Below are 144,179 nucleotides of genomic sequence, written 5' to 3'. Positions count from 1 at the left end.
AATCCACTTCCTCCCCTATTTCCATCCTCTCTATCTCCTCTATCACCTCTTCATTTCCCAACGCATAGTCAATTACCGACTCTCCCCTCCCCCTTGTATATGTATACTCTCCCCCTTCACCCCCTCTCACTCCACCATTCAAAATGACCCCCTTTCCCCCCTTTCCCCTTTCCTCTATGATCTGCACCAGTCTCATTCCCTCCTTATTCACCTTTTTGTCTTTCGAGCATCTTTCCCTTCCATCTCCTCTCCAGTCCTCCCTTTCTCTCCATCCCCCCTCCTCTCCCGTCCTCACATTAAAGTCTCCCCCAATTATTATCCTGCTTTCCTCTACCCTTTCTTCCACCGATAAGAAATGGTAAGTATATTTATAATATTTTATAATAGACGCACTTATTTACAAATATATTTGAATACAAAAATTAACTTAATATAATTAATTTATGCTATTATTTTTATTTAATTTGTCATTATTCATAGATCACAAATTCTCATATTCATTATTGCAACATGCAAAAAAGAGGCAAACGCAAATATGGGCAAGAAAATATCAAACACAGGTTTAAATATTTTTATCCTTTTTTGTTACTGACTTTCCGGTATACACCAACGGTAACATTATCAACGTTATAATTTTCCTCAGAACAAAACAGAAAAGAATATAACTATTACATAACATTTGCGTTATATTACATTTATATTATTGTAAGTAGTAAATTATATACACATTAAGGTTATGTTACCGATAGATGTTTATTTATTATATTTAGGTTATTATATTTTTTCAAAGCATTTTATATTATTTAATATTATAAAATACTTTACCAGAAATGTCTATAAATTTAATATTAAAAAGTTAATATCATATAGCGAATGCAGATAACGTAGCAGTTGCAAGCTGTAGTACTGGAAATGATACTTTAGAAGTAAAAAGTATGTAGAAATAGATAATGTTCAAGAAAAAGAAAACATATTAATAGATTATTATTCAATTTATCTAGATCAACACATATGAACGCGTTCAGAAACGATCCTATTAATTAACTTGTATAAAGAATATATTGATAAATTCAACAACCGAAAAATTTCTCAAAAGTAAATCCGGAATAGTGTCTCCAAAGAAAAGGATTTTTTTCATGTACAAAATGTACGCAAAAAGGAAAATATATAAAAGGAAGAGTATGTTATCTTAAAATTAATTGTGTTAAAAGAACAGATGAAAATTTTCATAACAGAACCCAACCAGATCATCATATAGGTAATTCAATTTTAGAAAGAATACCTTTGATTGATATGATTAGTAGTTTTCCTTTAGAATATATGCATTTAGTGTGCCTTGATGTAATAAATAAACCAATTTGGATATGGAACTTTCGATCCAAATTGGATATATAACTTTCAATAAAATAAATTCTCTCCTACAACACTCAAAAAACGCTTAATTTTTGGTGTTAAACACCGATAAAAAACGTTCAACTTTGAGTGTTATACACCGAATAAACGCTCAATTTTGGATATTATACACCAGAAAAACACTCAAGTTGGGTGTGATTTCGCATCGTCAATTGAAGGTTACATCCAAATGAGGGTTAACACTTAACGAAAACCCTCAAAATAACCCAAAAAAACTCTCAAAATAATATCCAAATATTCACATTCACATTTTTTACCCTATATTTCTTATCCATACATACACAAATACATGTATTAATACATACACAAATATATATACATATCTAAAAAACATTTTAGAAATAAGATATTTCTAAAATGTTTTTCGGACATTGTATATGTATGGGTATAAGCTGTATTATTATTTAAATAAAAAATCACAATGACTTCAAAATGAATAACAAAAGACTATAAAAACTCACTTTGTAATCATGATTAGATCATTTTCTTGTCATTTTGACGTCACTTTGATATTATTCTGACTTTCTATTTTAATATACAGTTCTAAAAGTCACCATAACATCATTTCAATATCAAAAAAACATCACCAAACCATCACGAAAACTATATCGAATGACATCGTCCTGATTTGTCTTAAAATGACTTTTTTATATCATAATTATATTATTATGATTTTTTGTTCTATCTGGGATGGATCTCTATCTATATATCTTATGTTAAACAAATAATATAAAGTGAAATAAAGTTGTATGCTATGCAAAATTATAAGAAGCGTTCAATTAAACAATACAATAAAAAGCGTTCAATTAAAAAATTTAATAAAAAACAATAAGATATTTTTTCTTTTCTCTAATATTAATATAATATATGTCAAAATTTAATTCAATAAAAGTGTGCACAGTATGTTGATAAAAGTTTTTATAAGTTTATTGCAAGTATAGCAGAACATATTAATTAATAATATAATATGCAAAAGGAGAAGAAAATATTAATTAATCACGTGTTTGTCAAAAAGGACTTCGCTTATAGAAAAATAATACTGGCTGTAGTAAATTAGCCAGTGATATGTTATTGTTGCTAATTATTATTATTTATAAGAATAATAAATTTACTGAGAAACAATAATTTATCGGTGGCCACTTAATTGGAACCAGTAATATTGTTTTATAAAAGTTGAATACTTAAGCAGGGTTAATAAATATAAAATAAGTAAATAAAATGGGAAAAGGAAGTGAATAAATAATATATATAAATATAATTGCGATTATTTATCATACATATATGTAAAAAAATATACATAGAATCAATATTGTTACATATAAATAAATGTCACATGACGTTTTACAATATTAAATAACTTATCCTACAATTATAATTCCTATTTTTATAACGTATAAGTATTTTTAAAATTATTGTATAAAATACAAAATAGTCAAATACTGCAATTAATGTATAAAAGAAATATTTACTGTAGTTTAAAAAAATATATTACTATTTATCGACATTATTAACATACATACATACATGCATATATTAGGTTGTTCGGAAAGTTCGTTTCAAATTTTTGAAATAAATTAAGAGCGCAATATTTTACACAAAGAGGAACTTTATTGAAGCAAATATGTACCGTTTTGTTCAACGACCTTGGCCCATCTTTCAGGAAGCTGCATGATGCCTTTGATCCAAAATAAATGTTTCTTATTGGTGAAGAATTTATCAAGATGACTTTTGATAACTTTCAAAGACTCGAATTTCTTGTCCCGAAGAAAATTTTTTAAAGAAAGAAATAGATAGTAGTCAGATGGGGCAAGGTCGGGAGAATATGGAGGATGAGGAAGAACGTCCCATTCGAAGTCTAACAGCTTCCTACGGATAGACATTGCGACGTGAGGTCTGGCGTTATCATGATGGAAAACAATTCCACGCCTGTAGCCAATTCAGGGTGCTTCCGTGCGATGGCAGTCTTCAGTTCGTCCAGTTGAAGGCTGTACTTCGCCGCGTTGATGGTTTCGTTTAGTTGAAGAAGCTCATAATATATCACGCCCTTAAAATCCCACCAGATACTCAGAAGAACCTTTTTCGCGTGAAGCCCCGGCTTGGCCACTGTTTGCGTAGACGCGTCGCTGGTTCCCCACGACCTCTTGCGGCTAACATAATTGTATAGGATCCAACTTTCATCGCCTGTTATGATCCTCTTCAAGAACGGTTCTTTTTGGTGCCGTTGAAGCAGCATATCGCAGACGTTCACACGTTCCAGCAACTGCCGTTCATTCATTTCGTGTGGCACCCACACATCCAGTCGACTTGAGAATCCTAGCTTCTTCAGATGGTCATGCACGGTGGAAACAGACTTGTGCAGAGTGTCGGCGAGTTCTCTAACTGTCACTCGAGGATTTTCGTGCACGAGATCCATAAGAAGCGTTTCATCAACCTCCTGAGGCCGGCCTGAGCGAGCTTGATATTCCATGTTGAAATCGCCAGCTTCGAATCTTCGATACCATTTTCGAACTGTCTGGTGAGTGACGCTGGCATCTCCATATACTGAGAACATCTCATTCAGGGTCTGCGAAGCCGTGAAGCCACGTTTAAAGCAATATAGCATCACATGACGAAAATGGACTTTTTGGTTCTTCATTTTTCAAACTGATTTCTGACGAAATAGTTGCACTTAGGAAGATCTGCGAAGTTTTCTTAACGGGCTCATAGATCCGGGAATGTTTGTTGACAAACATAAAATCGTTTAGAGCGCCCTCGTTCTTACTGATTACATAGAAATGTGGAGCGCGCGAAATTTGAAACGAACTTCCCGAAAAACCTAATACATATATATATATAGAGTTCTTATTTTTTATGACTTATTATTCATTAGAGAATAGTATTTGCTTTGTTAAACGATGTCGTTTTCTATTTAGTCGCAAAATTTCTTGTACAAAAAGCTAACCAGAACTGTAAATCTAATTTTTAAATATCTGTAGGATATCGCATTAATTAATCGTATTTTATGAAGTACCTCTAATGGTTCGATATCGCATAATACATTAGAAAATATGTTATTATCTAAGGCCAAGTCATGTTTAACAATATTTAATACTTTGATATCTAAATTAGCTATCGTAAACTTTGTCAATCCACATGTTAAAATTTGAATTTGTTTTTCTGTCGTCATCAATACTTTGTCTATATTTTTCGATGCAAAAAATAATCCACCTTTTGTGCTAAAATATACAAATTCAGAAAAAAGACTACAACGAATATAAGTGTGCTCTTGTTCGTCTATTAAACTTTCATAACAAGTATGACAATGAATGATCTTCATTTGTTTTATAATATATCCAGCTATATAATAAATAATATATAATGTTTACTTTTAATTTCTCCAAACTTTTTGGCATAATTCTGGACATAATTCATCTTCGTCAGGTAATTCATTTTCAGACATTTCAATCGTAGGATATAAAAACACGTTATCCTTTTTTTTGTTTCCACATAATATCAAATGTTTCACCAATTGGATCGCTATCTAACTCCAGACAGTTAACAGATGCACTAATATTTTTAATGCTGTTGCACATAAGAATTTGCCTCAGAGCATATTTAAATTGTGAAATGTTAGGATTGTTATTGAAACCATTCCGGCTTCTAATTTTAGCAAATAATAATTCAAGATGATCCTGTGAAAATTTATACGTTACAAGATATTTATACCATTGACTGTTATGAAAAATATTTTCAGCAATGTGCATAATCGCTTTTATTGCTGATGCAAACCCACAAATAAAAGTTTTCTTTCCGGTTTTTACTATTTCTTTATTATTAGCAATTCCTAAAGTAAATAAATAGCTCATTTTTTCAGTTCTCACGGATTTCAAGTGGATTAAGCGATCTCTTGTAAGTGGTCTTTTGAAACCTTTTCCAAATGGACTTCGACTATTTAATATATTAGAACATTAGAAGCGCGCGCTACGCGTGTGCCATTTTAGCTTATTCATATTAAAGTTTAAAATAAATATTATAAATCATCAAATAATATTATAAATCATAAAAATAACCTTTGTAGTGTAATATAAGTTTAATAATATCCAACTCCAACATACGATATATCAGGCGCATACAGTTTGAAATTTCATGACATATTTTCTGCATAGTTACGCAACGCGTAACCGTATAACCAATGAATTTCAACGTTTAACATTTTTATTCCAGACTATCTTAAGTTCATCTTCAGATGCTATGTGCATCGTTCTATTAGCTAAAAAGCATTTAAAGATGAATTCAAGATGGTCCTGAATACAGAAGCTGACTCCCCCTTCCTCCCCCCTCACTCCTCCCCCGCTCCTCTACATCTCCCTCCTCTCCCTTCCACCATCACTCTATCACTTTCTCTCTCTCTCTCTCTCTCTCTCTCTCTCTCTCTCCCCCTCTCCCCCCTCCCTCTCTCTCTCTCTCTCTCTCTCTCTCTCTCTCTCTCTCTCTCTCATACTCTCTCTGTCACGCTCTCTTCCTCACATTCCCCTCTCTCACACTTTCCTCTCCCTTACACTGTCTCTCCCTCCCCTCTCTCTCTCTCTCTATTTCTCCCTCCCTCATACACTGTGTGTGTGAGTGCTCTCTCTCACACTCTCTCACACTCTTCTCTTGTTGAAAGTTGAAAGTTGAAAGAAATAAGATAGTTAAGCTTATTAAAATTAAAAAGAAAGAATATAGTGAAAATATGATAGATCAGAATAAGAATGATCCTGCGACAATGTGGAAAACTTTGAAAGAAATAATTAGAGGAGAACCAATGGAACAAAAAATTATTATAGAAGATATAGACTTCGAAATAAATAGTAGCATAGTGGATAGTTGCAATATAGCGGATAAGTTTAATGTATTTGATATAGAAAGCATTAATAAGATAGTTAAATCAATAGAAGGAAAAAGGAGGAAATCACCAAAAAACCTTATTTATGTTGTAGAAATGAATGTAGAAATGAAAAATGAAAAATTTGAATTGATTGAGGCAAAGTATTTAGAGAATATTGTTATGAATGTAGCTAATAAAAAAGGAACGGAAGAGGGAATATCAAGTGACTTATTGAAAGCAATATTTTATGTGATAAAAGATGACCTCTTAGGTGTAATTAATGATTCGTTGAGGACGGGCCAATGTCCTGATGGATGGAAAACATCCACGATTATTCCTATACTAAAAGTAAACAAACCTAAGAAGGCTAGTGAATATAGACCTATCAATATACTTCCAATCTACGAAAAAGTGTTAGAGCTCGTAGTTAAAGAACAAATTGAAAGGTATATGGAGAGAAACGATATAATCACAGAACATTAATCAGGATTCAGGAAACGACACTCGTGTGCAAGTGCACTTCAGATGATCATAGATGAATGGAAATTGATAATTAGTGAGGGCAAAATGATGGGTGTAATATTCATGGACTTGAAGCGAGCATTTGAAACAGTAAATAGAGAAAGACTAGTTGGAAAATTGGATCAATATGGAGCTAAAGGATTAGTTCTAAAATGGTTTAAATCATACTTGTATAATAGAAGACAGCAAGTACGCTGTGGTGACATATTGTCTAGCCTAATGGAAAATGATTATGCGGTACCACAAGGCTCTGTATTGGGACATTTATTATTTAATATATATATAAACGATATAGTTAATAGTTGTCCAGAAGAACGTATAAAAATGTTCGCAGATGATACCATATTACTAGAGTAAGTTGTGAGGAAAATGAATATGATGTTTAATATAGCTGAAAAATGGATGAATGTAAATAGTCTAAAATTAAATGCGGGCAAAAATATATGGTTGTGAGAAGTGTAAGAAAAGAATTAAAAGCGAACATTACAGTAAAATGTATGGATGGGTCGTCAATAGAGCAAGTAGAAAATATAAAATATCTAGAAGTAATCATTGACAGCAAGCTAACAAGGGACATATCACAAATGTCCACAACCGATTTGATTCTCCTTCAAATATGTTGTTAAATACACAAATCTAAAAGACACGTATTTTTTTATATGCGCGAATATTGAGTTTTAAAGGATGAAACACCCCTTTAAAGAAAAACGGTATTTTTCTTTAGAATCGAATATCTGCTAAACTATAAGCGATAGAAAAAAAAACATGTAATGAAAATTTAATCGCTTGAAGAATACTTTAAAGTTATATGAATAAAATTTTTTATTTTTATTCTTTTAAGAACCCCTACCACTTAATTTCTTTTGCAAAATAAAAATTTTTTTTACCTAATTTAAAGCTTATTTTTTCCAAATTCAACCATATATGATAAAGTTATGTTACGAGATATCATTCTCGAAAATTAATTATAAACGCTTCCATATATACGCTTATCCGTACTATGTGTGTAAGTCATTATCGCCGAAACAATAAGATATATGAAAAATGTTTATGTAAAATTTGTATCTATGTTTTCTATGTATTTATAACTGCATATTGTGTATATTTAGAATTGTAAAAAAATTTTTAATTTTAAAAAATTTAAATTAATAAGAATTTTTTAAATATATCCCCAGCTCTCTTATTATTTCTTTAACATTTAATTTCTTCTATAAAAATTAAAAACAATTTTATTCTAAAATTACCTACTTATAATAAAATTATTTTACAATTGAATCTTGAAAATATACATGTCGCAATAGTTGACATAAACAATTTATATCTTACGTTAAAAAATTAAGATAAGATTATGTGTACGTGTTCCAGATAAGTTTTAATTATATTATTTTACAATTAAATCTTTGCGAAAAAATACATATCGCAATATTTGACGTAAACAATTTATATCTTACTTTAAAAGATAAGATTATGTGTATGTGTTCTAGATAAGTTGATAATATATATTGTTTCATGTAGCAGCATAATTCTCACAGTCAGTGTAGTCTTCTCATTGTAATCATATCTGTGTTTCAAAACTTTTCATCAAAACTGTTTTTATATTGCAATAGAAAGCAAAATTTAACATCTTTGGAAATGATTATCAATCCGCTTAACGTTGTTAGATTTTTATTGGTGTCAATAAATTCAATATATCTAACAGAAACGCCAGTAACTGAAGCAGAAAAGGAATTAAACGAAAACATACAAAAATTATTACTGAATGGTATTTTTCATTGTAATGGGTTGGAAGTAACGGAAGAAATATATCTCGGTTATGAAGAACCTTATAAATTATATAGTTCTGAAATAATTGAAGATGACGAAGAAGCATGGAATGAAGATAATTTAAATTCTCATCCTCATTGTTCAAATGATGATACAAATTTTGATAGTTTTTATAAAAGACGAGCTGTTGAGTTTTGGCGACATCGAGATATTGATAAAAACAGTAATGACAAAAAAAGGAATCGTCCTTTAAAAGTAGTGCAAAGTAAATTTAGAAGAGTTTTATCTGAACGTCAGTTAAGGCGATGGGAAGAACAAATAAATTCAGGTGGAAGTCGTATAGAAAAATTATCTTATATCTCCAAATTTACACACGATAAATTTACTGTAGTTGTTGAATCAGGATTCATGATTCATGATATTGATCTAAAAAGATGGGCTTTACAAGCTCAAGAGAAATAGGAAATTTAAATCCTATATTTAAAGCATCTCACAGTTGGATAGCAAGATTCAAGAAGTCTCACCGAATTGTTTCAAGAAAAGTTACGAAGTTTATCACTAGAAGAACATTAGAAGATTCTGTTGATTTGCAACAATCAGCTGATGATTTTCTGAAAACAGTAAAACCTCTTATTGAACAATTTGGATCTGAAAATATTTACAATTCAGATCAAAGTGGTTTCCAATTGAAATTCATTCTGAAAGATCATTGTCTAACCAGGGAAAAAAGAAAGTAGAACGTGTTGTGCAATCTATATCATCAACAACCCATTCATATACGATACAACCAATAATATCCTGTAATGGCAATTTGTTGTCACCTTTATTTATTGTATTAAGAGAAGCTAGTGGTAAATTTGGACCAAGAGTAGAAGAAAATTTATTTAAACCAGAAAATGTCATTGTAAAAGCATCGAAATCTGGTAAAATGAGATCAGGTATTTTTTTTTCTAACTATTTTCTTTAACAAACTTATTTCATTTTATAATTTAATAAGAGTTATAAAAACTATTATATCATTTGTTTTTTACAGATCGTTTTAAAATGTGGTTAGAAGAAGCTTATTTTGCAAACATTGGTCCTAATATCGTTCTTCTTATCGATTCATGGACTGGACATTGCCCCAATACTATTTCGGATTTAACCCCTCCAGGAACACATATTACTACTATGATAATACCGAAAGGAACTACAGGGAAAATACAACCATTAGATGTTTATGGATTCAGAATTTAGAAAAATTTTGCTAAAAGATTTTCAGATACGGTTTTATTGTTGGAAAGTAATATAAATGTACATGAACGAAATAATATAAGAAAATTGCAATCATTGATACATAATCTATAATTTGATAATTATCATCCCCACGATATTAAAACTTATTTAAATATTTGTGGTTTAAAAGTGGTTATACGAATGAAAGACCAGAAGAATTTGAAAATAAAATTTAGTTTTGACGAAACATCAACAAAATGTGATATTGAAGGTGATATTGAAGGCAATAATATAGCTGTAGTAAGATGTTCTTGGTGCAAGAAATCATTATGCTTAAAACATTTTTTTGTCGAATATCATTATTGTAATGAGTAAATAATATAAAGTGTAAATAAATTCATTGTGTAAATAACAAATAAACAAAATGTAAGATGTAAGAACAAAAATAATTGTAAGAGAAAAAATTATAAAACGTTATTCAAAAATATAATGTATAAATATAAATACCAGATTTGATTATATAACGAAAAGACTGTGTGCTGACTGTGAGTATTAGATTGCTACATGAAAAAATTTATACTGTTAACATATATGGAAGACGTACACATAATTTTATCTTAATTTTTTAACGTAAGATATAAATTGTTTATGCCAACTATTGCGACATGTATATTTTCAAGATTCAATTGTAAAATAATTTTATTATAAGTAGGTAATTTTAGAATAAAATTGTTTTTAATTTTTATAGAAGAAATTAAATGTTAAAGAAATAATAAGAGAGCTAGGGATATATTTAAAATATTCTTATTAATTTAAATTTTTTTAAATTATTTAAAAATTTTTTTACAATTCTAAATATACACAATATGCAGTTATAAATATATAGAAAACATAGATACAAATTTTACATAAACATTTTTCATATATCTTATTGTTTCGGCGATAATGACTTACACACATATAGTACGGATAAGCGTATATATGGAAGCATTTATAATTAATTTTCGAGAATGATATCTCGTAACATAACTTTATCATATATGGTTGAATTTGGAAAAAATAAGCTTTAAATTAGGTAAAAAAATTTTTTTTATTTTGCAAAAGAAATTAAGTGGGGGGGGGGTTCTTAAAAAAAATAAAAATAAAAAATTTTTGTTCATATAACTTTAAAGTATTCTTCAAGCGATTAAATTTTCGTTACATGTTTTTTTTTCTATCGCTTATAGTTTAGCAGATATTCGATTCTAAACAAAAATACCGTTTTTCTTTAAAGGGGTGTTTCACCCTTTAAAACTCAATATTCGCGCATATAAAAAAATACGTGTCTTTTAGATTTGTGTATTTAACATATTTGAAGGAGAATCAAATCGGTTCTGGACAGATCGGTTGTGACATGTCCCTTGTTAGTGTCGTAGAAGAACCGAAAGAAACGTGGTCTATTTATGATATTAGAAGAATATTTTTTGCTTGTGGTATGTACTATATTTAATATTTCCCTTTTGTTCGTTAGTCAAATAAGTATTATTTGTAATAATTGTTTCATTACGATTTTTATTGTGCAAATTGTAGGTAACCCAAAGTTAGAATTTAATCTTGTCTTAGGATTAGAAGTTAGATTAGGTTAAGTCCCTAAGTAACAGCAAATATTTGGGAATGTCCTGAGGACGTTCTGAGTACATCTCAGCTTTCTAGCAATATCCTCATAACATTTCTGGGAGATTGTGTGCTTTCAGAGATTATATACTGATAGATAATATTATTATTATTATAATTTATCGATAATTATTTGCTCTAAATAATAGATACACTGAATAAAGCAACCAAAAAATTTAAAAAATGTGAAGAACTTCAGATATACAGTCTTCTGCATCGGAAAATATAAATATGAAAAAAAGGCAGTGAAAACCAAACCTAAAATACATAGATGCATCTTCAAGTAGTAAAGAGGAAGGCAATGAGAATATATGTTCTTTTCGTCGACCATAAAAATTATCAAGATTTGGTAATATTAAATGTAATTTACGAAACGAAATAACATCAAGTTCTTTTGCAGAGACAGATAAAACATTAAATGTATATTATGTTTTATATTTAGAATAATAGATTTCTTATGTTTTGTTTTTTACTTTGTTACATTAGCTCATGCATCACGAGCCATAACTTTAGAAGCTTCTATTACTCCTGTACATAATATTTTTCCTGGAACATCTGAGGTTGTGGGTTCCCAATATAAACGATATTCTTTTAATTTCTTATCATAAAGAAATGGGCAAGATTGTACCAGATCTATCAAAAGTTCGTCCCCATATTTTTGATTTTGTGTTAAGTATTCCGTATCCATGTCGTCAAGATTTTCGAAAGTGGTATCCTTCACTCTATCGTCAATTCTTCTTATTTTATAATAGTCATGAAATGTCATGTTTGCAATATTTTTCTTGAAACTGTTTGACACGCACTATATCCGTGAAGGAACGTAACCTTTAAAGAGCATGTTCGATAAAGCACTCTATAAAGTCAAATCATTCTGATTCGTCAGGTATAGGCAACAGAGAACAGAAATCCAATGCGTCGAAAATTTTGTTTCTGTTGCCTGTTCCATGTTCCTATATTTTTCATTGTGCATTTGATATACGGTTTCCTATAGGTCGAAATCTATTGCCTGTGTTATTCTCTATTCCTATTGCCTGTGGTTTTCATTGTGCATAGGGCTTTATTTTCGTTCCGAAGAAAGAAAAATATCGAGAGCGCGGTAAGTCGTTAGACCGGGAATCGAACTCGGGTCTTTCGCTTGCCGGGCGATTGCTCTGAACCACTGAGCTACCTGACGCTCCACGCTCACATTCTCCTCTCCCTAACCTAACAAGGGGAGGGTTTGTAACACGGTATAGGGATCGGAACGAGACTTATATGCGTGGGTAGTACTTGACTACCAGTAAAACGTAGTAAAAGGATAAAGGCCAATGCGCCTCCGTTTTCGAGAAAAACGGCATCGAAAAAAAAACACGCCATTAGTGTACCAGTTCGTAAGCATAATGACCGTCGAGCTGGTGTGGCGAAGCAAACGCGGTGCTGGAGTGCCGAGCTGCCGGCCCGAGTTCGATTCTAGCGTGTCGGTTTTTTTTTAACCCTGTAAAGTTAAAAATGAATAAAAACAAAAAGAAATAATAAATGTGCATTGCCCAAATAAATATTTGCATAAACTATGTTTGCATGGGAAAAAACTGAAATGTCTATTACAGAAATTATCTATTACAGAAATAATCTATTATTCAATTCTTATACATATTAATAGCCATGGAAATATCTGGAAAAAATATTAAGTCGCTGATTACATAGGAATACTGTCTAAATAATAGTATGATATCATTTTTCGCGTCAGTTTTATTTCGTATATAAAACAGACTTTCTTGCTGAACGCTTTCTATCTGTTCTGGAAAGTCCTCCTCCAAACTAATTCCTTTTGTGACGTTGGTTACGACCGTTACATATGATGAAATTTTTCGAGCGTCGATATAGTCGAGCGTCAGCACGGGAAACGTCTGGATGTGTAAACCGTTGGTACGAAAAAGTTGGTATAGAGGTCAATTTTAAAATACATATATAACAACAGAAATGTCAGACAAGCCTTCAACGAGCAAGACGGTTAACACAGAATCGCTGGGAGAAAGATCGTTCGTAGATGAAAATTTCAAAGGCGAGTTTACCAATGCTCTCTTATATGCTAATTCCATATACGAGAGTAATGAATTATTAATAAAAGAGCCTCCTGCAAAAATTACTTCTGTCTCGATGGCCATGGGAGATATAATTTCCAGCGCTGTTATCGGTATTATAAATGACAGTAATGTTATGCTTGAGGAAGATCTTATTTTATTTGATGATAACGATAATGAAGGAGTTTACGAAGAGGTATGTAGTGTATTTTCCTTTCGTTGTGTTAATATAGTGTAAAAACTGCAAGACGCTACAAATTATATTTTATGTTTTGATAGTGCACAGACGATCCAACGACAGATGAGACGTACGATCCAAGTGATGCTGCACAGATTCTTAAAGATTATATTCCTTTAGAGTACAAAGCAAAAATCGTTGCTCTTGCTGAAGCACATCCACATTGGAATTTAAAAACTCTTCAAGAAATGGGTGGAGGTCGTTTGAAGAGGAAAGATTCCTTGATTCTGTGGAAGACGTGATAAGTGGAGGAACAAGAGTGGATAATTTGGAAACAATCAATTTTGAAACTTTCGAACGTTTCAAAGAAGTGTTACGTCCTGCGGTCTCCGCGTATTCTAGATCTTTTATAAATAGAGCGAATTGACACTTTAAATGATAGATTCAACAAACATGTTTCGCGACCCTTCGAACACGATGACATCACCGATCATCACACACCGATTTCTCTTTTTTCTTTATCTCCTCCTAGACCAAAGTCCGCTTTTGTTTGTCAGGAAAATCCATTGAGTCACATTCTCACGAATTTACAACTTTTCCACGTCCCGTCATATTACCCAATAATTCTCACTAAACCTAACGGGGTGACGAAATCTCTTATCGCCATAGATACTCCATCCTTTACAACAATGCAACGCAACTCCAAATCCCGCCTCTGGAAAAGTTCTAATAAACTTTAGACCCTGACTCAATTCTAAACTCCTACCTCCGAAAATGTTAACAACAAAGATCTAATAGATGGACATGGACCCTTAGACCCTGACTCAATTCTAAACTCCCACCTCCGAAAATGTTAACAACAAAGTTCACAATTTCCACAACCCCATCCTCTCAACCGAGGTGACGTTTTAAGTAAAACAAAAAGGTTAGCACATTATTCGCCTGACCAGCATCTGAGTTGGAACCACAAATTTGGTATCCAAAGATCTTTCTTTTGTCGTAATCGTTTCCCCATAGATGGCATTAATAGTATCGCTTGCATCTTTTCTAACCTTTCGATACATGGATTTAAAAGGTATATATGTAAGCTGTTAAACGCAGTATAAGACTTTTGTTTGGAATGCAAACAGCAAGTATTCATATCGCATCGAAAATGTCGGAATTTGTTCCAAAAAAGCAGCATTTGCGGGAAGTTCTTCTCTACTACTATCTTTTGAAGAAAAGTGCTGCGGAAACGTGCCGTTTGCTTGTGGATGTTTACGGCGACCATGCTCCATCGGAGCCAATTTGCAGATATTGGTTCCAACGCTTCAAAAGTGGAGATTTCGATGTCAACGACAAAGAACGTGATGGTGCCCCAAAAAAGTTCCAAAATGAGGAACTTGAGAAATTGCTTGATATTGATCCATGTCAGACACTTGAAGAATTGTCTGCAGCATTGGATGTTGATCGATCCACCGTTGGAAAACGCCTACATGCGCTGGGAATGGTTCAGAAGGCAGGAAATTGGGTACCACACGAGTTGAAGGAAAGGGACATTGAAAGGCGCTTGGTCATGTGCGAAATGTTACTTCAACGAAAAGAAAGAAAGAGTTTTTTGCATCGGATCATCACTGGCGATGAAAAATGGATTCACTACGACAATCCTAAACGCAAACTAGCATGGGTGAAGCCAGGTGAACCAGGTCCATTAACGCCAAAGCGCAATATTCACGGGTCAAAGGTCATGCTCTGTATCTGGTGGGATATGCAGGGTGTAGTCTACTATGAGCTGCTGAAACCGTCCGAAACTATCAATTCCCAACGTTACCGACTTCAACTAATGCGTTTGAAACAAGCTATTCAAGAAAAACGGCCGAAATGGCGCGATAGACACGAGAAGCTGATTTTGCAGCACGACAATGCTAGGCCACATGTTGGTCAATCCGTCCGAACATACCTAGAAGGAATGAAATGGGAGGTCCTACCCCACCCGCCGTATTCACCAGACATTGCCCCTTCAGATTATCATTTGTTCCGGTCGATGCAGTCGGCACTTACTGGAGAGCGCTTCACCTCATATGACAGCATACAAAAATGGGTCGATGACTGGATTGCCTCGAAAGAAATAGAATTCTTCACTAGAGGAATCCGTTTATTGCCCGAAAGATGAGCGAAGGTTGTCGCTTCAGATGGAAAATATTTTGAATAAAATCATTTAATATTTTCATATTCAAACTATGTTTTTGTCTACATAAAAAACGGTTAAAACTTATTCCCATATCCAATATATAACGTAATACATTTGTAAATGCTATAAATATTTGCAGGTAACAACAAGGACCTTAAAACAGTGAACATTAACAACTGCTGCTCCTTTCCAGTCCGACACGTTTTCCTTTGAAGCTACTGATTCGTGGGTGAAATTTTTTAAGCGGAAACATAGGATTAGGCAGCGCAAAATTACCAAATATATTAGCCGAAGGGACGTCGCTACTCTGAAAGAAACTGTAGAGTCAGCACAAAGATTCCAGACACAAACTAGACGAATTATTCCAAGTTCGATTTGGATTTTGTTATAAGTACTGACCAAACAAGGTGCAATTACCAAACGACATACAATAGATCACTCGAATTTAAAGGAACGAAGACAGTGTTGGTAAAGAAACACAATTTGAATAAAATTACGCATTCGTACACGGCGCAATATAGTGTAACTGCGTCAGGGAAGTTGCTCCCACTTGTCTATATATGTCTGCAAGAGTCAGCAAACAAATTTGGTCCTATAATAACACAAACGGTTAACAGATTAACAGCAGAATTTGGGAACGTTGTCGTGACTTGTTCTAAATCGGGTAAACTTACTAAAGAGTTGTATAAGAATTATTTAGAAACAACATTGAAACCGTATGTTAAAGATAATAATTTTCTTTTAATAACTGATTCTTGGGGGGGACAAACTGATGCTTCATTGCACGATGAAATTTTCGGGAATGACGATGGAGATGCAACATGCACCCTCAAAGTAATTCCTGGTAAATGCACCCCGTTTTGTTAACCTTGCGACGTTTATTTTTATCGTCAAGTTAAAAACTTGATAAAAAGGTTGGAAAATGCTCCAAATTTATTAAGAGAACAGAGGGAAATAGCATCTCGTGAAGATGCTATAAAAATCCATTCTATAGTGCAGCATCAATTGAGCGCTCCTTGCTTCGAAAATATGCTGAAATATGCCTGATACGCTGCAAAATTATTAGAAACACGAACAATATTTTCAAACCTGAACGATATCTGCTTTCCAGTCAAAATAGCAAAGCAAAACTGCGCCTGTAAAGAGATTTCTTTCATAAAATGTGCCTGGTGTGCCATATGTTCCTGTTTCAAATGTTTTTATAATAAGTATCATCCAAAAAGTTGTGTACGAGCTAAACACGGTAACGATACAGATAATGAAGAAAATATCTAATGTTATACATATGTACCATGTAACCACTAATTCTTTTGTATGTTTATATTTAGGTCCACAATTAAATAATAGGAAATATGTTTTTTTTTTATTTAGACAGTATTCCTATGTAATCAGCGACTTAATATTTTTTCCAGATATTTCCATGGCTATTAATATGTATAAGAATTTAATAATAGATTATTTCTGTAATAGATAATTTCTGTAATAGACATTTCAGTTTTTTCCCATGCAAACATAGTTTATGCAAATATTTATTTGGGCAATGCACATTTATTATTTCTTTTTGTTTTTATTAATTTTTAACTTTACAGGGTTAAAAAACCGACATGCTAGAATCGAACTCGGGCCGGCAGCTCGGCACTCCAGCGCCGCGCTTGCTTTGCCACGCCAGCTCGACGGTCATCATGTTTACGAACTAGTACACTAACGACGCGTTTTTTTTCGATGCCGTTTTTCTCGAAAACGGAGGCGCATTGGCCTCTATCCTTTTACTACGTTTTACTAATAGTCAAGTACTACCCACGCATACGTATAAGTCTCGTTCTGATCCCTTTACCGTGTTACAAACCCTCCCCAAGTACACTGATAGAAAAGGTTTTGCTAATTTTACAAAATACTGGTACTCGCAACAAATAATTTATTACTTTCTATTTGCTGCTGCTTTTACAAATATACTTCTGAAGTTCTGAGGAGTGATATTTCAGCAAATAAGTTGTATTATAATATGTTCACTGCACATTTTTTTCGAGTCGGCATGAACTTTTACGGCATATATATAACACGGATCTGTATCACAGTAAGCGTTTAAATGTGGCAGAATACGAAGTTGCAGTATGAGCAGTATGAGCAAGGAAATAAGAAGAAATCAAAACGACCAGAAGAATTATCTCCATCATTATCATCTTGCTTTCATAAACAATATTTGGTTCAGATTATTGCTTTTATTTTTATTTATTTCTAACATTTCAAAAGTAACCCATTTTGCCCCACCCATGGGGCAAAACGGTATATTAGCACTTTTTCTTAAATCATACATTTCCTCATATAAAAAATTTGTTTGATGTTGTACTTTAGTACAGGTTCTTTGTAAAAGAATGAAATAATAGATATATGCTTTGAAAATAATATTTTGTACATTTATGTCTTTTTTAGACATCCATAAAAATTAAGTACTCCGTTCTGCCCCATGTTCCCCTATATCTAGTTGCATGTAAAAAATAAAACTTGTACATTACATCAGATAATACCGTACATTGATTTTAGGAAAACACATTGGATTATTATATCAATTAGTATCAGTATCACAATCAAAAAAAAAAAAAAAAAAAAAAAAAAAAAAAAAAAAAATGTTCATCTACACATTCACCTGCATCTAACTGTAATAGCCGGATTTTAAATGAAAGGGTTGGATCTCTATATACGTTCTTGTCATCTTCTGAAGATGCAGATATGTTGGACACCACAAATTCTAAATCACTTGCTATTAGAAACAAACATGTTCATCAGACATAAATCTTCTTCACCATCTCTAAGTTCAACTTCTGTGGTTGAAAATAAAAACCAATCAGAAAAAGATGCAGTTTTTGTAAAGCGTGGTCAAACCAAAAAAAAGCTAATATTATGGAAGAAGCGGTAGAAGTATTAAAAAAAATAAGTAATGAGACAATGCCACAGGTTATACAACCACAATCTTGGGCTTCTAATACTAATACTGATTCTACCGAATATCTTGGTTTATTTATTGCAGCTCGATTAAGGAAAATGAAACAAGACATGCGTTTATATTGTGAAAGAGAGATATTGAGAATTCTCTCCACTGCAGAAACAACCGAAATACAATGAGGAAAACATTTAATGCCCATTTTTACTGTTTCTTTTTTATTCAGTTTTATTATGTTACTATAATTAATTACGAATTAAAACGCAACAAATTACAAATATTAATAATACATCTATGATAGTAGTACAGTTCCATATGTCAACATTTACTAAACCGTTTGCTAATTGCGTTCGGACATTATATCGCTTGATCTCACCTATCATTATTTAATACAAGAATGTCTGATTTTGCTTTTATTAATGCTCGTTTTTAACATGTATGTGCACAAGTATTATATGACTCTCCAATTCTTTTTATTACTTGTGCATATATCACGCACTAGTATTTATAAATAAAATGTTGCATGTTTAAATATATAATTTATTGAGAAAGATTATGAAATATTATAAACATATATATAATATATAAAACATTTTATATATAAAATATAAAATATATAAAAAAGGAAAGAGCTTTAAAATTAGCTAAAGAAATACGAATTGTTCATTAAAAATGTATTACATTATAAGTGTTAACAAAATAAAAATTATATTTTCTCAATCCAAATGTGTGTCTAACAATATTTATCCTTATTGAAATGTTACCAAACATAATTCTTGCAAAGCGCATTGTGAAAAACTTTGTGAAAACTTTTATTGTAATTTCCTGTTTACAAATATAGCAATATATTATTATCAACCAATATGCTATATGTATATGTAGTATCTTAAATGGTCTGACCAAAAACAATAAGTATAGAATTTAGTAGTAAATAAAAAACATTTAGATACATTTATTTTACGATATACATATAGAACGTAATGCAATTAGTATATTTATACATATGTGCCACAGCCATTTACAACTGATCACAAATTTTTATTCCTTTAAGCTGTAAACTGTTACGTCCTATAGATTTAATTAGCAAAAATTCTTTCCTCTCGCGGATTTATATTCTCCTAATATAACTATAATAGGAATATATACATATATAAATTAGGAAACAGACCCATCTGGCGAACAGCCGTCGCGCCAAATGAAAAGCGATTCGGGAAAATTCCATAACAGGAAACAGTGCCCTGTTGTAAAAATCTACGTCTTCGTTTAAAGTTTATATCTCGGTAGTGTTCGCCAAGTGTGTCCATCGTCCTAGCTATAAAAATTTGAAACTCCGCGCTAACAAACCTTCAGTAAAACAAAGCAACTCAGAGCATTCCTGCTCTAAAACTTGAAACTTACATCTTCCCAATCCAAAACCATATGTGCCCTATCAGTTAACCAACAAAGTTTACTTCACTGATAGTCGTAAAATCTGATCTCAGTCTTTGATTTATGGCATTTTGATTTTTTCAGCCGGCCACTTGTATACATTTCTCTATCTCAAGAATCCACCACCTCCACGCTTGTCGCGTCTAATCCATTCAGCCAATCATATCATATCCACCTAAAACTATGAGACATCCACGCTCCACCCTTTAGCCCTTCCATATTCATATCTCCAAAAACTAACCGTCTCCTCCCATGATGTCTTTTAACTTCATCCTTAATTTCTAATGGCTGAGACTTTTTCCCACTAAAACTAATTCACCTCTTCCTTAAAGGTCATCTCTCTACCCACCCTGATAGCTTCTGCCTCCGATTATCGGTATAAAAACCGCGGTAATCCGCCTCCGCGACACTACTCTGAGAGAAGAACACGGAAACGAAAAAGCTCAGACTCGCAATCTCACGCAGATATTCAGAACTCAGATATTCCGAACTCGGATATTTAGATCTTGAGCATTAGAACTCAGATTCAAATCTTCAGAATTCCAGTTCATTCAAATATTTAGTATTCAAATATTCAAGCATTCGGATTTTGGAAAAAGTGCGGGCTTCCTCTTTATATAAGTGAACGACTATTTGGTGCCTCAATCGGAATATGAATATTGGAAACGAGAACACCTACGCAGATCTGCGTCATTCTCACTTCTACTTGTGTCAACTCATCCTGAATCAGCAGTAAGTTTCATTTTCTTTATTTTATCTTTCTTACTTCTATTTTATTTATTCCATCCTTGTTTTGAAATCCGGTTTTAGTGGGCCATTACCGTCATTCAGTGGTATCCATCCAACAAGTCCTTCGTTTCTTTGAGACGGTGTACGGGACTAGAGATCTATATGAATTCGAACATCATTTGCAATATCTCCGTTCCATTATAAATATTTCACTTGAAACAGACTTTCACCCAGACACTCCTACCCCCTTTTCTACTCCGACGTCTACCTATTAGTCCTCCCTCGTCTTCCTCACGCGCATCCACTCCTTCTACCCCTTCAATCTCATATTCTCCCGTCTCTTTTTCTGAACTGTCCACTCTTTTAAATTCGCCATACCACTCTCGTTCCCCTCCACCTGATTAACTTCCTATTCCTATTCTTTCTCTTTCCCATCCTTTTCTTCTTCCATTTCATACACTCACACACACACACACATACGCTCATTCATCTAAATGTATTTATCTTAATAAATCTGTAAAAATCCAAACCGCGCCGTTATTATCAAATTTGCTAATTCAAACCGTACTGCAATATCATTTTGTCATCTTTATTTCAATAAATCTGTAAATAGTTATTATCACCAATTAATTTCAAAATCACCCCACCTTCCAACAGTCAACTCATGGTCCTATCCCTGGTAAAGGGACTCGCGTCCTTGACCGAAAAACAGACTCGTCGTACGTCGGTGTCCGAGTAAAGGGACCCGTCGGGTCCCTGACCCGTTCACTGGCACGCGGTTACGAACGAGGTTCGTCTTACTCGCGAACGGAAAGTTTTCACGTAATAGACGTTTATTTTGCCAACATTGCGGCTACCTTTTTCATTAATTTAAACGACATGCGTAAATATAAATAAATATGTGTGTGTATGTATGTGTGTTTTTGTACGTGCGCACGTGTGTGTACATCATGGCAATATGCAAAACACTTGTCACAAGTTTTATGACTGTGCGACCAAAATAGCACTCTTTATCAAGTACAGTGCAATCAAGATTCATTATATTGACATATGTTATCTTCATTCATTTGCATATAAAAGCTGTCCATTTTGGAATACATTTCAGTGTTATTGAAGCAGTTATTGAAGCAGTACGTATATTATTATTGCTGTGAGAAATGTTTAATTAAAATATCCTTAAGATTTGTATCATAATGTCAGTAATAAATCCAGCTAATGTTATTAATTTGTTAATTGCGACATTTCATTTCACAAATATTGCAATAACTCCTGTTAATCATCAAGAGGTGGAACTCCATGATACAATTACTGATTTAATAAAGAGTGCTATACATCACGATATTACGATCGAACATGAGTGGGGACTTGATTTTGACGATCCATCAGAACCGCATGACGTACAATTTGTAGATGTGTACGATATTGATGCTGAAGAAGATAATTATGGAAATGAAGTTTGCACTGTGGATGATGAAGGTGGAAATGTAAACTTAAATTATAAGAAAAAGGCAATCGAATTTTGGAAGAGTGGAAAGAAAGGACATTTATCTCTTACTTCTGTACAACATCGTTTTAGAAAAGTAAAGTTTAATTAAAAAATAAAAAGAATAATATATAGTAAAATACTTGAGGCTTTTACGGTGTACAGTGACCGGCAGTGATTCGTTCCGCGACAGAGAGAACTCTATTTCCCCTCTCGCGGAACGCATCATTGTCGGTCATTGTACATACAGCTTTGACTATAAGTATAAAGCATCCCAAAAAATTTATTTAAATTGTGTAACAAAAACATACTATATGAATATATGGAGAACATAATATAGTATACGAGTATATGGAAAAATAATATAATAAAAAAATATAATATAAGAATATGTGGAAAATAATATTTATTTTACAATATTTATTGTAATATAATATAATATTAATATAATATAAATTATAATATAAATATAATATACATAAATATAATATACACATTATATTATAAAATATTAATATAATATTTATTGTAAAGAGATTATATATTTACTATGAGTATATGCATTGATTTCTAGGAAAATACAATGAGTTAGAGATGCTTTATACTTATGACCAAAGCTGTAAATTATATAGTTAGAGTCGCGTTGTTTTTTATTTTAAGTTCTACAATTTGATGTTTCGTGAACATTTAATTCGTATATAACTTCTTTTATTTTTGAATTCGAATTGTTTAATATTGAGATTTGTTTTCTTCTAGGTAAAATCTATTCAACAATTGCACAGATGGCAAGAACATGTAATGCGTGGGGGTTCAAATACAGACAAACTTGTAGTTATTGCTGAATATGTTCTTATAAAATTCCAAGAAGCTGTTAATAGAGGACTTATTATTCATGATATAAATCTGCGAAAATGGGCACTAGAAGCAAAGGAATAAGTGGATTTTTCTTCATTTAAAGCAGGAAATTGGTGGATATGGAATTTTAAAAAGGCACATCGTATTACATCACGTAAAATAACTGCATTTAAAACGCGGTCTTCTCATTTAACTGATCTAACTATACGTCAAAACGCTGAGGAATTTGTAAATACAGTAAAGCCACGTATTAATGTAATCGGTGCTGAATCAACTTATAATGCGGACGAAAGTGGCTTTAATTTAGAAATACATGCAGGAAGAACATTAGCTAATGTAGGAGTGAAGACAGTTGGAGCTACTATCCAATCTTTATCTGCTATGACTCATAGCTACACCATTATGCCTATTATATCTGCAGATGGACATCTCCTTTCGCCTTTGTATATAGTATTAAAAGAATCTACTGGTGTTTTTGGACCACAAGTAGAACAAACTCTTTTTAGACCAGTGAATATTTACATTGCGGCTTCAAAATCAGGGAAATTGACAACTGAACATTTCAAAAATTGGTTCCAAGAAGTGTATCTACCAAACACTGGAGAGAAAAGTATACTACTGCTTGATTCATGGACAGGACATTGCCCGAACCAATTGGAAGAACTTGTACCAAAAGACAAACATGTAAATATTCTAACAATACCAAAAAAAACAACTGCTTTTATACAGCCATTAGATGTTTTTGGTTTCAGAATCTGGAAAAATTTTGTTCGAAGCTTTTCTGATAGTGTTATTATAAATAATTATGACATAAATTTACATTTACGTAATAACATAATAAAATTGCAATCTTTAACACACAATCAACTGTCTTCTCCAAGATTTCGAAATTTATTTAGATATAGCTGGTATAAAAGTGGTTATTTATCAACACGGCCTGAAAAATTTCATAATCCAATCGATTATTGTTATTTTAAAGAAGAAAAACGTATACCAAAATGTAGCATTTGTGGTAAAATGGCTTTTATACATTGTGCATGGTGCAAGCAATATTTTTGTTTTGAACATTTCTTTGAGCAATATCATTATTGTAATAATTATATAGAATAAATAATATTTTACTGTCCTCAATTCCTGTAAAATTTGTATATATTATAATCCATACCAAAATATAAGATATCTTTCACTCGAATATCTATATCGACTACTTAATTAATAAAACCTATATACTGAATGAAGCAAAACACATACACACAAATGTACACTGAATAAATTTATAAATTATATTTTTCATTATTAAATCCGTGTGTGTTCTCCTTTTTTCTTCATATCATTCATTTCCTTATTTGTTCTTTACAATTGAATTTAAAAGATTATCTATATTAGGGTTATATACACTCTCTCTGCGTCCTCCTTATCATGCTGTTCTTCTTCAACTTACTTCTTAACATCAACTTTATTGCTTTTTTAGATTTTCTATTTTCTTCCTTCCTTATCTTTTACAGTTTGCAATTATGAGGAAGATTTGAGGAAGAAAGAAATGCCATCGTCAAGTAGCGAATCCTTAAGTTTGGTACGCGTAGCATACATATAAGAGCATGTTTAATTTTTTTTTCAATATTGCCTTTTCCAAACATAATGTTATTATATATGGTTAAATTTGTCATAAAATAAGCTTTATTTTGGTTGGACAATTGATTTTAACAATTTGAAAAAAGAGAAGGAGGGGGGGTATTTTATACACAATTTTACATTTTTAAAAAATCTAAATATAGCATAATAAAGTACTTTTAAAACCATAAAACTTTTGTCTAAAACATTTTTTCATATCTTTAATAGTTTCGATAATATTCGCTTAGAAAGACAAAAATCAACTTTGTTCAAAAGGTTGTTTCCACCCTTAAAACCGTTTTTGGGCACCAACGAAAAATTGTTTTGTTATTAGGTATATCTGCTCTACAATTATGCAGAGTTTCAGATTTTTTTGAATTTCCGCGTTGCCGAATGTCCCTTGTTAGTCACAATTCTTGACTTCCTGATTTTGTTTGGATGGACAATTCTTGATTTTCCCTTAAATAGAAGTTTAATATTACCATTGGGTAAAATATCTATTATCATGTGAGGCCCGGAATATTGATCTCCAAGTTTTCCTCGTTTTGGTTCACATAAGAGAAAAACTTGGTCATTAATTTGAAATTCTTGTGGATTTAATTTTTTATCGTAATATCTTTTTGATTTAAATTTTAAAGCTATTAAACATTCTCTTGCCAATTCTTGAAGATCATGAATATTTGTTATTAATTTGCTTAAATAATTATATGTTTTTTCTTCTTCTTGATCATTATTGACTTGACTGGATGGTTGTGTGGCAATTTTTCCAAACGCCAACTCATATGGAGTATATCCAGTTCCAATTCATGTTTACTTCTGTTATATGAAAATGTGGCGTATTCTAATAATTCATCCCATTCTGTGAATTTATCTACATATTGTTTCAAATATTCAATTAATACTAAATGTGATCTTTCTAAAGCTTCATTTGCTTGTGGATAAAATGCTGTAGTTCTGTATTGTTTAATTCTAAATTTTTTTGCAAATCTCTTCATTAAATTACTCATGAAATTACTTCCTTGATCCGTTAATACAGTTTTAGGAGCCCCAAAGATACAAATAAAATTTTTTAATAATGCATTCGCCACATTCGTTGCAGACATAGATTTTAAAGGAATAGCAAGGGAAAATTTTGTTAAATGATCTTGGATTGTTAGGATATAAAGATTTCCTTGGGTGGTTTCAGGTAACGGTCCAACTATATCCATTGATATCTTTTCGAATGATGAATATGGTGTGTCTGTTATTGTCATTGGTTGTTTTGTTTTTACTCGGACTAGCTTTTTAATTTGACATTGTAAACATTGTTTGATATAATTTTGAATTTCCAATTTGAGATTTTCCCAATAAAAATTTTGTCTAATTCTGTTATAAGTTTTTGTCACTCCTTTATGTCCTCCTATCGTTGATGAATGAACTTCTTCAATTATATCTTTTCTCCTTTTTATTTCTGGAATTTTGACTAGTCCATGACAGATAATTAGTTTAATTGAAAATCCAATTATTGCTTTTCGAATTTAATTAAAAATTTATTCTCATTTATAGTTATCTAATTGTGATGTTTTTGCAATATTTATTATATTCATAGAATTTTTTGTTATAGCTTCACGTAATTTAATTGATAAATTTTGTAATATTTCATCAGTTATTTTTTTCTTAACATTATTTTTACATATGAATATTAAATGTATTTTATTTCCCCTTTTATTTATAATTAAATATCCGGGTTTTATTTTCCTTATATGTGGAATTAAATTTTGAGATCGGAGTTCTTTTGCTCCTTGATCACAAGGTTCTCCGTCTGCCGTTAAGAAATATAAATAATTATCCTTTCTCATAAATATTTGATCACGACTATTAATGATATTTTGTTTTTTAGTTCGTGTAAATATTTGTTTATTAATTAATTCATCTGTTTCGCAGCCTAATTCATTAAACGTTTTATCGATGTCATGTTCATCATTTTCATGTTCATCATTATTACTTTCTTCTTCATCTTCATTATCTTCTTCTTTTTCACTATTATATTTCTCAAATTGGTCTTGATTAATTGTTTCTTCCTCAATTGTTGAATCTTGTTTATTTGATTTAAATTGATCATCTTGATATCTTATTAAATAGTCAAGTATTTATAAAATATTTTGTGGTATGTTTGTTGTCAAATGGGAAAAATTTGTATTATTTAAATCATTATTTTGTTCTGCTGGTTCCTCGTTTATTTCTGAAGTTTCTGTATCCTGATTAAAATACTCTTCTGAAATTAAAAGCTCTATCTGATTATTTAATTGTTCTTGATTGTCTGTTTCATTATTACGTATTTCATTATTATGTATTTCTGCCTGAACTATATGTCTTGTGAATGGTGGTTCCTTTAATTCCCTTTTTGTAAATGGAATGCTTTCTCCTTCTGATTTTTCTGAGTTACGTGTTGTCATACGTTTTACCTCAGATTCTGGTTCCTCAATCATTGAGCCTGTTCGTGGTGAATTTTTTCAGTGGTCTTGGATTCGCATTTCTTTGCCTTGATTCTTCGTCAGATGAACATTTTTGTATTTCATCGTACGTAGGATTCATAGGATAAACAGGTCTGGAAGGATTCCGGGATAGAGCGTCAGCATTTAAATTAACTTTTCTTGGTTTATATATTATTTCATAATTATATTCAGCTAATTTAATTCTCCATCTTACTAAACGTGAACTCGGGTCTTTTACTTTATATAACCAAATATCTCAATGGTTTATGATCAGTTACCAAAATGAATTTTTTTCCGTAAAGATAAGGTCGAAAATGTTATACAGCATATATTATTGATAACAATTCCTTTTCTATCGTTGAATAATTTTTCTCTGAGTCATTTAATACTCGTGAGGCATATCTTATTGGTCGATCTTTTCCTATTTGTCCCTGACTTAAATCCGCACCTATTGCTATTCCTGACGCGTCTGTTGTTAAAAGGAAAGGTTTGGTAAAATCAGGATATTGCAATACTGGTTCTTGACAAAGAGCGTTTTTTAATAATTCAAATGAATTTTGTTCTTTTTCTTTCCATTTGTATTTAATTTCCTTTTTTAACAGATTGGTTAATGGTTTAGCGATTTTTGAAAATCCTTCTATAAATCTTCGATAGTACCCTGCTAGACCAAGAAATTGTTTAATATTTTTAAGATTTTGTGGAACTGGAAAGTTTTTAACGGCTTCCACTTTTGTTAGGTCTGAGCGAATCCCTTCTTTTCCAATTATATGTCCTAAATAAGTTACTTCTTTTCGTAGAAATTCACATTTTTCTGGTTGTAATTTCAAATTTGCCTTTCGTAGTCCGTCGATTAATTTTTCAAATTTTATTGCATGTTCTGTTAATGAACTTAAATATAATACTATATCATTTAAATATACAAAAATTTAATTTCCCTGCATTCCGCTAAATATTATATCCATTAGTCGCTGAAAAGTTGCAAATGCATTTTTAAGTCCAAAAGGCATTCTATCAAAGGGTGCGTTCGGGGAGCGCACTTTTGGCGCTATAAGCGCGCTTCGGCCGTTCGGAGAGCCGCTTCATAGCGTTAATAGTGATCGCGTAACGTCAGTGGTTGCACATTTCAACATCATCATATTCGCTAATTTGTGCTCAGAATTTCGAGGTGAGGCAGCAAATGCTCATAGCGCTGAAAGCGTTCTTAGTTTGTTGCGAACGGTTATTGTCTGGTCTAATTGTACGTTAATTGTACGTTTAATTGTACGTGTTACTTATTTAGGATCAATTATCTTTAATATTTGTTTAAAATGAATATGCAACGCATAATAAGTTTAGAAGACGCGGAGACCGGCTTAATTTATACAACGAGTCTTTCTGTAAGTGATGCGCAGAAAGTAGAAACTGATAAGAATGTTATATTAGGAGTACAAATAAGTTTCCGCCGTTTTCTATCAAAAATTAGGAATTTATTGTGAAAAAACGGTACATTACGTTTTATTCAAAATATTGTCCATCACTAGCCACTACTTTTTCCCATCTTTCTGGCAGTATTCGGATACCACGTCGGAAAAACTCTTCATCTTTTGAGGCTATCCATGAATCGACCCAATTTTTAGTATCTTCATATGATGTAAAGCGCTGCTTAGACAGGCCATGTGCCATCGACCGGAACAAGTGATAATCGGAAGGGGCAATATCTGGTGAATACGGCGGGTGGGGTAGGACTTCCCAATTAGGTGTTTCCAAATAGGTTTTGACCGGTTTTGCAACATGTGGCCGAGCGTTGTCATGTAGGAGAATAATTTTGTCGTGTCTGGAGTAGTAATGGGTGCGTTTTTCCTTGAGTGCTCGGCTCAATCTCATTAATTGTGTTCGGTAGAAAGCTCCAGTAATGGTTTCGCTCGGTTTGAGCAACTCATAATACACGACATCAAGCTGATCCCACCAAATACACAGCATGAGTTTTTTTCCATGAATATTCGGTTTGGCTGTCGATGTTGAAGCATGGCCAGGTGGTACCCATGATTTTCTCTTCTTTGGGTTATCGTAGTGGATCCATTTTTCATCACCAGTGACTATACGATGCAAAAAACCCTTTCTTTTATGTCTGGCAAGCAGCATTTCACACGTGCAAAATCAACGTTCAGCGTCTCTCAGCTTCAGTTCATATGGAACCCAATTTCCTTGTTTTTGAATCATTCCCAATGATTTTAAACGATTTTAAATTGCTTGTTGAGTCACTTCTAATGTAAGTGCAAGTTCTTCTTGCGTTTGGCATGAATCTTCCTCCAATAATGCTTCCAATTCCGTGTCTTCGTACACTTTCGGCCTTCCACTACGTTTTTTGTTTTCCACGTCAAACTCACCGTTTTTAAACTTTTGAAACCACTCCCGATAACTTCTCTCACTTAAAGCAGTCTCACCATATGCTTCTACAAGCAATCGATGCGCCTTAGCTGCAGATTTCTTCAAATTAAAGAAGTAAATTAAAAGTTCCCGCAAATGACGCTTATTCGGCACAAAACTTAACATTTTCGCACGAAAAAAGTTATGTGATGCTGATCGATGCTGAGAGTCACTAATACTTCAAGGTTATGTTGTTACCAGATGTCCAAACTGACGATATTATGTTTTACATCTGACAATTTCAACATAACCTTCTGGTGGGGCCATCTTTTGTCAAACGGCGGAAACTTATTTATACTCCTAATATTTCCGTTATGATATATTCTTAATTCACTTTTATCAATAAATGTATCTCCTAAAAATAGCTTAAAAATCACCGAATTAGTTTAGAAGCCATATTTTAAGTACTTTTGTCGATAAAAATAAGTTGAGAATATGGGCTGTAGTTATTAAAATTTTATTTCTATGTGATTGCAATTAAGCATCTAAATTCATTTAATTACATTTTCTTTTATAGATTATTGGGAATAACTTTATGAGAAACGATTTGTTAAAATGATGTTCCATTTTGTTTCAATGAATCTTTTGTTAGTAGATTATTCCTACAACAAATCATTAGATTGTCTCAGTAGAAAAAAATTTTATTAAACGATATTATGGCTGCATTTTAATATTTATTGCCAGTACTGAAAATTAATAATTCATGTTACATATACTATAGATTTTTAATACTGACAGTAAATATCGAAACGCAGCTTGTATTGTATAATCATTCTAATTAGAAACCATTTCTTGATTTTCATTCTTGCACTGTTACTACTTATTGATATTTCGTTATATTCCTTAGATATAGTTTAGGCTTCTCAAGTTCTAGATTCATTAAAGAGAAGCCAAGGAGATTTACATTCATCAGACTCCACGGTTTCAATGGCATCAACTTCGGGTGCTGAAACCTTTTCATCAGAACAATATAATATAGAAGACTCGGCCTTTAAATGGTCACATTAGGCTATTCTTCTCTTTATTGAAGAGTATAAAAAATGAAAGGAAGACATCACACCGACAATTATCAGTATCGGTCGTTACCGATAAACGTCGGTTGCGTGACCGACAAGAACGATGCACCTATTCTCTACATGGACACTACCGATAATCATCAGTGCAACCGACGAATTTCAATCGTCCGTTGACGTCACAAATGGTCGAGAGACAGTCACGAACAAAAGTGAGGATACATCGTAATTCGACCAATCGCGTAACGAGTCTACGAGAAAGTCCGCGATTTTAAAGTCTTACAAACATAACCGTATTCATATGAGTTATGTAATAGAAAAATAGAGAAGATACAAGACAAAGAGTAAGAAAGCATCATATCAGAGAGTAGAAGTAGGTATGTATATAAATTTTTAATAGTAATCATATATATATATATATATATAATTATATATATATATATAATTATATATATATATAATATATAATAAATATTACATTATGTATATATATATATATATATATACATAATGTAATATTTACCCGCACAGCACAAAATATCCAAAGGACGTACGTAGAACATAGGGGACATCCTTAGAATCTCCTTACGATATCTCCTAGATATCTGTGCTGTGTGGGTATACTAATAAATACTATTCGATAACCTAATAAGGGAATTGTACTATCAATAAACAGTAATATTTTTTGTAGCACTGTTAAAAAGCAGCGTTCTTCGCGTGCATCAACATTGCAAATTGAAGATATCCTATATGGAAAAGCATAGCCGTTTCATCGCCGGCCGATTTAACGGAAATGAGGGGAAACTGCAACTATAGATGCAGTGGGATGAACTGCGTAAAAGGCTACATTCTCTACCCGGGCCAAAGAAGTCGGTCAAGCAGTGGCAAACTGTAAAATATATTTTAAGCTATTTACACATTATATGTTCCAGACATTTTTACCAAGAGAAAACAGATATAATGCAAATGCGATAAGCTATATATAAATAATTGAGATTTTTTAAATTACTTTCCCACCTTGATTTCCGGACATGTATACATTTCGTAGTAAACCCAGTAAATCCCAGTACCTTGATACATGTTAAATAAATTTTATGTAATGTTCTCCCTTATTCAGCTGACATTCTAATATCAATGTTATATAATTGCTTTTTTGTTATATGATTAGTTTACTGGGATACATTTGACTGGGATTTGCATATTGCATTATTATATTTAATATATTGAGGTATGGCGGGATCTGAAGAGCGTTTCCTCGAGGAAAGTAAGCAAGTTAAGAGCTGAGCGCTTACGCACAGGCAATTTTCCAGCTGAAGAAGTCCCATTGCAGAACATTGAACAACGCGTAGTGTCTGCAATTGGTTTAGATTATGTTGAGGGAAATGCGCATTGTCCTGACAGTTGCGTGGAAGAAGATGTACGTATATATGTTCAATGTATCTCTTTAACCATTTAAAATAATTATAATACGTACATAAAGAAACAATTTACGTTATAATAATTGTTTGTTGTAGGAAAATATTGAACGACTTAAGATGGATGACGAAGATCCCCTTTATCAAATCTCACAGACGTTAACTTTGCGAGATACTATCTTCGCAAACGAGGAAAGAGTGGAAGAGGAATTTCCCAGCATTGTTGATGGTAATAAAGTGACAATTGAAATTAATAAAGTGGAAACATTATATATTTTTAAAGAGATATTTAGTTAGATTTCTATCAGCATATAAATTATAATTATGTATTTTTAATTTTAAATAAAAACAGAGGAGCACTTGACATTACAAGGTGTCGAAGAAACCGTACTGGATTATCCAGATGCAGTCACAACTGTTGCAGCTGCAATAGCAGTTGAAGCTAATTCCGAAACAGGAAGAAGTTTGCCAGTTTCTACAAAAAGGAAGCCAAATCCTAAAAAAAGAACAGTAGAGCTCGGTATGCGGAAATCCACTATCACATGCCCTACAACTGACGCTGCTTCGAGCAATCGTAAGACTCATACATGAACGAAATTAAATACAATAAATGTACAACGTTATTTGTGATATAATCTTTTATATAGGAAAAAACAGACAACGTATCAGTATGCAGCTTGAAAACGCGCGTGAACAATTCACCAACATGGCACAAAGTAACACCTCTGCATTGAAGGTAAAAAGAAATCCTATAAATAACTTGTTTACTTAATTATTTTTATAATATTTTTAGATATTAAAGAAAACTATATAGAAGAATATATACAAAATTTTATTGTATTCATATTCATATAAGTGAGATGTTTAAAGAATGTGAAATTACTTCTAGCTGTTACTTAAAAATCGAGTATTATTTATTGTAATTAAGAAAATTCAATTATTATCTTTAATTAGTAAACCCTTTTTCAAGAATATTATGAATGATATGTCCAATTATGAATAACAATAGAACACAATAACTGGAATTAAAAACCGAATAAAAAGAGAATAATGAAGTGGGATTACAGATAAATACAATATTATTAACGAGGTTTCAGTAAAATGATGAACATTTTTTGTTTTTAATTATAAAAATATAAAAACTTATTTCGTTGATGAAAACTATGCAAATTGTAAAGCTAAAAGTTTCCTGTTTAAGAATATTTTATATCGTCCATATTTTTGTCAAGGTACTTTATTTATACTTGTTTACATATGACCTGGATACCCAGACAGCACAAATCTTCAAAGGACGTTCTAAGAACGTTCTAAGCAGATTCATACATCCTAAGAATGTTCTAAGAATATTCTCTGAAGATTTTGTGCTATCTGGTATGTAGATAATATAAATTATGCCAAAGTGTCTCGTCCGGATGGATAAACTATGAAGTCATGCTCCGGCATCGCGTTGTTACGTCCTGATTCAGCGAACCCTAAAACTATTATATAAATAAGAGAAATCGAATTTATTTTTACTGATTATACGTCCGAATGCGCTCAGGCGTGTTACCACACGACCTATCTCACGAGTTATCACACGAACAATTTCCAGAAATTTTGATACCCCGAAAATACTAATAATCTTAACCCAATCCCTAGTTGGTTTCCCACGAACTTAGTTACTGATACCAGCATCACGACATCCTTTCTATAAATATCGATATTTACCCTTTAAGATAGATGCCACGTTTTTTTTATTTACAAAGATTTTCGAAACCCTTTTATTGTCACACTCATCATATCTCTTATCTTCTGGAATATTTCCCCCAAAACCCCACTCTCTCAACCGAGCTGACTTTTTGAGAAAAGTCGAAAACCTCGACCACTTCTCGCCAATCCGCCAGCCAGGACAGAAGCCTCTCTCCAGCACCCCTTCAGGGCCTTCTAATCATCTACCCAAGTTGTGGCGTAGACTCACCAGTATTTTTCAATTATTAATTTTGTGCAACGTCTTGGGCCCTTGTGAGAGATCCTGCCAGAACTAGCAGCCTGTCATTGGTGCGGAACCTGAGTTATCGTACATAGAGACGTTTCTCAGAATCAAATAATATCAGAGAAAATCCAGCAGTAAGTTATTTATATTTTCTTTCATCTGAGTGATCTCTTTTCTTTTCATTTTATTTCACCTCCTTTTCTATTCCCCTTGTCATTCCTCCTTAACTGTAAAATACAATTGCAGTGGCTCAAAATTACCTAATGCAAACGGACCTGACTACTGCAGGAGAGTACGAAAACCGCGAGGATTTAGAAATAGCTTTTATAAATTTTACATTACAAGATCATCCGGATTATATTGTCCGCCCTAACCAAAAATCCCGAGCTTATTGTTCTTTCCAGATTCCATAAATACAGAATACAGTTCTCTCCATAAATACAGTGCATTTTAAATGGTTAAAGTGTGAGTGTTAATTATAAAAAGTAGCTGTGGTTATAAAAATACATGCAAGGAACATATAGAAAAGCTTTCTGTAGAAAATGCGTTAATCTGTGAACGATATTGATGTATTTCTCATACGGGACATACATCCCGCACGACAGGTAGACATTAGAGGTGACGTGTCTCTTAATCACGGTGACGTGTAATTGATACTCCTGTTAATAATATCGGCGTCAGCCGAAAGTTACCGACATGGACGAAGAATATGCCGAGTATCGATGCTCGGCATGTAAGAAGGAAATAAAAAGTCAAGTCGTGACGTGCAAATCGTGCGTTAAATTATTTTTTCATCCGGGATGTGCAAGTAAACATAAGAGCTATGATCGAAACCAAGAATATGTGTCATGTCCTGGTCCATTTGAGAAGTTTGCAATAGAGAATGAAAAAAAAAATGGATTTGAAAACGGAAAGCAGCAGGGATAGACTGGGATCTACAGGATCCAAAGGATCCATAGAATCCATAGGAAGGATTGAAAACAGAGCAGCAGGTATGAGTGGGATCATGGATGTAAAAATGGACTGGCTCGTGCGAACCGTGAGAGAGATGAAAGATGAAGTGGCATGTAAAAGAGAAATAAAAATGATGATTAAGGAGATAGTGCAAGAGGAAGTGAAAACTATTAAACAAGAACTGGAAGATTTGCGAAAAGTGATACAGGGAGCCATGAATGGATCAACAGAAAGTGCTCGCAGCAGTTACAGTGAAGCTGCGAAGAAAAAGAAGGAAAATATCATAATCATCAAGCCGAAGATTCAGCAGGAAAGTGAGACCACTAAAAAAGTGATAAAAGAAAAGGTGGATATTAAGAAGATGTCAATGGGGATAACAAAATTAAGAAAAGGAAGAGAAGGAACGGTGATTCTAGGCTGTGAGACTGGAGAAGAAATGGTGAAATTAAAAGATACAGTGCAGACTAAGCTAGGTGAAAACTACAGTGTTACAGAATGACTGCAAATGAAACCAAAGATAAAAATTATCAATATCAGTGAAGAAGAAATGGAATTGGACGATGACGAACTAACACATACGAAATAACTACATACAGTCAAGAAGCAAAATAGTATGGATGGGTCGCATATAAGAATAGTAAAAAGAATATTGAAAAAGAAAAACAAAGATAATAGACAATCTAGAAGTAAAGGAAAAGAAGGTGGATCTGTAATAATCGTAGATGAAGGAACACATAACTTGATGTTAAAGAAAGAAAAATTAAATATAGGCTGGAGAAAATGTCCTATGTTCAATTACTACAGCGTTAAAAGATGTTTCAAATGATGGGGATTCTATCACATTGCGAAAAATTATACGCGAGATGAAATGTGTCATAAATGCGCAGGGAAACATAAAGCGACGGAATGCACAGCGACGAAAAACAAATGCGTAAATTGTGTGTTTAAAATAAAAACGTATAATCTAAAAATAAATGACGAACATGATGCCCTTAGTCCAGAGTGTCCTACATATAAGAGGGCTATCGAGGAGAAGAAAAGAAGAGCTGGATGGGATGTCAATAAGAAATAGCAACCACAGAAAGAAGAGGAACAAATAATGTATACAAACGCGCAAAGCTTAATGGCACATAAGGATGAGATACAACATCAGATTATGAAGAAGATAAATCCTGCAATCATAGCACTATCGGAAACTAGACTGATCGCTGAAATCGAAGATTGTGAAGTGAATATATTGGGTTACAGTATGATTAGAGGTGATGCTGAAAATAGGAATACAGGGGGAGTCGCGTTGTATGTAAGAGATGATATCAGCTACGAAGTAATCTTGTCAAAAAAGATTGAAGCAAACTGCTGGTGTGTTGCGTTAGAAATAAAATTAAAACTGTATAAAGGAGCATTAATGGTAGTATACCATTCACCGAGTGCGTCACATGGTGGGTTTATAAGATTTTTAGAGGAGATAGTAGAAAAATTAACGATAAAAGAAGAATGTATGATAGTATGAGACTTTAATATAGATTGTGTGACGAATTCTTTTTATACAAATAAGTTGTTAACGACTATGCAGAATTTAGGTATGAAACAGTATGTTGATAAACCAACGAGAATTACAAATAATAGTAAAACAATTATAGATCTAATTTTTGCTAATAAGGAAATAAATGTGCAAATAGATTATGAACCTAAGATAACGGACCACGCATGGCTAAAAATGGTGCTAAATGTGAGCAACAATGAAAATAAATATAAGGAATTTAGTGGCAGGAATTATAGTAGATTTAATATAGATGAATTTGTTAAGATAGTGGAAAGAAATCTAGGAAAGAAACAAGATATAGATATTAATGTAAGAGCAAGAAAACTTATCCATAGTATAGTGGATGCACTAGATGGATGCACCTTGGCACCCAAGAAAATTTTTAGAATTCCAAAAATATGGAAAGGAAAAAAATGGTATATGAATGAAATAGAAGAGTTAGCGACAGAAAGGGATAAGGCATATAGAAAAGCATTGCATGAAGATACAGAACAAAATTGGCAACACTTTAAAAATAAAAGAAATGCAGTAGTTAAATTAATTAAAACAAAAAAAAAAGAGTACTATGAAAACAAAATAGATCAAAATAAAGATAATCCGAACCGTATGTGGAAAACCTTAAAAGAAGTTATTAGAGGCGAGACGGTAGGTGCAAAGGCAATAGAAAATATAGACTTTGAAATATTAGATAATGTTACAGAGTGTAATATAGCTGATAAATTTAATTTGTATTATATACAGAGTATTAATGATATAATAAAATCTATAGGTAGTAATAATACACCAAGTACAAGTAGGAATAGAGATGGGCAAATGGTTCGCGAACCGCTCAATTGAACTAGTTCCCAAAAAAGAGCACTCAAGAATCGGTTCGCAAAAAAAGAATTGCGGTTCATTAGTTCAGCAGCACCTTCTATTGGAGTTTGCGATAATTATGTAGCAAAGTTCAGAGTCGACGGTAAATCTTTACTCCCTCCACTATGGTCGGTATTCATAGTCGAATCTTATATTTAAGACTGTCTTAAGTTTATCTTGAGATGATGTATGGATCATTTCATTGGTTACTGAATATCTGAAGATGAACTTAAGACGGTCTTAAATATAAGATCCGACTATGAATACTGGCCTATGATTTGTCAATTTTTTTATGGCTTACCATAGTTTAAGGCTTACCATAGTTAAGCGACTTTTGTAATGAGAATTTAAGATGTAATGCCTCGTCTATATAAAAATCGTAAAGTCGCGCGATATGCGACGCACGATATCCAATGAGAGTATAGCTTTTCCGGACCAGTACGTTCATTGGATATCGCTCGTCGCATATCGCGTGTCGTGTCGCACATCGCGCTGGTCTGCGAGAGCCATTAGAATCAATTCTCAGTTTGAACAGTCGGCTGTTCCCTTCTATCTTATTCTAATCATTCACTCACTATAGAAAATAATTCCTTCCGTAATTGACTGTGCCTTTTAGTTTTTGTATTTAAAATATATTTAAAATCTAAATAATTAGATCTAAGTTACTCTGAACCATCGCTATACCAACCAATCAAATCTAAGTAAGTATATACTAATTTCACAGGCAATTTTAGATTAAAATGAGAGTTTGTGCAGAATGACTGATTTATCGATTCAAGATAATATCTTATGCCTAAAAATTCATATTCTAAACTTTCTTTTGTTCATTCAAATACCTCTAAAAATGACATATAGCTAATTAACAGACTTATAAGCCATTTCTAATGGCAATTATTGATAAAAAAAGTTCATAATACGACCCAAAATTTATATCTTTTGTACGTACGATATTTGTCTCGCTGCAATGTTACTTTGTTTTTTAATAATAAATTTCTTTTTTAGATTAAGATGTCTTCAGTTAGAAGTACTAGTACTAGTAACATTTGGTACCATTTTACCAAGATTAATAAGGAAGGTCGATGTCGGTATTGTCAAAAAAGGATATCGATATCTGGAGGATCATCTACCGGAAATCTTAAAAGACACTTGACAAGTAAACATCCTGCTGTGCCATTTTTACGAGACGAAAATTCGACCAAACGATCGCGATCTCCCTTAACTTCAACAAGATCTGGAAATGATGGTGAAAATTCTGAAGTATTGGTTATTAATTCTCAGCCAAAATCTAGTTCTGAATCTAGCAGTGCTGTATCGTATTTTACAGGGTCTTCACGATCAGATATACATGAATCTGATTTTTCATTCTCAATTAGCTCTGCTAATTCTTCACCTCCAAATTTAGTTCATCCATCTTATTCAATTAATAGATTTTTTGATGTAATTAAACCTATACCACTAATAAAAAGCAGGTCTTTTGATATTCAATTATTAAAAATGATGCAAAGATTATCATCCATTTTCTATGGTAGAAAACGAGGAATTTAAAAAATTTGTCAAACTCTTATGTCCTAATTATAATATACCCAATCGCAAGACACTATCAAATTCATTATTATCTGCTATACATAAGGAAATTTTGAATAAGATAATTAACCAATTAGCCGATTCACAAGCCATTTGTTTAACTTGTGACGGTTGGACAAATATTAATAATACAAGTTTTTATGCCCTTACTGCTCATTATATTGATTCAAATACACAACTCAAATCACATTTGTTAGAATGTTCCGAATTTAACTATAAGCCTACAGGGTTAAATATTTCTCAATGGATTGATAAAATATTAAAAAAGTTCCATATAGAGAATAAAATTTCTGCTGTAGTCACAGACAACGCAGCTAACATCAAATTTGCTATTAATAATTTAAAACTAAGACATATTTCATGTTTTGCTCATTCATTAAATCTTGTTGTACAAAATGCCATTAACAAAAACATTAAAGATTTAGTAGAAAAAACCAAAATTGTTGTACAATACTTTAAACAAAGTAGCTTTACTTTGACAAAATTGCATGAAATGCAAAATAATATGAGTAAAGAAAATTTAAAATTAAAACAAGATGTGCCCACTCGATGGAACTCTACGTTTGAAATGTTACATCGTTTTCTTATCAATAAAGAACCCATTATTTCTGCATTGGCATTGTTAGGATACAAGAACACTTTGCAGCCAGAAGAGTGGGACTTAATGGAGCATTGTGTGAATTTATTGAGGATATTTAATGAAATTACATCAGAAATATCGTCAGAAAAAAATGTATCTTTATCAAAAACTACAATTCTCTCTAGAATAATGATTAGAAAAGTAAAAACTTACTTAGAAGATAAAATGCTTCCAGTAACGGTACAAAATTTAGGAGAGGGATTAGTGGAAGGTTTATCGAATCGATTTGGAGGAAGAGAAACAAACGACTTAATTGCTCAATCGATTTTCTTAGACCCTAGATTTAAGAAGCAAGGTTTTGGGGATGAAAATAAGTTTCATGTAACATACCAGAGTCTAATAGCGAGAATTAGAACTTTCATTATTCAGGAATCCATATCTCAAACGACTCAACCTATTTTGGCGACATCTTCAACAAATTCGATTTGGAAAGAATTTGATACAACAATAAGTAAACTTCAAGGAACGTACAATCCTTCTACTGCAGCAATTGTAGAGATTGATAAATATTTAGCTGAACTCCATATTCCTAGGACAGACGATCCTCTAATTTGGTGGGAATCGAAAAAGTTTTTGTATCCAAACTTATATAAAATAACACTTAAACGGCTCTGTATCCCTGCAACTTCGGTACCATGTGAAAGAATATTTTCTAAGGCTGGGCAAATTTGTAATGAAAAACGTTCTAGATTAACGACAAAAAAAATTAACCAAATTTTAATAGTAAACAGTAATATTCACTTGTTATAATTATTTCACATTTATTATGTTTTTATAACTTTGCATATAACAAATATATATTTTTAGTTGCAGGAATACATATGTTTAAGTAATTTTATATTACTAAATATAGTGTTATGAAGTCTAAAACGATCTAAATTAAAAATTCGAAGATACGTGCAATATGTGAATAATATGTGAAATGTAATGTTTTAATGTAATGTTTTATTTTGAGGTTTTTTAAATATTCGAATATTTTTTTTCATTTTTTGTAAAAAAATATATATTAGATAAAGAAGAAATAATCTTGTTATTTTTCTAAACCTGTTCTTCTTAATATCTCTCATGGAATTAAAAATTGTATGTTATATAGGCTGACTGCATACTGGATGTAATTAGCGACGAGCGATGAGCAATATTTAATATATAATTGCATGTGTTGTACGACAATGTTGCCGGTTGGCTATCGAGTAAAGAATTTCTGGAATTCCTAACTTTTTTTCTAGAGACTTCGAAAATTTTCTATTCAGCAATCAATCGGAATATCCAACAAATTTATCGTACGACACATGTAATCTTAGCACGCGCAACAGAGGTTGGCTAAGGAATATTATATCAATCACTTATTGTTTTTCTATAAGAATTAGGAATTTACTATGAAAAAGCAACACGTTAAATAGCTATCGCCAAATTCCCTAGTCAACTTTTGCTTTGCAACAAGTTTGCTACGTTCTGTATACAGCCGATTTAATAATTATTTTTAAGTAATCGATTTAATAGCTTTTATGCAGCAAAATATGTAAATAAATATAAAAATTTTTTTAAATTAACCGATGAACCGTGTAAAAGAGCGGTTCAGTTAAAAGAGCGAACTGGCTCTGAACCGTTCACTGAAATGAACCGTTTTGCCCATCTCTAAGTAGGAAAACTATTTATATTAGTGAAAATAAGGGAGAGATGGAAAAATTTGGAATGATCACGATAAAACAGTTGGAAGAAATTGTTAAGGAATTACCAAAAAAGAAAGGCACAGAAGAAGGAATAATGTTTTCCACTCTTCCAGAAAGCACCCTTCACTTAACGACTTATTTATTATATCACTAAATTCTTCCTTTATTACATAAAGTACCGCTTTTAATATATCGCACTGGCGATATATTAAAAGCGGTGCTTTATGTAATAAAGGAAGAATTTAGTGATATAATAAATAAGTCGTTAAGTGAAGAGTGCTTTCTGGAAGAGTGGAAAACATCCACGATAATTCCGATTCCAAAAATAGGAAAACCAAAGAAGGCAAGTGAATATAGGCCTATTAATATGCTACCAATATATGAGAAGGTACTAGAGATAGTAATTAAAAAACAAATTGAAGGGTACCTAGAGAATAATAATATCATAACGGAACATCAGTCGGGTTTTAGGAAAAATTATTCGTGTGAAACAGCAATTCAAGTAGTCATAGATGAATGGAAATTGGTAATTAGTGAAAGAAAAATGGTAGGAGTTATATTTATGGATCTTAAACGTGCATTCGAGACAATTGATAGAGAAAGGTTATTAGGAAAAATGTATCAGTATGGTATTAAAGGAGCGATTCTAGAATGGTTCAGATCATATTTACAAAATAGAACGCAGCAAGTACGGTATGAGGATGAATGGTCTAAATTATTGAACACGGAATATGGGGTGCCACAGGGATCGGTATTAGGTCCATTGTTGTTCATAATATATATAAATGATATTGTTAAAGCTTGCCCGGAGGATTGTAAAATAAAAATGTTTGCAGATGATACCTTAATATATGTAACAGGCGAAAGTAGTATGGAGATAAAGAGGAAAATGAATGTAGCGTTAATTGTAATTGTTAAGAAATGTATATTCAAGACGTTCTATGGCGATATCTATGTGTTTCAGATTCTACTAAAGCCCTCCCTCTGTTTTGTCGCGTGTGTACCTCTTCTTGAGCCATGTTATGTTCGCTCTCTAAAATCCGTCATAACGTTTTGTTCTATCGTTTCTTTTCTTGGATTGTAAACCTTATTGAATATACATAAAGGTGCAATGTATATTTGTGTCATTACGTTCATTTTAATCCTCAACAGATTATAAGACTTATGTATGCTCAGTTTCTTTTGACACAACTAGTTGCACGTTTTTTTTTTTGAGGTTAGAACAAGAACGGCGAGCCAAAGTTTTTTTTTGTATGCTCACGTTGCTAAGTGATTGTAGTTCGCTAGTAACGACCGAATAATATAAAACCACGGCTGCTGATGAAGGCTTAATCCGAGATATTCGAGTAACGAAACTTTCAAAGGAAATGTATAGTCGCTGGAAGATTGAGATTCGAGACGCTCTTGAAAGTCATCGAATATGGGAAATCGCTGGTGGCATTACAATCAAACCGGAAGAGGTAAGAAACGATGATAGAATTGTTACAAATAAAAAAAGAGATAGAGGACTGGAGAGTTAAAGACAGCAAAGCTCGCTCAATCATTCGATCAACACTAGACGACACGACATTCGACCAAGTATGTGACTGCGAAACATCGGCAGATATTATAAAGAGGATTAAGACTATTTATGAGCCAAAAACGTTAAACGTTCTGCTAGAACTGCTGCGTGAGTTCTTTATTTATTCATGGAAACCAGACAGGACAGTCGGTACATTTGTAGCGGGACTCGAAGTAATTGCTCGTAAAATCGAAGCATTAGAGTCAGAGGATCTTGGAAGAAGTTTCAATAAAAAACTTTTAATAGCAAAAATTCTTGGATGTCTACCGAAAGAGTTTGATAATTTTGTCACGAGTTGGTCACTTTTATCAGAGAATGTATCACTGGAATCTTCCCTAGAGAAGCTTACAAATGCGGGACAAAGTATTGTTGAACGTACGGATGGAATGTCACATGAAGTATTTAAGGTTCGATCAAAATCAATGAACAATCAAATAAAGAAAACATTTGACAAGAAGTTTCAGGGCAAGTGTCACAAGTGTGGTAAAAAGGGACACATGCAGCGAGATTGCTGGTCGAAATCGGAAAAATCTGAAAAGGCGGAAGTATCTGAAGAAAAGAAAATTTCCAAAAATCAAAAGAATGGAAGCGGTCTGTCAGCATCATCTGTTTTCAAGGCAGGAAATGATAATCGAATTATTGTAGATTCAGGAGCGAGCATTCATTTAACAAGAAATCTGGAATGGTTTTCATCATTACGTAAGCTTACCTCACCGATAATGTTAAATATTGCAAATGGTAAAACCTTATGCGCAACTCATGTCGGTGATATTAAAATTGAGAAATCAATTAATGGCAAACAATGGGAAAAACGTACCTGGGAGAATGTATACTACTCAGAGGACATGAGTAGTGTGAATCGCTGTTCTCAACTGTATTCATGGAAATGACGAGAGGATATTGCTTTTATCACGGAGATGGAATCATGCGTCTAATGGATGGACAACAAACCGTATTAGGTGGAAAAAGGATTGGAAATCAATATATTCCTTTTATTCGAGTCAAACCACCATCGATTTCTAAAGGTAGTTCAATCAACTGAATTATGGCACCAACGGTTTGGTCACGTAAGTGATAAAGTAATACGAGCAATGTCAAAGAACAATCTTGCAGATGGGCTAAAAGTAATTTTCACAGAAAAAAATGACTGTGATGCATGTCATCTTGGAAAACAAACGATTAACCCGCATCCTACCCGAGGAAAACGAGATTGTCTACCTGGTCAACGTTTTCATTCGGATGTCTGTCATGTTGGGATAATGTCATGGAATAGATGCAAATACTTTCTGACGATGAAAGATGAAGCATCCGGTTATCGCAGAATATTCTTTATGAAGACGAAAGATGAAGTATCAGGCATATTGAAACAGTTCTTCATAGATGCAGAAAAAGAAACAAAGAAAAAAGCAGTCTCTTTGAGAACAGATAACGGAACTGAGTACGTAAATGACAGCGTAAGAAAAGTTCTCAAGTCTATGGATATTATTCACGAGTTATCACCGCCTAATGTAAAACAATGTAATGGAATGGCAGAACGAGAAAACCGGACGCTATGTGATAATGCTCGATCATTGCTATTCGACACAGATTTGTCAAGGACGGATTGTCACTTGCTTTGGACTGAAGCCATTGGGACAGCAGTACATATTCGCAATAAAGTACCAAATCGAGGAGTTATGAATACGACGCCATATTTTGAATGGTATGGAAAGAAGCCGAATGTTTCTCATTTTCGAGTATTCGGTGCAAAGGCTTTTGTACATATTCCTGGTACAAGAAGATGAAAAATGGATCCGAAGGCCAGGAAGACAGTATTTGTTGGGTACGATCGATTAACTGATAAAATCTACCGAGTTTTTGATCTTGTAAAAAAGGTCGTGGAAAGAGTTTCTGATGTTTTGATAAAGGATACAAAGAATGTAAATAGTCAAGTACTATTTCCTATGCCATCTGTTGATCTAGAGGAGAATCTTGAAGAATCATCTGCGGAGCCAGAGGAGGATTTTGATGAATCACTCGTTGAGACGTCCTGTTCAGATAAAACTGAAACGAACTTAAACGATGATGACGTTTTTATACAGGAAATAAATGACACAAATGAGGAATCGTTACCAAAAAAGGAGAAGAAAGGACGACCAATTGGCTCAAAGAATTTTCAGAAACCAGCCCCTCCAACAGACAGGAAATTAAGAAGCGAACCAAATAAAACAGCGTATATTGCAGCAATGAAAACATCAATGGATCCAGTTTCTTACGAAGATGCAATGTCTAGAGAAGACGCTAATCTGTGGAAAAAGGCAATGGACGAAGAAATGTTGTCATTAACAACGAATCAAACATGGAAATTAGAAAAATTGCCAAAGGATCAATCTGTAGTTTCGTGTCGATGGGTTTTTAAATCAAAAATAAAAGCTGATGGAACAGTTGAACGCTATAAAGCGAGATTAGTCGCTCATGGTTTTAATCAAACCAGAGGAGTAGACTATTTTGAGACTTTCTCGCCTGTGGTTCGTTATGAATCCGTGAGAACTGTTCTGGCAATAGCAGCTAAGTATGACATGGAAATTATACAATTTGATATAAAAACAGCCTTTCTCAATGGTCCGCTCAAGGAAGATACATGCAACAACCTGAAGGATATGAGGATGGCTCTGATTGTTTTTGTCGTTTACAGAAAGGTTTTTATGGTCTTAAACAGGCATCCAGAAATTGGAATGTTTACTTTCAAGAATTTATGGAGGAACATGGTTTGACACAATCGGATTCGGACCCATGTATTTTTATAAAAAATGCCAATACGAAAGACTGGATGATACTATGTCTGTACGTCGATGATGAACTTATAACATGCAGAAATAAGAAGTTATTAAAAACTCTTATTTCTTCACTAAGAAGAAAGTTTGAAATTACATGTATTGAGCCGTCATGCTATGTGGGTATGGAAATCAATCGTAATCGAGAAAAGAAAACAATCTGCATTAATCAACAAGGATACATATCTCGTATGTTGTCGATTTGGAATGGAGAATTGTAAAACCACAATATCACCAATGGATTACTCTGTCAAATTGTCGGAGCTGAAGAATGAAGAGAAGGCTATTGAAAAGAGATTTCCTTATCGAGAAGCTGTGGGTAGTCTGAATCATATTGCATTGATATCAAGGCCGGACATATCGTATGTGAACACGCTTGCTCGATTTTCAAATAATCCATCCAAACTACATTGGAAAGCAGTTAAACATGTCATGAGATATCTTCGAGGCATGACTGGTTTATCATTATGTTATGGAAAGATAGAAGAAGGATTGATTGGATACTGTGATTCCGACTATGCTGGTGATTTAATGGAAAGAAAATCAACATCTGGATATATCTTTACATTACATGGTGGACCAATAGCCTGGTCATCGAGTCTTACACAACAACGAGTTACTGCTTTCTCATCATCAGAAGCAGAATATATGGCAATTTCGGAAGCGTTAAAGGAGCTCTTGTAGTTGCGACCACTATTGGAATCTCTTGGTCTAAAACAAACAAGGGAGACTGAATTGAAAGTGAACAACCAAGCTGCAATAGCGATGTCAAAGAATCCAGAGTTTTACCGAAGAACTAAACATATAGGAGTTCGTTTTCATCGAATTAGACAAGAACAGGAAGCTGAAAATGTAACTGTTGGTTATATTTCATCGGATAAGCAGGTAGCTGATTTACTTACGAAGAATCTAACACGGATAAAGATTTCAACATATCTTGAGATTTTGAGAATGACGTCATGAATACGAGGAGGTGTTAAGAAATGTATACCAGATGTATGCATAAGTGTTTTCCGGTTTAACTAAGAGATGGCGCCAGCGAAAAGTACGCAGCGTATTAATTTCACACATACGTCATTTTGTTCGTCTGACATTAAACTACAAACACACACAAGTTGAGTCCGCCAAAAACTAGCATCTTTGTTTTATCGTTCAGTGATCATGTCGAGTTTTGTGCCTGAAAAAGAACATTTGCAACACGCATTGCTTTTCTTATTTAATCAAAAGAAAAAGGCTGCTGAAAGTCAACGTTTGCTGGTAGAAACATATGGTGAACACGCTCCATTAGAATTAGACGATTAGAACATGTGAGACATGGTTTCGACAATTTAAAAGTGGTGATTTTAATGTGAAAGACAGTGAGCGCTCTGGTAGACCACAAAAATGCGAAAACGAGCAATTGCAAGAGTTATTGGATGATGACCCAACTCTAACTCAACGGCAATTAGCAGAAGCATTACATGTGTCACAAGAAACAATCAGCAGACGTTTACGAGCAATGGGGAAGATCAATAAACTCGGTAAATGGGTCCCACACGATTTGAATGAACGTCAAATGGAAAATCGCAAAGTCACTTATGAAGTGCTGCTTCAACGCCACGAAAGGAAATCATTTTTGCATCGAATTGTGACGAGTGACGAAAAATGGATTTATTTTGAAAACCCGAAGCGGAAAAATCGTGGCTTTCACCTGGCGAAGCCGGTCCTTCAACACCAAGGCCAAATCGCTTCGGCAAGAAGACCATGCTCTGTGTCTGGTGGGACCAGAGCGGTATTGTGTATTATGAACTCTTCAAGCCCGGCGAAACCGTTAATACACAACGCTATTGCCAACAAATGATTAATTTAAACCACGCATTAATCGAAAGACGAAATGGGCCAGAAGACATGGCAAAGTGATTTTGTTACACGACAATGCGCCATCTCACACAGCAAAACCAGTGAAAGAAACCTTGAAATCGCTTGGATGGGACATCCTTCTGCACCCGCCGTATTCGCCAGACCTGGCGCCATCTGACTATCACCTCTTCGCATCAATGGGGCACGCGCTCGCAGAGCAGCACTTCAGCAATTTCGAGGAAGTTGGAAAATGGCTCGACGAATGGTTTGCCGCAAAAGACAAGCAGTTTTTCTGGCATGGTATTCATAAGTTACCTGAAAGATGGGCGAAATGTGTAGAAGCCAATGGCCAATATTTTAAATAAAACAAAAATTAATTTCCCTTGAAAATTACATGTTTTTTTGTACCAAAAAACCGGAAAAAACTTATGCATACACCTGGTATTCAAGACGTTCTATAGCGATATCTATGTGTTCCAAATTCTACTAAAGCCCTCCCTCTGTTTTATCGCGTGTGTACCTCTTCTTGAGCCATATTATGTTCGCTCTCTAAAACCCGTCATAACGTTTTGTTCTATCGTTTCTTTTCTTGGATTGTAAACCTTATTGAATATACATAAAGGTGCAATGTATATCTGTGTCATTACGTTCATTTTAACCCTCAACAGTAATGGAAGAATGAATGAATAATAATAAACTAAAGATGAATGCAGAGAAAACAAAATATATGATAGTTAGAAGTATATGAAAAGAGTTGAAAGGTAATATTGCTGTGAAATGTTTGGATGGTACTGTGATAGAGCGGATAGAAGTAATGAAGTACTTAGGCGTAATGATTGATGACAGACTTAGGTTTAACGATCACTGCGATTACATGTTAAAGAAAATAGGGAAAAAAATAAGTTTTTTAAATAGAATAGGAAATTATATATCGGCATATACTAGATGTATTATATATGACAATTATAGCACCGCACTTTGAGTATTGTGCGACACTGTTAGTTGATTTGGGTAAGTCACAGCTAAGTAGGTTGCAGAAAGCGCAAAACCGAGCTATGAGAGTCATATTGCAATGTGACAGATATGCGAAAATCGAGCGTATGCTGCAAGCGTTGCAGTTTATGTCCATAAGGCAGAGATTATACTATAATATGAGTATATTTATTTACAAAATTTTAAATAACATGATGCCAGAGCAGCTAAGTGATAGACTTAGTATAGTGGGACATAGAACTGAAAAGCAAACAAGGCAAGCCGGGAACATTGGTCCCGGCTTGCCTTGTTTGCCCGGTGGACTTTCGTAGAACAAAAAGTGCGCAAAAAAGTCTATTCTTTGAGGGAGTAATAATGTACAATGCTCTGCCGGACGAAGTTAAACGGTGCGAAAGATTGGATATATTTAAGCGTATGTTAAAAGAGTTTATTATAAGTAGTGTAACATAAATAAAGATTAATGTAAACATATGTAATCAAAATAGCTGAGAAAGCTAATAAAGAATCAATCTCTCCCCCCCTCACCCCTCCCCCCTTTCTCCCCTCTCCCTTTCTCTCCCTCCCTCCATCCCTCCCTCCCTCTCTCCCTCCCTCCCGGGAGATCGGGAAAAAGTCACTGGAAACCTTCGATGCAAGAATGTGAACAAAGTCTTGTGCACGTTAAGGTATGTAGCCATGTGTCGGAAATAATGTTTTGTATAAGATTATTTATTTAAATTTAAATCACAAAACGAGCAAAAATTATACTTGAAAACGAAATACAAAAACCTCGTCACTCGGTATTTATCTATCTTTGTATTATATTTATCTTCCTCCTAAACATCGCCTCTCATGCGTGTTTGTTTTGTACATGTACCGAGTTTCAGGTAAACGCTCGCTTTCGCGTCTCTCGGCAACATATATTTTGTGAATGAGCTAAGTCGGGACTTTTTTCCAACTATATTGTGATCACTGAAATATATATTACCTGGATGCTAGATCAGAATCGCGAAGAGAGAGAGAGAGAGACAGAGAGAGAGAGAAGAAAGAGCGTCGCCGTGTATCAAACATAGCGTTGTGTCCTCATCTAATACCGTCCGAATCAGAAACTAAGCGGATTCTATATACATCCTCAGTGTTTACTTCCAATGATATTACAATTAACTGTTTTCATCAAATTGTACCTCAGCATTCTCACTTTTGTTACACTGTGGGCTAGACAAGGATAAGAGAGGATCTCTCTCTCCCTCTCTCTCCCCCCTCCCCCCCCCCCCCCCCCCTCTCTCTCTCTCTCTCTCTCTCTCTCTCTCTCTCACTGTGTTTGACGGATAACGTTCCAAGAACTCAATTCTATCACCTCATACGCATAAAAATGAACATTGAACTGAACAGTTTGTAAATTCTTACATATGAAAAGTATATCGCAAGATTCACTTTTTACTATATGTTTAATTTTTGCAAATTGTAATCATTTTTACTAACAGTAATTATCATATTCGGCTTATAAAACGACCCGTTAACATTTATCCAAGAGAGTTATAATTAAAAGAAACATCAGGCAAAATATTTTTAAACTCAACATAAAACTTAATATTTGTAAGAGTTTCATGTAATATTTCTCCCCATTCTAAACGTATCTCAAAATCTTTATTTAAAATAAATCTCTCATTTAATTGTAGCTGATGTTTATAAGCTAAGGTATATGCAGGATCTTTTCTACATGTAACAACTTTTGCTGTCTCTTTCAATTGTTTGTTTCCCTTCGAAACGTATAGACATTTGCTTTACAGGTCCCATCTCTTGCATAACTCGAGGGTAATGCACCAAAAGATGATGGTTCGGCTTTAACGTGTCGTTGAATAAGTCAATATATAATTTATGATGCTCACTTATCAATTCCCTCAATGAGATACAATTTTTATCGATTACTTCTTTTGCCATTATAATAGATATTATTTTCCGAAGAATTATATACAAGCGCCAAGTTTTATTTTTTTTCGGAATGAAATCGCCGATTATTAAACTTAGATATCGCAAAAGACAGGACATTTCAGCTGCTGTATAAATAATATGTTTTTTAATTAAAGTATCTTTGTTAATCGATGGCGGTATGTTAACGGAAGGATCAGTTCCGTAATCAAAAAACGAATTCTATCATTTAATGTCTGTAAAGAAAATAATTTGTCTACTTTTATTAGTGTAAATAAAATATTACCTAAACCGTACCGAGCAATTCCTTCAAATAAATCATGCATCACATCTACAGTGATATTTTTTGTAAGATGGAAATTTATGACTGAATGGAAAACACATTCCTCGAGAATACCATGAGTTTTAGCTACGGCATCTGTTGCATAATTTTCAACCGTTCGACATAATTCTTTATGTTCCGAGATGTTTTTGTCGGGTTTTTGTATTCACAAGACAAAATCTACAAGAATAATTGCAATTGAAGCTTGTCGTTAGACCGAATATGGCATGAAATCCTAAATTGTCTCCAAGTATATGTAACAATACAAAATGTAGCTTTCGTTGCGATTTTCCAATATTTATGGTTATACCATCAGTTTGAAGTTTGTTAATCTGACTAATAAGATTTGCAAAAATTAGTTTATTTCCAACTTCTACATAATCCACAACATTATGTAATTGCACTAGAAATATATTATCCAAAGTACTCGCATACTCCTTTGGTATACCACCTACAGTGCAATATACTGCACCGAGTTTATGTAAACCACGATGAGTGCCTAATGGGTTATTAATTTCAAAATCATCGAAATAAAGAATTAACGGTAAAACATTTTTGTACTGTAACTCAATGGAATGCCACATTTTGCCTTGTAATATACTTATTATTGTTTCCTTCTTTTTAATGTTTTCAATATTGGTTGTTATTTTGTTATACACATCTGGCAGTTCTACGAATTTTTGTAGAATTTTGTCTAAAGGTACAATGCATATCTTTTTATGTGTTACGAGTAGTTGTCTACTACTTTTCAAAAGTTTTGATTCAATGGATGCTTCAACGCGTATTTCTTATGGCTCTATAAAAATATTTAATGATTTAAAATAAAATATTGATTGATATTCCGAGGAATGATCTGCAAAAGTATTATCTATAATAAGAAACCTAGAAACTAAACTAGAAACATATAAAAGTTGTAACTTGCATATTTTTGTTGATAGTAAAACCTATGTTCCGGTTGTTCCGTAAATGTCAAGCGTCGAATTTCGATACGTTTGTAGTATACGCGTGCGATATATAGAAAGAAGATTATAGAAAGAAACACAAATCATCTTATATAAGATGATTTGTGTTTCTTTCTATAAATAAATATATGTATCATATAAAACTTGTGTATTTTTTTTTACTTTTCATATTGTACTATTTCGTATGGTACTATTACTTACAACATATTTGATAAGAATTAAATGTACTTTTCTTTGACTTAAGTTAATGTGGAACTAAGAGCTTTGAGTACAACCTTATCTTGCTTTAATTATATGTATAATTGATACAATTTTTCATATACGTAATAATCATTATCACATTTTAACAGAAAAATTTAAGTGTTATATATACAATGTTTTTCTCGCTTCTATAATGTGCAATTGATATAATTTTGCACATGTAACTATATTATTAAATTGTAAAGCCCTTAACTACTCGCTTTTTCTGTCCTTCTGTAGCGTCTGTAGGCCGCGATGGGCGTGACAAACGTCAAACTTTACGCAGTTATTATTTCAAAACTATAACCATTATCACGAAATGGAAGAGGACTTTTATCATCCTCTCGCTTAGCTCTACGTCCCTATGGAGTGGGTGGTTTTCAATTTTGAGACACCCTGTATATGTAATATAATTAATTACACATATTGTTGTTAAAAGCAGACGTATAGTTGCAAACATGTCATATGCAATTGAAGCAACACGATATTTCTTTACTATTCCATATATATTTGTTACAGGAAATTAGATTTGTAATCAAACCAATTACACATATTGTTGTTAAAAGTAGACATATAGTTACAAACATGTCATATGCAATTGAAGCAGCACGATATTTCTTTACTATTCCATATATATTTGATACAGAAAATTAGATTTGTAATCAAACCAATTACACATATTGCTGGTCAGAGTAGATCTATAGTTGCTACCATCTAATTTGCAATTGAAGTTACACGATATTTCTTTACTCTTGTATGCAACACGTCTTTATTCGACAGGAATTAGCATTGAAATAATACTATGCGATATTGCTTCAATTAAATGTAACAATTGTATCACAATAATATGTGTCTCAATTCAATATTTCATCTTATTCGTTCAAAGATGATATCAGGTAGTAAAAAGAAATCCATTATTTTTGCATGAAATTGAAGGCTTTAATTACCATAGTTAGAATGATCCGATTTAGATCAAATATGCGCCGTTTTGTTCGATAACTTGTTGCCATTTTGAAGGTAATTTCATTATGCCTCTCTCATAGAAGCTCTCGTCCCTATTGGCAAAAAATTGAGACAGTCGATTTTCACAAGCCTCTCTTGAAGCGAATTTTTCACCAGCAAAACTGTTCGCCATGGACAGGAACAGATGGTAATCACTTGGTGCCAGGTCCGGACTATAAGATGGATGCATAAGAACCTCCCAACCAAGCTCCCGGAGCTTCTGCCGAGTCACTATCGATGTGTATGGCCTGGCGTTGTCCTGATGGAACACAATTCCTCTCCTATTGGCCAAAGCTGGCCGCTTCTGGGCGATTGCTTCCTTCAGACGGTCCAATTGTTGACAGTACAGTTCCGAGTTAAGAGTTTTGCCGTAGGGGAGCAGCTCATAATAGATAATTCCCTGCCAATCCCACCAAACACACAGCAAAACCTTCCTGGCCGTCAATCCTGGCTTGGCCACCGTTTCCGCCGGCTCACCGCGATTCGACCACGACCGTTTTCGCTTGACGTTGTCGTAAGTGATCCACTTTTCATCACCAGTGACCAACCGCTTCAGAAATGGGTCGATTTTATTGCGATTCAGCAGCGATTCGCAGATGGAAATTCGGTCCATGAGGTTTTTTTGCGTTAACTCGTGTGGCACCCATACATCGAGCTTCTTTTTGTATCCAGCCTTATTCAAATGGTTCCAAACGGTTTTTTTGTGCAATCTTTAGCTCTTGGGCAATCGAAACAGTGCTTACATGACAGTCGGACTCGACAATGTCCATGATTTTATCGATATTTTCGACAATTGGCCTTCCAGTGCGTGGTGCATCTTTGACATCGAAATTACCGGAACGGAATCGACGAAACCAAGATTGCGCGTGATTGGCTGTTACAGTATCAGGACCATAAACACTATTCACATTTTCAGCCGCCTGGCTTGCGTTTTCGCCTTTATCGAAGAAAAACTGCAAAATATAGCGTATTTTCTCTTTGCTAGTGTCCATCTTTGACGCGTGCTCAAACAAAACTGAGTCAACTAATCACAAAACTGTCACAAAAGTTTTTTTAGTACGAAATCTCATCTTTCTAACGCCATCTAGTGGAACCCGATCGGACTTATACAACGCGAGATACAGATAACTAAAGCCATCTATTGGAAAAATAATGGATTTCTTTTTACTACACCTGATATATTGTTCTTTCATTAAAGTACTAGTCAATCACAGATACTGTTGAATTTATTGCAAATGTTTGTGTTCGCCCGTGATGTCGACATGTAATTGAATCAATGCATTTTTTTTTAATTTAATTAGATTTTATTTTCAGTGAATGGTCGACTGAAAGGTTATTTTCGATCGCAAAACGCTTGCAAGCACAGTCGCTTGAGTTGGTTCCAATCCAATTTCAGCGACTATTGTAACTTGAGCTACAATAGACCAATCAGAGGAAAGATTTTATATATCACGCTATGTAAACAACATGAGAAAATGATATCGGTTTGTGGACGGCACTTATTTATTCATTTTTGATAAAGTCACCTTCACAAATTTCATCAGTATCACAAGGATCAATGATAAAGAAATTATCAGCAAACTCGCCTACTTGCAATAAAAATTGTATTAATATTTCTGAAGGCAAGTGATTGATAAATTAGTATTTTCCACAGAAAACTTAATCATTAATTACATTCGTAACACTTCTAAATAAATTTCAGATAGCGAGAATATTGATCCAGCAAATAAACATAACCTCAAAGTGCCTAAAACAGATATCAGAAAAAGAAAGAATATAAGTCTTGATGTGAATTCTCTACTTATGGAATCATCACAGGCTGTTACTGCAGCCTGTTCAGCTTTGCCAGCATTGCTGAACAGTACAACTTCCACGCCAGATACAGAAGAAGAGAAAAATATGGTGACAGTCTTATTAAATGAAATAAAACGTGTACCTACGAGGGTGGTCCGATAAGTACTTAGCCTACAAAAGAAAAACGAAAATTTTGGAAAAGTGGCGATTTATTTCTCAACATAGTCTCCTTTCAGCTCGATACACTTCACCCAGCAATGCTCCAACTTCTTTAACCCGTCTGAAAAATACGTTTTCTCGAGGTCTGCAAAGTAGGCCTTCGTGGCGGCGATGACCTCCTCATTCGACTCAAATTTCTGCCCGGCGAGTGACTTTTTCAAGTTTGGAAACAAAAAGAAGTCGCACAGGGCCAAATCTGGAGAATACGGTGGATGGGGCAGCAGTTCGTAGCCCAATTCAACCAATTTGACCGTGGCGAGGGCGAAGATGTGAGCCGGTGCGTTGTCATGGTGGAAGAGCACTTTTTTCTTCGCCAAATGGAGCCGTTTTTTCTGCAATTCGGCGTCGAATCGGCCCAATAATTCGGCATAATACAACCCTGTGACCGTTTTGCCCTTCTCCAGGTAGTCGATGTAGATCACACCTTGTGAATCCCAGAAAACGGTGGCCATCACCTTTCCGGCCGATAGGACAGTCTTCGCCTTCTTCGGAGCACGTTCGCCGGGTGAAGTCCACTGTTTCGACTGTTCCTTGGTCTCTGGTGTGTACCAGTGGATCCATGTTTCGTCGACGGTCACGAAACGACGCAGAAACTCCTTCGGATTGCGCTTAAACAGCGTCAAACACTGCTCTGAAGTGGTCTCACGGTTGCGCTTGTTGTCCGGAGTGAGCAAACGCGGCACCCATCGCGTCGACAGCTTTCTTATGCCCAAAATTTCATGCAGGATATGACCCACGCGGTCTTTTGAGATGCCTACTGTCTCAGCTATCTCGCGCACCTTCAATCGGCGGTCTGCCAATACGAGATCGTGAATTTTTGTCATGTTATCCTCCGTGGTAGCCGTTTTCGGAGCACCTGGGCGTGGCTCATCAAAAACCGACGTGCGACCACGTTGAAACTCGTTAAACCAATTTTTGACGGTCGCCATCGAAGGAGAAGAGTCACCGTACACAGCATCCAAGCGCTCTTTGATTTCGCTGCGCGATTTCCCTTCCAAAAACAAGAATCGAATCACCGACCAATATTGCTCTTTTTCCATTTTTCTAAAATCCGCGGACACGCCCGCTTCCACACGCGGTCTAAACAAAACTACGAGTCCGATTCGGCTGAAATTTCGACAGTAGCCGTCTACGAGAATGTACTACACGATAGTAAATTTCTCTTGCAATAGTGGCGCCATCGGGCGGTGAGGCTAAGTACTTATCGGACCGCCCTCGTATGCAACAAAGAATAAAATGTTTTATCAAACTGTTGGAAATATTAGAATCATTTTAGCATGAGTGAATAATTATATAGTCATTGCTGATAGAAAATATTAAAAATATAATTGTCCTATTATAGCATATGTTATACGAGTGTAGTTGGATTCTATATGGAATATTGTCAGCAATCAGCAGAGAAAGTTATGTAAATGTTATAAAATTGATCCGATTGGTATATATTTTTAAATTCAATCGAGATTAAAAGTATACCATCAATCAGATTCACGTATTTTTATACAGTTGCAACTTTCTTCTCTATATTCTCTATATAACAGTTGTGCTGTTAAAAGAAGAAAATTCAATATGAATATTAAAAGTAATACTTTTGTAGAACATACAGTTTAATCATGAAACAATAGCCTTGCTTTGTGGTATCAACAGATTTTCATAAGATATATCATCTTATACGAGGGCGGTCTGATAAGTACTTAGCCTCACTGCCCGATGGCGCTACTATCGCAAGAGAAATTTACTATCGTGTAGTACATTCTCGTAGACGGCTACTGTCGAAATTTCAGCCGAATCGGACTCGTAGTTTTGTTTAGACCGCGTGTGGAAGCGGGCGTGTCCGCGGATTTTAGAAAAATGGAAAAAGAGCAATATTGGTCGGTGATTCGATCTTGTTTTTGGAAGGGAAATCGCGCAGCGAAATCAAAGAGCGCTTGGATACTGTGTACGGTGACTCTTCTCCTTCGATGGCGACCGTCAAAAATTGGTTTAACGAGTTTCAACGTGGTCGCACGTCGGTTTTTGATGAGCCACGCCCAGGTGCCCCGAAAATGGCTACCACGGAGGATAACATGACAAAAATTCACGATCTCGTATTGGCAGACCGCCGATTGAAGGTGCGCGAGATAGCTGAGACAGTAGGCATCTCAAAAGACCGCGTGGGTCATATCCTGCATGAAATTTTGGGCATAAGAAAGCTGTCGGCGCGATGGGTGCCGCGTTTGCTCACTCCGGACAACAAGCGCAACCGTGAGACCACTTCAGAGCAGTGTTTGACGCTGTTTAAGCGCAATCCGAAGGAGTTTCTGCGTCGTTTCGTGACCGTCGACGAAACATGGATCCACTGGTATACACCAGAGACCAAGGAACAGTCGAAACAGTGGACTTCACCCGGCGAACGTGCTCCGAAGAAGACGAAGACTGTCCTATCGGCCGGAAAGGTGATGGCCACCGTTTTCTGGGATTCACAAGGTGTGATCTACATCGACTACCTGGAGAAGGGCAAAACGGTCACAGGGTTGTATTATGCCGAATTATTGGGCCGATTCGACGCCGAATTGCAGAAAAAACGGCCCCATTTGGCGAAGAAAAAAGTGCTCTTCCACCATGACAACGCACCGGCTCACACCTTCGCCCTCGCCACGGTCAAATTGGTCGAATTGGGCTACGAACTGCTGCCCCATCCACCGTATTCTCCAGATTTGGCTCCGTGCGACTTCTTTTTGTTTCCAAACTTGAAAAAGTCACTCGCCGGACAGAAATTTGAGTCGAATGAGGAGGTCATCGCCGCCACGAAGGCCTACTTTGCAGACCTCGAGAAAACGTATTTTTCAGACGGGTTAAAGAAGTTGGAGCATCGCTGGGTCAAGTGTATCGAGCTAAAAGGAGACTATGTTGAGAAATAAATCGCCACTTTTCCAAAATTTTCGTTTTTCTTTTGTAGGCTAAGTATTTATCGGACCACCCTCGTATATCTCCTTTTTATATATCTTTTTATATATCTCCTTTTTCTAAGGAAAGGTCTGACAATATGGCACAAATAATCATATTGGACAGGTGTCATTCGTGTCATACTAAAAAATTCTTCATGATCTGTCTCATATGCCTCTTTGAATTGTTTATTGAAATATCCTAAATAATCTCTGCTTCTATTTATAGATCTTATCCACCATCTTCTTTGTCTTTTTCGTTTTAGATATAAATATATCGATATTAAATTCAAATGGTAAGCATTTAATAACAAAGAAATACTACAAATTACACAGAATTCCATTATATTTCTATTTCAATAACACACAAACACAATCGATCATTCGTATTATGTACGGGCAATATCCTGCTTTCTGATTGGTTTACACTCCGATCCAGCGACTAGTTGAACTTTGTACAAGCATCGCCATAGGACCCAGCTCATGACTTTACGACTTTACGACCCCATTATAGACGTAGCATAAGCTGCGTCCTAAAATTCACTACCAGTCACTGAAATATATACTAACTGGAACGAGCATTAGCGTACGATTCTATTGTTCGCATGCGAATAAAGAGAGAGGTTCCCTAGTTCCTCTCTTATCTTTGTCAGACCCACAATGTCATCAAAAATGGGGATGGTGAGGTACAGTTAATGAAAAAGTTAGTCGCTAAAGTAAAGAGAGTAATAAGTGAAAGGGTGAAAGAAAAGTGAGAAGTTATAAAAATTGTAAGATTATAAATAGAAAGTTAAAAAATAAAATGGTAAAATACTGTTGTATTTGCTAAGAAAGATGGTTTTCAAACAAAGATATATCATTCTTCAAGTAATACAATATTATGAAATATTATGAACACAATACAATATTATGAATACAATATTATGAACAAACGTAACTTCTGATAATTTATTTAAATGTTGGATTTATTAGTTTTATATTTTATATGTAGATTTCCGAAAGGAGAAAGCATATTAAATGAATGGTTGCGTGTTATACTGACTGTGAAGGAAGTAAAGTCAAATTTGCGAGTGTGCCATACTTATTTTGATAAATCGGATTATTATCGAAGCGCTAATAAACTTATATTAAACTTATATTAAAAGAAACTGCAATCCCAAATATTTTTCCACGACTTATTTTGATAGATATCACTAATTATAAAAAAATATTAGCCCAAAATACTGCAAAATCATGCATTATGAATGAAAATACTATATCTATACATAATAATAAGTACAAGATACAGACAAATTCTTGTCAGATGAACCATTACAAAAGAAAAAAAAGGACGAGAAAGAAATACAAGTATCTCCTGATATAAAGGTAAATTGATTTGTCAAATTACTTTATTCTTATTCCTTTTTTTGTATCCTGTTTATTAATTTTTGAATTGTATTTTAATTAGAATGTATTAACACAAATATCTCCACAACGATTTAAATTAAGTGATCGAGAAGAAAAATTGAAGCGTGAGAATAATATTTTGAGATGTAGATTATACCGAAGAAACTTAAAACTGTCAAATGTAAGAGATATGTTGCAGCGTTTAAAAGATGCAGGTAACTCATCAGATGAGTTAGAAGAAATACTCTTCACACAGTTTAGTGGTTTGAAATTGGATTTATTAAACAATGAATTGAAGAATAAAGATAAAAAGTTTGAGAGAACGTACTCAGATAAAATAAAAATGTTTGCATCTACGTTATACTATATTTTTACTCTCCAAAAGCATATAATTTTGTTCGTGAGTACTTAAGTCTACTTCATGAAATAACATTACGGAGATATGTTGCATATTTTTCTTGCGAAATAGGTTTTCTTGATACCGTTTTTCAGTTTCTAAAAAAAGAAAGTATTGACTGTGACTATTTAAAAGATGTAGCTTTAATAATAGACTCAATGTCCATTAAGTCTAGTGTAATATATGACCACAATAATAGTATATTAAAAGGATATGTAGATTATGGATTTGTTGAGAAAAATCTAAAATTACAATATAACGAAACAGGATATTGCTTCAGAAGCTCTAGTATTTCAGATTGTTTCATACAACACTAAATTTAAGATTCCAGTAGCTCACTTTTTCGTAAATAAAATTACAAGTGACAATCAAAGTAAATTACTTCTTGAGGCAATAAAAAGATTGTATGATGCTGGAATTATAGTGCGCTCTATTACCTGTGATGGAGCAAAAGTTAACTTTTCTACAATGATAAATTTAGGCTGTTGCTTTACCTCACAACTCATTTTAAACACCCATATAATAATTCTAATATATATGTAATATTTGATGCATGCCACATGGTAAAATTATGTAGAAATGTTTTCGCAAAGAAAAATTTATATTTAGCTAGTGGAAAGATAGCGTTTGAATATGTAAGAAATTTACGCAAGATGCAAGAGGAAATTGGTTTCAAATTTGCTAATCGTTTGAATTCTATACATATCGATTATAGCAATAAAAAAATGAAAGTTTCTTTAGCAGCGCAAGTGATAAGTTGTAGTGTCGCTAATGCTATTGACTATTTAAGAAGCGATAAATGTGAACTACTTCAGGATAGTTACGCGACTACTGAGTTTATCCGAATATTTGATAGATTATTCGACTTGTTGAATAGTAGGAATTCATATGGCAAAGGATTAAAAGCACCACTTTCTTTGTCTAACTTTAACTACTGGAATGATGTTTTAAATGAATCAGAAATATACATCCGTAATCTAACATGTGAAGGAAAATCAATATTACAACATCAAAGGCACACTTTTGCCCTTGGATTTTTGATTGATATAAAAAATATTCGTGGACTAGCAATAGATCTATTGAGTAAAATAGAGAAACCTTTAAAATATTTTCTTACATATAACTTCTCAAGACCACATAGAATTGTATTCTTGTTGTCTTCATTCACGTGGTGGTTTCAATAATAATCCTGATATTTAGCAATTTCTGTGGTCTGTACGGCGACTTTTGTATAAAAATGTTGTGACTGCAAGTTTTAATGCTAACTGTTTATCAGATATTTGTGACTCTATACCCATTTATGAATTTCGATCAAATAAAAGAATTCTCTATGAAAATACTGTTGATGATAGCGTACAATTTACTGATGAAATGCTTCAGGTTCTTAATGAGAACAATTTCTCGAATTATGGAGAAAATATTCTCTATTATATAAGCGGTTATATTGTTTCCAAACTTGTGAAGACATGCAATTGTTCTTACTATCATGAAATATTACTTGCGCCATTCAATGCTCGAGACCATGATTACGTTAATAATTCAAGTGATCGCGCGTCTTTTTTCACTTTTATAAATAAAGCACAGCAGATTCAGCTATGTATTGTCGTCGAAAAAAACTTTTCTACGCCAAACCATTTGTATGGCAAACAATTCTTGCATGAGAAGCAATTTTCATGTGAACAAAATTCACAAATTGTCGTCGAAAAAAGTCTTTTTACGCCAAATCGTTTGTATGGCAAACAATTCTCGTACGAGAAATAATCTTCATGTGAACAAAATTCACAAATTGCTATCGAAAAAAGCTCTATGCTAAATTCATTATGTGATAATTCGCAAACACAGGAAGTTAATCTACTACAAGCACGTGAGATCAATGATATTAATAACCCAGTAGTAACAGAATCAGACGAAATAAATGTACAAAGTAAGAGTTTAAAATTATTTTATTTTTAATGTTAATAATATTATCTTTAATACTAAGATAACCAAATCTATACAAGCAAATTTGCGCAGTATCTGTAAATTGTTTTGGCAGCTTATTAGTAGAAATACAACAAAATTTACTAACAGAGTATAATGACAAATTGACGGTAAAAACTGAGTAGAATATGTCGTTCCATCCACCAATAATGTGCTATAAAATTATATTAACATGCTCTGTCAATAAGACACAAGCTGGTTGCAGATATAAACAGCTATAATCTCTGATCAAACTTACTATTAATCAGCTGACATACTATTATAACTATTTTTTTATTTAATAAATTTGTTTTTTATTGAAGCTATTTTTTTATCGAATAAATTTATATGTAACATAAAATACCTACAATTTATATAATAACTTTCTTTTTAGATTTCAATGTTGTTTCAACTCTTTCTCCATTAGTTACGGTTACCGATATTGGTAATAACTTTATTTTACATTTATCTCATTATTGTGTCATTATATATTTATATTATTAATAATAATATATTATATATATTTTTAATATATGATACTTTAACTTACTACACTCTAATCAAAAGCAATATAATCAAAGTAAATTCATACATTATTTCATACATTGTTTCAACTTATTCTGTTTTAGAAAAACTGATTCCAATTTGTGTGGAGACGTTAAAGTATGTACAAAGTATCGACAAAAGACTGAAAGTTTTGCAGAGGTATTAACGTAGAAGAGTCTATGAATATATTCGATGACATACTTCCTATAAATTCCATACAGAACCTTAAAAGATTTGAGGAAAACTTGGAAATGGTTGAAACAAAAGTCAATTTTGTAAGTTAATTATTAAATAATACTTTATTATTAAAAATATGTATTATAAAAGTAGTAGTAAATTTAATTATATAATTTATATAATTTATTATTTATTTTATTGTGTATTAATATTATTAATATGTTCATGAACAATTAAATTGTATACCTTCAGGTAGAATTTATGAAAAAAATCGGAAGAAAAAGTGTTAAAAATTTGGTGCAACGATGTATGAGCCGCTTATTTACAAATGAATTCGGTATAGACTGTTCTTGGTATGGTCGTAGGAATAATCATCGCATGTGCGATTTGAAATGCATTCGCATCATAAAAGGTAAACTATTTTGACAAGTTGCATATTTTTATTTCTAATCCAAATTAGTAAGGATTTTATTTTTAATATTAACTCTACTACTGAATATGTTATTAGATGCGTTAAGAGCCAAAGGTGTTGACGAATGCGACTTTGAAACTGCAGCAAGCGAATGGTTTCGTCTTTGCAAACTACAATACGATCGAGAAAATAAAAAGATATTAGCCGATAATAATGATTCACACGAAATAAAGACGTAGCTTTCACTGCATTTTCTACTTACATATACTGTTACGTAAAAGTTAAAAATCTCAGTTTTTTGTTATTTAAATTATGTCTTTATGTAGATTATGCCTTTTTAAATTATATTGCAAAAGTTATATTTTTTCTTCTTCTTCTTGACTTATGTTAGAATGCAATATATTATAGTAAACACATATGTAACGATGTTATTAATTTCATTATACATATATATATAAATAAATGTGTTATATTTTTTATATTTTATATATAATTACTTTATAATAATTATTTTAATACAATATATTTAAATATTATAATAAATGAAATAGAAAGATTTAAATGTAATATTTTTAAATACTTTAAGATACATATCTGCCCAACTGTAATATATATATGTATGTACGTTTCTTCGCAAATAAAAATTAAATATGTTTCTCTCTATTTCTATTTTAATTCAATATGTTATAAAAATTATTTGTTACACATAAGGATACCTTTATATGTGACAAATATTTATAACATTTTTAATTAAAATATAAATAAGCAGAAAATCTAATATTTTTATACGTACATATATTGCATTATACAAATATAATATATACTTACAAGAAACATCCGTGAAGTGTTCCGATTTCGACGAAACTTGGCATGTTTGTAGAGTAACCAATAATAAGAGACCAATAATAAGATCATATTTTTTTATTGACAATAGCTCAAGCTTAAGGGATGAAACTGCCCTTCATAATTCTATCCTCTTTATATGCTATCTCATATCATTTATATGCATATCTCAATAATTATTGCAAATATGTAAAAACTTTTTAAACAAAATTGTACGGCATAAAGAGTTATGAAACTTTGAGGGGCAGTTTCACCCCTTAAACCTGAGCCATTGTTGATAAAAAAAATATGGGTTTCTTATTTTTAGCTACTCTACAAATATGCAAAGTTTCATCAAAATCGGAAACACACACTTCCTTGTTTGTTATATTATATGACATATAAAAATATGTAATATATACGTTTATGTTACATTACATCATATGAGAAAATACGTAACATGTATGTCTATGTTCCGTTACAGTAATATATTATTTGTAATATACCTGATATATAAATGATATATTCAAAGTTGCTGACATAGAGCCGTACTAAAATGTTACATTTACCTACACAAGTAATATTACATGTAATATTCATAACATTCGTGTAATATTTGCATATATGTTATATACTGTAGTTTGCTGGAATACTATTCTAATACTATGTTTTATTTCCTGCTGCCGTGTAAAGACCGCAGTACGAATTGAAGGGTAACGCTACTGACTAAATTTTATGAGATTTTAATTAAATTTACTTACTTGCACATTTTTGGGTTACAATTTACAGCACATTATTATATTTTACACCAACAGAAGCGTAGTAAACTAAACAAAAATTTTATAAATATGTGAAATCGCAATGTGTGCAGTATTACTACCTTAAATCGCGAATTCACTAACATAATCGCATAAACCGACGATAATCTCGTCCGTGTGCGTCAGTCAAGCGCTACCGATGGCCAAGGGACCCCTCGGTAGAATTACCGTTTACGACCGATACTTGTTCATTTTGAACGACGCGCGTCGGTGAGGAGCTGTACAGAATAGCTCAGACCGACAAATGTCTGTAAGAAGCGTTACCGACACCGACAATTGTCGGTAGACGTGTACAGAATAGCGCTCCAGAAAAGGAGATTATGCACTGCTTGTTTTATGGCCTATATGCCACCAAATTTTGAAGAACTAGGAAATCGTCGTTTGTAATTCATAGAGGAAATTATAACCCTAATTTAAAATTATATTGCTTTCATTGTTTTACAAGTTTTAGAAGAAAGAGGAGCTGGCAGCGAATGCCAGGAATGCATAGGAGAAATTTTAGAAACAGGATTATATGATTTTATGAGGAAAAAGGAGTTATTTGTAAAACGAAGATATTAGAAAAATCTAACATTAAAAATATTTATATATTAGTTTATATTCTATATTATATTATATTAAACCCAATTATATTATACTCAAATATTAGATTATATTATATTGACCAAATAAAATATTGTACCAATCTATTTAAAGGAAGGCTATACCAAATCATCTTATAAATATTTACAAATAATGTTCGCATATGTTGTCGCGTCAGATGGTTGAACGGCCGTGACGCAAGGATGCCAGAACACCCTTATCAGAAGGATCGGAGTTAGAGATGCTAGTAGACTCGGATCTCGTGCGGCCTTTTCGAGTCGTAAATCCGAACCGAGAAACCCGAGCAACGCTCGTAAGAAATAGATCGACGAGCGCTAATGTGAAACGACCGTCATTTCGGAAGGCCTGCCCTTTCGGACTCAACGGCCAGCAAGATGCCACGGTAAAAAGGAACTGTGGCCAAGCACACGAAAGTGCTGAGCTCTGTCACACTAGAAGCGACTGAGTCGTTTCTGCGGCGAAACGCCGATGTCCTGTGGACGCTTGAAACGAGAGCTCAGCGTGCTCAAAGACGCGATCGCGTCGCTTGTCAAATCGCCAAGATCCTTGACGGATACTTGGAAGAGAGAGAGAGTTCGCAAACTCCGAAGGAGACGGCCCTGCCGCTCCTGAAAGCCAAGTTCCTCGACGGACGCTTGGAAACAGAGTTCACCCGTCCCACACGGAGGCGACCATGGTGTAAGAATATAAGGTGAACCATTCCCGTGGATGCGTAGTAGCCACCAATCAGAAATTTGCCCCAAACTTTAAAACACCAATATGGCGACACATTGAAACAAGTGAGGTATTTTAGTTGAGTGTATTTTTTTCGGTGTTTTTTATTGTTTGCACGCAAGATCAGTGTATATATATAATTATAAGGATTATAAAGATAATTATAAGTTGGATATTACTGAACTGAACAAATAAAGCAAATGTTTAAAATAAAACAATTGTAAATGCTATGTCAACAGTAATCTACTGCATATTTGGTTATGTTTACAGATACAATGCCATCGTGTTGTATAAAGAATTGCAAAAGTCGTACATTTTACACCGACAAAAAAAATATAACATTCTTTAGATTTCCAAAGGAAAAAGTGATATTAGAGAAATGGATAAATGCTTGTGGAAAGAGTGAAGACAACATAAAAATTAATTCTGGTGAGTTGATATCAATGATACTTTCTATATAATATAACATAGCTAATTGATCTGTAAGGCAATATTCAATCAGTTTTTTGTCTCTTTTCTTTAACTGAACTGGCTGCACTAATGCATAAAATATACATACACATTGAAGCAAATAAAGTATACATACAAGATTTTTATATCTAAGTTTGCATAAATTTCTTGTACTAGTACAACTAATTCAGCTAACAAGAGAATAAACCACTTATGTTTGAGGATGTTTTAAATATAAGATCACAAACTATAAATACCAGTCATATTATATATGTCTTCTATTTAATAAATGTAATTGTGTATCAATGATTTAGCAACTTTCATTAACTAGACACAAATTGTGATAGAGTAAGAAAATGCAGAACAACCAATAACTGCAAATAAAATTTACTTTTTGTGATATGATTTTATCATAGGTATATTATAGGACTATATAGAGTATAATATGAATATTGTATAATTGTAGGAAGGATATGCAGTCTTCATTTTGAAGATAACTGTTTTGTAATGCGATGGACATAGCCAAAATCTACTAAAACATGTATGAAACAAATGAAACGACTCAAGGAGGGTTCTATTCCCACAAAAATGTTACTATTGGATAAAAGCAGGAAAAGAAGAAACAAAAAAGGAATAATGTCAGATAGTGATCATGTTTCTGTAATGACAGGAAAAATGTATGTATTTTGCCATTGTTAACAGTAGTATGTACAGTCTTTCTTTATGTCATTGTGTTATATGCATTATATACCACTTTAAGTGCTATTTATAGTTTCTGAAATATTAAGATCAAATTATGAATATTGCTAAATGTAATACTTTTATTATTATTAATTATTTAACAATGTAATTATTTGTCAGGTTAAACACCGAAATATCTAAACAGCAAATGAGCGAATTACCCACTTGTCTACAGATTGAACAATGTATCCAGGAAAATATATATAGTGAAGAAGATAATTTTGATAAACAGAACTCTCTTATATCATTGAACAACGTGCTAAGAGAAAATGAGTACGTACTTTTTACTGTATTTTAAACTTACACAATAGAATTAGTGCGTATGCTGAGTTTGGTTGTAATACTAAAGTATTATTTTGTAAAATAATGCGTGAAAATAATATATTTTTGCGTTTTGTAGAAACCAAAAAAGTGGAAACTATGATGTATCTGAGACGTTATTGCAAAAGTTACGATGTTTTGAAAATGAAAATAAGAAACTTTTACAAGAGAACAAACAACTCAAGAAGAAAAATGAACAATTGAACACACAAGTAGAACAACTGCAGATAAGTGTTATGCAAAATGCTTCTATGATACAGGTAATGGAAATAGATAAAAGGAAAGAAGCAAATAAAATAGTCGTTAATACGTTGTGAAAGGTACACCAGGACAGATAAAAAGTATTATGTCACCGAATAATACTCGTAAAAAATGGTTATCCGAGGATATCATGCGTCTATGACCATGTTTACACAACAACTTTATCTAACTAATTAACTATATTATAAAAATATGTATGTATAGGCATAAAGTTGAAAATCGTCAAAATAATTCAAATTATTGGGGGTAACCTAACCTAACCTAACCTAACCTAAACTAACCTAACCTAACCATACTAAAACCTAACCTAACCTAACCTAATTCAAATACAATGGGAAGACATTAGTGAATACTTATGTGTATAAACTTAATATTAATTATTAATATTAAAAAATAAAGCAAATTTTAAGAATATGTTTAAAATATTAAGGAAGACAGAACGCAGTATAATAGATGTACCAGCTACTATACTATATTTTACAAAACTAAATAAAATATTAATTGTACTAAAAAGTAAACAAGAAAATAAATGCTACATGTTTTATCAAAAACAAAGGAAACAATCTTATAATTTGTACTACAGCTTCGTTTTATCTTTGTTGCATGTAAATTAAAATAAAAACATTTATAATTTGTCTAAAATTTTACCCATGAATTCTAGCATTTGCTTTTTAAAGTCCATGTTTTCTTTGTGCCTCTGATCACTGTTGTTCTCAGCCAATTTCTGACTTCGTAAAATTGATTCAGTAATGTTTGATGTACTTTCTTGTGCCTTGCGCTTCCGAGAATTTGAATAGCTAAATTTTTATTACTTGAGTTTGCATTGTTACATATATTTGCATTTGATAAGTTAGATTCTCTATTAGATCTGGAATTAGAACACATACTGCTTGAAGAGGCTATTGCTGGAGGCGACATAAAAGGTCGTTCACCAAGCAAAGATTCCATGACTTCCATATAAGGCCATGTTCTAAGATTATTCCCTGATTTGCTATTGTGATCTTTTATAGATTTATAAGTTCGTGTCATTCCGTGAAATTTTGAAAGATATTGAGGTCCAGTGACATTATAGCCTTTAACAGATAATGCTGATGCAATATTATTCCATACTTTTTTCTGGGACATTTTACCCGATACAATGTTATTTTCTTGCAGCCGATACTTTTCTACCAGCAATAGAATTGCCGCATGAGACCATTTAAACATTGATTCATTATTATCCTCAGAATTGGAAGACTCCATTGAAAGACTTGCTGCATCAAAATCTGAATCTTGTGATTTTGCTCTTTTTAGAAGATAAGTAGCAAATATCGTATCTAAAAGAATAACGAATAATATCTATATATTAAAGGAGACATAAATCGATCACATTCTTTTATTTTAATCTAATTTATTAATTTCCATTATATCAACTGATCTATCTTCTATACTTGGATAATTATTAGCATATAGAATACTTATATAACCTCTGTCATCATAATTACCATTTTCTGCACGCGCTGCATCATTTGGCGATACTTTTATTGTGTATGTCACGTCGTTTTCATCTAAAAGATGAATTTCGACATTTTCAGATATTTGACTAAGTGGTTGAGCCATTGTGAATACAGTTTCTCACAGTTTAATAAATTGTCTTTATTTGACTTTTGACGCAATTGGTTGCCTGGTTGCACATTTTAAAAGAACAGATCATAGACTAACACTTTAAAGCACAATCGAACGTTTGAGGAGAGAATAAGCGCCAATTAGCGCTAATAGCATTTGTTGCCCTACCTCGAAAATGATAGCGAAAAATTGCGCGAATAATGACGTCACGCTGCTTTGAGAGTGATGTCATTATCAATTTTATAGCGCCACAAAGCGTCTCCTCGAACGGTCTTAGATACTTATTGTGCGAATAGCGTGCTCCCCGAACGCACCCATTATAATTTTATTACATATGTATATATAATTACATACATATATATAATTTTATATATTTCCATTTATCTATAATACTATTCAACATTTCATCAAAACTGTGTTTAAACTCAGCGCTACTTTTGGGGCAAATTTCTGATTGGTTCTTGCTACATTCAGCCGCCATTATGCGCAATGGTTCACTTTATATTCTTACACCATGGAGGCGACCAAAGCTCGCTCCTGAATTGTGGCAACATAGAGAACTCACAGCTGAACACAGTAGATTCTAACCATAAAGCTTCAACCCAGCAGGGTATATCAGCACCGCAGTCAACTCAGCTGAGTGTATAGTGCGGTGGTTCGAATCTGTACTATACGCTAAAACTGCACTAGGAAGTCTAGAAGTAGGTCGATAAGAAAGGGCGCTACAAGTCGCACAGACCAGACACTAGGGATTGCCACAATCGGCGTTGGGCCATGCAAAGGCACGCTGCTCGCTATCGCGCTCGGTTATATCACCCGGGCAGCCGAATCTTAGCTGCGAGCAGCGGAGTCGGTGAGCGCGTCATGTAGCGGCCGCGAACGGCACTAGTGGCTACGCGCGGGGCGTCGGCGGGAGCACGGCGTGCTCGCCTGCAAGAAACCAACGGGAACCAGGCCGTCCGCCACGCAGCCTCGACTCGACGACTATAATAATGCAGGTTGTGACAACGTGACGTTATGTCATTGCTTACACATTTCCGAATAGCATATATAAACTAACTCTAATTCTTTTAATCGCGCTCATACGTGGTTTCATAATTAACTCACCACGTATAACTTAAGGGGAAGGAGGTGTTACGTCCACTTACTTTTACTTACTTAACTTACTTTTACTTACTTACTTAACTTACTTTTACTTACTTACTTAACTTTTCAAATTCAATCGATAAAGAATTATGTTCGGAAATATGATTATGAATTGATAAAAGAACAGAAGAATGAAATGACAGAAGACAATTGTTCAAACGATATTGATTATTGATTATTACTCTTATGTCGTGAGAAACATATTTTTCCTACTATTATTAAGGTGATAAAAACTCGCGTGGGAGTGTCTCACCACCTTTATATAAAAGAACAACGCGGATGACAACCAGCGGCTTTAGCTTTTAGTTTTTAAATAGGATACACTATTCTTGCGCACTTGGGTGACACTTGGAAAATATTTGGGCACTTCAAACTCTTATACCTGACGAAATTCTTTTTGATGCTTTGCATCAATTGTTCGTTGTAAATTCTAATTGCCATTCACACTAGTTGCCATTGAATTCATACAATATACAAGCCTCTCAGTTGTATTCAGCCGGTAAATAAATGTTTATTTTAAGATACAATTTCGCCCAGTGTCACATAATTGAACCTATCCACTCTGACTCCTTTCTTCTTTTTATTTGTTTGTCAATCGTTGACCAATACGTAACGCTCCTAAAATTCACTAACCAAAAAGCCTAAACGTAAGTAAATCAGTTGGTTAAATTTATTCATTTCTCTCTTATTTCTCTTTCACACCCATATATCACACACACACAAATTTGTCGATCTCAGGGTAAATTGGTTTAATCCATTGACTCGAAAACGACAACTCATAAACATTCATGATCAAGACGTGATAGTAATTAATATCTGTACTAAATATCTGCTGAAAAAAGAAAACTTTTATCCTTCTAACGTAATAGTACTACGCAGTGTGTATTCATTGTTTATTGAAAAACTTGCTATCACCATTACTATTTCTACAAAAACTTCCACAAAAAAAATTCTACAAAAAAATAGTATAATATAATTAAAACTTTTATTACTTTTATAAATGCATGTAGAATATAAATATATGAAGTAAGCGATATCAACCTGTCAAGAACAAGATCTTCAAAACTTGCTATCACTATTATTAATTCTGTAAGAACTACTTGTCATCACTCTGATAATTTGAGAAGTATTATAGGAAGTATTGAGTTGATATTGACGAGATTTTTATCAAGTTTTGAAGATCCTGTTCTTGACAGGTTAATGTCGCTTACTTTGTGCACATGTATTCTATGTGCATTTACAAGGTAATCACAAGTTTTAATTATATTATACTATTAATAAAAAATTTTGTGGTTTACTTGTGAAACATGTAGAATACATGTGCACGAAGTAAGCGACATTGAATTGTTAAGAAAAGGATTTTTAAAACTTGGGTTAAATGTTACCAACTCAGTACTATTTTAATAATTTAAATAATGTAAAAACCACTTGTTACCACTCTGATAATTTAAGCAATAATAAATCTACAAGAGGTTGTCAATTAATGTCGTAAAAAAATGTTTATGGTCAAAACAAAAAAGAAAAGAAAGCACAACTTAACATAGGGAACTCTGTAACATAAGGGATTAAAATAACGCTGTAACATAGACAACTAAAACTTATTGCAGTCTTATATTGTCTCTTAAATGCAATATCACAAGACAGAGTGTATAGGAAGTTGTCAACGCCGCAAAAAAAATTTATATTATTCGATTGATTAAATCCTATTTTAAATACCATCGAAAATATGATTACCATCTAAGCAAAATACAATTTTTTTCTTTCATGTTCCGTTTTTTAACGAAGCTTAATAATCATTGCATTTTCGATGGTGTTTAAAGTAAGATCTATATATACAACAGGAAACCTGTACATACAACAGAAAACGGAACATAAAAGAAAAAAATTATATTTTTTTAAGTGGTAATCATATTTTCGATCAGTGTTCCGATATACTGGAGAGGTTGCACGCGTATGCGCGATAAATCTCTATTCGAAAGAGAGAGACAGAGTGTCTCGGTCTCTCTCTTTCGAATAGAGATTGTCGCGCATGCGCGTGCAGCCTCTCCAACATCGGAACACTGTTTTCAATGATTAATTGACAACCTCATGTAGACATTTTGACTTGTGATGTTAGAAATTGAATATTTGAATTCACTTGTTTATACTTTCTTGTTGCATATGTAATTTCTATTCTAAACACCATCTAAAGTATGATGATTATTGAGTCTTGACAGTTTGTCTGTCATCAATTACAATTACAAAAAGACACGCGCTAAGTGCGTATGAGAGCGAAGCGATTTTATATGTGAGATACTAAGATCCATTTTTTGACTTAGGTACGCATCAGTTAATATTTGTCATCCGAAACTTGTCTAATTATTCATAAAATACTCAGATAATTATTTAAAGTTTGATTTAAATGTTTTAGTTAAATGATACACATGTGACATCCATATATTTGTAACAGGGCTTTAAGGGGTTATGTACAGTCAGTAAGGTCAAAAATATCGATTTTTCAAAAATATTTTTTTCTGAAAATATATTATTTCAAGAATATTCTGTAAAACTTTCAAGTTCATTCGAGTAAAATTCGCCGAAATATAGGCTGTTATGTACACGCTCCTTCGAGTGCTTGAAGAGCCATTGAAACATCCGCCTTTCCCCTCTATTATGATTATCTGGGAATCCCCACTTATTTTATTTACCAAGGAGTCTTGTATTGTATAGCTCAACTGTTTATAAAATCGTGAAGTAAATATGTTTGGACGAATGTCAAGTAGCTCTATAGCGTCTAATGTAACGGTAGAGACGAATATACGAAATATCGAAACGCTTGCCAGTAGCAGAGCTGTGTACTTGATTTTTCGTTCTTGTTCTATTTGTGTTTTCCGTCTTTTCTGAGCAAATATGGAACCGCATAAAGTTTCCAGAGAAGCAAGAAGTTCGAAAAATTTCCAAAAATCAGGGCCGAAGAAAAGGAGGAACGTTTTTAACCCAAAAAAGGCCGAGTCGGATGAAACATCTTTTAGTACGTCAGCAAAAAAATTTAAGGCGCAAAAAGAACTGATTATGCCAGAAGATGTTACCGTCGAGTACAGAATTTTGAATTTTATATCAATATTTATTGCTATTTCCGTTTCTAGTAAAGTGTAAAAATTGTAGAGGGAATGTTAAATTTGAAACTGCAAGCACGCGCGGTCTCGGTTTTAAAATTGCAGTGGTGTGTGATGAATGTGAAACCCAAAATATATTTCTTCGAGTCCTTTTATTGGGCATTCTTACGAAATATATCGTCAGTTTATTTTTGTTATGAGAGTGTTAGGGCTAGGACTCCAGGCCTCCTTCTGCGGGGAGGTAATCTCCCGGAAGGAGGCCGCCGAGTGGAGGCGCCGGCCTGGCAAACGCCGTCGGAGAGGACGGCGGGGCCGGCGCTCCCCCGGGGGAGGGGGAGTCGGAAGCGGGCCCGAGGTGGCATCAGACGAGGAGAGGGCACCGGCCTACACGGGTCGGCGCCTCCCTCGGCCACCTCGGGCCAGGTTCCGTCATTCAGAGGGGAGCGGGGAGGGCAACTCCCGCTCCTCTGAATGATTGGATAGGGGGAAAAGGGGGAGGTGGGGAACCCGATTGGGGTCGGGCCCACCTCCCCAAAATCCCTCCCTCTCCCTTAAGGAAGAGAGGGGGATAAAGAGGAAGGGTGGATGTCCCCTTTTTCCAAGGTGACACCAGAAGGCCAACCGGCGGGGATACCCGCCGGGGACCGCACCTCTCCCACTAATTCCCCGAAAGGGGAAGGGGGGTGCGGTACAAGAAGGCGAAGGACTCTTGGAATAGAGCCCTGGAGCCGGGGGGTTGGGGAGGGAATGCGGGAGCAGTTCCCCTAACTCCCCTCCTCACGATCCGACAAGTAGACATTCCGCAGGGGTTTTAGTCGGTAAGAGTCCGACATCATGGATACCCCCGCCCCTCCCCAAGGGGGCGGGGGTATCCATGATGAATTTACATAACCAGCACAATATATTCAATGATTTGCATTTATTATTTTGAAAGCCAGGGAAATGAAAGTAAAATTCAATTTAGGTTCTTCATTTTGCGTAATCGATATTACGTAATAAAGATGAATTGCGTTTTAAGATACCGCTGTCATTAGCTCAAATTATGGTTGTAAGTCTTCCCAATATAAACTGCATGGAGTTTTACTGGTAGGAAAAGTCCCATTGTATGTAGTGTGTGTGTGTGTGTGTGTGTTTGTATACCACAAGGATAAGGACCCCGTGGTTCGTCAGCTCCACGGTATTTCAAGATTTCACACCCTCCTTGTGGTGTGTGTGTGTGTGTGTGTGTGTGATAAAAATTAAATTTCCAATTCGCAAAATTGTGTAAATTATTATATAGAGAAACATGAACACAGCTATTGAAATTATGAAAGAGCCAAACAAACCGCAGAGCCTCTTAGCCCCTTAAGCCTCGCTGAATCGACATTTGTTGCAAATTCGAAATTGAATATCTCGACACCTAAATATCCTAGCAGCAAATTTCAAAAACGGTTTGAAAGCTTTGAAACCGTACTTTTCGAAAGATCTATCGAAATTGTGCGCAACGATATTTTTTCAAAATGGCGGGTGATAAAAAGGAGAACATGAAAAGTTGCTAAAAAAAGGTTCGAGCGTGCGACGGCGCATGGAGCAAAGTAAGCGTCGCAGCTCAATGGGACGAAAAGTACCTAAAAGTATAGAATGTTTTCTTTAAAATACTTCGTTATAAAGCATGATGCCATACTTATTCACTGAATTATGCAAATTTAACAAGAAAACCGCATTTTTAGCAAAATTTGGAACAACTCAGTGAAAAATGATCACATCAAGCTCGGTAGAGTAGCATTTTAAAGATAACACTCTATACTTTCATGTGTATTTGGTCCCATTACGCTGCGATACCTGATGCACACCATGCACCATCGCAAACATGGACCTTTGATTATCAATTTTGCATCCTCTCACTTTATCATCCGCCATTTTGAAAAAAATGGCCGAACATAATTGCCATTCAGATATTCTTAAAGAGGACTTTACAAGCTTCATTTTGCATTTCTGCGCATATTTGTATCTTCATTATTTACCAAGTTATGATCATTTGAAATTTTGTAATTTTTTCCCAAATTTTTAGTGTATCGGGTTTTTTGCGTTTGAGTGTATATACATATTATAAAACCTCATGAATTCCAACGGACTTACTTCATTGTGAACTTCCGCTTAGCTATCAATAAAATGAGCAATTTGTAATTATAACGCAATCACGTTTTCCTAATATTCTAATTCTAATATTCTAATAATAAAACTAATTATTCTCAATAAAAATTCTCCCTTCCCTCAACTGTCGCTCACGGTCCTATCCCAGGTAAAAGGATTCAGTTCCTTAACCTAAATAAAGGACCACCGACATACGTCTGTGTCAGTTAAAGAGATTATTCCGCTCCTTAATCTGCAGACTTGCGAGTACGTTGGAGCTTGTGAAAGCAAGCGTCAAGTTACGTTCCTCCTCCAGGACGTAACAAATGAAAGACACAACAGAAAGTTTTGAAATGATTGAGACAAAGCATTTAGAGAATATTGTTATGAATCTAGCTAATAAAATAGGAACGGAAGTGGGAAATATCAAGTGACTTATTGAAAACAATATTCTATGTGATAAAAGATGAATTTGTAGATGTAATTAATAATTTGTTGAGGACGGGTCAATGTCCTGATGGATGGAAAACATCCACGATTATTCCTATACCAAAAGTAAACAAATCTAAGAAGGCTAGTGAATATAGACCTATCAATATACTTCCAATTTACGAAAAAGTGTTAGGACTAGTAGTTAAAAAACAAATTGAAAGGTATTTAGAGAGGAACGATATAATCACAGAACATCAATCAGGATTCAGAAAACGACACTCATGTGAAACTGTGCTTCAGATGATCAGAGATGAATGGAAATTGATAATTAGTGAGGGCAAAATGATAGGTGTTATATTCATGGACTTGAAACGAACATTTGAAACAGTAAATAGAGAAAGACTATGTCATGTGAGCATAACGAATTACCTATAATTAATATATATTAATTATATTGGCGGAAATGCCATGTAAAGCACATTCGCCTGCGACGTGCGATCTGTAAGCTAAGCACCATGCCACACAGTAGAAATTCCAAATGTCCAAAATTTAGCAACAGGCAAATAATGCACTGTCTGCATGGACAAAGGCTGCAAGTGGCGCAATGTTTTCGCAAAGCATGCAGATTCCTTCGGCGACGAGCATAGATAAATCTAGATAGAGCCTAGATAAATTTTTTTCTACTGAGACAATCTAATGATTTGTTGTAGGAATAATCTACTGACAAAAGATTCATTGAAACAAAATGGAACATCATTTTAACAAATCGTTTCTCATAAAGTTATTCCCAATAATCTATAAAAGAAAATGTAATTAAATGAATTTAGATGCTTAATTGCAATCACATTATAGAAATAAAATTTTAATAACTACAGCCCATATTCTCAACTTATTTTTATCGATAAAAGTACTTAAAATATGGCTTCTAAACTAATTCGGTGATTTTTAAGCTACTTTCAGGAGATACATTTATTGATAAAAGTGAATTAAGAATATATCATAACGGAAATATTAGGAGTACAAATAAGTTTCCGCCGTTTGACAAAAGATGGCCCCACCAGAAGGTTATGTTGAAATTGTCAGATGTAAAACGTAATATCGTAAGTTTGGACATCTGGTAACAACATAACCTTGAAGTATTAGTGACTCTGTATCAGCATCACATAACTTTTTTCGTGCGAAAATGTCAAGTTTTGTACCGAATAAGCGTCATTTGCGGGAACTTTTGATTTACTTCTTTAATTTGAAGAAATCTGCAGCTGAGGCGCATCGATTGCTTGTAGAAGCATATGGTGAGACTGCTTTAAGTGAGAGAAGTTGTCGTGAGTGGTTTCAAAAGTTTAAAAACGGTAAGTTTGACGTGGAAAACAAAAAACGTAGTGGAAGGCCGAAAGTGTACGAAGACACGGAATTGGAAGCATTATTGGAGGAAGATTTGTGCCAAACGCAAGAAGAACTTGCACTTATATTAGAAGTGACTCAACAAGCAATTTCACATCGTTTAAAATCGTTGGGAATGATTCAAAAATAAGGAAATTGGGTTCCATATAAACTGAAACCAAGAGACGTTGAACGCCGATTTTGCACGTGTGAAAAGCTGCTTGCCAGGCATAAAAGAAAGGGTTTTTGCATCATATAGTCACTGGTGATGAAAAATAGATCCACTACGATAACCCAAAGAAGAGAAAATCATGGGGACCACCTGGCCATGCTTCAACATCGACAGCCAAACCGATTCATGGAAAAAAACTCATGCTGTGTATTTGGTGGGATCAGCTTGGTGTCGTGTATTATGAGTTGCTCAAACCGAGCGAAACCATTACTGGACCATTACTAGCTTTCTACCGAATACAATTAATGAGGTTGAGCCGAGCACTCAAGGAAAAACGCGCCCATTACTACTCCAGACACGACAAAATTATTCTCCTACATGACAACGCTCGGCTACATGTTGCAAAACCGGTCAAAACCTATTTGGAAACACTTAATTGGGAAGTCCTACCCCACCCGCCGTATTCACCAGACATTGCCCCTTCCGATTATCACTTGTTCCGGTCGATGGCATATGGCCTGTCTAAGCTGCGCTTTACATCATATGAAGATACTAAAAATTGGGTCGATTCGTGGATAGCCTCAAAAGATGAAGAGTTTTTCCGACTGCTGCCAGAAAGATGGGAAAAAGTAGTGGCTAGTGATGGACAATACTTTGAATAAAACGTAATGTACCGTTCTTTCACAATAAATTCCTAATTTTTGATAGAAAACGGCGGAAACTTATTTGTACTCCTAATAATTTATTTATTTATTTAAATATTAATTTTTTTACTTACGTATATTTTACGAATTTTCGTTGTTAGGACATAATAAATACAGTAGAAGATAATACAATTTATGTTGAAAATTATAAAAACTTGAAGACATCGGCACATGACCAATACATCTAACACTATCTCAGACAATATTTTTAATTGAAAAAGATCTTCAAAGACATTACCTAGATTATTATTCAAAAGATAACACAAATAGATGCTTTTTTAAAATATATTATAGTAGAAAAATGTGCAATGGAGAGCTAGTTGATAGGCTAAGACTAACATACTTGAAAGAGAAAAACCGAATTTTTTGTTTTCCATGTAAGTTATTTCGAACTGGTCTGGGTCAACTTGAGACTGATGGATTTAATAATTGGCAACATACATCAGAACAATTAAAGCGACATGAATTGTCTAAAGTACATTTTAAATCAATGGATATGTGGAATGATGCACGTCAAAAACTTAAATATAAGAATAATATCGTTCACTTATCTGAGAAACTTTTTATGCAAGGAAAACATAAATGGAGGAATATTTTAGAACGAATATTATCTATTATCCAATACCTACATATATGTGAACATAACATGGCTTTAAGAGGTTCGTCTGATGTGCTTTTTATAAAAAATAATGGAAATTTCTTAGGGCTTGTTGAACTTCTGTCTCGGTACGATCCTATTTTGATGGAACATGTCAATGATGTAAAAAATAAAAAAATTAAGGCTCGGTAAAAATATACAAAATGAACTAATATCATTGATAAGTAATAAAATTAGAAATACAGTGACTGATCGTGTGAGGGCTGCCAAATATTTTTCAATTCTCCTTGATTGTATCCCTGATACTTCCCATCAGGAACAACTATCTTGTATAATACACTACATTTATGTATATAAAAACGGAGTACAAATTTGTGAAAGCTTTACAGGTTTTTTTTATTTTTACAGGTTTTAGTTGTTAAAGACAATAGTGGATTGGGAATAACACAAATTTTAAAAAGACATTTAACAGATCTTGGACTTGATTTACAACATTGTAGAATATAAGGATATGACAACGGAGCAAATATGAAAGGACATAAATTTGGTGTACAAGCACATTTATTGCAAGAAAATCAAAGAGCATTTTTTACTCCATGCGGTTGTCATAATTTAAATCTCCTACTTTCAGATATTGCTAATGTTTCTCCTAAGACTATTACATTTTTCGGATTTATTCAACGTATATATACTTTCTTGTCAGCTTCTAACTATAGATACGATATTGCGAAAAAATATTTAAAGCTTGTAACGAAATCATTATCAGAAACTAGATGAGAATGTCGAATTGAAAGTGTAAAAGTTATACAGTTCCAAATTAAAGAACTTATAAAAACATTTGAAGAAATTTTGAGCGAGTCTAAAGATGCAAAAGTCGTTAGCGAAGCATATTCTTTGTTACAAGAAATTAAATCTTATCAGTTTATATTATCAACTGTGATATGGTACAAATTACTTGTAGAAGTAAACAAAGTGAGTAAATTTTTGCAGCAAAGAAACATGCAAATGGATATTGCAATATCGCTTCTAGATACTTTACTCAACTTTTGTCAACTTTTCGAACTACCGGTTATGACGAAAGTGTGCGAATTGCCAAAGATATCGCAGCAGAAAATGATATAGAACCTTATTTTCCTAAAAAAAGGGTTGCTGTTACAATTTAACTAACTATGACTGAAATTAACTATACGTAAATTTAACTATGAATGCGCTGATGAAGTAATAACTAACGAGGAAGAAAAATTTCGCATTAAATATTTTCTTTTAATCGTTGATCAGGCTATACAATCATTTAATGAACGATTTAAATTATATCAAAATTTTAAAAACAAATTTGGATTTTTATATAGTTTTCGTGACATAAAAAATTTATCGGATCTACAGTGCTGGACAAAATAAATCATACACCTTTCAACTATTTGAATTTGTTAGTGTAACTATTCTTACAACAAGCAAATATATTATGAGATACAGGAAAATCAAAGCATTTTAAAGTATTTAAATAAAGGAAATGTGAAATAATAAAAATTGTGCTCAATTTGTTTGCAAATAATTTATTACTCAATATTGGTGCGTTGTGCCCTGGACAAAATAAATCATACACCTAAATGATATATGGTAGGAAACTGTCAATATTTACATTTCATCGTTCTGCTATTGTTCGTCATTCTACTGTTTGTTTACATTGTATATATGACTAGAGTTTATGTGTTCGGTGAAGCAGTAATAATTGTGACAACCAAGAACAATGTCACAGAAGCAAATTTCTCTTGATATCCGAAATTTAGTCATTCGCGACCGACAGAATGGTAATTCTTTTAGAAAAATTGCTAATAAATACTTGATTTCTGTCGGAGCAGTGCAGCACATCTGGAAAAAATATGAAACACATGGGATTGTGGCAAACTATTCCGGAAAAGGTCGAAAACGGGCTACAACTTTTCGTGATGACACCAGAATCGTTCGAATGGTAAAACAAAATCCGAAGCTATCATCGCGAAACATTGTGGAATCGATGAACCTGACTGTTAGCAGTAGAACTGTGCGTCGTAGACTTAGGGAAACTGGACTAAAAAGTGTGTTCGCGTCAAAACGTCCTTTCATCAATAAAATAAATAAGAAAAAGCGATTCGAGTTTGCCAAGAAGTATGCGAATATGCCTCTAAGTTTTTGGAAAACAGTATTGTGGTCTGATGAGAGCAAGTTTGAGTTATTCGGACAAAAACGACGGTCTAGAGTATGGCGAAAATCTGGTGAGGGTCTCAAAGAAATAAATGTTCAGAAGACTGTAAAACATGGAGGCGGTAATATCATGGTATGGGGATGCTTTGCATGGTCTGGTATCGGTAATTTGGCTCGAATTGAAGGTATTATGACGGCAGAAAGATATATTGATATATTGTGCGAGAATTTGGAAGAATCTCTTTTGAAATTAGATTTAGAAACTAACTTTATCTTCCAGCAAGATAATGACCCGAAGCATAAAGCGAAAAAAACTATTGCCTTTTTTAAATCTAATAAAATAAAACTGCTCGAATGGCCGCCACAATCACCAGACTTAAACCCCATTGAAAATCTGTGGGCTTATTTAGATAGGAACGTGGATAAAACGAACGTAATTGACAAGACATCGTACTATGCAGCACTTCAGAAAGCTTGGGAGGATATTGATCCTGAATATATGAAAAAATTAGTCGAGAGTATGCCTCGCCGACTGGAAGCAGTATTAAAAACTAAAGGCGGCAACACCAAGTACTAAGCACCATTAGAATTAATGTTCTTTGTTCGTGACTACTTTTTTCTATAAGTGTATGATTTATTTTGTCCAGGGCACAACGCACCAATATTGAGTAATAAATTATTTGCAAACAAATTGAGCACAATTTTTATTATTTCACATTTCCTTTATTTAAATACTTTAAAATGCTTTGATTTTCCTGTATCTCATAATATATTTGCTTGTTGTAAGAATAGTTACACTAACAAATTCAAATAGTTGAAAGGTGTATGATTTATTTTGTCCAGCACTGTAGAGCTGATAAAAAGTTGCAATAAATTAGAACTTATATTACAAGATAAAAATGATTCTGATATAAGTGGGTTAGAACTATTTGAAGAATTAAAATCGTTTATCCATATAATTCCTGAAAACGAACAAAATTGCCTGCTTGACGTATTAAAATATTTGGTTAAAACTGAACTCAATCTAGCTTACCCAAATACATATATAGCTCTTCGTACATTGCTAACTCTACCAATAACGATTGCTTCTTTAGGAAGGAGTTTCTCGAAATTAAAAATAATTAAAAATTATCTTCGTTCATCTATGTCGCAAGAAAGATTATCAGGTATAACATTGATGTCGGTAGAAAGTGACAATATGTCATGAGATTGATTTTAATAGTACGATTGATTCATTTGCTGCAATAAAGGCAAGAAAAGTATCTTTTTAAGTTTATTCATTTAAATGCTAAAGAGAATACCGTTTAAATATCAAAGAGAAGGTTTTTGTTTCTATTCATATTTTATATCGTATAGTATATTAATATTTTATAAAAATAAAGTCTATGTTTTTTGTTTTCATAAAAAAATATACATACAAAATAATATATGCATATATATATATATATATAAAATAAATATAATGATATGAAGTATCGCTGTTTAATTTGTATTCAGCCCCGCTTTTTAATTAGTACCCGGCCCCGCTTAAACTTGAGCCGGCTCTGCCACCGACGTATGTCCGCGGCAGATAAAGGGGTCATTCCGATCCTTGATTTGGACCGTAGACTCGCAAATATGTCGGAGGTTGTAAAAGCAAGCGTCAAGTTACGTTCCTTCTCCAGGACGTAATACGACTATGAGATAATACATAAAACAAGTAAGGCGAATACGAATGCCGACGCGCTGAGTAGAATAATCAGTGAACCAATCTACACCGCAGACGTTGAAGAAAACACCGAGAATCCTCCAGATTACTCGAAAGAAGAGAAACAACAGATACTGTACGAGTATCATGATGCACCCTTAGGAGGACACCAAGGAATCGAAAGAACGCTAAAGCAAATACGATTAGCGCAAAATTGGGCGGGAATGACCCGCAATATAAAAAATTACATAAGTGCGAACATTGTCAAAAGAATAAATTGACACCGCGAGCAAAATTATCTCTAGTATTGACTGACACTCCTGATCAGCCATTCGAAAAATGTGCGTTAGATATAGTAGGACCTCTAACGATAACCAACAACGGGAATAAATACCTACTAACTTTTCAGGATAGCCTGACGAAATTTAGTAAAGCAATGGCGATACCGAATCAAGAAGCGCCCACTATCGCGAAAGAATTTGTGACGAAAATAGTGTTAGAGTACGGAATACCTGCAAAGATCTTCACCGATCAGGGTACGAATTTTTTGAGCAGCATGTTCAAAAATACATGCAAACTCCTAGGGATAGAGAAAATACAAACGACGGCATATCACCCGCAAAGCAATGGCGCGCTCGAACGCTCGAACGTTAGCCGAATATCTATGACATTATATAAACGCGGATCAAACGAATTAGGACGAATGGGTTCCCTACGCGATGTTTACGTATAACACGACGCCACACACAAGTACGGGATTCACCCCCTACGAATTAGTCTACGGGCACAGCGCGAAGATACCGTTTACACTCCTATCACTGCCTAACCCTACCTACACTATCGATGATTATGCGTAAGAACTAAAAGAACGCCTAAGACAAATAAGATTGCCAAAGAAAACTTCAAGGAAGAAAAGAAAAAAATAAAAAGGTATTATGACAGGAAAACGAAACCAAACGAATTCCATGTGGGAGATAAAGTGCTACTCCACGACGAAACAATGCGACAGGGACGCTCCACAAAGTTAGACGCAATGTGGCTCGGACCGTACGAGGTCTTACTGAAAAATTCCGACGTCAACTATACAATTAAAAAAGGGCGAACTACCCTACGTACGCACGCGAATAGACTTAAATTATTTATCGAAAACTAGGTAAACTCACCAATCCAAAGACGGAGGCGGCGACGATTGCGGCAGCGGCGAACCTGGCGGGGTGCTCGGCACAAAAGTGGGAATGTCCCGGGGCCACCTCACACCACCAGCCTTGACGTAAAGGGCCGGGCCTCCAGTTCAGGGGCTCAAAAGATTGTCACCCACCGGCTCCCGGTCCTCACGCCGACCTCCACGACTATTCTCACTAAATCCTGCACACGCACACAATTTTTATATACACACCAAAGGAGAAAGTATAATCTACGTGAAAGAAAAAATATGTGGAAACACATGTACTTCACCACTCGACATCGTGACATAGACTGAAGTCACGGCCCATATAAAAAATGCAATATACCTTGCAAAGAAAAAACTCGTACGAAACAAGTTCTGCAAACGGTATTCATTACAGATTTCTCATACTTGGAATGCGAGCTACGTGGGGGCAAAAAGATAAACCGTATACAGTAAAAGAGTATACGCACGCACCAGAGATATACTTTGACAAGATAGGACACCTACATCAGGTAGCATCCACCTGGAAGACGGTGGTCAAATTTGACACTAAGGCGATAAACCAAAGATGCGAAGAAATACGGGTACGTGAATTTAATACAAAAACGTTGCGAGAACTATGATATGAATCAGTTTATACGCAACATGTGCAAAAACTTAGGAAAATTAGCTGAAAAATAAATACAAAGAATAAGAAGCAACGTACAATTAATAAACCACGTATACCTACAGAAAACGAATAAACAATGAGGATTAATTAATGGCATAGAATCCATAGCTAAAAGTTTATTCGGAGTAATGGACGCGGAGGACGAAAAAATAATAAAGGAACAGCTAAACCTTTTAAACAATAATCAAGGAGTATTAGAACATGCTCTTGCAAATCAACTTAACATTTTAAACAAAACAATAGACCTTAAAAAACAGAAAACGCCATAGAATACGGTATGAAACTAATGTGGAACAGCATCACTCAAATACCAAAAACAGAAGAAGGATATTATAATAGGCAAGCGATAGACGAACACTTTACGGTAATCGGCGCGATACTAAATGATATAATGCGCGATCAAAATGATGTAATTACTTACCTGAATGCTATAGATAACGGAGTATTACCGCTCCAAATAATGCCCATCGAGGAAATATTAACACAACTCCAAATCATAGCGTCACATCTACCACAAGACGTACATCTGCCGTTTGCTCCAGAAGTAGCAAATTGGCTGCAAATTAGCAAATTTATAACAATCAACGCATATCACGGTACTGAAAGTACTTTTACTATTTTCACATTACCGTTGATAACGTATCCGACGTACATTATAAATATCATTCCCGTACCGACTCATGACCACGAGGACATATTCGCGGTAACGAAGATTTCGCACACTAAAGTAGCAGTTAACGTAGAAAGTCACACTTACCTAGTGTTAGATAAAGGTGAGCTAGACGGGTGCATAAAATTAAACAATCACTACACTTGTATACAAAATAAACCTACTTACCGTATAGACACGGAAACACCGTGCAAAATACAAATGTTCATTGCACCTCAAACTACAACAACGTGTCCGATCAAATATTTACGCACAGCATATCCTATCATAATAGCTTTAGAAAATACTAATGCATGGTTAATCGCGACACACAAATAAAAGAGGCGCGTTGTAAAAATCAAACGGGATACATGAGCAAAATCTCAAAAATAGGTTTAATTCAGACTCACGTACCTTGTAAATTTACGATAGATAGTGTCACCATACAAACACAAGAACATATTAAAGCAAGAGTAATTCAAATCTACGCGCCAAATTTCATTTTAACTCTTCCTACAGTCAACGAGACTACAAAAATAAGTAATAACAAAATATTCTGTTTAAAAAATAGAAAAGTAATAAAGCATCCTGAAAATTTAACAAAATTAGGAAACGAATTATCAGAAATATAAGATAATATAAATCAATATTACAATCCGCTAAATACACATATAATATATGTATATACAACAGTACCGAGCGCACTCGTAATTATAATCACTATTATTATCGCAGCAATTATAATAAGAAAATGTAAAAATAAAAAAGCACTGAATAAAATAAAAATACCAGCGCATACCATACCAGAAATACCATCGACATCTAAAATTTGTCGAGAACTTACAAGTATGAGTATAAAATAAAAATAAATGTATTGTAAAACGGTATTCTAATAAAATACTTACATTAGTGGGTTAGATTAAGAAAAAAAACAATTATATTATAATTGTACACGGGATAATAAGCACATTGTAACAGCGTACCAATGAAGAAAACGCCGTTCTGGGAGAACGCTGTTTTCATTCCCCAAGGAAGGGAGGATGTCCTGCCTTAAGTGAGCATGACGAATTACCTATAATTAATATATTAATTATATTACTGGAAATGCCATGTAAAGCACATCCGCCTGCGACGCACGTTCTGCAAGCTAGGCACCACGCCACACAGCAAAAATTCCAAATGTCCAAAATTTGGCAACAGGTAAATAATGCACTGTCTGCATGGACAAAGGTTACAAGTGGCGCAATGCTTCCGCAAAGCTTGCAGATTCCTTCGGCGACGAACCTAGATAAATCGACTGGCCTTAGGCTGTTGCCTAAGGAAGGCAGAGTTTAACCACCGCCCGACCGAACTGGACGTGTATCTATTTCTGAGACTACATCTGTAGCGCGCTAGCAAGAGGGTCAAGTCAATAGGACTCCTTTCTCAAATAAAACTAAGTTTTTATTACAACCTTTACCGCCACTACTGTCTCGTTTAATGATCCCACAACAACTAGTTGGAAAATTGGATCAATATAGAGTTAGAGGAATAGTTCTGAAATGGTTTAAACCATACTTGTGTAATAGAGGACAGCAAGTACGCTGTGGTGACATACTGTCTAGTCTAAGAGAGAATGATTATGGGGTACCACAAGGCTCTGTATTGGGACCTTTGTTATTTATATATATATATACAGGGTGTCCCATTTTAATCTGGCCGGCTGAATAAAATTCGAGGATATTTTCCAGAAAAAAATGTCAGACAAATGTTGCTCAGTTCTAAGGGGGACATTCGATGCCATCAATAATTTTGACCTCGGGTGAAGAGTTCAAAGTCATTCAAGGTCAACTTTTTTTTCTTAAATGGGAACCCCTATTTTTCACATCGGCAATCGATTCTACGTAAAAAAAAAATGAAACTTTTGTCTGAAGCATTTTTTTTTATAACGCAAACTAATTTCACTTATTCAGCTTCCAAAATTGAAATTTTCAAACTTTCTGAATTTTTTACTCGAGAATGGTGGGGTTTGGGGGGAAATTGCAGAAGACAAAAAGTTCTTGGAATGCTGCAAGGAATTCACTCGAATTTTCGCATAGTTGATCGTGTACTTTTTTCGAGGTACCTCCTGACAGGTAGAACATTGGTGGAAAAAAGTGCACGATCAACTATGCGAAAATTCGAGTGAATTCCTTGCAGCATTCCAAGAACTTTTTGTCTTCTGCAATTTCCCCCCAAACTCCACCATTCTCGAGTAAAAAATTCAGAAAGTTTGAAAATTTCAATTTTGGAGGCTGAATAAGTGAAATTAGTTTGCGTTATAAGAAAAAATGCTTCAGACAAGTTTCATTTTTTTTTTACGTAGAATCGATTGCCGATGTGAAAAATAGGGGTTCCCATTTAAGAAAAAAAAGTTGACCTTGAATGACTTTGAACTCTTCACCCGAGGTCAAAATTATTGATGGCATCGAATGTCCCCCTTAGAACTGAGCAACATTTGTCTGACATTTTTTTCTGGAAAATATCCTCGAATTTTATTCAGCCGGTCGGATTAAAATGGGACACCCTGTATATATATATATATATATATATATATATATATATATATATATATATATATATATATATATATATATATATATATAAACGATATAGTTAATAGTTGTCCAGAAGGACGTATAAAAATGTTCGCAGGTGATACCATATTATATATTACTGGAGTAAGTTGTGAGAAAATTGAAAGAAAAATGAATATGATGTTTAATATAGCTGAAGAATGGATGAATGTGAATGGTCTAAAATTAAATGCGGGCAAGACAAAATATATGGTTGTGAAAAGTGTAAGAAAAGAATTAAAAGCGAACATTATAGTAAAATGTATGGATGGGTCGTCAATAGAGCAAGTAGGAAATATAAAATATTTAGGAGTAATCATTGACAGTAAGCTAAGACTAGAAGAACATTGTGATCATATGTTGAAAAAAATAGGTAAAGAAACAAGCTTCTTAAATAGGATAGGTAGCAATTTAACGCTGTATAGTAGATGTACTATATATAAAGCAATTATTGCACCGCATTTTGAATATTGTGCGACGCTGTTGATTAATGGGGAGAAACACAGCTGGACAGATTGCAAGTAGCGCGGAATCGGGCTATGCGAGTTATTTTGCAGTGTAAGCGTGATACCAAAGTTGAGCATATGCCGAATGCGCTGTGTTTTATGTCATAAGACAGAGGCTATATTATAATACGTGCATATTTATTTTTATAGCGGTGAAAGGTTTATTGCCTAATTATTTGACAAATAATTTACAAATAGTAGATGCTTCTAACGGACGACAAACATGCCAGGCGAATAATATTGCTATCCAATTTCGTCAGACTAGCACTGCATAAAAAAGCTTGTTCTACACAGGAATAAAGATGTATAATGAGTTACCTTTAGAAATAAGTAGTAGTGATAGATTAGAGCATTATAAAAGAAAACTCAAAGAATATACAGGGTGGCCTATATAACTCTTAACAGCTGAATATTTCGGAAACTATTTGTCAAATCAAAAAGTTGTTCATGAGAAAGTTTTATGTATTCGAGGGGCCTTTCTAACTACATAAATATTAAGTTATTCCCTGCCCCTCTTAAAGTGGGGCTGGGGGTAACTTCGCAATTTCAAACGGGACCCCCTATAAAATGTTAGATGGTTGGGTTCTGCGGTAAAAAAACAAGTAAATTTTGTTCAAAACATTTTTTGTCAGATGTTTCTGTTAAAAGACGGTGTAAAGTTTCGAAACTACAGGAAACGTAAAAGCATTACGTATCCTTGTCTTTCGTCGGTGATTTAAACGTAAACTAACATTCGTACATTCATTGAGATCAATTTAACTATTCATGAAAACCTTGTCAGTTGTATGTTACTACTCAAAAAGTTAGCACCGTGAAAATCATAGCTATCACTATGTTTGATACAGAAGTGAATATGTTATTAGTATTAGGTGAATGCCAAAAGAATTATCGGCGTGCAGCAGTAATGTTTTTTGAACGTTATGGGATTAAAAAATCGCACGTGTCATTTTTTTATTGTGAGTTGTACGCAATTTACCATGTTTACGAAGCCGCTTTTCTACATTAAAAAATGACACGTGCAATTTTTTTATCCCATAACGTTTAAAAAACATTACTGCTGCACACCGATAATTCTTTTGGCATCCACCTAATATTAATAACATATTCACTTCTGTATCAAACATAGTGATAGCTATGATTTTCACAGTGCTAACTCTTTGAATAGTAACATACAACTGACAAGATTTTCATGAATAGTTAAATTGACCTTCTCTCTCTCTCTCTTTCTCTCTCTCTCTCTCTCTCCCTCCCTCCCTTCCTCTCTCTCTCTCCCTCCCTCTCTCTCTCCCTCCCCCCTCCCTCCCCCTCTCTCTCTGCCTCTCTCCCCCCTCCCTCCCCTCCCCCCTCTCTCTCGCCCTCTCCCATTCTCTCTCTCACACTCTCTCTCCCTCTCACATTCTCTTCTCTCTCACACGCTCTCTCTCTCCCTCTCTCACTATCTTTCTCTCTCTCCCTCTCTCTCTCTCTCTCTCTCTCACTCTCACTCTCTCACAAAAACTGTCATTCAGCTGTCATTCGCCGCGATGACAGCTGCGAGCGACACGAATGCAGCCGTGACCGATCGAGACAGTCGAGACGGCTAATCAGCATCGCGGAAAAGAGGCTTCAACTCTTCGATATAAAATAAATTCACGCAGTTAACATGCCTTTTTTATAAAGTGGACCTCTCACTCTCTCACAAAAACTGTCATTCAGCTGTCATTCGCGATGACAGCTGCGAGCGACACGAATGCAGCCGTGACCGATCGAGATAGTCGAAAGGGTTAATCAGCATCGCGGAAAAGAGGCTTCAACGCTTCGACATAAAATAAATTCACGCAGTTAACATGCCTTTTTTATAAAGTGGAATCAAATAACCAATTTATGGTTTTAATAAACTTTACTGTCGCTTCGCAGTCTTTAAGTTCTTCTACATCTTCATGTTGTAAATACTTCATTGCATTAGCAAACAGAAGCACTTAATGTATTGGCAGCATATTTCATTTTCATTTCATTTTGTTCTGTTGCCAGTTGATGCATTGAGCATTTAACTTAGTTTTAAATTTCAATGTTAATTTCTGCTGAATACTATGCAATGCTGTAATATACTTCCATTCAATTTTACCATCTGCACTATAGAAGTCTTTATATTCAGCAAATGCATTTCTAGCTAACTTGAGCATATGGCATGCATCTAACAAAACCTGTACATTATAATTGAGTGTTGGATGTGAAAAAGAATTTTGTAGATGTGCGAAGTTATATACAAAAATATTACATCCTAGTTCTCTTAATGTAGAGCAATTAACATTTTCGCCATCACATATTATAGAAAGAACACATAACTGTACTTCTGCAGTTAAGATTAAAGCTGTCTTTATTAATTCTGCTAATATTGTAGAACTTATTGCATGCTTGAAAAAATATGCAATAGGTCATTTCCACGTACAGTTGAGACTAACTAATAAAAATACTAGAGCCTCTTTAGTTTCGCTATTTCCTAAGGTTATATTATTACCGTAATCGCAGAATCCAGTAAATTGATTGGAATGTTCATCCTATATTACTTGCTGTCTGATCACCATGTCGAACATTAAATTGCAATCTTTATCATGCTCAGATAAGGTTTTTAATCCTTCCAGAACTTGTTTTTGAAATCCTGGTGAGGTATCTACAGAAGAGTTCCAATTTCTAATTGCCGATGGATGCAGCAATATTAGAACTGTTCTGAAAGAAAACGATTAACATTAATATGAGTACAACAATGCTAATAGTATAATTATTTAGACTTTCTGTCTAATATGATTTACTAGATATTGTAAATTATGTTCTTTTGTGGAATAAAGAAGTTTGAAATGAGACAGTAATAGGTATAATTTAAAGTATATGCAATATAATAAGTAAATTATTAACATCAACCATTAAACGAAACATATATTATGTGTCACATGCAAAAGACTAATATTAGATATATTACAATAGAAAATAAATGCAAGTTTAAAAAAAGAGTGAGTACGATTGATCACATTCCAATTGAACACAATGTTATTAATCTCATTTAATCAAATTAATTAATTAATATAAGTGGTCTGTGTATAACTGCAACGTGGTCACACGGGATGATCTATGTTAAATAGAGAAAGAAACAAAGCTAATCTACAAATGCTAACCTACAAGTTATATGCTTTTGGAGATTGATAATGCAAGGTCATAGCAAACCGTTTTACTTCGTCACTGTATCATCTGGCGTTAGATGACTTCGCAATGTTTTTCACTTCACTTTGAAATAAATGAGATAATGTTTCTCCAAAGTCATTATTTAAAATGTCATACGAGGTACTATTTAATACATTCATATTTTTCAATCATTAGCATATCTTTAAGTTTGCTATTTTTTCGCGTTACTTGTATCTTCAATGTTTTTATTTGTTTATCTTTGGTTACTAATTTTTCCTGATATTTCTTTTTTTTTTTTTCGTAAATATTTCTCAATATATCTGCTTGACTCTTTAATTCTTTTTCATGCTGTTCTCTTGACCATTCCATGTCAGCCTTCAATCTCTTATTTTCTTCTTCCATTTCCTGCATTTTTATTTTTAAGTTTTCCAATTCCTCTGAAACTTTCTGTTTCCTACTTTCATTTAACAATGCCTTTTTTGTCTCTGTGAAAATAAAAGTCATTCAGCAAATGCAATCAGAACATCAGCATATAACATCTGTATTCAGTAAATAAGGGATTGAATTTTTTTAAACTTTATATTAATATATATTAATATATGTATGTATGTACCTATTTCTAGAATGGATGTGACATTTTGTATATCAATATTCATGTTTTGCGTAACTTCCATTTCTGTTGCAATATATTCCGTTTCTTCTATCTCTGCAAATAAATATCAAATAACCTTCAATAGAAGTCAAACTACATAAATATAAAATCAAGATCTTTACCTTGTAACTGTCCGCATACTCTGTATATATCACCACTATCTTCAGTAAAAATAATCTCATTTGCTATAATTGTTAAATTAAGATATTAACATTAAGTTTCATGTTCATGTTTTAATGTGTCATATGTTATATTGCTTATATTGCATTTTTATTTTTGTATATATTTGTATATATTTATTGTAATATATGGTTAATTTTGTAAACTAATAAAATATTTGCAGTATATAAAACATATAGTAAACAATATGTAAATATTATTAATATAGAAATCTTACTTTCGTCTGTCATACAGCTAAAGGGCAAATGTTCCGTGAGTACTGCATCTGGCTTTAAACGTTTCCGTATTTTTGTATTGTTAAAATATTCAGGTTTAAAATGTATTTCACACACTGCACTAGCTTTATTTGGTATCCAATTAATCTTTCCGCTTGCTTTAATCCATTTTGCTGCTATGCTTCCTATCCGTGGGAATCTAAATCATATATATTAAATTAATGTAATTTAATCTTCGAGTATAAATTCTTGTAAACATGTATCATAGTATATTTCTTTTACACATACTCGAAAAGATGCTTCTTGTATTGCTTTTCCTCTTCTACAGCACTCGGGCAACTAACGATTTCGCACCGTTTCGGCATGTTTTTCTGTGAGTATTTATTTACAATTTATATAAAGATTTAATAACAAAATTTTATAATTTGACATACCTCCCAAAAAGGCGGGGGTATCCATGAGGATTTCCCCTGCGCGACCAAAAAAAAAGTCGCCCTCTGTACAACCGTGCACATGAACTACGATGCCAATGTCCACGCCTCTTTTCTGATTTCCCCCACCACGCACGCATCATAGCCGGCTCAGTCTATCCGTGTGGACCACGTGCTCGGCAATCATTGGCCGCGTTCAGTAGAACAAAGTGATCAGAGAGCGCTCAGTGATTATTGTCTGTGATTGGAGCATTCTTTTAGATTCTTCATAGACCCAGAAGTATTTACCAATCAGGAGCGAGATTCAGTAGAAAATCTAGTAATGTTGTCCAACTGTTGAGTCTACTGAACGCGGCCATTGGCTGCGTTCAGAAAACACAACGGTTGAGTAATTCGTCAACGTTATTGGTCTGAATGTAAGAATCTAACAGTAAGGACCAATAGTCACTGATCGCTCATTGAGCGGTTTTCTTCGCTAAACGCACTCATCGACGCGCCGAGCGACAGAGAGATATCATTCCCTCCTTCTCGCTCTCGTATTCGCTCAACGACGCGAGCGAGAATATCTTTTCCTCTTTCTCGCTCTCGTTCTCGCCCAGCGACGCGAGAGCGAGGCTAATTCTTTCTGGGGTTGTATTTCGTACCTGCATATCGACAATTGTCGGTGTCGTTAACGGCATTGCGCAGGTTTTTCATATAACAAAAAAGCTGCGCAATACTGCTAACGACACCGACAACTATCGGTACACGAGTACGGAATACAGCCCCAGTTACATATCGCGATTCTGTAACTCGTTATTGGAGTTAACGACACTTTCGTTATCGTTGCGCAGCTTTTGTATACCGTAGAAAAGCTGCGCAACAATAACGAAACTGTCGTTAACTCCAATAACGAGTTACAGAATCGCACCACTGGGCCTCAATTCTGTACACGCTTACCGACAATTATCGATATCGTTAATGGAGTTGCGCAGGTTTTCTACGATATACAAAAGCTGCACAATACAGTTAACGACATCGATAGTTGTCGGTAAGCGTGTACAGAATTGAGGCCCTGGGCTATAATCTGACAAGGGCTACTGCCAAACTTGGGGTCACTGATTTTGACGAGCTTTGGCAGAAATGTAGTATAGGTTGGTATAGGTCTAGCAAAAGTTACTGTTAACCGGAGACGATGCAACACTCAAGCATTTGGGAGAAATTACAAATTGAAATTTCGCAATTTTAAGTATGCGCTGTTATTCCAACATTTGCAGAGTTACTTCCAAATGACAATGTGACGCAGCAGATTGGACGCGGTGCTGGTACTTGTTAGGTTGAGTGTTCACGCTTACTTATGCCTTGTTATTTTTTTTAATTTATTCTTTTTTATTCTTACGAATAAAAATATATATATTACAGAAGAATAGGAAGATAAATTCCTTATACAAATAACCTTTTCTATGTTTTATGAAGGAGAAGTCTCACATTATAATTCTTATACAGGGTGTCGCAAAAGTAACGGACCACCCTAATAACTTTTCAGTATTTAAGTTTCAAGTAAAAAGGATTTGATTAAAAGTTGTAGGGATTTAAGTGAGCTATCTTATGATGACCTTGACATTGATCTTGACCTTTATTTTCAGGGTCATTCATTTCAAGGTCATTTGAAGGCCAACTTGCGTTTTTAAAATGGGAATTCTTATTTTTTATTACATTGTCTTTTTTTACTAGTTAATTTGGACAACTTTTGTCTAAAATATGTTTTTATTTGTCTAATATTTTTTGAGATATTTGAGGAAAACTTGATAACTCAATATTTAACTTACGATATCTCGCTAACTATTTGTCGGAAGAAAAAGTGGTACTAAACTTTCTTGCTTTATTTAGTCTCAAGAATATACTATTACAATAGTGCCCTGATTTTTGTTAATTTGATGATTTTGAAATTTCCAAAAGTCAATAAGTTCTAATGGAGAATTGAATTCTCCATTAAAAAGCTGTTCTCCTATTGGATGTCGGATGTCGTCGGACACAGTGTGAATCCTCCCTCCATCATTCTTCTCGAGTCGGGATGCATTCAGAAAGTTACAAAAAAACGGGCACTTATTATTGGCCGCGTTCAGCAGACTCAACAGTTGGACAACATTACTAGATTTTCCATTGAATCTCGCTCCTGATTGGTAAATATTTCTGGGTCTATAAAGAATCTAAAAGAATGCTCCAATCACAGACAATAATCACTAAGCGCTCTCTATTCACTTTGTTCTACTGAACGCGGCCACTATGTCCGCGGCCGATACGACGTGCGACATCCAATAGAAGAGCGGCTTTTCAATGGAGAATTGAATTCTCCGTTAGAAAGCTGTTCTCCTATTGGATGTCGGACTTCGTACGTCGGACATCGGACGCAGTATGAATCCTCCATAAGCATCTAGCATCGTGAACACCAGAGAGGAACATGAGAGCGGCCAACATGATGTTTTCGACGACATCGACTTTCCGCACTGGGAAAGGGTGCCATCTACATCCATTTTGAGAGGGGAACTAAGATGCTATATCCATTTTCAGGTTTCGGCGGTAAAACCTGTATGTGGTGGCAGTCCGTGCTACATAGATTTTTAGGCGGTTTATGTCCGTGCTACAACCATAATAGCGTACTTGACAAGCACGGTCTCGCACATTGTTACGCGTTTATAACATGTATTAACATGTTGTTAACATGTGCAACAAAAAAAGAATTGACATTGTGTATGATTAATATCATGAAGATCATACGAAGTGTCGGGCAATTAGCTGCCAACCCGAAATATGAAGGTAGATAGACAAACATAAAAGTCCCATGACATTTTGCGAGATTCGCAATAATTATCGAGTTATTAATAACAGAAATCTGAGGAGTAAAAGCGCGCCGACATAGATGATTCGAAAAGCGTTGCAGCTGCTCGGGGCAGCGATCATGAATCTTTTCCCTATCGTGAACTAATAAAAAGTGAAAGACTTCTGTGAATCAATGAAAAATGAAAAATTTTATATGAATTTGTGAAAATCGAAACATTTCACACGACAATTGAGTCGTTCAATATGGCAGTTGCGCGTTCTGGATAATTCAATGAATACCAAAGAAATCAAAATGATCAAAATAATAATGTCCGTGTAGTCCGAAGGACTACATTACGTGACATGCAAAATCCGTTTGATATAATATCCAAAAAAAATGTTTCAAAATATGTGTGTACAGGTAATATAAACCTTATGCACCGACGTGATATACTACAAAAACTGATGGCTTGATGGATGGGATTTAGCGTACCAGAGAAATTTCCCTGGTGAGGCACCCGGACGAAAGAGACCGTCTCGCATTTAGCGCAGTAAAATTTAACGGGAACTAATACTTTTCAATCCTTTTCTTCGAATCAAAAAGATTCAGATTTCAGACATATTCAAAATGTCAATACTTTTTAATACGTTTCAATTCGACATTTTATACAGGGAAGCAGGACGAAGGGAATAGGATACGGGCAACGATACATCATGCGTCTCCAGACGTGTCAAATCGTTTATTATAGAGGAGACTTTGATACGGCAACATGTATTCGAATATTTAATTGTCCAATGGACCACTTATATATAATAAAAAAAAAATTAACGCGTATAAATGAACGATTCGTATCAATTTTTCCTTTTCTTATAGAGCAATGAAAGAGTAAATCAGTATCGAAAATCGAATACCGATTAATACCATAAATCAGTATCAGAAAATTGTCCAATGACAATTTGCTCTCATTTTTCAGGTAGTTACCGCTGTAATTTACACAACAAATTGACACGATTAAACAAATAATTCGTACCAATTTTTCTTCTCTTATAAAGAAATGAGAGAGTAAATCAGTACCGAAAATCGAAGGCCGATCAATACTTAATTTATTCATCAAATTAACGCGGATTAATGGACGATTCATATTAATCTTCTGTTTTCTTATAGAGAAATGAAGACTAAATCAGTACCGAAAATCGAATATCGATTAATACCATAAATCAATGTAAAAAAATTGTCTAAGTGCAATGACAATTTGTTCTCATTTTTCAGGTACTTACCCCTCTAAACTTATTCATCAAATTAACGCCGATAAATGAACGATTCGTATGAATTTTTTTTTCTTATAGTGAAATGAAAAAGTAAATCAGTACCGAAAACCAAATATCCATTAATAACATAAATCAGTGTCAGAAAATTGTCCAAGTGCAATGACAATTTGTTGTCATTTTTCAGGTACTTACCACTCTAATTTACTCAACAAATTAACTCGGTTAAACGAACAATCAGTATTAATTTTTCTTTTCTTATAAAGAAATGACAGAATAAATCAGTACCGAAAACCGAATACCGATCAATACTTAATTTTTTCATCAAATTAACGCGGATAAATGAATGATTAGTATTAATTTTTTGTTTTCTTATAGAGAAATGAAAGAGTAAATCGGTACCGAAAACCGAATTAATACTATAAATGAGTGTCAAAAAATTGCCCACGTGCAATGACAATTTGTTCTTATTTTTCAGGTACTTACCCCTCTAATCTTATTCAAATAATTAACTCGGATAAACGAACGATTCGTATCAATTTTTTTGTCTTATAAAGAAATGAGAAAATAAATCAGTACCGAAAATCGAAGACCGTTTAATATCTAATTTTTTCATCAAATTAACGCGGATAAATGAACAATTTGTCAATCTTTTTTTCTTTTATAGAGCAATCAAAGACTAAATCAGTATCGAAAACCGGATATTGATCAATACTATAAATCAGCGTTAGATAATCGTCTAAGTGCAATGACAAGTTGTTTTCATCTTGCAATTACTTACCCCACTAATTTACAAATTAAGTTGGATAAAAGAATAATTCGTATCAATTTTCATTCTCTTATAAAGAAATTAGAGAATCAGTCAGGACCGAAAATTGAAGACCGATCAATATTTAATTTATTCATCAAATTAACGCGGATAAATGAACGATTCGTATGAATTTCTTTTTCTTATAGAGAAATGAAAGAGTAAATCAGTACCGAAAATCGAATATCGATTAATACTATAAATCACTGTCAAAAAATTGTCCAAGTGCAATGAAAATTTGTTCTCATTTTTCAAGTATTTCCCTCTCTAATCTTATTCAACAAATTAACTCGGATAAACGAACGATTCGTATCAATTTTTTTGTCTTATAAAGAAATGAGAAAATAAATCAGTACCGAAAACCGAAGACTGATCAATACCACAAATCAATGTCAAGAAAATTGTCCAAGTGCAATGATAAGTTATTTTCATCTTGCAGGTACTTACCCCACTAATTTACTCAACAAATTAAGTCGGATAAAAGAACGATTCGTATCAATTTTTATTCTCTTATAAAGAAATTAGAGAATCAGTCAGTACCGAAAATTGAAGACCGATCAATATTTGATTTATTCATCTAATTAATGCGGATAAATGAACGATTCGTATGAATTTTTTTTTCTTATGGAGAAATGAAAGAGTAAATCAGTACCGAAAATGGAATATCGATCAATACCATAAATCAGTGTCAGAAAATTGTCCAAGTACAATGACAATTTGTTCTCATTTTTCAGGTATTTATCCCTCTAATTTACTCAACAAATTAACTCGAATAAACGAATGATTCGTATCAATTTTTATTCTTTTATAAAGAAATTAGAGAATCAGTCAGTACCGAAAATTGAAGACCAATCAATATTTAATTTATTCATCAAATTAATGCGGATAAATGAACGATTCGTATGAATTTTTTTTCTTATAGTGAAATGAAAGAATAAATCAGTACCGAAAATCGAATATCGATCAATACCGTAAATCAGTCTCAGAAAATTGTCTAAGTACAATGACAATTTGTTCTTATTTTTCAGGTTCAGTTCTTATTTATCCCTTTAATTTACTCAACAAATTAACTCGAATAAATGAATGATTCGTATGAATTTTTCTTGTCTTATAGAGAAATGAGAAATTAAATCAGTACCGGAAATCGAATATCGATTAATATCGTAAATTAAAATTTATATTGCTGTTTAATTCCATCGTCGCAAAATATTTGACGTTTTCTCTATCCTAGTCCTAACTTGTCGAAAATTTGGTACTCATCTCTATTTGATAAAAGTACGTCGGACTTTCTGTACTAACTAATATAAAAAATTTTTTTCTACGTCTAATATTTTAATACCGAATCTGTCGAAATGAACCGGTCTGCAGAAATCCTGGCAAGACGTTTCTCTCGCTTTCTCGCTCTCCTCTCTCTCTTCGTCTCTGAATCGCCGCTAACGATCGAAAACCGGAAGCGGAAAGTAACGAAAATTTATTCATCCAACTAAAACCGTGTTATTTTTTAAGCGTCGGATAAATACCGATCCGGCGTTTTGTCAAATATCTAACAAAAGTATCTCCGTTTTTTTCTTGCCGACATTCAAATCGATAGTTTTCTACAAGTTAGGATTTGATAAAAAAAGTCTTTCCCGAGTCGAAATATTAATTCTACATTGATCTTGCAAATTGCATCCAATTTGAAAAATCAATGCAGAATATCTAGATGCGCAATAGTGAACAAGTTTTGTCCTACCTGAACGTTACATCTGGCTACTCTCGCAGTCTCGCTCATGATGAGTCTTCCACAGCGACGTATTCCGCAGTTATTTAATACTCGTTTATCTTGATAATGTATATGTACTTAATCCTTATATTCTTAATTTAAATGAGCAATTTTTGTTGATGTTGATTATATATTCGCTTAACAGCGCAAGAAAGAGACCAAAGATAAAAACGTAAATAGAACTGCCTTTGTTAGAACTGCGCGTGAGATAAATATATAAGGATTAAATAATCATATAAGAATTAGAGGAAATGGGAGGGGGATGAAAAACACTTTTTATTCTCATCATTCTTAAAGTTCTTTTTTTCCTTTTTTCTTCTCTTTTTTTTCTTTTCTTTTTTCTAATGAGAATGATGAGAATTGTAGCTCTCAAAAGAGCTGAAGCTGCAAAGGCAAAGACAACGGTTATGTCTAATAATGCTGTTTCACTAATAGAGTTTTTAATTCAGATTCGGTACAATAAGAAAGATAAACAAGAATGAGAAACGGACATTCTAGCAGATTCTAGACGAAAACAGCAATCTGAGCATTATTAGACGAATAAAAATCAACACTTGTAAAATTTATATCAAATTCTAAGATCATTATTCATAGTTTTCTAAATTATGTGCAACTTTTTATTGAGAACATAATTAAAAATTCATAAAACCTTAGCTTGCCTCAGCAACATTGCTTGAATAGACATTCATATTTTATGAGAAAGGAAAAGTAGAACTCATGTTACGTGAAATTAGGTTAACGAATAATCAAATCTCAAGCTATTTTATCATTTTTCAAATGATAAACTATGAATGTTGATCTAATTTCGACTCGGGTATGTCCTTATAGATCCGTTAAAATCAGAAAAATCCTGCGTAATAATAATGACTCGCGGTACCTCGAATACCATACATGATGTATCGCTGTCCACGTCTCTCGGCGCGCTCCAAGTCCTCTCTCCATCCTGACTTCTCGATCCGACGTCCTCCTTCTGGTTATTCCGTCGCAGCACTCCCGGATATTCCATCGTAGCACTGGCGACGACACTGACTCTAGTTCTAACACTCGCGCAATTAAGATTCGGACAAAGAAAAGCGTATTAACCGATACGACTACCGACACTCGTACTCTGCGTCGCGGTATGCGCGTCGTTCGTCGGCCCGAGGCGCAATATCCTTTCCGCAATCACGAAGTCATATATAAGCGTGCGAAACCAAACAATCGAGAAGGCACGGTACCTCCCACCTTGCCGATCAGTGTTGATGCCTGCGTCGTCCGTTAGCTGAAAATGAAAACAACCCGTGTTTTCAAAGCATGCCTGTGAGAGACTCGCTTCAAACTTCACAATACTTATTTACGTCTGTTCCAAGAATCATATTACTCCGCATTCAAACTGTTTCTGTTGACATGACATACACGAGATCTGCGATCACATCATTGATCTTTCTTTGGACAAGAAAATCCTAAGAGGAACGCTGTTCGAGAATATCACATTTTATGTTTCAGATGCCTTGCAGATTATTGAATCCGATGTAACAGATCAGGGAAAGTATGAATGCGTCGCTATGAATAACACCGTGGGCACGGAGTATTCCAAGTCAATCACATATTTTGAAACATACATATTTTGAAACATTTTCTTTGGATATTATATCAAACGGATTTTGCGTGTCACGTAATGTAGTCCTTCGGACTACACGGACATTATTATTTTGATCATTTTGATTTCTTTGGTATTCATTAAATTATCCAGAACGCGCAACTGCCATATTGAACGACTCAATTGTCGTGTGAAATGTTTCGATTTTCACAAATTCATATAAAATTTTTCATTTTTTATTGATTCACAGAAGTCTTTCACTTTTTATTCACGATAGGGAAAAGATTCATGATCGCTGCCCCGAGCAGCTGCAACGCTTTTCGAATCATCTATGTCGGCGCGCTTTTACTCCTCAGATTTCTGTTATTAATAACTCGATAATTATTGCGAATCTCGCAAAATGTCATGGGACTTTTATGTTTGTCTTAACCCAATCTACCCTCACACTTCGGGTTGGCAGCTAATTGCCGGACACTTCGTATGATCTTCATGATATTAATCATACACAATGTCAATTCTTTTTTTGTTGCACATGTTAACATGTTAATTCATGTTATAAACGCGTAACAATGTGCGTAGCATGGACATAAACCGCCTAAAAATCTATGTAGCACGGACTGCCATCACATACAGGTTTTACCGCCGAAACCTGAAAGTGGATGTAGCATCGTAGTTCTTCTCTCAAAATGGATGCAGATAACGTCCTTTCCTAGTGCGGAAAATCGATGTCGTTGAAAACATCATGTTGGTCGCTCTCACGTTCCTCTCTGGTGGACACAAGAGGCCTGTTCGTTTTGTCTGCACTGCTGAACTGGTGCAACAAGTTGAAGTGAGAAAACCTATGTTTGTCTCACTTTAACTTAATGCACCAGTTCAGGAATGTAGACAAAACGAACAGGCCTAATGCTTTAAGCCCGGTCGAATAGGTTGTAAACACCCAGTTGTGAGTTGCGAAGGGATGGCAACTACTTGTTACAAAGTGCTATTTTCGGTTGTAAGAAACAGTTGGGATTGTCGGTGCCGTCGCCAAGAAGTTAAAAGTTGGGCAATTCTCTTTTAACAATTAGAACTGTTTTACGATCGAAAATAAAGCCAACGGCACACGGTGCTTGTTTTCGTGCTGGATTGCTTGCTGGATGAAAATACTGCGTTCTGATTGGTGCATTTCCATCCATCTTCGGAAATGCACCAATCAGAACGCAGTATTTTCATCCAGCAAGCAATCCAGCACGAAAACAAGCATCGTGTGCCGCTGGCTTAACACTTTATAATTAGTAGTTGCCATTCTTCGCAACTCGCAACTGGGTGTTTGCAACCTATTCTGGGCATCAATCATGAATCTTTTCCTCTAGCATGAACTCGTGAAAAGTGAACATTTCCATATGTTTTTGCATTAGAAAATTTTCACTTTTCACGAGTTCATGTTAAAAGAAAAGGATTGGGCTTTAGGGCGCATTCATACTTTGGCAGAAAAGGAAGAGAAAGTGACAGAGAAAAACTCTAGCAAGAGAGACAGACTATCAATTTTGACGTCAATTTTGATTGGCTGCTGCCTTCCTGCTTTCTGTTTTTCTGCCCAGGTGTGAATGCGCCCTATAACTTCTATTGTAGACCTCGCTTTAGTTTAATCGGATCTTGATAAAAGTGGCTCTAGAACGAGCAAACTTCAAATCTTATATATTTTGCAATAATGGCACTGTTATATCGATTTCTTGGACAATTTAGGAAAAATCTAATTTTTCCTGAACCTAACAGGGGTATATCGTTATCTGCAACCGCGCATTTAAGAGAAAGTAAGATTGTTATTAAAAATTACCATTAAACGTATCAAATATCAAAACACAATCATAAATGATTCTAACCTGCATTTCCATATTATAATGTTAAGTTTATATTTAATTTTTTATCATAGTTGTAACAAAGAAGGAAGGTAATACATTAACCATCGAGGGTGTAAGTGTATCAGATAAAAATGCACATCGGCAATTGAAACTGAAATCAAAAGCTTGTCCTATTTGTGCTACAAAACTTGATGTTAAACACACAGTAAGTTCTATAACGATTTATGCAGTAATGTTAAATCTATTAAGTCTGTTAAATCTGAAGCTGTTTTTTGTTTTTTCAGGATGTTCTTATTCTGAGTCAGTTTGTACGATCCGACGGTTGCATGTTGCCACGCAGAATAACTGGTCTATGTAAAATACAACAGAAAAGAATTGGTATTATGGTGTCTATGGCTCATAAAGCAGGTTTGTAAATATTTGTAAATATTCATTGTTACATATATTTATTTATTTATTTATCAATCAAAATAAGTTGTGACAGATTCATTTCTCTTCATTTTTTCTTAGGTCTGATGCCAATATTAGCTCCTGAAAGAAGTAAAAAAGATCTCTCACATAGAAGAAAATGGAAAAAATATAACACATACTTTGATGAGAACACCATTAAACATAAATATCTGCCTCATATAATAAACGCAGTACCTAAATATATAAAGTAGCATATACACTCATATATATGTATATGTATATATATATTAAATGGTTATTATTTGTATTTACATTAAATTATATTAAAGCTAATCATCTCTTCTGCTTGAACTACTTCTGACAATGGTGCTTGAGTTAAATCTTCTAATATGTGATTAAGAAATAAATATAGAGTTTCATATTATATAGCTGAAGCAATACTCAGAAATAAAAAGTGCCATAATATCAGAAAGATCTTCGATCTGAATGGTTTAAACAATTTCTTTTAAAATTATAAATATCCATTCTAACTTTTCAAAATTATATTTTAAGATTCGTGCACACATGTTTTATTTAAAAGAGTTCTTGTTTAATTTCACTTGAATGTGTTCCACACCTCTGGGAACGTCTAGGAAATAAATACAGAGAAGTGCAGATAGTGTAACTAAAACGAACAGCATGGCTGTCATTCCAAATATCTACTTCAGCCATAGACATAGGAATATAGAGACAGAGCATAAGCCCGTAAGCAGAGAGAAGCCTGAGAGCGGGCATGGCTGCATTTACAGCGTTATGGAAAAGTTGGTTGATTCGAAGCGCCAACTGGGTCCAATTTTCATGGACATGAACTACTCAGCCAATGTCCACGATTTGTTGGTACTATTCCGTGCTATGTCTATAATTATTTGGTTCTGTTCTGTGCTATGTTCACGAGTGAGCTAGATTAGTTAGATAAAAACGAAGAAACGGTCTTTGTCTCACCAGCAGTGAATACAATCGCGACGAAGCGAGCTAGCAGCGATGTTATCGTAAGGCAGACGTCGCCATTCCCCATTTCACCCCCTTGTTTTCCTTTCCACATTGTTTTATATTCATAATTCGGGAAGAAAATAATTTCGAGAGTTCGGACGATTTCTAGCAATGACGCGACAGAGATAACACGCGGCCACATTAATTTGTCATGACTTTTATATTACTTATAATTACATATGTAATTGTATTATTATTATATATATATATATATAATTGCGATTGTATTCGCTGCTGGTGAGACAAAGACCGATTCTTCGTTTTTATCTAACTAATCTAGCTCGCTCGTGAACATAGCACAGAACAGAACCAAATAATTATGGACATAGCACGGAATAGTACCAACAAATCGTGGACATTGGCTGAGTAGTTTATGTCCATGAAAATTGGACCCAGTTGGCGCTCGAATCAGCCAACTTTTCCATAACGCTGTAAATACAGCCATGCCCGTTCTCAAGCTTCTCTCTGCCGTCCGCCATGCAGTACCGGATCAACGACTCTAACAGGATGCAGGCTGCGGCAACGCGACAGAACGTCGCTGCCCACACATTTCCGAACAAAGTGAGAAAAGCGAGGATACAGGAGGGCCGTCCGAAACAAATACCTCACACTTTAGAGAGTTTACGAGAAAAGGATGAGACTACGATCGTAGGTGATTTGGAAGATGCCGACAACTTGGAGCTCAAAGTCGAGTGTCAAAATGACGAATTCGCTGCGTATTACCGGCAGGATTACGAACCTAAAGTTCTTATCACTTACGCCGATAATCCGAACAGGAAAACACGAATTTTCGGCAGGGAGCTCACAAGGATGATACCGAACTCTATTTCTTTATACAGAAATCGTTCCGGCGTTAAGAAAATAGTGAGGAGTGCCATCACCAAGAATTTTACAGACATAATAATCGTCAATGAGGATCAATGCAAACCTAGTAAGAGAGAAAGAAAGCATCTTCTTTTCATATATAAATCAAATTAAATAATTCAAATATATTTTATATAACCACAATATATACATATATCATATATATTACTTAAAGTATTACTTAGAGTAAACGTATTTTCTTATACAATTATTAGATGGAATGTTGGTGATACATCTTCCGGATGGTCCTACTGCACACTTTAAGCTCAGTAATGTTAAGATCACAACAGAATTGAAGCGTAGTCACAAGGAAATCACAGAACATAGACCAGAAGTTATTATAAATAATTTCACTACACGTCTAGGTTTCACTGTTGCCAGAATGCTTGGTGCATTATTTCACTATCAACCACAATTCAAAGGAAGAAGAGTCGTAACATTTCACAATCAGAGAGATTATATATTTTTCAGACATCATAGGTAACATTGAATTATTTATTTTTTACCTTTAAGATTTCTTATACTAAAACAAACTCATATTTTAATCTTATGCTGATGACTATATAGGTACGAATTTAATCTTAAAAATGGAAAACCAAGATTGCGTGAATTGGGTCCACGATTTACTCTGAGATTAAAATCACTGCAACATGGAACATTTGACAGTAAATATGGTGATTACGAATGGATTATACAAGGCCGGAGGCATGATATGGAGACTAGCAGAAGAAAGTTTTTCTTATAATTTCCCTGTATTGTTATACATATCCTGCAAGATATGATACTATTTCAGTCAGATCAGATGAGGTCAGGTGGTCAGGAAAGGAATCAATCATACAATTATGTTGTATAAATGTACAAATAAACTATATTAACTCTTATATAAAAATGTTATATCAATATATATATATATATATATATATATATTTCATAACACTTGTGAAAATAAAAGATACCTCATTGGTCTATTCATTTTAAAAGTTCTGTCCATTAATAATATCATGGTTTAAAGGATGTGAGGGGCATATTTGTTCGTTTCAAAACATAGGCTATAACTTGAAGACCTATCTTCACACTAACTGCTCTCATTAACTGGAACAAATCACCTGCTGTCCAGAAGGCTTGAAATAAAATAGAACTCACATCAAAATTGTAATAAAACAAGTTATTTTTAATAAAATTTAAATAAAATTCACTGTAATCCTGAAATAAAAATTTATATTAATGATCTGAGTTATATTTCACTTCATTTGGATAAATTAATCAGGAATTGTTTGGTCAATAACTTATATAATTGAAACTTCTTTTGTCATGAGTAAGTAGAACCAATCATCCAGACTGTAATTTTACCACTCAGCCAAGTTCCAGTAAAAATTGTTCGTAAAGACGTTCGTTATTTGACTTCTTTCCACTTCTCTTGCCAAAAAGCTACAGTAAGTAAATAACTTTGTTTAGAGAAAACGAAAATATTTAAACATAACTAAGCATCTAACATGAAATTTGTAAAAAAAAGGCTTATGCCATATCAGTAACAATAACGTCAACAAACGAATCTGAGTGGCAAATTTAAAGCCAGCCATTGCACGGGATTTATTCTGGCTGCAGTTCCTGAACCATCTATATGAGACTTTGTTCTCTCCAGAACTTTAGAATTTTTATCGCCACATAGAATGCATAAATGAGAGCAAGCTAATGTTGCCTAAAATTTACATTCAAAATTAGCATTCAAGAACGATTAATCTATTATCGCAAATGCGCACACCTCTATAGGAATAGATCCACTACCACACATAGAATCAATTACTATATCTCCTGGTTTAGGACTTGCCAATCTTAGCAAATTAATCTTAACAATTGTAACCTTCTCCCTGTGTTTGTTAATCGCCTGCCACTCGAAACCTACAAATCAAACTTGTTTAATTCCACGTTCCTTCGTAGTCCGTATACCATAGACATAGGGCCAGAGCACAGACTTCTGCATAACGCATAATACACAACGCATAAGAGAATCAACCAATCAGAGTTCTTCATTTCTGTCTTGAGGAGGGAATGAAGAAAACTAATTGGTTTATTCTCTTATGCGTTATGTATTATGTGTTATGCAAAAGCCTGTACACTCGTGAACTAAAAGGTATGTGCACCGATTTTTTGTTGACTTCGGAACGCGCTCCAACTTGAGGAGAAAGACAACCATTGCTTCATACGTCAGCGCTGTCACTTATTACGAGGCAGAAGGATGGCATATACGAGTGTCAAATAAGTAGTGATTGTGGCGTAGACACAAATGTCTTGGACACTTTGAGTTATAATTGAAAAAATGAAGAAAACAAATAGTGATTGTAAAGAAAAGTGGCAAAAGGCTTCACAAAATTTGTAAAACAGCATATTAAAGGAGAATATTAATTGTCTAATAATATTTTAAGTGAAAAATATTTTTAAATTTGAGTGTAAGTTAAAAAAATTATAAATCATAATTTCTTTAATGTTAATAATTTTATAGCTATAAATTTGCCATCGACGTTAAATGAATATATATATAATGCTATCATTTACATAGGTGGAAAATTATGTTATTGCGCTCATAAAAAATAAGCAGCAGACCAAGTCGAGTGATATTTTTTTAACAAGATACTCATATCACTCAACTTGGTCTGCTGCTTATTTTTACTGAACACAATAATATAATTCCTCACCTATGGAAATAATAGCATTATATATATTCATTCAACGTCGATGACAAATTTATTAACATTAAAGAAATTATGGTTTATAACTTTTTTAACTTACACTCAAATTTAAAAATATTTTTCGCTTAAAATATTATTAGACAATTAATACTCTCCTTTAATACGCTGTTTTACAAATTTTATGAAGCCTTTTGCCACTTTTCTTCACAATCACTATTTGTTTTCTTCATTTCTTCAATTATAACTCAAAGTCTCCAAGACATTTATATCTACGCCACAATCACTACTTATTTGACACTCGTATATGCCATCCTTCTGCCTCGTAATAAGTGACAAGGCTGACGTATGAAGCAGTGGTTGTCTTTCCCCTCAAGTTGGAGCGCGTTCCGAAGTCAACAAAAAATCGGTGCACATACCTTTTAGTTCACGAGTGTACTCTTGCCCATAGCAATATAAGGACAGAGCACAGAGTTGCGGGGTGATAACCATTGCGGAACGGTGCGACGAGGTAAACTGTGCCTAAATCTAATTGGTGGTTGTGCTGTGTGTAAAGCCAACGGCACACGGTGCTTGTTTTCGTGCTGGATTGCTTGCTGGATGAAAATACTGCGTTCTGATTGGTATTTTTCCGAAGATGGATGGAAATGCACCAATCAGAACGCAGTAATTTCATCCAGCAAGCAATCCAGCACGAAAACAGGCACCGTGTGCCGCTGGCTTAAGTATTTGATACATAAGGCCTGTTCGTTTTGTCTGCACTGTTGAACTGGTGCAACAAGTTAAAGTGAGAAAACCTACGTTTGTTCTCACTTTAACTTATTGCACCAGTTCAGCAGTGCAGACAAAACGAACAGGCCTATATATAGATGTGTATGAAGTTGTGTGTGAGTGAAATTATGAAAAAAAAGACACATGCATAACTGCAAAATACTGTCAGTATAAATAGTTGTTATCATTTTGTTACATTTACTATTTGCCAGTGACAGTCAAGTCGTTGCATCACACGTTCTGAATATGCGCAGTATTGTAGCCAATGAAATTTAGGCACAGTCGCCCCTCGCATTTCAGCACAACTCCCCTCGTCAATGTTACAGGCTTAAGCTAAGACTCCATGCATGCGGTGAGCTGCGGCAAATGCTGCGATGACCAATCAGGAGGGAGGCGCAAGTCCGGTTGCGGCAAGCTCCGGCATGCGTCTGTTTCCTGATTGGTCACCACAGCCGTTTGCCGGAGCTCACCGCATGCATGGAGTCTTAGCTTTATGCTCTGTCTCTATATTCCTATGTCTATAATCTCAACGGATGGAGAATGGCGTATGGGTACACCCTTCTACCTAAAGCCATATACCGAACTCAGCTGAACCTCAACGGATATTTCCTAACCTTATTAATTATTTTTTTACTATTGTTAGAAATGTTATATTTCTAAGTTGTGAATTTAGATATACTTCGTGGAAATAAGCATACTCTTAGCAGTGCCAAAAATAAGAGATTTAAATACAAAGGATTTTTATAACAATTATAATTGGAATAGATATTGTAAATATACATACAAAAACAAGGTATGCAATATATTTGTTGTACTCTATTCTATTTTATATAAACGTAAATATTATTATTTAAATATTACTAGTCAAATATTATTTATTTATATATTTATATATTTAATTATGCACTCTGACTCATCTTAATATATCGAAACAAAGAAGAAGCTTTGAGCTAAGTTGTAGGGATATCTTGTGAGATATCATAGAAAAGATTTTAAAGATTTTAAAATTTATTACAGATCGACTTGATAATAAAGAATAATGGTTGCGAGGTCTATTTTAAGGAATTTCAAGAACCTATGTTCTGTTACTTTTAACTGCTATGGAACATGGAGCAGATCAAGGCATTTAAAGTACATCGGGGCTGGTATCATGACAGGTCTCGCAGCGTACAATGCATCTAATATTACAGTTTTGGCAGCACAGAACAATCTGGATAGTTATATCCAAACTTTCATGTCAAAACCCGTGACAGATGTCGAGAAGCTGCGGAAGAACCAGAATAGCATGAGAACAAAAATGGAACTGTTGGTGATGAAGACCCAGGCAGATTTCTGCAGAGCCCTGGAATCGCTGGAGAGCGACGGGTCCTTCAGAGTGGACCGCTGGAGTAGGCAGGAGGGCGGTGGCGGTGTCACTTGTGTATTGCAGGATGGGCAGGTGTTCGAGAAAGCCGGCGTCAACGTATCTGTAGTAACAGGCACGTTGCCACCAGGTGCTGTCCAGCAGATGAGGGCGCGCGGCAAGAAGATGGACCAAGATTCAGTACCGTTCTTTGCGGCTGGCGTGAGCGCCGTGATTCACCCGCGCAACCCGATGATCCCGACAATTCACTTCAACTACCGCTACTTCGAGGTGGAGAATCAGGACGGCTCCACCAAGTGGTGGTTCGGAGGCGGTACCGACCTTACTCCGTATTACCTAGACGATGAAGACGCCCGGCACTTTCACAAGGCGCTGAAGGCGGCGTGCGACAAGCACGACCCATCATACTACGCGACGTTCAAAGAATGGTGCGACAATTACTTTAACATCGTGCACCGGGATGAACGGCGCGGCGTGGGCGGCATCTTCTTCGACGACCTCGATACGCCGAGCCAGAACGAGGCGTTCCAGTTTGTGACTTCGTGCGCTGAGGCGGTCATCCCTTCATACATCCCCTTGGTGAAGAAGCACAAGGATGACGGATATGGCTACCGCGAGAGACAATGGCAGCTGTTGCGGCGCGGCAGATACGTCGAGTTCAACTTGATCTATGATCGCGGCACCAAGTTCGGCCTGTACACGCCCGGCGCCAGGTACGAGAGTATACTCATGTCCCTGCCGTTGAACGCCAAGTGGGAGTACATGCACGAACCGGAGGCTGGCTCCAAGGAGTCGCAGCTTCTGGAGGTGCTCAGGAATCCGAGAGACTGGCTGGCCGACGCGCGAGCGTAGAGGAATTGCGATTTCGAGGTATCCGACGACCGATGGATATTGCGAAGTAACGTAACAATGAAGAAGTACAATTACTTAGCAATTAATCGCGGAAGTCTCAAAAGACAACGAGGCAGTTTGGTGAGAGCGCGTTTATGAATTGGAAGTCTGCGGTTTTGGATTGAATTCAAATTTCTATGAAAGTTGAAGTTACATGAAATGAAAATTGAACTGAAACTCTCTTTTTGTTACATTGGAAACATATTCTGTTCGGGCTTCAAGGTTTAGATAATAAAGACGCTTTCATAAAGTGTTGAACGTTGTACAGGTATGTTGCAGACGGTGATAGAGAATAAACATCGGTCTTATACAATATACATATATAATTAGTAGTAACTTGTACAATCTTATTTTATATATATATATATATGTATATTAAAATTTCATAATTTCGAAGGGGAAATCAGCATATAAAAGTAAAAATAATACAGTGATGAAAAATTAGTACAAAGTCTCTGAAAGCTCTCTACTGCAACGTGCTTAACGCGAATTATCTTTGTTCGTCTTGAAAAAACGCAATCGAATGTTATTTACAATATAGTATTGCGTATCGTGGCTGCGAAGAACTTTCCGCACGATAAAAATATTACAAGCATACGCACTTATGCGAAAGGTCAATGGTAGTCGCAAACCCACAAGAGGAGCAAGAGTGACGCTGCCCTCGGCGGACCTCCATCGAGCTTCTCCCCTCGCCAGTTCCGCAGATTATAAATTCTTCCTTAATATTCAGTCTTCGGTTTTACAGAGATTCCATTTCTATCTGTCGGTTTGCTTCAGGCAACTATACACAAAGCGAGAGTATCATCTTCACAAGATGAGATGCAATACCGTATTCATCTTAGAGATGCCGTGAAAGTACAGGAACGCTCGGGAAATGACGCGGAGAACGACACACTATGGCGTTGCAAAATATTGCGGACAATGCGACGATCGTCGGATGGGTCTTCGCCGGTGACATTGTAAAGAAATGGACGATTCACAGCCAAAATGATCTTACAGTCAGCCTCACGTCGCCACGTGATGAGTTGAACGTGAATTGTTTGGCGTGCGGTAAATGATACGATGGATAACAAAGTTCCGAAACGGTAGTGAACATTTCAACGTGCTCAGCTTCTGCTTCTTCTTCTATCCGAAAAGAACATCGAACTCGCGACATTTTCACGCAATTTTTGGCTTTAGTCACGTGATTATGCTTGGTTCAAATCAACCGTCGAATTCGGTTAAGGATACTTCGTATATATGAACACTAAATGTTCACTATGTACAATTCTTTAAATAATCGTGCATTCCTAGACACGTTATAAATAGTATTAGAAGCATCGCGATGCCTCTCTTCCGTTCTCGAACGAAAAATATAAAACGCTATGAAATATGTGGCATACACAGAGAATCACAAACGCTTGGCCATTCTCTATATCGCGAGTATGTAATTTTTGGACCTGTACATAATTTTAGAAAATTTTAGGAAACAAATTATTTCTATTATATATATATATATATATATATATATATATATACACAGGGTGTTTGATAGCTGATCATGCAGACGAAAGTTGGAGATAGATTGGGTGTAGCCGAGGAGAAAAGTCATGTACCATAATGTCAAATTGGCAATAGTTACCGAGTTATTAATTAAAATATGTGAGCCAACAAGCGCTCGCTCGCTCTTCGTCGCGCTCGCTCGCTCTTCGTCGCGCTCGCTCGCTCCTCGTCGTTCGCGCTCGCTCGCTCCTCGTCGTGCGCGTTCGTCTCTTGTTGTTTACGTTGCCTCTCGCCGCGCGCGCTCGCCTACCACCACTCGTTGACTTCGCCTATATCAAATGTCTATGTGCTTACTGCGGTCGCCCTCCGCTCTCTACGCGCTCGTTGGCTCACATGTTTTAATTAATAACTCGATAACTATTGCCAATTTGACATTATGGTACATGACTTTTCTTCTCGGCTACACCCAATCTATCTCCAACTTTCGTCTACATGATCAGCTATCAAACACTCTGTATATATATATATATATAAAATTTGTTATATATATCTCAATTAACTGATCATATATTTATATTTATATATATTTAAAATTAAATGTTGAAAATCATGTAAGTTGGTGTTAATTACAACGAGATCAAGCAGGTATGACGTTGAACGTGCGATTTTCATCTATGTTACACATACGAGCACAAGACTGAGAATCGCAGACATTCTCAATCTAAGAAACGACCAAGCATTTATGACTCGTTGTATACAGGACAGTGTCAGTCATTGATCGACTAAAATCTTAATCAGCTAAAATAATCAATAATTAAAATGAATCGTTATGTACGTAATTATGGAGCATTCAAATTAATGAGTCAAGAAAATGCTCTATCTATGATAAATCAAACGAGAACATAAAGGACATGTAAGAGCCTATACATAGTTTTTACAATACAATAAATCCAATGATAACACGTTCGTAACATCGCCTAAATTTAATCAATTTTATCAATAACGTTTTTAGTGAAGTAAAGCTTCTTGACTCTAACAGACTAACCAGACTCAACGACTAACTAGCATACAATCAAAGCAACCGGGACCGAAGCAACAGTCAATCGCGGTTCTCCCGACGCCAAGTTGAATTACTTTAGACGACCAAGATCTTAACCAACAGCCGACACTGCCGCAGGAAACAGAGAGCAGAGGTAAGCGGCGAACGCGCAAGTCGCAAAACGCTAGTCTCTTCGTTTGTATGCAGTCTATGAAATTACGCTTGAAAATATATCAATGTATACCGTGTCGTACGACCACGGGGCGACCTGTTGCGCACGCTACACGCTCGTTTCCTTTTTGACAACTGGCAGATGGCTCACCGGCTCGTCGTCCAGGTAGACCTCGCTGGCATCGCTCGGCCTCATGAGCTCATGCGCGTTCATGGCCTCGCTGCTCGGCGAGTCGAGGTCGTTGCTATCGTACAGGCCGCCGATCGAGGATGCGATGTCGGCCAAGGAACTGAACTTCTTCCCGAGGAGGTCCTTCCCCTCGACCAGCGCGGCCGCGTGACCCACATGCGGCAGCTGCTGCGGCTGGTCCTGTGCACCGGAGTCGTTCGCCTCCAGACTCTTGTCGGAGACGCAGTGGATGTTCGCCAGGGAACAGGTATAAGGCGTCTCCGGGGCGTCGCCGGAGGGCTGCTGATCACTGGCCAGGCTGTTGATCTCGAAGAGCGAACGCTCCGAGCGGTCGAAAGAGTCCCGCGACTGCGGCAGCCGTCCGCAGAGATTCGAGCTGGTGGCGCTGCTCCGCACGTCCACCAGCGATGGCTGCTTCGGGTAGCCGACTGGTAACCGATGCCTCGCCGCGCTCGCTAACGACGCGATGTCATTCAACGAGTTGCAGTAGCTGCTCGTCAACGGTCTCGTGTACTCGGATGACAAGCAATACATGCTGTTAGACAGGTACAACCGCGCCGATAGCTCTGCCCGCGACAGGCACTCCGCGTCTGACGCTACGTCTTCGAGCTCGCTCGGGCATCTCATACGCTCGTCCCGCGTGCCTCCTGTCTCCGCCGCGCTTTCGCAGATCTCTGGTAGATTGTGATCGCTCCGTTCGCTCGTCATCTGCGTCATCGTGTCCATCTCCGAGCTATACTCCAGGCTGCACTGCTGCGACACGTTACGCAGGTGCCACTCCTCGTCGGTCTTGACGTCCGCGTCGGAGTCCTGCGGTATATCGTGATGCGTCAGTTATTCGCTAACAGTTGAATGATTATTTTGATTCTTTCTTATTTTCTGATCTTTTTTCATTTTTCATTATTCATTCGGTATTTTATTTGGCAACCGAGTCACTCGATTTAGGTGTTCTTGAAGATGATTTAGAGGTTATCTTGTGTAAGAGATTGTCCTTGGAGAAACTGCAGGACGTCCCATGAAAAGTTGTTGAAATTAATTAGCTGTCATTTTTTAATATATTTAGTTATTGCGAAAACCAAAATTACGTTGAAAAGAAGAAAGTCTGCAGTTTTTATTATAGTTATAAAAAAAAATGTTAGTGTAATAATTTATTTTGTTAATGAAAAATGATAAAAAATATGCCGATCAAATAACCTAGTGATAAATATTTTCAAAATGCGCACCATCTAAATTTGTACAAAACTCAATTCTTTTACGAAAACTTGTAAAAACTTTTTCTAGCATGTTGTCTTTAATATTACTGATGACCTTTTTAACAGCTGCTACTAAATCTAACACTGTTTTTGGATTTTTGGCATAATGATTTAATGTATCCTCAAAGAAAGAAGTCACATGGATTTAATTAAATCCAGTGAATATAGTGGCCATTCTAATTCTCTCTGGGCAAATTTGGAATATCCCAAAGTGACTCAGGTGTCATAAACTTTATGGATTGTTTCAAAGACCTGCTGATTTCGATATAGAGTCACTCCATCTTGCATGAAACAAAATCTGATCAGGCTTCCTTTTTGTGCATGGAAGAATTTTTTTTCGAGGAGCTGCTTGTTTTAAAATCCTGTGTACTGTTGTTTTTGATATTTGAAGGACTTGGGCAGCTTCCCGAATGGAAGCACTTGGATTTTGTTTAAAATAATTTTTAATTTGTTCAATATTTTCTTCTATAGCTACAGACACAGAAGGACCTGGCAGATTGTGTCTACGGTCTTGGGTAGTTCCATATTGTATAAAATTATCGATAATTCTGTTAAAAACAAAACATTATTTTAATGCACATTTATTGCCAAAAAAAAATGGAGTGACATAACGCCCAAGTTTAAATAATTAATAAATTCTAACCTCTTCAGTGTGTTTTCGTTCTTAACCTTATGTGTTCCGTATTTAGTACGAAACCCTCTATAAGCATTACTATATATTTTTCCTCTGGCAAAGAAACATTCGATAAGATAACCTTTTTCTTGCGTTGTCAGATTACTCATTTTGACGCACACCAATCTTTCTCTACTACAACCAAAATAAAATTGCGGACCCTGCGGATATGCACATGGAGCTCAAAATAGCAAAACGGAAGAAAAATGGAACAAGCAAATGTTGAGGATTAATCAATCAGAGCAATTCCATTCCGTCGTTTCATTAGGCCTGTTCGTTTTGTCTGCACTGCTGAACTGATGCAGTAAGTTGGAGTGAGAAAACCTACGTTTGTCTCACCTTGGGCAAGAGCACAGGCTTTTGCATAATACATAACGTACAAAAGAATAAACCAATTAGTTTTCTTCATTTCCTTCCTCAGGACAGAAATGAAGAACTCTGATTGGTTGATTCTCTTATGCGTTGTGTATTATGCGTTATACAGAAGTCTGTGCTTTGGCCCTTTAACTTAATGCACCAGTTCAGCAGTGCAGACAAAATGAACAGGCCTGTTTTAAAACAATGGAACAGAATTAGTCCAACAATCCATTATTCCGATTGGTTAATCCCCACTATTTGCCTCGTCCGCTTCTCTTCCGTTCCGCTATTTCAAACTCCATGTGACTACTCTCAGACAGACAACCATTAATTTGAAGAACCGTTCTAGAGGAGAGGGGAGAACTAATCGTTTAGTTTCAGCAACTTCCCGTGGGACACCCTGTATATAAACAATTCTGGGGTTTTGCACGATTTGATTAGAAGCAGTAATTTCCATACACTGTTATCTTCAATGTTAATAACAAATAATAATAATTCTGTGCGTAAAGTTTTGCCTGCGCGCGCGATTCTGGATGCTACAAGCTTCCGAGATTAAAGCGGCGCAAAATTAATTAAGTGTAAACTTTTGGCTGTCGTTTCTACCACGACGAAGTCGATATTTTTAATATTTCGATTTTTCAAGGGCTTCCAAGGCTGAAGAAAATTGGCCAAAAATCGATTTTTCTCTTTAAAGTTATGATATTTTGTAAGCCATCAATATTTATGCAAAGTCTGAAATCGCGGCAACCACGCACGTCAAAATTTTGTTCAGCGCCGCACAAAATTATGTAAATAACTTTACCGATGCTTAAGATAACAATGTGTAGAAATTACTGCAAATAGTTAAAACACGGACAAACATTTCTGCGAAACCTCAAAATTGTCCACGTTACATCTTATAAAAAAAAAGAAACAATTTGAAAATCATCTAAGAAACGACGTTTCAAATGGAAAGAGCTCCTTGAGTGGTTATTTTCCGTCGAATAATTATTTGATCTTGAAACATTGGCTGCCTTGAAGAAACAACTTCAGCAACAAGATAACGCGCGTCACATTACCTGCGTAGTCCGCTTCGACTGCGGTGTGCCGCGCGCGGCCGCTGCGTCGGACATTGCGATGTTGTCACCAGGATGTTCCAGTTGCGCGCTGTCGTTGTTGATCTTCTTGACGCTGCGCATCAGGTTCTCCTGGCCAATGACGAAGCGTATCGGGATGTTTCTCTCCTCGGACACGCTACCGCCGCTGTCCGACAATATGTTCACGTTCTTGATGTCGTTGATGGGGTTCAGCTCGACGTGTATGTTGGTGTTGTTGACCTTAGCGCTGCTGCTGAGGATGCTGCGCTCCAGACTGTTGTTGATCTTCACGGTGGGCCGCGGCACGGAAACGCAGCTACCGCCGTCGCTGGTGGCTCCGCCGTCACCTTGCTTTCGCGGCCCGAGGTTGTTCTTCTTCGTATGCCTGCGCTGCTTCTTGAAGAACTTGCGAGCAACGCCGCTCTGATGCGGGTTGTAGAACATCTCAACGCAGGCGGAAGTCGGCTCAGTGTACGTAGTGACGGAGTTGTTGGAGCGGTATTGTTGACGATGCAGCACCACCAGGTTCACGTTCCCCGGCGCCGTCTTCGCGTTCGCCGTGGCCGCGGCCACAGCGTCGCGGCTCACCACCGCCAGATCCGCGAGCTTCGAGTTCGCCCCATTGTAGATCCGCGACCTGTTAGTGTTTCTCGACGAGGCGATAGAGTTCGAGTCAGATATCGGCTGGGTGGCTTGCGAGTTCGAGTTCAACGCCGACGACTGCACGAAGTTCTGCACCAGCGGCTGGTTCGGCATCGCCGCGTTCGCGTCACACACGCTCCTCGTGCGGCAGCAGCGGTTCTTTCGTTTCTCCAGCCAGCAGCGCATTCGCAGCCACTGGCTGCGCACGTCATTGCGCGCGAGCCCGTAGAAGAATAGCACGAACACGCCGAGCGAGCTCGCGGTTATCGCGTACAGCACGGCGAACACGGTCTCTGCGAACGGCACGTACGAGTCGAACGGCTTGACCGTGACCGCGGCTGCGTCGGTCCAGCATAGCAAGTACAATATCAGCATGACAATCTGACCCTTCCACTGGGTAAACTGCGAGTGCTCCGGGTCCTCCATGTCAGACGAGACCGTCTGCGTGCTGTGCACGCTGTTACGATCGCCGGACGGGTTCACGTTCGGCTCCAGCAACTCCAGGTCCATGTTCTCCGTAGCCTGAGTGCCCTCGGATAACTGCGCGTTCGTGTCGACGTTCTGTATGGCGCGTCTGATGAGCAGCAGGAAGATCAGCAAGTAGGCGATCAGGATCCCGGATGGTATGAAGAGCGCGGCTAGCGCCGCCGCAGACGTGAGGAAACAGTGCGAGTAGCCGGCGTACTCGCGCAGGTTTATCGCGCCGGATATCCCGCAGATGATCAAGGCGACGCCCCAGCCGACCAGGTACAGCCCCAACAGTGGCTTCGGTATGGGCTGGTCCGGAAGTTCGTCGTCCGGTATCACGTCGAGGCCGGGTTTCGCCAATTTCTTATACATATTGCTGAAATAGAGGGACCTCGGTTAACGTGGCTGGGCTCGTTCCCTTACGATTTTCCCTGCTTTCAAACCAAGAAGATGATGTAAACAAGCAAGAAGCTAACAGCGAAGATGTTTTTTCTTTTTTTAGCAGAACTATGTTCTTCGGGAAATGATTCACTTTCAGGAATTTGTTCTACCTCTGTCGATAACACTGCCAAAAGCACGTTATCAGCGATGTCATTGCCGGTGTAAACGGGTTTTGAGGCCCGTTCACTCACCTGGCGGACACAGCCATCCATAACAAACAACACAGAGATAAGTAATGCAGAGCAAGGCCAACGCCCTGGCAGATCTCGATATGCTCTGTCTGTTGGATGCCGATGCTATACAAGAAGGACAACAGCGCCATGGCGAACCAGGTGTTGATGACCGAATGCTTCGCCTTCTTGGGCATCGTGATGGACGTGTAGGAGATGATGTACGTCACGGACATGATCATCAGGCACGTTATCGTGACGAAACTGCCGACGTATATCGCCGGATGCGAATATCTGAACTTCGCCCCGTGCATGCTGCAAGTTGAGACAATAGAATCCATATCGGAGGGTAGAATAGAAGGCATTTGTGGGAAGCAGAAGTCTCATACCTGTTACCGTCCATGTCAATATGTGAGACTTCCTGCAAGAGCCCGTAATACCCCAATCGGTCGCATTGGAAGACTATCAGATTGTTCAACAAGTTCGTCAGGTGACACCCGTCGCTGGTCCAACCGCCCACGTTGTTCAACGTCTCGTCCCACACCACCGGTTTCGGTCTTTTCCCGTTGTAATGATACAGTGGCGCCTTTAGCATCACGTAAACCGGCTCCGAGAGGTTTCGTATCGACGTTCCAACTATAAAGAAGACAAAGAGATGATATAACGCGAAGGCAGCGAAAAGCGGAAGTCTTTCGCGCGTGTCTCATGGTCTGCAGCTTACTCAGTTTACTACCGATGATGCACGTCGATATGTCCATGCTGTCGTTGACGACTGTCTTGGGAAAGAGTCTGCTGTCGCTGTACATGACTATCATGAGCTGATAAGCCACCGCAGCGTCCAGCGAATGTTGTAGCAACGAAGCAGGAAGTTGGATAGAGGCCTCTATCGTCTTGTCCTTGGCGCTGATCGGCGTCGTTCGGTTGATCGTCGTGCAATGCAGAAATCTCGCGTCCGAGTCCGCGGTATCTGCAACGTTTGCGTACCATGTGCACGTCAAGCCGCCGAAGCTGTCGCGCTTCACACGGAACTCCTCGAGCGCCATGTGCTTCTTGTGGGACTGTATGGACGGCGTGAATTCCGTTATGCGCTCGATCGCTCTGATCAGCCTCGTGCAGGCTTTGAAATTCACCTCGGCCCGCCTCAGCATCTCCTTCGACAGTCTCATCATTGAGCTGATGATGTCGACCAACATCGCGCCAAGTTCCTTTTCATCCACCAAGAAGCTCAAGTAGTTCTCGATCGTTCGTACGATGAAATTGATCTCGACCGGGTCCGTCAGCTTCACCGAGCCGTTCCCCGTGTAGTTCTTGAACCTCTTTGCCGTCTCCAGCAGACTTCCCTTCGTCAGGGACAGATTCACCTTCGAGAATTGCTCGAGGATCTTCGTTGTGTGAGATATGTATGGGCACGACTCTGTGTTAAGGAATTCCCATTGGCCACTCACGTTGCAATGATAAGAAGCTTTCAACGGCGCTTGCATCAGGCCTGACAGACGATTCCCTTCGCACGGTAATTCCGCTTTCCATCCCACTATTGTTTTCGGCCACGTATAGACACCTTTGTTGTTCTTAGTCACTGAAAGCAATCAGTGAACATGAAAACGCTGTTTTTTCTCTTGCAGGCGATTATTAATATATTAGTTTTTACTTATGTACTTTTACTTGCGTTAATTTTTAATATATAATATACTATAGTATACATGTATAAAAATTATTACTAATATTAATTTTAATTATTTAAATTTATTTAAAAGAAGACAAGATGGAAAGAGAGCGAAATGGTTATATAAGCAAGGAGAGGAGGCAAGAGAGTGAATGAAAAATAAAAAAGAGATAAGTAATAAAGATGAAGTAAGAAAGGCAAGAAGAAAGAAGTGAGAGGAAAAGAAAGTTAGTTATTATAAAAAAGAAATAAGAGGGAGGAACACAGGTCTTTACCCGCTAGAGGACAATATCGGGTATGCTCGGATATGACAATCACGCTGACTGCTTTCGACTTGTTACCGTTCACGGAAACCAATAAGCAATTCCATTGTCCGTTATGCTCCTCTTTGACCGGGACTATACTGAGGGCGCTGAAAAGAGAGGATGTACTTGCCAACGTTGGGATAATTCTTTTCACCTTAGGTCCGAGAAAACCTACGTTACCTGTCTACGATGCCGCTGTCCGAAAGATATCTGTTGTCCACCTTGATATTAGGCAAATTCGTTCGCGGATCCTTGTAAGCACTCAGATCCATGATCTCAGCGGATGCGTTAGGATACCACAGCCAGTTCAGCCTGGCGCTCTTGTCTATCGTAATGCTGGGCGCCCTGCATTTCAAAGTAATCGAATCACCGGCGAAAACTACCTGATTCTGAACCGGTCGAATTTCGACCGCCGGTGATATCCACTGACACTGCAATTCCTCCAAGAATTTTATCTTCTTCAGCGGCTGTCCTGCAGCATACTCCGGCGACACGCACTTTGGCGGCGGACTGAAACATCAAGCAGAATATGAAGCCAGAGTTAGAAAGCAACATATCACAAGGTAAATTAGTATTAATTTTTCTCGTTTATAACAGAAATAGTAACGTAGTTATTTCTTTTTATATTGATATAAAAGATTTTGTCTACCATCTAAACACAAGCAAATGATAAATAATTACGTTATACATTACTTTAATTTAATCGAAGAATTATAGATCCAATTACTAAACCAATATAGGTCGCAATTGCATTTCCAAGGATTATTAGACAGGTCCCTGAAATATGAAACGTATTGTTAATTTTATATAATCATTTTATTTTGTTCTTGTAATTTATTTATAATGGGAAAGATGTACAAACTGGATTACTCACAGCTGCTTTAACATTCTAAGTCCATGGAATGTTCCTTCTATTAAGGTGGTTAAACTGTTTCCACTTAGTTTCCTAAAATTTATAGATACAATAGCATAGCATATGTTTTCATATAATGATGTAAAATTAGAATAAGACAATATCAAAGCTAATATATATTGGCGTAAATAAAGAATACTTTAACTTACAAGCGATCTAAGGCCAGCAAATCATGAAATAAGGATGGCGCCAGAGCTGTTATTTTATTTCCAGACAAATCGCTAGCAACGAAGCAAAGAATATATACGATAAAAAGAAATATCTTTATAAAAAACATTTATACACAACTGTTTACAATATCGAGACTTACAGACGTTTGAGGTTTGACAATTTTTTGAATGCATAACTGTCTATAGCTGATATCTGGTTCTGACTTAAATCTCTGAAAAATCCCAATTATTATAAAATTAGGATATTGAAGAAAAAATTTGTAGGCAAATGTTTAAAGTTCTTACAGTCTTTCCAAATTTTCAAGGCCATTGAAACAACCCTCGCCTACAAAGCTAATTTTGTTTTTGGACAAATCAAGTCTTTTAAGATTTGTTAGGTTCACAAATGTATCTGGTTGAATGATATAAATGGCATTTTTGCTCAAATCTCTGCAATTAATAAAGTTATTATTAAATCCTTGTCACTCAGAATATTAATAAAAGATGTATGATAGTCTTACAATTGTATAAGTTCTACGCTAACTCTATCTATATCCACATCCTTGATTTCTTGTAAACGATCACCACATTTAAGACGCAGCCATTCAGCTTGAGCACCAACTGGTTTGCATGAACAATATTGAGGACATAGTTGACTTGTACTGCTCCAGGTTTGAAGCAAAATTACAAACAGAAAGATGGCTGTCATGATTACGGAAGAATGGCCTCTTACCTGAAAAATGTAAGAATTTAAATCTCAAGATTACAAATGGTTGAAAACTTATATCACTGATATGAAAAAGTTCTAATGTTTATTTATAAATTATATAATTATTTTTAATAATTTTATTATTAAGATAAACGCGATAAACAGAACATATAAGAAAGATGTAACAAAATGTTATTTTAAGATAAAAATATTGTGAGTAGATAAGTATTATTTTTCGTTATTATAAAATTAGTAACAAGTATGCACAGAAAACGAACATCACAATGTACTCACGGCCCGAGGAAAGATCGTCACTCTCACATTGTCGACGAGCAGATTTTAAATAGCCGCATTTTATTTGGGTAGTTTATGTATTATTGACGCTGCACTAACCAAAGAAAATTAGGCAGAGGAGAATCTGGCACACAACGACTGCAACACCATCTGTCGAAAATGACATATAGTTAATCGATATTATCGCGTTGGTAGAGTTAACTCAAAACTTATTCTAAACATTTTATTCTTATTAACTGAATCAAAAGGACTATCTCAAGAATGAAAATTGAAAATGAATATAAATTCAAAGTAATTTAATTTACTGCAATTTCCACATAAATAATAACAATGAAGCTGTCCAAGGAGCATTTTACCAAAGACTATTCTAGTTCTCAAAGATATTACATTATTATCGTTTTATATTAAAATATATTTTCCGTCAGAAAGACGATTATGAATCTCTTCTTCTGTAAACTTCTTGTAAACTTCTATTGTAAACTATGAAAAGTGAATATTTTTAAATTTTTTGAAATTGGAAAACTTTCGATTTCCACTTCATACTAAGGAGAAAAATTCATATTCGTCTCTCTATTTCCGCGTGTCGTATCTTCCTTCCAGAAGCAGGATTTTGTAACTTCTTAACGATAATATCAGTAACATGATGTGTCGTTGTGTATCTTTTCTGCCATATATTATACTTGCATAACGACAGTGTCGTTATCGTTAAGAAGTTACAGTTAAGTTAAAAAGTTATTGGATTTAACGACATTTTCATTATCGTTGCGCAGCTTTTATATACCGTAGAAAAGCTGCGCAACGATAACGAAAATGTCATTAACTCCAATAACGAGTGACAGAATTCAGCTGTTGGAGGCTATTCCCTCCCGCGGAGTGCAGAGTGAGGAAGTGCGGAGTGCGGAAGTGCTTTAAGGCCGGTCCAGAATAAGTTGCAAACACCCAGGGTCCATTCCGTTTCACACATCGAGCGCATTAACTGCATCCAGGGTACCTATTATGGAACTCATCGGAATCGATTCCGATCGAATTTATTCCGTTATTTCTTAGATTTCTATTGTCTTTTCTAGGGGAAACGAAATTATTCCCATTGGAATCGATTCCGACGAGTTCCATTAGGTACCCAGTGCTGCGATTCTGTAACTCGTTATTGGAGTTAACGACAGTTTCGTTATTGTTGCGCAGCTTTTCTACGGTATACAAAAGCTGCGCAACGATAACGAAAGTGTCGTTAACTCCAATAACGAGTTACAGAATCGCGGTACAGAACCGTTCCGTTTTAGCTAATGCGTGCATTGGTGGCGTATAGAATTCCCTAGAATCCCCCCACCTCTATCGCATTAAGCGCGCATCAGCTACTACAGCTCGGACTAGAAGCAGTTGATGCGGGCATGCGCAGATTAGTATTTATAATCTTTTATATAACCCTATTTAAATACTGACAACGTGACGTGACGACTGATATATTTAACGTACCGATATTTTTTGATTTTAAACATACAGATAATCACAAATACGTACAATGGACAAAGTCGACAAAGTTGAATTCCCCGTATTAGGCCCAGTTCCACAACTTGCTTTAAACTCCGTTTAAAGCAAGTTGTAAAACTGGGCCTTAGTGGATAACGAAATGATCACTATGTTTCTCGAAAAAGAGATCGCGTTAAGAACATCGAAAGGTAAAATTGAAATTTTTAAATTTTAGAAACAATTCAATTGTATTTTTAAATTAATGCATGTGTGTGAATATTTTTCTACAGATCAAGATTTCTTGATAAAATATAGACTCACTACTACTACTGCTACTACTGCTACTAATTCTGTTGTCATCATTCACTAATGAAAATAAGGCTATTGTTGTCAATGTTTCGATGTCCATTGTGACCATAGTAGCATCCATTTTTCCTTTCACATCAAACGCATCAAAAGTCGTTCTGTTTCCAAAAGCGCATAGACGCATTAACGAAAACGGAACGATATCAATGCGCGCAATGCATTGGTTGCGATCGATGCGCTCGATGCGTGAAACGGAACGCAGCCCTACAGTACAGCTGGTGCAGTCTCGATGCTGCTAGAAAGAATAACCCTATATTCCTATTTCCCTCTCCATTTAGGCCCAGTCCACAACTTGCTTTAAATGGAGTTTAAAGCAAGTTGTGGAACTGGGCCTTAATGGCCAATATAAGCCATAGACATAGGAATATAGGGACAGAGCATAGAGTTGCGGTAAGATTGCGGAACTATTACGGGACGGTGCGAGGAGGTAAATTGTGCCTAAATCTAATTGGTGGTTGTGCCGTATGTAAGTATTTGATACATACATAGATGTGTATGAAGTTGTGTGTGAGTGAAATTATGAAAAAAAAGACACATGCATCATAACCTCTGCAAAATACTGTCAGTGCAAATAGTTGTTATCATTTTGTTACATTTACTATTTGCCAGTGACAGCCAAGTCGTTGCATCACACGCTCTGAATATGGGCACTATTGTAGCCAATCAAACTTAGGCACAGTCGCCCCTCGCATTTCAGCACAACTCCCCTCGCCTATCTTATGGGCTTATGCTCTGTCTCTATATTCCTATGTCTATGATATAAGCACAAAACGGAACAAAATTGTTCCTGTTGATATATGGTCATTCTTAATTTGCTTGATATCAGTTTGAAGGCAAATTGTACAATTATGTTTGTTTTTATTAACATTGAGTTTGTTTATTTATAATAGGAATGCACAGTCAGTTCAATCACCAAATATTGAACAGCTATTAGGTTATAATCAGTGGTTGGTTTGTGTATATGAAATAAGAAATATTTTAAAATGTCGATCGAAATTGAATCCGCCGAGTGAGTGAAATTATACCAGTTAATTATTTAATTATTGCAATAATATAATTATCTAATAACGATAAATTGTATTATATGATAACTTTACTATGTTTCAGTGTGATTCGATTGATACAGCAGTATCTTAAGGAGTCAAATCTTGTGAAGACACTACAAACTCTGCAGGTTTGTTTAATTTTTATTTGACATATTGTCAATATGTATATTCAACTTTGTATCAATGTTTCTTACAAATAGGAAGAGACAGGTGTATCCTTGAATACAGTTGACAGTGTGGATGGATTTGTCGCTGATATAAATAATGGCCACTGGGACACAGTTTTAAAAGCGATACAATCATTAAAATTACCTGACAAGAAACTTATAGACTTATATGAACAAGTAACTATATCAAATAAAAAATCATCATGTATAGAATATATATTTTATTAAAGATTTAATTTGTAAAATATTGTGAAAAGGCTGTTATATTCTCTTTCATGAAATGACATTTATAAATTTATTTTATCTCAGGTGGTTCTAGAGTTAATTGAGTTACGTGAATTAGGAGCAGCACGTTCTTTATTAAGACAAACTGATCCCATGATTATGATGAAGCAGCAAGAGCCTGAAAGATACATTCATTTAGGTATGTTACAATTTACAGTATTTTCTTATTATATATTAACTTCATACTTTAATATATCACATTCTACAGAAAATCTACTTGCACGTTCATACTTTGACCCACGCGAGGCATATCCTGATGGAAGTACAAAAGAAAAACGCAGAGCATACATAGCTACTGCTCTCGCAGGTGAAGTGTCTGTGGTACCCTCTAGTAGATTATTGGCCTTGCTGGGACAAGCATTGAAGTGGCAGCAACATCAGGGTCTGTTGCCACCAGGAACCACGATAGATTTGTTTCGAGGAAAAGCGGCAGTTCGTGATCAGGAAGACGAGAAGTACCCGACGCAGCTATCGAAGCAAATCAAATTTGGGCAAAAGTCGCATGTGGAGTGTGCGCGTTTCTCACCTGACGGTCAGTACCTGGTAACTGGATCGGTGGATGGTTTTATTGAAGTATGGAACTTCACGACTGGTAAAATCAGGAAAGACTTGAAGTATCAGGCGCAGGACAACTTTATGATGATGGAGCAAGCGGTATTGTCAATGTCGTTTAGTCGCGACAGTGAGATGTTGGCAGGCGGCGGTCAGGATGGCAAGATTAAAGTCTGGAGAGTGCAAAGCGGACAGTGCTTGAGAAGATTCGAAAAGGCGCATTCGAAAGGCGTAACCTGTCTACAATTTAGCAGAGATAATAGCCAAATTTTATCTGCCTCTTTTGACACTACCATAAGGTAAAGCAAAAGAAAAGAAATTAAGCTGAATTCTCACTATCGATCTAGGCAGACCACAATCTTTTGTCAATATTTTTGGATTAGAATATTCGCAATAGCCGTTACCGTCATCTCAATCAATCTTATTAAAAAAAAAGTTCTTCGACAAAGTTAACAGATTTCTGCCTGTCATTGTTTAGACAGACAGTGAGAATCCTTACATTGACAAGAATACTCGAATGATAGATATAATATTGTTAACATTTGTTCCGCAGGATACATGGGCTCAAATCAGGAAAGACTCTCAAAGAATTTAGAGGTCACGGCTCGTTCGTAAATGAAGTAGTCTTTTCTCCAGATGGGCACAACCTAATCAGGTATGATTAAGAGCATTTTTCTAAACAGAGAATAACCTTGATTTTTAACAGCAGTAATCGGCACTATTCTCAATGTCCTATCGATTTCACTTTGTAGCGCTTCGTCGGATGGAACTGTGAAAATTTGGAGCTTGAAGACCACCGAGTGTATAGGCACTTACAAGTCGTTGGGTGCCGCTGACCTCACGGTGAACAGCATACATTCCCTGCCGCGCAATCCGGAGCACTTTGTCGTATGCAATCGTTCCAATACGGTGGTGATCATGAATATGCAGGGACAAATCGTCAGGTCGTTCTCCAGCGGTAAACGAGAGGGAGGTGATTTCGTGTGCACGGTGGTGAGCCCACGCGGCGAATTTATCTACTGTGTCGGCGAGGATCTCGTGTTGTACTGCTTCTCCACGTCGTCGGGCAAACTCGAGAGAACTCTGAATGTGAGTACTTCCTACATCTCATCGCAATCTCACGCTCGTGTGAATGCATATTGACTCAGCTGCATTCTCCGCTCCTTCGCAGATACACGAAAAGGACGTGATTGGCCTGGCGCATCATCCCCATCAGAATCTGCTATGCTCTTACAGCGAGGATGGTCTCCTGAAGCTGTGGAAGCCGTGAGCGAACGAAGGAACCCTCGTCTTCTTCCTACTTCGTTGTGCGCTCATCTTGAAGAGAATTCAAGTCTTATTTTTACGCATTGTGTTCTTGAAAATATGACTGTGCAATGTGAATCATTTTATAATTCATACAGCGTACTAAATGTACTCGTCATTTATCAACGAGCACACATACTGTATATATTCCACTTGAAAAGGAAATACACACAGGAACAAGAGAAGAGACGATCGATTATCGCGATTTCGTAGCGACCGGGGGACCACGGAGGCCTCGTCGACGATCTCCTCACGCCTCGTTCCGCTTCTTATTACGGCCGGGTGCGCTAACGAGCAGGGAAACGCGCGATTTTTCACGGAAAGCCGCCGATATCGCTGAAGCATTGGACGTAACGCGTTCGCCGCGGGCAATAATAGACATTACGCCCGGGTCTCGGCAGTATCTGATCGTGCGAACCTAATCGTTACAGCGTCGCCGACGCGGTCGAGGCAGGTAGGCAGATAGGATACGGGGCTTGCAGGGGTGAGTGGTCGGCTCATTCAGGACTAAGTGCACCTCCTCTCGTACCTATTCCCCTTGGTCTCGTCACGTAGGACGCGGGCCCTTCTCCGCAGGTCGGCCGCGAGCGCGCGGGCGCGAGCGAGCGAGCGAGCGCGGGCGCGGACGTTGCTGTAATTGGGCCCGAGCAAATAAGCAATCACTATATTTCGGCTCGGCAAATATTATAATAACAGGCTGGTGGGGTTAACCGGGTTATCGGTCGTACGATCGTCGGCTCAGGCGTCTTAGACAGCGCCAAAACCGGCACGGACCTGCTGCTCCTTTTTGCGCTGTCTTACGTACGGCGCGGCCGTTCTCGCTTACCGAAAACGACCGTACGTTAATATCTTCATAAAACCCGTGCGGGACGTGTACGTGCGGCCGAGGGACGATCAATCAAGCCGATGCGCCGGGACGTCGGACTAATCGGGGAGCGGTTATGCGAAGCGGCCGATCTCTCGCGCGTTCGATGTGTCGTATAATAAGTAGACGGCGTAGTAGTGTGTCTCGTTTTCTTTTTTATTTCAGCGCGTCCTTGTTCCTCCTTCCGCGCGTGTCCCTTTGTTGTCCTCTGGGTGACAATTGTGTTGTCGACAAAGAAGTATTTCTTGACAAAAATTTCTTGATAAAAAATGTCTGTTTTTACAGAATTGCGTTAATAAATTATTTTTTAAATTAATTTTAATTAATTAGTTTTATCTTTTTAATTTTATATTGATAACTGTGCGATTTTTTGGAAAATGAAGTTTCATATTTTCATTGCTGCGTTGAGGTCGCGTGAAACTCTTAATTTTCACATTTTCGCTCTCGAAAGGAACTATATAATTATTATCTTGAATGAATGATCCTTACAGTATGAACTTAATACTTCGACTTTGCATTCAGCAAGATTTTTCAATTTTCGACTTTGATCCTGCTTTACAGCAAAGTCAATATAAAATTAATTAAACTTAATTAAAAAATTAATTTGTGATATAACGGATTTCTGTAAAAATAGATTCCTTTTTCATTAACAAATTTTTTTATTAAGAAATATTTTTTTACAATAACAAAGTTAATGTAAAATAAAAATAAAAGTATACACGGACTTATTATCTATTGTGTCTCTGCAGTTTAATTTGAGAATTTTTTTATTTATAATGTAATATTTCCGTAAACACAGAGTTTTTTTATTAACCCTTTCACTGCTGAATTAACTTCCCTTGAGAAAATTATTAAAATATTTGGTAGTCCTACGTTTTTTGGGTCGCTGGTTATGAATCTAAAGTCAGATTTGCAAAATTCAAAATGGCGGACTCAATATGGCGATCATGATATACAAAATTAATGAAAATTCCAATTATTATTAAATAATGACCAGGTCGTAATAAGAATATACGATTCTAGACGATGGAACTCGATCGAGCTGGAAAAAGTTTATGTGGGAAAATGTTCAATACTGCATATTTATACTTACTAGAGATTAAACATTCATTTTATAGTAAAATAATATTGATAGTATGGATAAGATGGAAATACAGAATGAAAAAACTAGGAAAATAGAGCTAAAAAAACAAGAAATCAAATTTCGGCCGTTTTAGTAGAAATATTTGTTTATAAAAAAAATCTAACTTGCAAAAAATATTGAAAAAAATATATGTTTTTGTACAACATCAGAAAAATATTTGGTGAAAATTTCAGACCTCTACATTCAATACTCTCCGAGGAATCGATTTTTCCCTAAAAAAAGCATTTTTTTCCAACTTTGATTTGTTATAAATAATCACAAATGAATAATTTGATATAAAAACCTATTGGAGTATGTTGAACAACTATTCAGTTATCTGGAAAACTTAAATCCCCGATTAGTTCCTCAAAATTATGTGATTTACAACGCAAAATTGAATCAAGAAAAGGTGGGAAGTATATTTCCCACTAACAGTGAAAGGGTTAAGAGACACTCTACAACAGAATCAACATAAAATTAGAAAAAGCGTATAAAGGCTTGTTATCTACTTGTGTTTTTGCAGCTTAATCCGCGAATTTTTTAATTTTAAATTTTAATTCGTAATATAATATTTCAGCAATCAGACACTGTTTGCGGTTGAAGAGAAACGTTGGTTATATATTATGACGAAAGAGAAACGCGCTTCTTTATCTGGCTGTGTGCGCGATGCACGCGCGATGCGTTTCGATGTCTCCCAGCAGCGGAACCTGTCATTTATTAGCGATTACAGGAGCGCGCGAGGTCTCGGTAGATTTCTCTCACAAAACGGGATCGGAAGAGGAGCCGCGTGAAAATTCACTGTCGGCTCTTTTGGCACGTAATACACGCGTGGAAACTAATGGACCGGATCCGGCCGGTTCCGCTTTGCTACCTAGTCCATCTAATGCGACTTTAATATGTCATCGGATGTTTTTTCACTTTGCTCCAGTTTCCTGTCGGTGTAGCTGGACCAATTATCGGTCTCACCGCCGACTTTCTTCCTTGTAGTTGAAGCAGGAACCGCCGGGCCAACCATTGTGTGTGACTTTCGATGTCGTCGCTTTAACGTTAATTTCAGATATATGGCATTATATCTGCCTCCCTTTGTACGCAAATTCAAGTTCGATTCGATCAACTGTGTATATTAGGAGTATGATTTAGTTTTGATTGTGATTCTAGGTTTCTACTCAAAAACTGATTTATTTAAACAAGATAATGTACGAATATGTTAGTCAAAATATTTTCTTTCGTTTTCTACAACTTTTTCCCATCTTTCTGGCAAGAGATGAATTCCGCGATAATAAAAAAATTCTCTTTCGGAGTTGATCCAATTTTCCACAAATTTTTGGGACTTGTTCCAAGTTATGAAAGTGTATATCTTCTAGAGCAAAGGTTCCCAACTGGGAGTGCTCGCACCCTCTGGGGATGCGAAAAAGGTAAGTCGCGTTTAACCGAACGAGTCATAAAGCGACGTCTCAGTTGTTTATTTTTGACTTCTCCCTTATCTCGTCAATTAAATGTAGATATGCGAAGAGTTTGTGTCTATTTCTTACTCGACACGTAGTAGCGGAGGTTTTAACGTGCGTGAACGTAGAATGGAGACGTTTAATCACGTTTAATCTCCTTAGCGACACTAACACACGTATGTGTGTTTTTAAATGTGACCAATGTTTTTTTTTCTTTTTAATTTAAGTATTATCAAAAAGATGTGTGTGAAAGGAACGTCGCTGTGAGTAAATATCTAATTTAACGAGGAAATTTCACGAGGAGATCTCGTCACGCGATCGACACGTTTATGTTTCTTGAAAAACGAAAAACTCAGTCATTTCTCTTCCGAATTTGGCGATTTCAAAATTATAGGAAGATAGATACAAAGACAATAAAAAATCTCATCTTTATTCCAGGATTTGCAGGCATATTTTTGAAAAGAAAACTCAGTCGCTCCTCTTCTGAATTTGACGAATTTAAAAATTATAGGACGCTACTTGCGTCAGCGAACGATGCCGGCGGGATCTCCGGACAACCGATGACGTCGCGCGCATCCTCGTCTACCTGTGACCCACCGGCGAAGGTGTGTGCGCGCTTTCGATGCCGGGAAGCAAGCGATTCGAGATGATTAGACACGAGACGCAGCGTGTCTGCGCGACTGTTTTGTGTCCGAGTGAAACGCGTGTAATCATGAGACGCATTCACTGGCCGTGAAGGATTTTCGAGCGAGCGGCCGGTCGAATTAACTGTACGCAGCCATTATGCGGCCATTATGCGCAAAACCAGATGCCGCTCTTAGTGTTACCACCGGTACCGTAATCCTGCGCGATCGGCCACCGCTGTAAGGCACTTATCGGTTCTCCCTTGATTCGTGGCCACGCGATAACCCGAGCCGCTTGATTACCGATAATCTAGCGATTCAATCCGAACGCTGCGCCGGAACTATGATTCAACCCGCCTAATGGCACGATCGACGCGATTAATTGTCCGGACAAAGAACGCGTTGGATCAACTCCTTGAAATGTTGTTCGTCTCAAGTGTGTCCCTTGAACTGAATCGACCGTTTGACTGGCAAGCTGACAGTTTCGCAGGAGCGCTCGAGCTGGCGAGAAATGAATCTCCAACAGTTTTGAGCAATGCCATCAAAAAATTGTATCCTTCGGCTTTTGGACGCCATTGTTTACGAACATGAGGTCGAAGTTGTTCAAATTCGGGACCGCTGATCAGATACGGCGACTAAGAAAATCAGAATTTTATTTCATCGAAGTAATTTTATTTCATCGGAATGAAATTGTTTCGAAGATAAAATCAAACCGGACATTTGTTGTGAGAAAAGTCAAGCGGTGAAAATATAGGGGATCTTTTTAATATCGCTGAAACATAATATTGATTTTCCGGTCACTGATCAAACTGGACATTTGTTGTGAGAAAAGTCAAGTGGTGAAAATATAGGGGATCTTTTTAATATCGCTGAAACACAATATTGATTTTTCGGTCACTTATGGACGATGATGAATTAGATGGTAAATTCGCGACCGTCCGCACTTGGCCGAGAGTCACTCTGCTCACGTCGACGTCATTCAGTTATTTGTTTACGCAATCCAGTCATTTAGTTACGTAATTGTTCGCGTGGAAGTAACGCGTACAGCGGCAGGTGCCCTTACATGAAACTTCACGTAAGGGCTTTAGGGGAATCCCCATCGCGAGGAAGGAACTACGAACGGTTGGCCTTCGGGGAGGAAATTCGCTCCACTAATTCCGCTTCCTCCGCCGCGATATCGTACGAGTGCCTTCAAACCTTATCGGATCCGCTTAGGAGAGCCGGCACACCCCTCCCCTCCCTCCCGCGGCACCGTCGTCAATCTTTCAACAGTAACCACCGCATTCGTCTACTTGCGCAACAGTTCTTCCTCTTCAAGGAGGCTTGCATGTTTATATATCAGCGATCCGTGCCGTTTAAAGGTCTCCTGCGAGCGGTCGCGGCTTCGAGGAAGCGTGAAGACGGATCCTTCGGAGAAACAATGATGCGGGATACCTCGTCGACGATATTAGTGGATACGGAGGCGCTTTTGGAGCTACCCCTCCGCCCCTCGCCATCTCTAGCTCTCATAGCTCTCGTTTCCGTATTTCCGGAAGACTCCCCAATTTCGCGATCATAATTTGTTAATAATTGGACATTGCTTGTGGACCCATAGTAGAAGGGCCTACTCTCGCTGGCCAACTGGCCCCAGGTGTGCGCACGGGGAGCGTGGCGGACGCGTGCTTCTCCCCTCTTTAACCTTCGCTTGCAGCCGAACGCGCTCGATTCGGTTCGCTCCTTTCTTCTTCTTCTTCTTCTTCTTCTTCTCCTTCTTCCTCTTCTATCGCCTCGTCTTCTGCGTCTTTCTCCTTCACACACACGTATGCACGCACATACGCACGTCCCGCACTCTTCCCTTCCGCTTCTTTCCTCATCTCCCGAGCACTCGCCGCAATTTGACGCGAGCGAGCGCGAGATTCGTACTCTCCGATATTAATTCGCAAGTGCGTGAGAAGATCGAGCGGAAAGTACGGTCGTGAGAATCAACACGCTGTGCGTTATGATTTTAACGTGCGTGAACGCAGAATAAGGGAGACGGCACGTTTAATCTTCTCAGCGACACTAACGCACGTATGTGTGTTTTTAAGTATGTCCAACGTTTTTTTTTTTTTAAATTGAAGTATTATCAAAAAGATGAAAAGAGCGTTGCTGTGAGTAAATATCTAGCAGGAAATTTCACGAGGAAAATCTCGTCACACGATCGACACACATTTATATCTCTTGAAAAGAAAGATCTCAGTCATTTTTCTTCTGAATTTGACAATTTCAAAATTATAGGCAAATATAAATACAAAGGCAATAAAAATCTTCATTTCCAGGCATATTTTTGGAAAAAACTCAGTCATTTCTCTTCTGAATTTGACGATTTTAAAATTATAGGAATATAGGAATATATACCATAGATACAGACAATAAAAAAATGTCATCTTTATTTCCAGACATATTTCTGAAATTCGTTTGCGAGGACATTTAAAGACGAGTAACGCAATTGTCGATCGCGTGTTATCGGTAACAGATTTGTGTCGGTCGTCGCACGTGACAATCGAAGATTACAACACAGACGAGATGATAAAATGGGAAATCGTGGTGTCGTGAGCGGCGGTAAGTTTCGGGGGTGCCGCGCGGTGGAGAGGGATTTGCATTCGCGGAAAGGTGGCAATTACTCGCAACGGAATATAATGCAATTATCGAATTAACCCTCGCACCCCCACATAATTGCTCGCGACTTCACGATTTAAGTGGATAATCATTGGGAACCGGGCTGACCGGGCGAGCGCCGAAATTCAGAGCCGAGCGTCAGAATGTGGGGCGGCAGATCGACGGTGCATCGTGTAATTTACGTTGCGCGTATGCACGCACCGTTTGCTCTAATGGCGAATTTAACGGGCGACCTCGCTTCCTTCCGATGCATTCCGACGATGTCGATTCGGCTCTTGCCTATTTTCTCCCGATTCCGATCTCTGTCAGTCAGGGGAGAGAGGGCTGTAATTAAAGAAAGGGAAGAAGCTCGGTAAATGAAGCCAAGGCGATCTCTTCTTTAGTGCGTTTATTGGCACTTGATGTATGATGATTAAACATAAGGACACGGCACGTTCCAAATCAATTAATACCTAAAAATAAAAAACAGAAAATATTTACTCGGCGAATAACATTGCTTTTGCATCTATATTCCTATAATTTTTAAATCGTCAAATTCAGAAGAGAAATGACTGAGTTTTTTTTTTTTTCCAAAAAACATAAACGTGTCGATCGTGCGACGAGATTTTCCTCGGATATAATTTCCTGCTGGATATTTATTCACGGTAACGCTCCTTTCACACACCTTTTCGATAATACTCAAATTAAAGAAAAAAAAGGAACATCAATATATCTCTTTTTCTTCGTTGAGAAAAATCTCCAAGTGACGAAAGATTTTCTTAAACGTGTGACATTTCGCGAAAGCGATTATTCATTCCGCTTGAATCAAAGAATTTGTATTTAAGTAAACATGTTTTCGGTATATCCGTCGAATAAATAATTTTCACCTCTCTTTTACTTTACTTTTCCTCTCAGTGCGCAAAACCTCGCTTCAATCCGCCGTGTTTAAATCAGCCCGCGAAAAAAACGGTAACATTTCGAGCGGCTCGCGGTCGAATATTTCAATCGTCCGCGAGAAATGGCTGCTAATAAACCCGGTTGCAATGCAGACAATGCACATTTCGCATGCATTGTTGAACAAGAAATAACTCCTGCTGGAACAAACTAAAACCAATAACTCCCGCCGAACGCGTTACGAAATAACGTTTTCTATTGGCGTAACGCGATCGATCGCGGAGGAAATCGAGCGGCGAGCGAGCTGGTAGCGTCGCAAACTCGAGAAAAAGTTCAGCTCCTGATCGAAAGGCTACTCGGTCACACAGGAGGGTGCCGCATTGTTACGTTATAGCCTTCATTTTCACCTTCGTCTCTCTTGCGCCTCCCTCGTTCGCGCGGGCCTCATTGTTTCGCGGACTGGTGAAAAGTCCATTGTACCGGCGATTTCAATGCACGAATCTCAAAAAGGGCGCGCGATTGTTTCACTTTTCTTTGAGGCTATTCTTCTCGGCGCCGGCTAATTTGCCGGCATCCGTCGGCCCGACGACGATTCACGAAACATCGGGATCACGAGCACCACTCCCGGGATATCGGCGGGCCTAGCTGGCAGTGTTGCAATCTCACGTGTTGTCTGCTTCATCCACGAGAATTAACGCCCGAAATAAGGAAAATCGTACTTTTCCGGCGCCATCTTGAAACTTTGAATCTTGTAACGTATGATTCACACGTAATAAAATAAATATTGGATATTAAACTTAATTTTAAAGGATTCTTTTGTGAAAACGAACGTTTATTTCGAAACAAAGTGATAAATGCACGTTATTCAAAGTATTGTCCATCGTTAGCTACAACTTTTTCCCATCTTTTTAGTAAAAGGCGGATTCCTCGGCGGAAGAACGACTTTTGTGGTTATCCATGAATCGAGCCATTTTTTGATGTCTTCAAAGGAACTGAAGTGCTGGGCAGAAAGGTGATTCTGCATGGATCGAAACAAGTGGAAATCAGAAGGAGCAATGTCTGGTGAATACGGCGGGTGGGATAGAACATCCCATTCGAGCAGCTCTAGCGTTTCCTCCACCGGTTTAGCGACATGTGGCCGAGCACTGTCATGCTAGAAAATCACTTCGTTGTGTCTTTTGGCGTATTCTGATCGTTTTTCTTTCAATTCTCGGTTCAACTGTACTAGTTGTTGTCGATAACGGTCCCCAGTAATGGTATCGCCAGGTTTTAGCAGCTCATAGTAGACCATATTCTTCTGATCCCACCAAATACAGAGTATTACCTTCGAACGATGGATAAGTGGAAAATCTCCACTTTTGAATCGTCTAAACCAGTACTCACAAGTTGAGATCAATGGAACATAATCCCCATAAGCTTCGGACAGCAAACGAAGACTTTCAACTGCCGATCTTTTTAAATGGAAATAAAAAAGTAACGCTTCCCGCAAATTGCGTTTCGTTGGCACAAAACTCGACATATTGAATGCGCTAAAAAAATATGCTACTTACACTTCGACCAAATGAAATATACTGATTCTTAAGACCTAATGACAGGGCTTTCATATGAAGTTGGCTTCAGTATGATCCGATGCCATTAGGTGCTCATTGCACTATCTCTTGTAAATCCTTTAAAATTAAGTTTAATACCCAATACAATATATTTGATAAGAGAATGTCCAGCGAAACTTTTATACGAAACTGCTAGACGGGAAATTCCGAAAGGAGCTGGTAGAGAGACGCTTCGTCTAAGATGCCTTGTAGAGGAAACTTCAATTGTTGTTGGACCTTCGTGACAAAAAGACATATATTGTCATACGACGCGCGACGGACGGAGATGATAAACTAGTTCCACGGATGTCTGCGAATAATACTCTATCGTTGGACAAGCAGTGTTGAAGAAAAAAGGTCTAAATATATCATGTGGCGCGATTAGAAGATGATTACGTGCTCATAACGTGCAATATCAAACACGTCGAAGAAAGAATTGCCTGAGCGCAAGAGAATGTGGATCACGATTGAGGTAATGTAATTTTTTCCGACGAAGCTTCTTCTCGAGTAAATGTCAGATCTAGTAGGTAACTTTTTCCGATTTTCAAGATTTAAAAATCAACTTTTAAATTTTGAAAATGGGAAAGAATTAACTACTCTTTATTTAAAAATCGATAGAATGAAATTAACAAAATGAAATATTCTCCGTTGTTATTGATGACCTTGCGCTATTTATTGGGCAGTTGCCGAATCTCACATCTTCAGGAGAAAACATTTTTTTTTCAATAAAACATGCTCTCATTTGGAGCGAATCGGAATTTGAAACGAATTTTTTTTTAATTAAAATTAGAATGAAAGAATGAGAATTAAGCGTGTCTCAACAGCGTGTGAAAGCCGTTGGCTCTGTTTCCCGAGCAGAAGCATCCGTAACTGTTTCGTACTCCGATTAGAAACTCCGATTCAATCACCGGCACCACCCCCTCGTTTCAAAGGGCGCTTCCCCGTCCTTAATCACTAGGCTACCGACATACCGAAAGAGCGCTTCGTACTCACTTCTCGAGGAGAAGCGGGCTCAGCCGTGCTTGGGAAAATTCCGCGTCGCAACTGCGGTCGCACCATCGATCCCTGACGAGCACGTCCTCCCCTTCCGGTTTGCGTCTATTCATTAGCGACTTCGAACGAGCGACGATCTGATGAGAGATCGAACCGATCCTAACCTAATTGCGTGAGCGTTTCTGCTACCATCTAATATGGATCCAAAGCTTACGTGGATCTACTTCGACTCGTCTTAACGCGATTCTCATCTTATTTCTGAGGAAAAGCTTCCGTTTCTCGGCCGATTTTCCGAAGCAATGTCAACTTCTGTTTCCGCGGTGATCAGCGATCATCTTCCCGAGGAAAATTTCCTCAAGGAATATCGACCACTCGAACGAAGCTCGCTTCTTGTTGTCGCGATCCCGACCAAGCAGAGTGCCTGCGTGGAACCTCGCCTTCGCGGCGAGGAGAGACAAGTTCGGGATTTTTCCCGAGGCATGTTACAAATCACCGGCGTGGCCTCCGGGGCCAGCGCGATCCCCGGCTAGCTCCTTTCTCAGCGGCGGTCCTTCAAAAATTCCGAAAATCAATTTTTTCCCCTGGGGCGTCAATTAAGCGGAGTTTTTCCGTCTTCGACGTAGGTCCCGGACGAGCCGGGCGCTACGATTTCGGCCGTCGGCAGCGTTAATCGTCGCCGCTCACGACCGCGCCCGCCCCCCTCCAGCCCCCTCCGTCGCGCTGCGTCCATTGCAATTTTCAGACTTTCGGCTACTGAAGTCGTCCTCTTGACTCCTCGGGCCCATTCGTCTAGGTGTTAATCCCCCCGAAGAGAGGACGTGACTCGGCAGCAGTTTTCTCTGTTAGTCGAGCGGCGAGTTGGTGACGCGACGAGAGAGTAAATATTTAGCTATCACATCCCCCCTGCGCACTAGGCGTCCTTTCTTCGCTAACTATCGCGTCTATCGACTCCGTCTAATCAAAGAGCGCGCACTCACCTGACACGGGAAAATACGCCGAATCGGTATCGTTGAAGCTCGCAATGGACGAGCGAACGACGAGGAGCCAACGCGCTGTTTCGACGCGCGCCTCTCGACGACCTCAGATTTCCTCGAATTGTCATCTCTTGGTGCCTTCGATTGAACGAAGAGAATGTCAAGACTTGACTTGACATTTGACTTTTTCTTCTTCAATTCACGTGACTTCCCCACGAAGACTCGCGCTCGGTCCGCGAGACCGATTTCTCGATCGTGTTGCGCAAGGACAATGGAAAGGACGTGCCAAAGTGTAGGTAGGAGGGAGACACAATTCCCGAGGCCTACGAGTTCGAACGGAAATTCGGCCCCCCTCAGGGACCGGAAATTCCGTTCGCAGGAAGTGGAAAACGCGTTCGTTCGCTCGTTGTCGCGTCGATCGGACGGAAATTTCTTCTCAACGTGTGAAGCTTCCAGTTCGGCGTGCACTTCGCCATATCGGGAATCGGGCGGCGGTTTTGTGTCTCGTCGGTCCGATCTGAGGGACCGATGCGACGGGCGCGAGAGTCGGGGAGGGTTAATCGCTCGGATCGGCGATTAATGTGCAAAACCGGCAACCGGTAGAGAGAGCGGTGTCGGTAACTCGACGGAAGTCCCGCGGACTTCTCTATTTCACCTTTCGATTATGCCCGGCCGTAGTACGCGCGTATAATCGGCTTACGCGTGTTCGCGGCGCACCACGATCGAACACACACGCAGAGGAGGCTCGACACTGTTCTCGTCCTTTCTCGTCCCCGTCCTCGTCCTCGTCCTCGTTCCGTTTCCACTAGCCCTGGGGGAGGCGTGCGAAGCGAAAAGCGCGCTGTCGCGAATTTAGGCGCGCTTTGACAATCCTAATCTCGTGAAATATACGCGCGAATAACGAGCCGGCCGAAGATAGAGAGCAAGAGAGCGAGAGAGAAAGAGAGGGGGGTGGGAGTGAGGAGAGATGAGAGGAAGAGAGTCGCGGCACGTCGGATTAAAACACACCGTAACCAAGCCGCGCTCTAAAGGGTGACGTTTGCTAAATGGCGCTAATAGTAATCCTATTGATTGTGACGCGATACTTTAGGCGCGTCGCCTCGTCTATTTGTGAGGATTACGAGCGGAAGGATCGACCGGCCGGTCGACCTCTTCTACACGGCCAGCTGAGAGCAGGTGGAGGCGGCTCTCGCCCGCGGAAGACGGCCGCTTCGCGGAGTGTTGAAATAAGAGCAATTGATGTTTACCTTTTGTCCCCTCCTCCCCCTCCCCGCCCCCCCCGACGATGATATTTCTCGCATGTTCGTAACACGATAACATATAGTTCCGTGTTGAGCCTCAAACACGCCGCGAGCGTGTGTGTTGACTCGCGCTCGAAATCATTTAACCTTTAGAAGCTGCCACCAAATATCACCCCGTGCTAACTTTTCTTGTTATTGCTTATAGCGAGAAGTGATCTGTTTTATCATAAGGTTGTCACCATTGATAGTGCGCGAATAAATATCTTATATTATATTTTATAAAAAATAAAATTAATATTGTCAGTGTGGTTACGTTTTTTAATAAGATCCAAAGATGAAATTTCACCCATGGCAGCCTTTAAGGATTCATATTATCCGTGACATTGGAGAGCGAGGAAGAGGGAAAAGGATGATATTTTAGGACGGTGCGATTATGCGGAAGGAAGAATGTCGGTTCATGTTGAGCGAATTCGGAAAATTCGGTGACAAAAAACGAAATGTCGTCGTTGTGACACACGCTCGAAGACACTCGCTCGCGTTCAAACTTGATCGAGAACAATTGACTTGAGATGAATATTCCGATTAGCGGAGTCATTTATTGTGAAAACAAATTAACGAGTTGATATAATATACGCGTTAAGCCGAGTGCACAAAGCTGATTTGGCTGTAAAATTCGGGCATTTTTGCGATTTGCTTGTGTCATCCTTTTCCAATTTGCGGAAAGATCTCGATATTTTCATCTTCGATATTTTCCGCGAAATGATCGTAGCACCATTTAACGCTACGTCAATTTAGTCAATTTAATTTTCCTCAGGAACCCTCAGGAACAACAGTGGGAATATTTGCAGATGTCACCGCAATTTTAGCGGTAGGAAATAATGAAGAAGAAGCCTTAAACAAATTACAAAAGGCTGTAAATAAAATCAATAACTGGACAAGGAAATGGAAGATAAAATTAAATGAAAGCAAATCGGTGCGAATATTTTACACGAACAAGAAAATAAAATGTCAAATACCGATAACTGTAAACGGAACAGTAATTCCGTATTCAAACACAGCCAAGTACTTGGGCATGACCCTGGATGCAAAACTTCGCTGGAAGGAACACATAAAAAAGAAATGTGAAGAACTGAAGATAAAATATAGGAAAATATATTGGATGCTAGGGCGAAACTCCAAGTTAACAGTACATAATAAGTTGCTGATATACAAACAGGTACTGAAACCAGTTTGGAGTTACGGATTACAACTCTGAGGTTGTACCAGACCTACAAATATCAACATAATTCAAAAACTACAAAATAAAATACTGAGGGATATAATTAATGCCCCTATATATTAGAAACAAAGACATACATAGAGATCTTGGGATGGAAACTGTGCAGGAGGAAATTCAACACATTGCTCAGAAACACGAATCTAGGCTAAGGAATCATACCAACGCTGAAATCATGCCACTTCTGAATTACGGGATGCAATTGAGAAGGCTCAATAGAAGGAAACCACATGATCTAGTAAACTAACAAATGAGGAACAATATAATAGGAAACAAGATTTATAGTCAATGGACGATAAATCATATTACATTTTAATACATAAATTTAGACACAAACTGCTTGTTAGTCTACCGAGGCTAGTCGTAGTACAAGTATATTAAGAAAAAAAAATTTAATTTTAATTTAGTCAATTTAATTTTACCATCAATTTCTAAAACGTCGGCGAGTGACTATTTGAATCATCGCTGCGAGTACGCTCGTAATTACGACGTTCCAGCGTTTGCTACAGCTTTCAATCGATCAACCGACAACAATGATGAAATTTCAAGTACAAGCACGCGTTATTCAATTAATAACGAAATAAGCCAATTTACCAAGAAGAACAGGGGCGCGACCGTCTGGGACCTGATCGGAGCTATTCGCTTCGCACGAGCCGAGTCTTCTTACTACGTGAAGTTCCAAGTGGACCGATTGATCCGTCGAGGGAGCGAATAATACTCAATTGAAGACGCGTACGAAAGTACGCGCGGCAATAACAGCCGACAGCTCGACCGGCCGGGTGAGAGAGGAAAGGGAGAGTCTCGCGCGCGTCGGCCGCGTCTCGCCGAGCTACAAAACTGCGGGGGGTTCACGAACCGGTCTATTAGCCGCGTCCTAGTTATTAATTATGCTCGTGCCACCGCGCTGCGCGATTAAACGCGCGCGCGCGCGCGCATCTCGCCGTCTCACACCGAGCGACTCGTCTCGGAAGCGCGGCGTGTTCACCGCAGGACATCGCCGCGCGTCTCCGCGTCCGCGGCTATCCTCCGGTCCCCCGGTTGCGATGTCAAGCATTATACCAGTCGGGACGTTATAATCTTCCACATAGATACGTGGCCGAGAGCGACGCTCCTTTGTGTCGAAGAAACAGGGAAACGTGAGAGAGAGAGAGAGAGAGAGAGAGATGAGCGACGATGCGTCTATTTAACCCTTTGAGGCACGTATTTTTCAGAAAATCCGAATCACAGGAAAATTTATATACGGGGGTTTCTGGGGTCGCTGATGACGAATCCGTTATCAGATTTTCGGAATTCAAGATGGCGAATCCAAGATAGCGGACGCAAAAAGGAAAAATTGCAATAATTTCGGTGACAGTGGGTATTGTGGGGCTTTTGGGGTCGCTGATTACAAATCTGTTATCAGATTTTCGAAATTAAAGATAGCAAATTCAAGATGGTGGCTAGAAAAGAGAAAATTTTAGCAAACAATTTTAGCTAATTTAATAAAAATTCTATGATCCGCCATTTTGAATCCGCCATCTTGGAAAATTAATTTTGGAATTTGAACCTCAGATTCCTAATCAGCGACCCAAAAAACACCCAAATCTTGATTTTGAGCAAAAATTTCACTTATAGTTCGTGGAAAATAATTCTTTTCTGTAAAAATGTGTATTTTTCACACTTTGTTTATTTATAATAAATGGACAACTTATGCAAAATACTTTTCAACCTTTCATGTATGCTCCCATATCATATAAGAAGCTAAAAAACGCAAGAAACCCGACAAGAATCCCTCAAATATGAAATATTTCATGAAAATGTGAGAATAAATAGGTGGTAAGTATACTTACCACTATGTCTCAAAGGGTTAACGCGGTCGCCGATGATCGTTTCTCACATCGCCGCCGATTTTCACGGAAGGAAGCGGCAAAAGCACGCAAAAGCTGCCCTCGTGGAAGTCTCGGTGAAAGAGACTTAATGGCCAACTGACGCTCGGCTGTCGGTCGAAGCGAGCAACTCGGCGGAGAGAACGGCTGCTCCGATCGGGCGAGATGAGAATAGGATCGCCGGGCTCGAACATCAAAAACTCCGGACAGAACTCCGAAGGGGAAAGAAGAAGAAAATGAAGAAGCCCCCGAGGCGCGGTTTGTAAAAATATATATGTTTCTCGAATGACGCATCAACGACATGAGAAATGTTTAATAACCCTTCGATGGCGAGAGGTCTGGACTGTCCGGCTGAGGTGTTGGAGACGTCTGACGAGTCTAAGGGCCGGTTGTTCCAACTTCTTGGTAAGTTAACCGATAGTTGAATCATATGTTTATCTTTGTTTTTCCTTCAATTTGAACAAAGTCAGACATATGATTTAACTATCAGTTAACTTATCAAGAAATTTAAACAACCTG

At 36.2% G+C, this 144,179-nt stretch overlaps 11 protein-coding genes across 17 annotated transcripts; 7 read left to right on the top strand and 4 right to left on the bottom strand.

Annotated features, from left to right (window-relative positions):
• The first annotated feature begins 30,469 nt into the window (after positions 1-30,469).
• On the top strand, positions 30,470-32,945 carry LOC112590616 (uncharacterized). The gene is made up of 6 exons (XM_025307708.1): positions 30,470-31,135; positions 31,450-31,649; positions 31,987-32,175; positions 32,273-32,402; positions 32,526-32,747; positions 32,821-32,945. Exons 2-6 carry the CDS (start codon positions 31,575-31,577, stop codon positions 32,943-32,945), a joined length of 741 nt encoding a protein of 246 aa, XP_025163493.1. The 5' UTR covers positions 30,470-31,135; positions 31,450-31,574.
• Positions 32,946-62,646: 29,701 nt separating this feature from the next.
• LOC112590629 (uncharacterized) lies at positions 62,647-63,203 on the top strand. Its single transcript, XM_025307754.1, has 2 exons — positions 62,647-62,842; positions 62,939-63,203. The coding sequence occupies exons 1-2, from the start codon at positions 62,692-62,694 to the stop codon at positions 63,079-63,081; spliced, it is 294 nt and encodes a 97-aa protein (XP_025163539.1). The 5' UTR covers positions 62,647-62,691; the 3' UTR covers positions 63,082-63,203.
• A 1,945-nt stretch (positions 63,204-65,148) lies between these two features.
• LOC109503714 (uncharacterized) lies at positions 65,149-68,087 on the top strand. 3 transcript variants are annotated; one of them, XM_025307752.1, is made up of 5 exons: positions 65,149-65,864; positions 66,070-66,228; positions 66,716-66,926; positions 67,111-67,263; positions 67,391-68,087. In XM_025307752.1, the coding sequence occupies exons 3-5, from the start codon at positions 66,793-66,795 to the stop codon at positions 67,626-67,628; spliced, it is 525 nt and encodes a 174-aa protein (XP_025163537.1). In that variant the 5' UTR covers positions 65,149-65,864; positions 66,070-66,228; positions 66,716-66,792; the 3' UTR covers positions 67,629-68,087. The 3 variants fall into 3 exon arrangements, with proteins under 3 accessions (XP_025163537.1, XP_025163536.1, XP_025163538.1); XM_025307751.1 differs by having other exon boundaries at positions 65,149-65,869; XM_025307753.1 differs by having other exon boundaries at positions 65,149-65,877.
• A 69-nt stretch (positions 68,088-68,156) lies between these two features.
• On the bottom strand, positions 68,157-69,227 carry LOC112590628 (uncharacterized). Of its 3 annotated transcripts, XM_025307750.1 has the most exons (3): positions 69,057-69,227; positions 68,460-68,888; positions 68,157-68,369 (listed from the first exon to the last, which is right to left on the bottom strand). In XM_025307750.1, exons 1-3 carry the CDS (start codon positions 69,169-69,171, stop codon positions 68,230-68,232), a joined length of 684 nt encoding a protein of 227 aa, XP_025163535.1. In that variant the 5' UTR covers positions 69,172-69,227; the 3' UTR covers positions 68,157-68,229. The 3 variants fall into 3 exon arrangements, with proteins under 3 accessions (XP_025163535.1, XP_025163533.1, XP_025163534.1); XM_025307748.1 differs by having other exon boundaries at positions 68,157-68,888; XM_025307749.1 differs by having other exon boundaries at positions 68,157-68,861.
• A 21,382-nt stretch (positions 69,228-90,609) lies between these two features.
• On the bottom strand, positions 90,610-93,036 carry LOC105184583 (uncharacterized). Of its 2 annotated transcripts, none has more exons than XM_019842072.2 (7): positions 92,909-93,036; positions 92,763-92,845; positions 92,477-92,673; positions 92,202-92,264; positions 92,041-92,133; positions 91,421-91,912; positions 90,610-90,977 (listed from the first exon to the last, which is right to left on the bottom strand). In XM_019842072.2, exons 1-6 carry the CDS (start codon positions 92,987-92,989, stop codon positions 91,590-91,592), a joined length of 840 nt encoding a protein of 279 aa, XP_019697631.2. In that variant the 5' UTR covers positions 92,990-93,036; the 3' UTR covers positions 90,610-90,977; positions 91,421-91,589. The 2 variants fall into 2 exon arrangements, with proteins under 2 accessions (XP_019697631.2, XP_025163540.1); XM_025307755.1 differs by having other exon boundaries at positions 91,478-91,912.
• Positions 93,037-102,663: 9,627 nt separating this feature from the next.
• Positions 102,664-103,653, top strand: mRpS18A (mitochondrial ribosomal protein S18A). The gene is made up of 4 exons (XM_011145949.3): positions 102,664-102,912; positions 103,032-103,165; positions 103,245-103,368; positions 103,471-103,653. Exons 1-4 carry the CDS (start codon positions 102,810-102,812, stop codon positions 103,620-103,622), a joined length of 513 nt encoding a protein of 170 aa, XP_011144251.2. The 5' UTR covers positions 102,664-102,809; the 3' UTR covers positions 103,623-103,653.
• A 1,179-nt stretch (positions 103,654-104,832) lies between these two features.
• LOC105186016 (probable ribosome production factor 1) lies at positions 104,833-106,166 on the top strand. Its single transcript, XM_011145950.3, has 3 exons — positions 104,833-105,331; positions 105,480-105,744; positions 105,832-106,166. The coding sequence occupies exons 1-3, from the start codon at positions 104,878-104,880 to the stop codon at positions 106,007-106,009; spliced, it is 897 nt and encodes a 298-aa protein (XP_011144252.1). The 5' UTR covers positions 104,833-104,877; the 3' UTR covers positions 106,010-106,166.
• Positions 106,167-106,465: 299 nt separating this feature from the next.
• Positions 106,466-107,245, bottom strand: LOC112590625 (THUMP domain-containing protein 3-like). The gene is made up of 2 exons (XM_025307733.1): positions 107,027-107,245; positions 106,466-106,963 (listed from the first exon to the last, which is right to left on the bottom strand). Exons 1-2 carry the CDS (start codon positions 107,054-107,056, stop codon positions 106,805-106,807), a joined length of 189 nt encoding a protein of 62 aa, XP_025163518.1. The 5' UTR covers positions 107,057-107,245; the 3' UTR covers positions 106,466-106,804.
• Positions 107,246-109,384: 2,139 nt separating this feature from the next.
• Coprox (oxygen-dependent coproporphyrinogen-III oxidase) lies at positions 109,385-111,329 on the top strand. The gene is made up of 2 exons (XM_011145951.2): positions 109,385-109,512; positions 109,737-111,329. Exon 2 carries the CDS (start codon positions 109,759-109,761, stop codon positions 110,932-110,934), a length of 1,176 nt encoding a protein of 391 aa, XP_011144253.2. The 5' UTR covers positions 109,385-109,512; positions 109,737-109,758; the 3' UTR covers positions 110,935-111,329.
• Positions 111,330-111,685: 356 nt separating this feature from the next.
• On the bottom strand, positions 111,686-123,117 carry Remo (Remoulade). 2 transcript variants are annotated; one of them, XM_011145953.3, is made up of 15 exons: positions 122,969-123,117; positions 122,487-122,698; positions 122,272-122,415; positions 122,127-122,198; positions 121,966-122,037; positions 121,778-121,849; positions 121,597-121,680; positions 121,084-121,413; positions 120,874-121,010; positions 119,657-120,511; positions 119,325-119,571; positions 118,957-119,250; positions 117,197-118,700; positions 113,817-114,665; positions 111,686-111,754 (listed from the first exon to the last, which is right to left on the bottom strand). In XM_011145953.3, the coding sequence occupies exons 2-15, from the start codon at positions 122,672-122,674 to the stop codon at positions 111,713-111,715; spliced, it is 4,890 nt and encodes a 1,629-aa protein (XP_011144255.1). In that variant the 5' UTR covers positions 122,675-122,698; positions 122,969-123,117; the 3' UTR covers positions 111,686-111,712. The 2 variants fall into 2 exon arrangements, with proteins under 2 accessions (XP_011144255.1, XP_025163426.1); XM_025307641.1 differs by lacking the exon at positions 111,686-111,754 and having other exon boundaries at positions 112,599-114,665; positions 122,953-123,107.
• Positions 123,118-125,784: 2,667 nt separating this feature from the next.
• Positions 125,785-128,465, top strand: Smu1 (Smu1 spliceosomal factor). Its single transcript, XM_011145954.3, has 8 exons — positions 125,785-125,810; positions 125,909-125,975; positions 126,048-126,191; positions 126,324-126,438; positions 126,508-127,150; positions 127,405-127,506; positions 127,604-127,940; positions 128,023-128,465. Exons 1-8 carry the CDS (start codon positions 125,785-125,787, stop codon positions 128,119-128,121), a joined length of 1,533 nt encoding a protein of 510 aa, XP_011144256.1. The 3' UTR covers positions 128,122-128,465.
• Positions 128,466-144,179: the final 15,714 nt, after the last annotated feature.

Source organism: Harpegnathos saltator, unplaced genomic scaffold (assembly GCF_003227715.2).
Source record: "Harpegnathos saltator strain DR-91 unplaced genomic scaffold, Hsal_v8.6 scaffold93, whole genome shotgun sequence".
Lineage (NCBI taxonomy): Eukaryota > Metazoa > Arthropoda > Insecta > Hymenoptera > Formicidae > Harpegnathos > Harpegnathos saltator.
This window is presented reverse-complemented; position numbering and strand designations above follow the sequence as displayed.

Bases quoted from the DNA above. Each gene is read 5' to 3' on its own strand.
- LOC105186016 (XM_011145950.3), top strand. From the start codon at position 104,878: ATGCAGTACCGGATCAACGACTCTAACAGGATGCAGGCTGCGGCAACG. The intron at 105,332-105,479 runs GTAAGAGAGAAA...TACAATTATTAG, and splicing joins TGAGGATCAATGCAAACCTA to ATGGAATGTTGGTGATACAT. The intron at 105,745-105,831 runs GTAACATTGAAT...ATGACTATATAG, and splicing joins ATATTTTTCAGACATCATAG to GTACGAATTTAATCTTAAAA.
- LOC112590616 (XM_025307708.1), top strand. From the start codon at position 31,575: ATGCAGTGGGATGAACTGCGTAAAAGGCTACATTCTCTACCCGGGCCA. The intron at 32,403-32,525 runs GTAATAAAGTGA...AAATAAAAACAG, and splicing joins ATTTCCCAGCATTGTTGATG to AGGAGCACTTGACATTACAA. The intron at 32,748-32,820 runs GTAAGACTCATA...TCTTTTATATAG, and splicing joins TGACGCTGCTTCGAGCAATC to GAAAAAACAGACAACGTATC.
- Remo (XM_011145953.3), bottom strand. From the start codon at position 122,674: ATGACAGCCATCTTTCTGTTTGTAATTTTGCTTCAAACCTGGAGCAGT. The intron at 122,038-122,126 runs GTAAGTCTCGAT...CTTCGTTGCTAG, and splicing joins TTGTCAAACCTCAAACGTCT to CGATTTGTCTGGAAATAAAA. The intron at 114,666-117,196 runs GTAATGTGACGC...GATATACCGCAG, and splicing joins AGTCGAAGCGGACTACGCAG to GACTCCGACGCGGACGTCAA.
- Coprox (XM_011145951.2), top strand. From the start codon at position 109,759: ATGGTTGCGAGGTCTATTTTAAGGAATTTCAAGAACCTATGTTCTGTT.
- LOC112590628 (XM_025307748.1), bottom strand. From the start codon at position 69,171: ATGGCTCAACCACTTAGTCAAATATCTGAAAATGTCGAAATTCATCTT. The intron at 68,889-69,056 runs GTAATTATGATG...TTATTCTTTTAG, and splicing joins TGCAGCGCGTGCAGAAAATG to ATACGATATTTGCTACTTAT.
- Smu1 (XM_011145954.3), top strand. From the start codon at position 125,785: ATGTCGATCGAAATTGAATCCGCCGA. The intron at 126,192-126,323 runs GTAACTATATCA...ATTTTATCTCAG, and splicing joins TTATAGACTTATATGAACAA to GTGGTTCTAGAGTTAATTGA. The intron at 127,151-127,404 runs GTAAAGCAAAAG...TTTGTTCCGCAG, and splicing joins TCTTTTGACACTACCATAAG to GATACATGGGCTCAAATCAG.
- LOC105184583 (XM_019842072.2), bottom strand. From the start codon at position 92,989: ATGTGCACGGTTGTACAGAGGGCGACTTTTTTTTTGGTCGCGCAGGGG. The intron at 92,134-92,201 runs GTAAAGATCTTG...ATTTATTTGCAG, and splicing joins AGTATGCGGACAGTTACAAG to AGATAGAAGAAACGGAATAT. The intron at 91,913-92,040 runs GTACATACATAC...TTATTTTCACAG, and splicing joins CACATCCATTCTAGAAATAG to AGACAAAAAAGGCATTGTTA.
- LOC109503714 (XM_025307752.1), top strand. From the start codon at position 66,793: ATGAAACAAATGAAACGACTCAAGGAGGGTTCTATTCCCACAAAAATG. The intron at 66,927-67,110 runs GTATGTATTTTG...ATTATTTGTCAG, and splicing joins TCTGTAATGACAGGAAAAAT to GTTAAACACCGAAATATCTA. The intron at 67,264-67,390 runs GTACGTACTTTT...TGCGTTTTGTAG, and splicing joins AACGTGCTAAGAGAAAATGA to AAACCAAAAAAGTGGAAACT.
- mRpS18A (XM_011145949.3), top strand. From the start codon at position 102,810: ATGGCACTGTTATATCGATTTCTTGGACAATTTAGGAAAAATCTAATT. The intron at 102,913-103,031 runs GTAAGATTGTTA...TTTTTATCATAG, and splicing joins AACCGCGCATTTAAGAGAAA to TTGTAACAAAGAAGGAAGGT. The intron at 103,369-103,470 runs GTTTGTAAATAT...ATTTTTTCTTAG, and splicing joins GTCTATGGCTCATAAAGCAG to GTCTGATGCCAATATTAGCT.
- LOC112590625 (XM_025307733.1), bottom strand. From the start codon at position 107,056: ATGTGTGGTAGTGGATCTATTCCTATAGAG. The intron at 106,964-107,026 runs GTGTGCGCATTT...TGTAAATTTTAG, and splicing joins GTGGATCTATTCCTATAGAG to GCAACATTAGCTTGCTCTCA.
- LOC112590629 (XM_025307754.1), top strand. From the start codon at position 62,692: ATGAAAAAAATCGGAAGAAAAAGTGTTAAAAATTTGGTGCAACGATGT. The intron at 62,843-62,938 runs GTAAACTATTTT...ATATGTTATTAG, and splicing joins ATGCATTCGCATCATAAAAG to ATGCGTTAAGAGCCAAAGGT.